Source organism: Hippopotamus amphibius, chromosome 2, assembly GCF_030028045.1.
Source record: "Hippopotamus amphibius kiboko isolate mHipAmp2 chromosome 2, mHipAmp2.hap2, whole genome shotgun sequence".
NCBI classification, from domain to species: Eukaryota; Metazoa; Chordata; class Mammalia; order Artiodactyla; family Hippopotamidae; genus Hippopotamus; species Hippopotamus amphibius.
The window spans coordinates 129,528,618-129,672,796 of record NC_080187.1 but is presented as its reverse complement, the minus strand read 5'-3'; the positions used below and the strand labels follow the sequence as shown (position 1 = coordinate 129,672,796).

The 144,179-nt window shown below is 40.5% G+C and overlaps 1 protein-coding gene across 1 annotated transcript; it reads left to right on the top strand.

Moving 5' to 3' along the window:
- Window positions 1-61,271: 61,271 nt before the first annotated feature.
- On the top strand, window positions 61,272-137,978 carry LOC130844494 (probable RNA polymerase II nuclear localization protein SLC7A6OS). The gene is made up of 2 exons (XM_057720717.1): window positions 61,272-61,567; window positions 136,394-137,978. The coding sequence occupies exons 1-2, from the start codon at window positions 61,272-61,274 to the stop codon at window positions 137,346-137,348; spliced, it is 1,251 nt and encodes a 416-aa protein (XP_057576700.1). The 3' UTR covers window positions 137,349-137,978.
- The last annotated feature ends 6,201 nt before the right edge of the window (window positions 137,979-144,179 follow it).

Genomic DNA, 144,179 nt, shown 5'->3' with positions numbered 1-144,179 from the left:
ATATTAGGAACTCAGCAATGAAAAAGAGTGAACTATTGATAAAAACCACCACCTGGATGAATTTCCAGAAAATTAGGGTGAGTGAAAAAAGCCAATCCCAAGAGGTTACATACTATATGAGTCCATTTATGTAATATTCCTGAAGTGACAAAATTATGAAGAAGATAGTAATGGTTCACATGGGTTAATGGAGAGGTTGCCTGGACAGGAGAGAGGTGGGTGTGATTAAAAGGGCAACATGAGGGATCTTCGTGGTAACGAAACTCTCTTGTGTCTTTACTGGTGAATATGTGGACATAAACATGTGATTAAATTGTTTGGGGTGAATACATACATGCACACACACATTCATATATGTGACACTTGGAAACCTGAATATGATTGATGGATTGTGTCAATGTGAATATTTTTGTTAAGTTCTTGTACTATAATTTTGAAAGATGTTGACATTGGAGAAAACCATGAAGGGTACACAGGATCTCTATTTTATTTCTTATAATTGTAAATGTACAATTATCTCAAAATTAAAGGTTTAATTTTAAAAAAGAACCAAAGTAAAATTTAAGCCAGAAAAACTCTGTAGAGACTCTTGCTCTAATCTTGCATGTCCTCCACCCCATTGGGTTAGAGCAGAATTTTTAGGACACATTTTAGGCTGCTTTTGCTTTGTGAATTTTACAGTATTTGTGTTAGTTGCAACTCACTTATTCCTGTTACACTGAACACAGCAACCAGAAACAAAGAACAGATTCTTCCTGTCTCCCAACGCCAAGGCCTTTCTCCTCACTATAATTTTGCAAGATGTTGCCACTGGAGAAAACTATGAAGGGAACACAGGATCTCTACTTTGTTTCTCTATTGAATAAATTTCTCTATTTATACAAAGAGAGCTAACTCTCTTGATGGTTAATTTTATGTGTCAACTTGGCTGGGGCACAGTGCCCAGAATATGTGATCAAACATTCTGGATGTTACTCTGAAGGTATGTTTTGTGTAAGATCAACATTTACATTGTTGGGCTTTGAGTAAAGTAGATTACCCTCTGTGACACGGCTGGGCTTCATCAAATCAGCTGAAGGCCTTAACAGAACAAAGGCTGATCTTCCCCAAGCAACAAGGAATTTTGCCAGCAGGCTGCCTTTGGGCTCAAACCGCCACTCTTCCCTGAGTTTCCAGGCCTACTGGCCTCTCCCATCACATTTTGGATTCACTGTGCCTCCAAAATAGAGTGAGCCAGTTCCTTAAAATGAATCAATGAAATGAATCTACACACGCATCCTGCTGGTTGCATTTTTCTGGAGAACACTGATGAATACACTTTCTATTTCTGTCCTCTCCCTCTTTCCCCTCCCTTCTCTCCTGGAAGCCCTCATTGCTTTACCTCCCTCTGCACATGGATGCACTGTGGCCTGCTTAGTCTCCAAGGTGATATTCTAGGGCCTTATGAGTTTGCTCTCTCTCTCTCTCCTTTTTTTCTTCCATCCCCTTCCTTACCTTCTTTCAGTCCCATGTTCTTTTATTTGTGGAAAAGAGCAGGAAGACAAAAGGGGGGTAGTGGTGAGATTTTTGTTAGGTTTATGAAAAATCCATACGGGAAATTGCAAGGATGTAGACGGATGACAGCAAATGAAATTCTCCATGAATGAGGTGTCTCCACAATCCATGGGTTGGAATCTTATAGCTGGTATGGCTGTGGAAATCTAAGGAAGGTTCGAAGCTACGATAGGCACATAGAGACTTCAGCTGGCAGGAAGGAGAGAGGTCATCACCGAGAGAGAATCCCCAGACACATGGAGGCTGTTTGTAACCAAACAGCTATGTGCCAGAATGTTCTGACCACCGCCACCTGCCCCGACAGGTGGTGGTTTATTTACTGTTACTTGACAACCTACCTCAGTTGCCTTTCTTGAACATGTGTGTGATGAGAAGACCCTCCAAGAAATTTCAGTTAATTTCACATTGTCCATCATTTTGTCACTCCTGCTCTTCATCCTGCAAAACTAAACAGATAGTGTATGTCACAGAAATTGTACTTAATAGCTTGGGAACACTGCCAGTGCAAAGCAAACTGTAAGAAAACCTAACACCACCACCACCAAAAGCCTGAGGAGTATGGTAACAGGCAGAATCAAAGCACAAAAAGACTCTTGGAAACTGAATGTACACTAGTGAGGCAAAAGTAACCTTATTTTTCCTGAGTATACAAAAGCTAACAATATTTATTTATATCTTCATATAGAGAACAGCTAGTATACATAAAATCATAGTTCTCATGTCCTCCCTTTTTTCGTATTTAACCTTTTTTCTTCTCAGCATCATCATTCCGGTGTATGTACGTATGTAGACATTCTATAATCATGCATAATGGAAGATATTTAAAGCTTTAATTTTCAATTGTGAGTAAAATTAAATGTGTCTTATTAAGATAATGTCAATTCTACATTGAGAATGGAAATTCCAGAGTTTAAGCTTTTAAAGATCAAAGATTATGCATACACAGGTTGGCATGTGTCTGCCTGTGGGTCCCATCTGGCACACTACCTGTTTTTGTAAATACAGTTTTGTGGAAACATGGTCACACCTGTTTGTGTGCATGTTGTCTATGGCTGCTTTCATGCTACACCAACAGAGTTTATTATTTGCAACAGAAATGGTACAGTCTTTAAAGCCTAAAATATTTACTGTGTGGTCTTTTACAGAACAAGCTTGCTGACCCCTGATATTTGTAGGAGAGAATAGAAGTAAAATTATTGCATGGCAAATACGTATGTTTGTTTACTCAATTGTAAACTTCTCATTTGCATAGTAAACTTTAGCTAAGACATATTTATTAGTGATTTTCAAGGTTTCTGTCAAAGACCTTAGATGTGAAATTCAAAAGAGTTTTAAAGAACAATGTGTCAATGTGATGTTAAAATCGTCGAGGAACCCATTTTTAGAATTTACAATAGACTTTCTGTACATTTTTATACAATTTTAAAGATTGATATGATGTTAAAGTTTTATATGATTTTAAAGTTTATATGATTTTATGTAAAGGGTTATATGATTTGTACCACTCTCTACAAATTATTGAACCAATGGTTTTCTGATTAGTTTGCATGCATGTTTATATATTTAGATTAAACATAGTTTTTGTTTTATTTGAGCAAAACAAGATATGTAGGAAATTTAAGATATTTTCATTAATTAGGCTTTTTCTGAGAAAGTATGCCAGGTTGCAGATATTATGCTAAGATTACATGTATATTGTGATAAAATCATGGAGATGACATATTATGAAAATTGTCTCATATTAAAAATGTCTCCCCTTTTACATTTATCGGCCAAGTGTTAAAACTGTTTCAATTGCTTAAAAGCAGCAAACGCACAGCATTTGCTCTTTTGTTGTAATCCAGGGTCTGTGGTCATTCATTTACCTCACTGCTGTAATGTATTCCTCACAACTGCAGCTGCAGAAGGAAAGAACTCCTTTAAGGAGCCATTAGACATGGATTGTTTTCCTTTGGGACATTTGAGTTCATGGACAATTACTGAAGTACTTATTGGTCTGAAAAAATCAGTTGGCACAAGAGCAGCTCTAGATTATGAAAGTTTGTAAACGGATTAATTTTTCTACATCCTGGAAATTTTTATGATAAACAAAGAAACATTACCTTGGTATCATTTTTTATTTCTCCTTTTATTGAGGAACTTCTGGATGTTTAAAACCACGTGAAGGTTTAGGGTTTCCCAAAGTAGACACTGTAATTCTTAATCACTTTGAGTTCAAATTTGCCACATTACTAGATAGGCACAAAAATGATGATGAACGAACAGTCTAATTGCAGGCTGTGTCTCCCACAAGGACAGTGTTAACTGTATTTAAATCAGTCATCATAGTTCATACAGAAGACACCGAACGGCACACCTGTAAGGATGTGCAGTTTACCACTGGCCTTAGACTTTATGCACAGCTGGGAGGATAACCAGCCCAAGGAGAAGGCAGTGGCTGCTTTTCTCCTCCCACCACAGACAAGTCACAGACAAGTAGACAGTAGTGCAATACTGAAAGCTCAGCTGTCAGAACTTTAGAATTACAGCCAAGTATTTCTTGGAAACTGCTAGGCAGAAATGTACGTACCTGCCAAGAGATCCAAAAATGTAGACAGCCTAGCTTAACACAGTAAACTCGCTGACAGTTCAATGAGCTGAAGTAGGGACCAACCATGCTGGGACCCCTCATGGCCAAAACTGTATCCTAAGACGGAAAGGATGTTCCCTTTCACAGTGGAAGTCCAACAGGGTCAGCACTTGTGAGTGACTATCAAGGCCATTTCACAGGAGCCGCTCGACCTAGCAACACACACACACACACACACACACACATAGAATGATCTAAGTTTACTGTATAGTTTGCTGAGGAGGAAGTGTACGGGCTTTTACGTGTTAGGAAGGGCTTCCATGGTAGCTATTCTTGTTAGTATTGAAAGCTACTTAGACCAGATGGAATGAGTAATTTTCTGCAAAAGGGTCAGGTAGTAAATATGTGAGGCCTTGTAGCCTTTATGTTCTTTGTTACAACTACTCACCTTTGCTGTTGTATGTGAAAGCTGCCAAAGACACTACATGGAGATTGTGGTCCAACAGACCTTTATTTACAAAACACCTGGTTCGTTGTAGTTTGCTGACCAACATTGTAGATGGTTCATAAAATACATCTCATTTGTGGTTGATGAAGAAAGAATCATGTAGGTCTGGAAAGGCCTGGCATACTGAGTTTATTTAAGGTTCATGGTCTTTTTCATCAGCTTCAGGTAGATACAAGAAGGATAATGGAACAAGGCATACAAATTTGAGATCTGCAAGAGCCATTTTAGGTGGAGATTTTTCCATTTGCAATAAGTTGTAAAATAAATTATTTGTAATTATTTGTAAAACTCACAAGAGCAGGTGTTGGATATGATTGGGTTCACCAGAAGCCAAAATCCTTTAAGGGGTAACAGGCCCAGACTGTGTCTCTGTGTTTCACTGCCACGTCTACACACCGTGGTAGAGAACCCAGCACATAACCCTCTAAGAAAGACTTGTTTTGGATGGGAGAAACACCTTCCAGTTCACTTCCCACATAGTTCTCTCGCCACTTCGTTGGACAGCTGTACCTCACTCACTCAACTGCTGAGAACCCCATGGTATTCGGCCTCTTGGGAGACATGGGAGGAATCCGTGTGTGTTTGTTCTGGACTCTGGTTCTGTGTGAAGGGAGAGTAATATTATAATGGCCTTCCTTCTCAACCCTTCCTAAGTCCTCCCACAGCTGAATGAAAGCCCCAAGCCACACACTCGGCTTCCCACACCACCAGTGAAGGGCATCCTCCCACACCCTCAGCCCTGCAACCCTTGGCCCCATTCTGTTCCCTATGCCTATGCACCAGTGATCCAGCCCCAGGACTCAGGGCCTTCAGCCACATCCTCCCTAGGCCTCTAGTCATGGGCTGAGGATCTGGAGCACCCACCCTTCTATCCAGTCCAGGGCACTGCCTCTTTAGCCATGCGCCCTCCCTTTAATCCCCAGTGCCCCAATGTCCCAAGTCCTCACAAGGCTCTGTCTGCCTAGGACTGGCCGTGCCCTTTACCTTGGGCACTGAGTCGGTCTACCCAGGCCTGAAGGCTTTGTTGGCTCAGGGGCATTTCCATGGAACAAAGGGAAAGAGTTTTCAGTTTTAGGAAATTAGAAATTCTTGGGTGGATGGATAGAAGAAGAGGTGTGTCACTGGCCCCAATACCTCAGCTGGCAGTGTCTAGACCTTGTGTGGACCCTGGGTCAGCTTTGGTGGGGATAGCTTGGCACCACCTGGAGTAGGCACCAGGGCCTCTTAAGTACCATGTTTCTAATGAAGCCTCCTGGCCTCAGCCCCCAGAGCCAGAGCTAAAAGCCACAAGGGAAGTTGTGCGTCTGTGGGATGGTGTGTTCCAGCGTCCAGAAAAGGAAAAGGGCACCTCCTTATTCTAAGCAACTGTGGTGCTGATTCTCTTCCATAGGGAAATAAACAAATGAGCAAAAACCCAGTTGGCTTCTCTTTTAAAATGGTACAAAGAAGGGTAACAATTCTTTTCTGTTAAATCTACATAATCTCTTAGAGGCACTGCAAGGCCTGGCCCATGGTTGGGCCCAGCCAAGCACAGAATAAAGGACTGATCTTTCTAGCCTACGTAGGAAGCTTCTGGGTTTCCTCACCAAGCCACCGTTTCTTTTTCCTTGGGTCTCCTGGGACAGTGGGGGTTTCGAGTCAGCACGCACCCTGCCCCGTCCCCCTGCTCCATCCCAGAAGGAACCAGCCTGAAGTATCCTGAAGCTTCTCAGAAGAAATGATCCAGGAGGTGAAGAGGTGGCACAAAGGAACATGGATCCTTTGACTGCTGATGAGGAAGTAGAGGCACTGGCCAGTGGAGCCTTTAGCATCCGAGAAGTCCTGTAAAGGACAGGAACTGAGGACGACGGCTTTTGACAGCTGCAGGTTAGTGCCAGTGCTGCTAGAGAGGAGATGATGAACTCCAATCTCCCTTAGGAGAATTCAGAGTATGTGGTTTCTGAAGGAGCTTGGAGTAAACTTTTCTTCCTCACCAGGCTCTCAGCGTCCTCACATCAGACCAGATGTGACCTGAGTTACACTCACATGCCAGATCCCAGTTTTTACTTCTGGTGCACTCCACACGTAACAATCACCAATGGTTTTTTCTAAACATTTTTAAGCCTGTTCAGCTTTTGCATTTATCAGCTGGCCTCTATGACCTATCTATGCCCTCTTCCCTTAACTGAATTGCCTTGAGGTAACTGTGAAGAGTCCCATGTATTTGCTTAAGAATGGCTGGGTATCCTCATCTTATTCCCTGCAAATACAGGTCGCAGCCACTCAGTAAACTTTTCAGTTTAGGGTATAGAAGGGGTAGGTGTGGAGAGCATGGAATCTGCAGCCCTATAACCAGGGTTCAAATCCTAGCTTTTGTGTGCGACCCTCAGGGCAAGCGAGTTAACCTCTCTTGGGCTCCACTTACAAATCTCTAAATGGGAGAAGGACACTGCAGATAATGGCACCCATCTCACAGGGCTGTTCTGAGGATTAAATCTGTTAATACATGTAAAGTGCTTAGAATAGTGTCTAGCATGTAGGAAGTGTCATATAAATGTTAACAGTTATTATTTCAACTCACAGAACTCCAAGTCATGACTCTTGAGTCAGTACAGATTACAGGCTGCAGTTACAGAATGTTTTCTTAGCAAAACTATATTCTATTCTTCCATGTCTTAGACAGACTGATTGGCTGAAGTCTGAAATCATCCCTGCCTTTGAGGACTGAAAGCAAAACATAACAAACCCAAGTTACAATTCTACATGTTTTTCTACCATTTTTCCTTATTCTATATTTTGTGTCCCATGGTAAGTAGGTATCTGTTTGATCACACATTTCCATCACCTTGTAATAAAGAGCTCTAATTGACTTACTTGGGATCACTGAATATTCTCTTCTACCCCAACTCAGCCAATTTTAAATATTAGGGTCTGCACCTTGCAATGCCATTTCCAGGTGGGTCATTCTTCATCACGAGTACAGGAAACTATGCAGCAGGGGCTTAAACATGCTGGAGTTTATTCTTCTCACCTTACAAGAAACACAGGTTTGGAGAGACAGCTCGATGATGTGATGAAGGACCCAAGTAACTTTTATCACCCTGCCCCATCATCTTTGGAAAGCATTCTTTTGCTTTCAAAAATACATGGTTGACCTGTAAAGGACAACAAACGTTGGAAGGAGCCACATCAGATCAGGAAAATAAGTACTTTCCCAGAAATTCTCAGGTGGTGTCTCATTGGCAAGCATCGTGTCAAACCGTACCTATTTCGTGGCCAGTGTTCAGAACAGAAACAAAAGGGGGGTGGTGCATCAAACTCTAAGTAATTGAAGAGAAACACCTGTCACTTTGTCTCTTTGTATTGCAGCTTAAAGAAAAAGAATACCTCCAGGAAAAACTATATTTAGTTTCACTGTGGGCCAGCATGGAGTCAATGAGAAATCCCTCTTATGAAGTTTTGAAGTTTCACAAGGACATTTTCAATAATGGATACAACATACAGAAAATCCATAAAGAAACTGCTAACTTGAACAGCATTATAAACCAAATGGATCTAATGGGCATATATAGAAGAGTCCACCCAACAGTTAGACATTAGTCTTAATTTCCTCCAAGATACATCACATATTAGGTCATAAAACAAATCCTAATAAAATTACAAAGACTGAATTATACTAATTATTTTTTCTGTCAACCATGGAATGTAACTAAAAATATAAGAAAAGCTGGAAAATTCACAACTGTGTAGAAATTAAATAATATAGTGTTGAATAAGATTATTTTGTTTTCAACAGTGAAAACAATAGAGGAATTTAAAAATATCTTGAGAAAATTCAAAATGAAGATCGCATACCAAAACATGTTTGGGGTATGTCAAAAGCAGTTCTACAAGGGAAGTTTATAGTGATAAATCCCTACATGAAGATAAAGAAAGATCTCAAACAACCTAACATCAGACTTTAAGAAACTAGAAAAAGAAGAACAAACTAAGCCCAAAGTGAGCAGAGGGAAGGAAATAAAGAGCAGAGCAGAAAGAAATGAACTAGAGACTAGAAAACCAATAGAAAAGATTAATAAAACTAAGAGTTGGGTTGTTTACAAAGATAAAAATGGACAAAATTTTAGCTAGAAGAAAACAGAAAAAATAGAGAGACAGAGAAGACTCCAATAAAATCAAATAGGAAAGAAAGAGGGAACAAAAGAGATTCCCCAGAAACAAAAAGGATTATAAGGGACTCTTATGAATAAGTATACGCCGTGAAATTGGATAACCTAGGAGAAATGGATAAATTCCTAGAAACACACAACCTGCAGAGACTAAGTGAAGAAGAAATAGAAAACCTCAATAGATCTATAACTAGTAAGGAGACTGAATCAGTCATCAAAACCCTCTCAGCAGAGAAAAGCCCAAGACCAGATGTCTTCACAGAGGAATTCTATCACCAGTTGAAGAAGATTAACACCAGTCTTTCTGAGACTCTTTCTTGGTCCATTTGGAATACTAGTGCAAAACACCTGTGACTGAGTAGCTTATAAATAATAGCTCACCATTCTGGAGGCGGGAAGTCTGCATTTATGGCATCAGGATGGGTGGAGGAGGGTATTCTTTCTGATTCATATTCGGGAACTTCTCACTGTGTCCTCACATCATGGAAGGAGCGAGAGATATCTCTAGAGACTTTTTTTTTTTAAATAAGGGCACTAATCCCATTTCTGAGGGGTCTGCCCTCATGACCTAAGCATATCCCAAAGGCTCCACTTACTATTACCATCATGAATTTTGGAAAAACATGTGATTCAAACCATAGCAAACTCTTGCTAGATATTGAAAAGCTGGGAACTCTTCCAAACCAGTTTTACAAGGTCAGCATTACCCTGATACAAAACCAGACAAAGACACTACAAGAAAATACAGAATATCCGTGATGCACACTTCTGTTAAAAATCTCATCAAAATACCAGCAATCCAAACTAAATAGCACATTAAAAGAATCATACATATGACCAAGTGGGACTTACCCCTAGGATGCAACACCCATAAATCAATCAATATGATACAGCACATTAACAGAATGAAAGCAAAAACCAACCCCCAAACCCCCACATGATCATCTCAATAGATGCGGAAAAAGGATTTGGAAAAAAATCAATATCCTTTCAAATAAAAATTCTCAACAAATTAGGAAGAGAAAGAAAGTACTTTAACAGCAAGAAGGCCATATATGAAAGGCCCACAGCTAATATCATAGTCTACAGTGAAAAAATGAAAGCTACTCCTTTATAAACAGGAAGGTAAGGATCTCCACTCTTGCCACTTTTATTCAACATAGTTGTGGAAGTCCCAGCTAGATAAATTAAGGAAGGAAAAGAAACAAAAGACATTCAAATTAGAGAGGAAGAAATACAATTATCTTTGTTTGTAGATGACACGATTTTATTTGTAGAAAGTCCGAAAAACTCCACAAAAACTGAATTCCGTAAAGTGGAAATACACCAAATCAACATACAGAAATCAATTACATTTCTATTCACTAACAATGAGCTCTCTGAGAAATAAATTAAGAAAACAATGCCATTGTCAACTGCAATATAAACAGTAACATACTGAGAAGTAAACTTAACCGGAAGTGAAAGATCTGTTCACTGAAAAGTATTAAAGAATGATGAGCAAAATTAAAAAAACACACTGAGAATATGGAAAGACATCCCATCTTCATGACTTGGAGGACTTACTGTTGTTAAAATGTACATACTACCAAAGTGCTCCACAGATTCAGTGCAGTTGCTATTATAATCCCAATGGTGTTCAATACAGGAATGGAAAAAGAAATCTGAAAATTCATGTGGAACCACAAAATACCCCAATTAGCTAAACCAATCCTTAGAACAATAAAGCCCAAGGCATCTTTCAAAACATGAATAAGCTACAGTAGTTAATAAAGGGCATATGAGACAAACCCACAGCCAACATCATTCTCAATGGTGAAAAACTGAAAGCACTTCCTCTAAGATCAGGAACAAGACAAGGGTGTCCACTCTCACCACTGTTATGCAACATAGTTCTGGAAGTTTTAGCAATGGCAGTCAGAGAAGGAAAAGAAATAAATGCAATCCAAATTGGAAAAGAAGAAGTAAAACTGTCACTGTTTGCAGATGACATGATACTATACATGGAAAATCCTAAAGATGTCACCAGAAAACTACTAGAGCTAATCAATTAATTTGGTCAAGTGGCAGTATACAACATTAATACACAGAAATCTCTTGTGTCCCTACACACTAACAACAAAAAATCAAAAAGAGAAATTATGGAAACACTCCCACTTTCCATTGCAACCAAGAGAATAAAACACCTAGGAATAAACCCACCTAAGGAGGCAAAAGACTTGTATGCAGTAAACTATAAGATGCAGATGAAAGAAATCAATGATGATACAAACAGATGGAGAAATATACCATGTTCTTCGATTGGAAGACTCAATATTGTGAAAATGACTATCCTACCCAAAGCAATTTACACATTCAATGCAATCCCTACCAAATTACCAGCGACATTTTTCATGGAAGTAGAACAAGGAATTTTACGATTTGTATGGAAACGCAAAAGACCCTGAATAGCCAAAACAATCTTGAGAAAGAAAAATGGAGCTGGAGGAATCAGGCTCCCTGACGTCAGACTATACTACAAAGCTACAGTAATCAAGACAGTATAGTACTGGCACAAAAACAGAAATATAGATCAATGGAACAGGATAGACGGCCCAGAGGTAAACCCACACACATATGGTCACCTTATCTTTGACAAAAGAGGCAAGAATATACAATGGAGAAAAGACAGTCGCTTCAATAAGTAGTGACAGGAAAACTGCACAGCTACATGTAAAGGAAGGAAATTAGAACACTTCCTGACACCAGACACAAAAATAAACTCAAAATGGATTAAAGACCTAAATGTAAGCCCAGACACTATAAAACTCTTAGAGGAAAACACAGGCAGAACTTCCGATGACATAAATCACAGTGAGATCCTTTTTGACCCACCTCCTAGAGTAACGGGAATAAAAACAAAAAGTAAACAAATGGAACTTGAATCTTTTGCACAGCAAAAGAAACCGTAAACACGATGAAAAGACAACCCTCACAATGGGAGAAAATATTTGCAAATGAATCAACAGACAAAGCATTCATCTTCAAGATATACAAGCAGCTCATGCAGCTCAATATCATAAAACCAAACAATCCAATCCACAAATGGGCAGAGAACCTAAATAGGCATTTCTCCAAAGAAGACATACAGATGACTAACAAACACATGAAAAGCTGCTCATCATCACTAATTATTAGAGAAATGCAAATCAAAACCACAGTGAGGTATCACCTCACACCAGTCAGAATGGCCATCATCAAAAACATCTACAAAAAATAAATGCTGGAGACAGTGTGGAGAAAAGGGAACCCTCCTGCACTGTTGGGGGGAATATAAATTGATACAGCCACTATGAAAAGCAGTATGGAGGTTCCTTAAAAAACTAAAAACAGAACTACCATCTGACCCAGCAATCCCACTCCTGGGCATATAGCCAGAGAAAACCATAGTTCAAAAACACACATGCACCCCAGTGTTCACAGCAGCACTATTTACAATAGCTAGGAAATGGAGTCAACCTAAATGTCCATCAACAGAGAAATGGATAAAGAAGATGTGTTAAATAGATAAAATGGAATGTTACTCAGCCATGAAAAGGAACAAAATTGGGTCATTTGTAGAGACATGGATGGACCTCGAGAGTGTCATACAGCATGGAGGCAGAGAGAAAAAAACAAATATCACATATTAATGCCTACATCTGGAATCTAGAAAAATGGTATAGATGATCTTACATGCAAAGGAGAAATAGAGACGTAGATGTGGAAAACAAATATATGGGTTCCAAGGGGGAAAGGGGGCAGCAGGAGGAATTGGGAGATTGGGATTGACATATATATACTATTCTTACTATGTATAAAATAGATAGCTAATGAGAACATACTATATAGCACAGGAACTCCACTTAATTCACTGTGGTGACCTCAATGGGAAGGAAATCCAAAAAAGAGCGGTACAGCTGATACATTTTGATGCACAGTAGAATTGAACACAATATTGTAAACCAAGTATACACCAATAATAATTAATTTTAAAAAGTAAAAAAAGAGAAGAAAAACCTCAAACAATCTAACTTTATGCCTCAAGGAACTATAAAAAAGAAGAAAAAACTAATCTCAACTTTAGCAGAAGAAAGAAAATAGTGAAGAGTAGAGCAGAAATAAATCAGATAGGAAATAGGTAAACAATAAAAAATATAAACAAATCTAAGTGGTACTTTCTGAAAAGATAAACAAATTTGACAGACTCTTAGCTAGACTAATTAAGAAAAAGGAGAGAAGACAAATCAATAAAATCAGAAATGAAAGAGGAGGCAATACAAGTGATGCCTCAGAAATAAAGGAGTCATAAGGGTCTATTATAAACAATTATGCCAACCAATCAGATAACCTAGAAGGAATGAATAAATTCCTAGCAACATACAACCTACTACCACTGAATCAAGATGGAATAGAAAGTCTGAACAGACCACTAACAAATAAGGATACTGAATCAATAATTAAAAAGAAATAGAAAATCCAGGACTAGATGGCTTCACTGGTGTATTTTAACAAACATGTGAAGAAAAATTAATGCCAATCATTGTCAAACATCCAAAAAACTGGAGAGGAAGGAATACTTCCAAACTAATTTTACAAGGCCAGCATTACCCTGATACCAAAGCCAGACAAGGACATTACAAGGAAAGAAAATTACAGGCCAATATCTGTGATGCACATAGATGCAAAAATCCTCAACACAATGTTAGCAAACAGAATTCAACAATAAATTAATGGGGCCATACCTCATGATCAAGTAAGATTTATTCCTGAGATGCAAAGATGGTTCAACAAACACAAATCGATCAATGTTATACACCACATTAAAAAAATGAAGGGGAAAAATCATATGGTTATCTCAATAGATGCAGAAAAGGATGGCACAAAATGAAACATCTTTTCTTGATAAAAACTAAACAAATTGGGTATAGAAGGAATGTACCCCAACACAATAGCAGCATATATGAAAAGACCACAACACACATACTACTTAACAGTGAAAAACTGAAAGCCTTCCCTCTAATACAAGGAAGAAGGCAAAAATGCCCACACTCACCACTTCCATTCAACACAGCACTGGAAGTCCTAGCCAGAGGAATTAGGGAAGAAAAAGAAATAAAATGCATCAAAATCAAGAAGAAGTAAAATTACCTCCGTTTGCAGATGACATGATCATATATGTAGAAAATCCTAAAGCTTCAACAACAACAACAACAACAAAAATAGTTAGAATTCATAAAAGAATTTAGTAAAGTTGCAGGATATAAACTCAGCATATAGAAGTCATTATACAAAAGCAATGAACTACCCAAAAAAGAAATTAAGAAATGGAAGAAAATATCTGCAAACCATATATCTAATAAGGGGTTAATATCCAAACTATATAAGGAACTCTTTCAACTCAATAGCAAAATAATATTAATTAAACAATGGGTAAAGGACTTGAATAGCAATTTCTCCAAAGAAGATAGGCAAATGGCCAACAGGTGTATGAAAATGTGCTCAACATCACTAACGGTCAGAAAAATGCAAATTAAACCACAGTGAGATATCATCTCACACCTGTTAGAATGGCTATTAACAAAAAGACAAAAGATAACAAGTATTGAAGAGGATGTGGAGAACCCCATTCTGAGCCCCATTCTCTTCATGAGTTAGAGGACTTACCATTGTTAAAATATCCATACTACCCAAAGTGACCCACAGATTCAATGCAATCCCTATTAAAATCCCAATGGTGGGGACTTCTCTGGTGGTCCAGTGGTAGAGAGTTCATCCCGCAATGCAGGGGACGTGGGTTCAATCCCTGGTCAGGAACTAAGATCCCATATGCTGCGGGGCAACTAAGCCTGCACACCACAACTACTGAGTCAAAGTGCCTCAACTAGAGAGCCTATGTGCCACAAACTACAGAGCCCACATGCCCTGGAGCACAAGCACCACGCCACAACTATGAAGCCCATGTGACTTGGAGCCCACACGCCACAACTAGAGAAGAGAAAACCCCCATGCCACAACTAGAGACAAGCTGACGTGTGCTACAACGGAAGATCCTGCATACCACAACGAAGATCCTGTGTGCTGCAACTGAGACCCAAGGGAAAAAAATCCCAATGCTGCTGTACTTTACACAAATAGAAAAAGCAATCCAAAATTCATATGGAACTACAAAGGACCGCAAAGAGCCAAAGAAATTCTGAGTAAGAAGAGTCTGGAGTCATAATTGCTGATTTCAAGGCTACAGAAATCAACACCGTATGGTACTCATATAAAAACAGACATAGAGACCAATGGAACCAAGTAGAGAGCCCAGAAATAAATCCATTCATCTATAGTCAATAACCTTTGAGAAGCATGCCAAGAACTCACCATGGGGAAAGCATAGTCTCTTCAATAAATGATGATGGGAAACCTGAATAGCCACATGCAGAGGAGTCAAATTGGACCCTTATCTAACTTGATGGACAAAATAAACTTAAAATGGATAAAGGACTTAATGTGAGACCGGAAGCCATGAAATTATTAGATGAGAACATAGGGGAAAAACTTGTTAACTTTGTTTTTGGACAATGGTTTCGGGATATGATATCAAAAGCAAAGGCCACAAAAACAAAAATAGACAAGTGGATTTGCATCAAGCTAAAAAGCTTGTGCACAGCAAAGAAACAATCAGCAAGTGAAAGGCAACCTATGTAATGGAAGAAAATATTTGCAAACCATATATTTAATAAGGGGTTAATATCCAAAATACATAAGGAACTCCTTCAACTCAATAGCAAAATGATATTAATTAAACAATCTGAAAGGACTTGAATAGAAATTTCTCCAAAGAAGACATGCAAATGGCCAACAGGTGTATGAAAAGGTGCTCAACATCACTAATTGTCAGAGAAATCCAAATCAAACCACAGTGAGATAGCATCTCTCACCTGTTGAAGAATGGCTATTAACAAAAAATCAAAAGATAGCAAGTACTGACGTGGATGTGGAGAAAAGGGAACCCTCATGCACTGTTGTTGGGAATATAAGTTGGTACGACTAAGGAAAACAGTATTGAAGTTCCTCAAAAAATTTAAAACAGAACTACCTTATGATTCAGCAATCCCACTCCTGGGTCCACAGCCCAAGGAAATGAAATCAGTATCTCAAATAGATACATGCACTTCCATGTTCACTGCAGCATTTTTCATAGTAGCCAAGACATAGAACCAACCTAAGTATCCACAGATTCATGAATGGATAAATAGAATATGGTATATATACAGGCATACTTCATTTTATTGTGCTTTTAGAGGTTGCATTTTTTAGATGTTACATTTATTTATTCCTTACTATTTCTTTGGCTGCTGTGGGTCTTTGTTGCTGCGTGTGGGCTTTCTCTAGTTGAGGCAAGCAGGAGCTACTCTTGGTTGCAGTGTGACGGCTTCTCATTGTGGTGGCTTCTCTACTGCAGAGCACGGACTCTAAGCGCATGGGTGCAGGCTCAGTAGTTGTGGCACACGGGCCTAGTTGCTCTGTAGCATGTGGGATCTTCACGGACCAAGGATTGAACCCATGTCCCCTGCATTGGCAAGTGGATTCTTAACCACTGCATGACCAGGGAAGTCCCTGCATTCTACAAATTGAAGGTTTGTGGCACTCCTGCATTGAGTTAGTCTCTTGGTGCCATTTTCCCAATTAGCATTCTTTTAAAATTAAGGTATGTGCATTGGCTTCGTAGACATAATTGTACTGCACATTAGCAGACTACACTATAGTATAAACATAACTGTTATATGCACTGGGAAATCAAAACATTCATGTGGCCTGTTTTGTTGCAATATTTGCTGTATTTTGGTGGTCTGGAAGCAACCTGCAATATCGCCGAGGTACGCTTGTATACAATAGAGTATTATTCAGCCTTTAAAAAGAAGAAAATCCTGCTGTTTATGACAACATGGATCAACCTAAAAGAGATTATGCTAGTGAAATAAGCCAGATACAGAAATACAAATACAAATATTGCATTATATCACTTTCATGTGGAATTGAAAATAGTCATAGAAGTGGGGTGCAGAATGGTAGTTGACAGGAGATAAGGGGATGGGAAAATGGGCAGGTACTGATCAAGGGGTACAAAGTTTCAATTATGCAAGATGAATAAGTTCTGGAAATCCAGTGCACAACAATGTGAATATAGTTAACAATACTGCACTGGATACTTGTAATTTTCTAAGAGGGTAGATCTTAAGTGTTCTCACCATTAAAAAAAAAAAAAAGAAAAGAAAAGAAACTGGCAGTTATATGAGGTGATGGATATGTTAACTGGTTTGATTGTGGCAATTATTTAAAAAATGTGTCTGTACATCAAAACATCAAGTTGTATATCTTAAATATATATTTTTATTTGTCGATTATAACTCACTAAAGATGGAAGAAAAAAGAAATGAGGTACTGCTACATACTACAATAGGGGTGAACCTTGAAAATTATGCTATGTGAAAGAAGCCAGGCATCAATGGTCACATACTGTATAATTACATTTATATGAAATATCCAAAGTTATATCTATAGAGACAGAAAGCAGATGGGTGATTGCCCAGGGGTTAGGTGGAAGAAGGAATGGAGTGTAACTGCTTCATGGGTAGGGTTTCCCTCTAAGGTAATAAAAACATCTTTGAACTAGAGAGAAGTAAGGGTTGCACAGCAAGGTGAATGTACTAAATGTCATTGAATTACACAAGTTAAAATGGTTAATTTTATCTCAGTAAAAAAATAAAACTTCCCCCAAGTTACTTTTAGTTAATTTACTGTCATTACAAGTTTTACTATGAATCATATCTTTAAAGAATAAACAGCCTCAATTCACACCAAATAAATACTACATTTAGCAAGCTATCTGTTTTCTAATCGGTTATTTACTTTAATATCCTAACTCTAGCATACTCCCCCGTCCTTTTGGTGTGGCAGGGTAAATGGCATGAACCACAGATGGAAAGGCTGCACGTAGGAGAACCTCAATCGGACCTTAGAACGGCAACTGAATTTTTGAGACAAAGCAACTGGGGGATATACATATTTTTGTTTCAACACGTTTGTACCTACAATTTCTTATTTTGTTCGACCTGACTTTTTAAAATCTGCAATTCATTTATCTTAAAATACGTAAATTGTTTATTGAAAACAAGTAAATGTTTATGTACTGCTAGAAAAGATAACTGGATGATGCGCTTTCTCTTAGTCCTATTTTATACTGTTAGAAGAATGATGCCATCAACTGAATTCTGTCCCTCCCAAGTTCAGATGTTCAAGCTCGAACAAAGTGATGCTATTTGGAGATGAGGTGTTTGGGAGGTAAAGATTAAATGCTATCATGAGGATTGGGCTCTCATGATAGGACTAGTGCCCCTATCAGAAGAAACCAGAGAGGTTTTTTCTCTCTCTCCCTACCATGTGAAGACCCAGTGAGAAGACAGCTGACTGCAAGCCAGGAAGAGAGCCCTCACCAGGCACTGAATTGGCCGGCACCTTGATCCTAGACTTTCAAGCCTCTAGGACTGTGAGTTGTTAAAGTCACCCAGCCTATAGTATTGAACATTATGTTAGGGAAGCTTGAGCTAAGATAAAAGATTACTAAATGGAAGAGACATGGAGGAACCTTAAATGCATATTGCAAAATGAAGGAAGCCAAACTACATACTGTATGATTTCAACTATATGACATTCTGGAAAAGGTAGGGCACTGAAACTATTCTGTATAATGGTCAATGTTTGTCAAAAATTTGTCAAAACCCATAGGCTATACAACAGAGTAAACACTAATGTAAACTACGCTCAATAGTTAAGAATAATGTATGGACATCGGCTCATCAATTGTAACAAATGCCCCACACTAATGCTAGATGTTAATAACAGAGGAAACTATGGTTTGGGGGTGAATGTGAGGGGGTGTATAGGAACTTTATACTCTCTGCTTAAATTTTCTTTAAACTTAAAACTGCTCTACAAATAGTCTACTAATTTATTTTAAAAAATAAATCTAAATTGCCTCATCATTTTGTGAGCTTACTACCACCTTACAGGTTTTCTATTTGACCTACTTCTTTTATATTCATTTCTATCTTCTTTCATCCTTTTAGAAAACACATCAAATGTTTCATAGTATTTCACTTCTCTGCCTATTATTGTTTTAGTTATATGTCTTTCACAAAGTGTTTCATTAGAAACTACATTATGTATCCTTGACTTACTACATCTATGCCCATCAGCATTTTCATCACCTCCCTAGTGATGCTTGAACCTTGACCATGACCCACTCTCCTCGCTGGACAAACAGTTTCTGCTCTGTTTTCTGTCTTCTTTCCTTCTGGGCCACTTCGGTCTACCATCATTTCCCAAAGAACTGACCCACCAGCTTCTACATGCCAGCATGTAAGACTTGCAGTGTTTTAACAAGTATCCCAACTTTATGATGATGATTTGGGATCATTACCAAGGCACTTTGGAGCATACGTGTTATTTTAAAGTAGTTTTATAGGACAATGCACATTGGTTTTCTTCTCCTATTAGTAGAGTAGGAAATTGTGGGTTGATTTACAGTTAGTTTGATTAGGAAAGCAGGATATGTACACTGCATCTTTGCTGGGGAGTTTGGCACTGCTCCTTCTGCTGCTGGGATGTATTTTGTGCCTTTACAGCCTGGCCTCTGGCCGTGCTGATCAGGGTAATGTTTGCTTTACCATATATGTTGACCAGTTTGATTGATATTCTGGTCCATACAGGATACTTGGTCATGACTTCTCTCTCACCTGTGAGCCTCAACTTTACCACCTGCAAAGTGCACCTGATAACATATCCACCTGGTGGGGTTTTATGGGTTTGGCAAGAGTCACAGTGCCTGGCACATGCCGGAGACTCAAGTGATACAGTAATGACTCAAATTTGCATTTTCAGGGGATCCTGCCCACTTGGAGAAGGTGACTCTTGAGCTCACAGCCTTGGGGAGGAAGAGCAGGACAAACAGCAAGGGCAGCGTGGGCCAAGTGCAGGAGGTGAGAACTGATGTGCAGGGAGCCTCATGCTGGTGTCACCAGAGGGCCCATGGTGCGCTACAACGTGGGGACAGAATGGCCGGCCAGCAGGACCAGGCCAAGAAGGGCCCTATGAGGGCTACGCCAGGGGCCTTAGCTTTTACCTTGTGGTAGAAGCCATCCAAAGGAGAAAGTAGAAGCTGGGTAGGTGCAGACTTCTCCCTTAGGAATTGTTTCCAAGGTCTGTTTACCTACTGGCAGGGTCCGTTCAATGAGTTGGCCCCTCCAGCACATTCTAGAGAGGACTGGCCATGTCTTCTGGAGAAGAAGCCCTGACTTCCTGGCCACCTCACTAAGGAGAGGGCTCACGGGGGAGTCAGCCTCACTCTGCATCTGTCCACCAGTCCTGGACCCTGCACTCCAGGACCGCTCACTTGCAAGAGGCACGTCCAGCTGCCAGAAGTGACATTTCCAGACTCATCTGGGTAAGAATGAGCAGAATATCCCTTATCATTCCAGGGAAGTGGGTGCCACAAAAGATCAGGATGGGTACAAATCACAGAAGGTCAGGGACTTCCCTCATGGTCCAGTGGCTAAGACTTCACTTTCCAATGAAGGAGTTGCAGGTTCAGTCCCTGGTCAGGAAGCTAAGATCCCACATGCCTTGCAGCCAAAAAACCAAAACATAAAAAAAAAAAAAAAGCAATATTGTAACAAATTCAATAAAGACTCTGAAAGTGTCCACATCAAAGAAAAAAAGAAATCTTCGAACCAACTGATGATCAGAAGGAACAAAGGTCAGTCCATATGGGAGTCCGCATGAGAGCCGCACAGTCACCAACACGCCCTCGAGTCTCCCTTCCAGCCCAACACACACTGCACTGGCCACACTGACCCGTGACACCATCACACAGCCTCACAGAGCTCCAAACATCCTCAAACACACACAGTCCCTACCTATAGTCAGATGCATGATTGTGTGCCCAGAACTCTCCTGCCCCAAAATGCAGGGACTACAAACCTCAATAAAATCCACAGCTACAGTCTTGAGTACAAAACACCCCCCACAAAGGCCTCCAATAATCAAACACTTAAATCCTCATATCCTACAAAAATCCACCCAACCCACGCAATCCTACAAAATAACCCCCCACGCAATCACACAAACCCTGCAACAATACACAAAGTCATTCACAAAAAACTCACAGACTTCTTATTAGACACAATTCCAGACCCAAATATAACACATGCAGTCCCCAGAGCTGTGAGTATCCACGTACGTGCAACACCTCAGAAGCTGACAAACACAGAAATACCATCAGATTGACACAGACAGTCCTTCCCACCTTCTTCTAAATACTCGCCTCAAACACATGATGACCTCACACCCCCAATACATACACCCATCCCCCTCTTGAGAATCTCTAAACAGCATCTGTCACATCCCCTGATCATACACACACAGCGAGCAACACCAAATACACAGACAACCCCAATCTCTGCAGAGTCCTCCTCACCAAAAATGCACTCCCTACCTTCCTACCCCGACAGGATACGCGAATGTATAATCACTCTACTCTGAACACACACAAATCCAACACACAGTGCATTAAACGACCTCTTCTCAAATGCTCGCACACAGAGCCTCAAAAAACCTAGAACCAGCCCCACCACCCAGCCGCACACACCATGCTACACCAATTGTCTACTCACACAGGCACTCATGCCCCTCGGCTCTCCCCAGGTCACACATACAGTCTCCACACATCTTTAATATTACCCCAAACCTTCCTGTACCCCAAACATACATCCATGAGATCCCCACACAGCCCTTGCCCACGACAGAGGCAGCTCTACCAGGGGCATCACGGCACCCCGGGGGGGGCAAACACGGCTGAGGCAAGTGCCTCCTATGTTGCTGCACTTCTTGCTGCTGTTTCAGATCGTCCCCTGACCCCACCAAGGTTGACTGGGACACTCTACACAGGAAATGGCAGCATATGAGTCAGGGAAAGGAAACCTCCACTCCAGGTGTTCCCTGTCACCATCCATCGCACCAAAATATCAGAAGACCAGTGTGAACAAGAAACAGAGACAAGTAACTATACCATGGTAGAAATGCAAATTTTTCTACAAAAAATTGCCCAAGGGAAGGGGGGGAGGAGGGTGTTCCCCCTAATTATAAAGCCATGCTGTTACAATTCAAAGACTTGTCAGACACAGACTGCATCCGTGTTGTAGCTAGACATGAAAAAGATGGTTTTTCTGAGGCCCCAAATCTTGCTTGCCAGTAAAAGCAAATGGGCCCCACTGCCCCATCAGCCAGGAACCCCACAGAGGGTCCTTAAGGGATAGAGGGACTTCCAGGCCCCTTATTGGTCTCCACCAACGGGTGGTACCTTGATATAGCTCCTTCCTTCATGAGATGACTAACAGACCTCCCCGTACTGGCAGCTCTGGAGATCGGGAGGCCCTAATGACATAATTTTGTGACAGCCCAAACACAAATCAGAAACTTGTGCTCAGGTGCTGCAGGCTCTGCAAGAGAGTGGAGAGACGGGCAGCTGTCACCTCTCGGAATCCTGTACCCTGACCTCTGCCAAGGCCTCTGCCTTAGGGACCTCGCAGATCCCTGGAGCACGTCCCCCCTCTGGGACATGTGCCATATACGTCTCTAATTATCCACTGGGACACACATAAACAACTTTTTATGGCTGCCATTGACAATGGAGCCCAAATTACAATGCTCCGTGGGAACCCCTCCAAACATAGACAGGGGCCACTCTTTACATTACAAAGCATAACAGCCAGGAGAGTAGAAGGCACTCAGCTTCCACTGAATGTCACCACTGAAACAATCTTTATTAACAATCCTTTAGTGGCAGTGCCCCTCTGGCCCTACCCTTTCCTGTGATAGGTATGGATGCCCTGATGTGCTGCAGTGCCATTTGGAACAAACTCTAACTCCTGGCCTTCCTGGTAGAAGCTGAATATTGGGAGCCCGAAGACAGTAAATATCCCCCAGTATCATCTATGACAGGGGCCTGTGGGATAGTCACAAAGGCACACATTCCAAAAGGAAGGCACACATTATTGAAGGAAGAAGTCATTAAACACATCGTTTCTCCTTTCAGGTCCCCATGTGGCTGGTAGTAAAGCCTGCTACTAATGAGTGGTGACTTAGAATCAACTACTGAGCTATACATGCTGATCCCCACTATGAAGGCTCCCATTCCCAACACTGTCCAGCTGATTAAGGACACCCAAAGGGCTCCAGGGGAGTACTTGGCTGTGACAATCTAGCTCTTATGTTCTATTCAATAGCAATGACTAAGAGTTGCAGCCGCAGTCTACTTTCACTTCAGAAGGCCGCCTGTTGGCTATCTTTACAGCTCAGTTATTGCCCACAATCTTTGCAGCAAGACCTGGAGTCCCCTTGCACCATCTGGCACTATACTGGTGACATTCTAACCCAAAGCCCCTCAGAAGATGTGGTGCATGAGGCCCTTACGTGGTTGGTGACCCACTTACAACATAGAGGTGGGCTATTGCCCCACAGCAAATTCAAGGGCTGTCCACAGCGATAACATTTCTGGGCATTCACTCATCCTCTAAAAGCTAGGAAATTCTGCTTGCTGTTAAACCTCAATGGTTAACTATTCAGTCCCCCACCACACTATGGCAAGCCTAACACGTCTTACTTAGATGTCTTCACATTTTGGAGGCAAACACCCCACTTGTCCATCATTCTTAGTCCAATTTGTGCAGCCATAAGCAAACCCTCCACATTTTCCTGGGGAACAGCTCAGCAATAAGCTTTCTAGTTGGCACAAAGGTTAATTAATCAAGCCCTTCCCCCTGGCTGCTCCATCTGGGTGGAGGCACGGATCAGCATGGACTCTGTGTCCTGGAGCCTTTGGACTAAACAGAGCCCCTCCTAGCTGCCTGTGGGCTTCTGGGCCAGACAGCTGCTCTCTACACCTACGACACCCCTTCGAACATCAAAATCTGCCACTTTGGGGGCTTTTGTTACAAACAGAGGCCCTCATGGGATGAAGCTTGTTCTCCTGGGCACTCACATTCCTACTACCTCACGGGTAAGGGGCGCCTCCTAGGAGTGACCCAGCAGGGCCACAAATGCCTCTTGGCTAAAACGGAAATAGTAGCACCAGAAACAGGCTCAACCAGACATAGCAGGTTTTTCAAACTGCAGGAGGATATGACTTCCCTGCTTCCCAGCCCCCTGCCAGGGGACCTTGAGGAACGGGTGCTGGCACCCCCACTGCCTAAGTGTCTGGTGATCTGGAGTGGCCCCTGGGATGGCAGCTCCACCCCTGCACACGGGAGAACCTGGTGCAGAGCAGCAACGTGCCAGCCTGCCAGCAGCAGCGTACTTATCAAAGATGGCACGTCGGGCTTGGCTCGGCTTGCTGAGCTGGTTGCAGTAACAATGGCTATGCAGACCACTGCTACCCATGACAAGCCTCTTCTCCACATTTTCACTCCCTCACAGGTGGTTGCTAATGGACTAGCAGTCTGGTCAGGCTGATGGCAGCAGGGCAATTTTTACACTCAAGGCCATCCTGTTTGGGGTGCCCCAATTTGCAGGGACACTGCCCAGGCACTGGCCACAATTAAGATTACCCACGTTTCAGTACATACAAATGCTTCCATGTCAGAGGTTATCTTGAACCCCAAGGTAGATGCTCCTGCCTCAGTCCAGGTTACCACCTGTTAGGGACTCTCAACTCAATCCTGACTCCCCCATTTTGGCCTTGCTCAGTCACCACTTCGATACTCCTTATTCCCTGGCTAATTGGTCCTACAGCTCTTCCGGTCATGGGGGAGCTGTTGCCACACTGGCCAAGGCCTGCCCTCAAGGAAATTCCACTTACTGCAGTCCTTGAAAGCACGTGGTTTTGAATTGCAAATTATGCCTCCAAACCAAACACTGGAAACTGCTCTGTCACCATTTGCTTTGTGAGCACACTGTCCATTGTAGCTGCTGGCAGGGAGATTTCATAGGCATTTCCTTCCATAAGCACGACCTGTTTCACCATTACACACTTTTACCAGCTGGCTGTTTGCTACACCCACCAGGAACATCTCTGCGAAGCAGGTGACCTCTTTCTTTTCTAAGTATATCCTGCCCCCACTCGGCCCTCCTGACATCACTGACTCAGATCAAGGATCGCCCATTACTTCTCATGAAACATAGCACTGAGCTGTCCAACAGGGGATCCAATGGAATTTTCATCTCTCATACTGGACATAGGCCTCTAGCATTATTGAACATAACAAGGTATTTTAAAACCTCTGATCCTTAAACATGACAGGGCAATAAATGGACTTTTGAATGGACCTACTTGGTACCACTTTGAGCTCTAGGCCATACCTCCGGCCACCATTCTCCTCACACCAACTGGGCTCGAGCAGACATGCTGCCTATGATTGTTACCATGAAGACTCTGATGCCTTCATCGTATGGGATAATATCACCAACATTTGCCCCAACAATTTTTAGTTCCCTTACAGACTGAGAATGTCGATCCTCTCCAGAGAGGAAATAAATAAAACAGAGATTTACAAAAACAGAAAAAAGTAAATAAAACCAAGACCTGGGTTTTTGAAAGGATAAACAAAACTGACAAACCTCTGGCCAGGTTCACCCAGAAGAAAAGAGACAGGACCCAAATGAACAAAATAAGAAATGAAAGAGGAGAAATAACAACCGGTACTGCAGAAATACACAAAATCATAAGAGAATACTATGAACAGCTATATGCCAACCAAATTCACAACTTAGAAGAAAAGGACACATTTCTAGAAACATACTACCCACCAAAACTGAATTAAGAAGAAACAGATGTGGGACTTCCTAGGTGGTGCAATGGGTAAGAATCCACCTGCCAATGCAGGGACACGGGTTCGATCCCTGCCCCAGGAAGATACCACATGCCACGGAGCAACTAAGCCCATGCGCCACAACTATTGAGCCCATGTGCCGCAACTACTGAAGCCCACACACCTAGAGCCCGTGCTCTGCAACAAGAGAGGCCACTGCAAGGAGAAGCCTGCACACCACAATGAAGAGTGGCCCCCACTCACCGCAACTAGAGAGAGCCCGTATGCAGCAACGAAGACCCAACACAGCCAATAAAATAAATAAATAAATAAATAAATAAATAAATAAATAAATAAATAAATTTATTAAAAAAAGAAGAAACAGATGATTTGAACAGACGGGTCACTAGAAGTGAAACAGAACCTATAAACAAACAAACAAACAAACAAAAAACTCCCCACAAACAAAAGTCCAGGACTGGATGGCTTCACTGGGCAATTCTACCAAACATACAAAGAAGAACTTATACCAATCCTTCTCAAACTTCCAAAAGCTTGACAAGGAGGGAACACTCCAAAAGTCATTCTATGAAACTACCATCACCCTGATACCAAAACCAGACAAAGATACCACTAAAAGAGAAAATTACAGGCCAATATCTTTGATGAACATAGATACACAAATCCTCAACAAAATATTCACAAACCAAATCCAACAATACATAAAAAGGATCACATACCATGACCAAGTTTGATAAATCCCAGGGTCACGAGGATGGTTGAACATATGCAAATCAATCAATGTGTTATACCCTAACAAAAGACAGAAACCACATGATCATCTCAATAGATGCATAAAAAGCATTTGATAAAATTCCACATTCATTCATGATAAAAATTCTCATCAAAGTGGGTATAGAGGGAACATATCTCAGCATAATAAAGGCTATTTATGACAAACCCACAGCCAACATAATACTTACCGCTGAAAAGCTGAGAGCCTTCCTGCTAAATTCAGGTACAAGACAAGGATGCCCACTCTCACTACTTCTATTCGACATAGTATTGGAAGTCCTAGCCACAGGAGTCAAACAAGAAAAAGAACTGAAAGGTACCCATATTGGAAGGCACGAGGTAAAACCGTCATATGCAGATGACATAATACGCTATATAGAAAACCATGAAGATGCCACACAAAAACAATTAGAGCTCATAAACAAATGCAGCAAGGTAGCAGGATTAATTCAGGTAGCAGCAAGATACAAGATTAATATACAGAAATCTGTTGCATTTCTTTATAACAATGAAATATTTTTATAAACATTTTTTTAACTTTCTGTTAGAAACAGAAAGTAAAAAAAAAATCCTGCTTAAATTTCTGTCAAAAAATACCTAGGAATAAACCTGACCAAGGACATGAAAGATTTACATGCTGAGAAATATAAAATGTCGACAAAGGTAAATGAAGATGATTCAAACAAATAGAAAGATATCCCATGCTCCTAGGTTGGAAGAATTAATATTGTTAAAATGGCCATATTACCCAAAGCAATCTATAGATTTAATGCAGTCCCTATCAAATTATCCATGACTTTTTTTTACAGAACTGGAACAAACAATCCTAAAATGTATATGGAACCACAAAAGACCCAGAATTACCAAAGCAATCCTGAGGAAAAACAACAAAGCTGGAGGCACAACCCTCCCAGACTTCAGACAATACTACAAAGCTGTGTTCATCAGAACAATGTGATAGCAGCACAAAAATAGGCAAACAGATCAATGGGACGGAATAGAGGGCCCAGAAATAAACTCACACACCTACGGTCAATTAATCTGTGACAAGGGAGGCAAGAATATACAGCGGAGAAAAGACAGTCTCTTCAGCAAATGGTATTGGCAAAGCTGGACAACCACGTGTAAATCAACGAACACTCCCTCACACCACACACAAAAATAAACTCAAAATGGCTTAAAGCCTTAAATATAAGACATAACACTATAAGACTCCTAGAAGAGAACATAGGTAAAACATTCTCTGACATAAATTGTAGCAATATTTTCTTAGATCACTCTCCAAGGCAAAAGAAATGAAAGCAAAAATAAACAAATGGGACCTAATCAAATGCACAAGCTTTTGCACAACAAAGAAAACCATAAACAAAACAAAAAGACAATCTATAGTTGGGAGAAAATATTTGCAAATGATACAGCCAAGGGCTTAATTCCCCAAATATATGAACAGCTCACATAGCTCAATATCAAAAAACAACCCAATCAAAAACTGGGCAGAGGACCTAAATGGACATTTCTCCAAAGAAGACAGACAAATGACCAACGGGCACAAGAAAAGATGCTCAAAGTAGCTAATTATTAGAGAAATGCAAATCAAAATGACAATGAGCTATCAGCTCAGACTGGGCAGAATAGCCACCATCAAAAAAGTCTACAGATAATAAACGTTGCACAGGGTGTGTAGAAAAGAGAACCCTCCTGCACTGTTGGTTATGTAAATTGGGGGAGCCATTATGGAGAAGAGTATGGAAGTTCCTTAAAAAACTAAAAATAGAGTTACCATATGATCCTGCAATCCCACTCATGGGCATAAATCTGGAAAAGATGAAAACTCTAATTCAAAAAGATACATGCACCCCAGTGTTCATAACAGCACTATTTACAACAGCCAAGACATGGAAGCAATGTAAGGGTTCATCAACAGAAGAATGAATAAAGAAGATGCACGTGTGTGTGTGCACGCACGTGTGCGTGCATGCGTGCAATGGAATATTACTCAGCCATAAAAAAGAATAAACTATTGCCATTTGCAGCAACATAGATGCACCTAGAGATTATCATACTAAGTGAAGTAAATCTGACAGAGACAAATATTATATCATATCCCTTATACGTGGAATCTAAAAAAAAAATAATACAAATGAACTTATTTATAAAACAGAAATAGACTCACAGACACAGGAAACAAACTTATGGTTACCAGAGGGGAAACGGTGGAGCAGGGATAAATTAGGAGTTTGGGATTAACAGATACACACTACGATATATAAAATAGATAGACAACAAGGACCTACTGTATAGCACAGGGAACTATATTCAATAGCTTGTAATAACTTTTAGTGAAAAGAATCTGGAAAAGAATATGTATCTATAACTGAATCACTCTGCTGTATACCTCAAACTAACACAATATTATAAATCAACTATACTTCAATTAAAAAAATAGTCAATTGTCTCTGCTTCCAACAATCATTGGCGAACAGATTTTGTGGTTAGCGGTGATCCCCTGCTGATAGATAGTCCTGGCCCATTCGAAGAACACAGATGCACTTTGCGGCTGCCAGACCACACTGACGCACAACTTGGAACTTCTAGCTGAAATTCCTATGTATAGTGGCTTTAGCAGATAGCTCATTTCTCCTAACCATGCCTCCCCATAGGAAGTGGAAGAATTGTACCTGGGCCCACCAAGGGAGTGGTGTGGATCTCTGAAAGGGGAAAAGAGGTATTCTGGTTGGTTGACACTAGCAACATTCGAAGATGACAGCATGACAAGGCAACTACAACCCTTGGCCCTGCCCCACTTTGAAGGAGGCTACCAACAAGCCGCTGACCCACAATGACCCCATAGTTTCCCTCCACATGGGACAGCCAGTGGACAGATGTAAAACTATAAAATGATGGTCGCTGCTTCTGGCCTTACTCTGTTCTTTTTGTGCCATCTGGGTCCTAGGGCTTCTCCTCGACATGAGAGAAGCAACACTAGAAAGTTGCTTGATTGGCACAGCAGTCACCCAAAATCGCACCCCAGGATTTGGAGACGCTGAGTATTGGAAGCCAGCCCTACAGGGGCTGTACCTGAAATGCCTCCAGCTGTGGATACTAGCCAGGCAATTCAAGCCCTGGATCTTAAATGGGACCAGTGACACAAATGCATCAAGGCCACCAGCCCTGTCCAAATAATCACCAACCTCCTGGCATCCGGGAGCTGGCCATTACATTGCCCTAATTTCAATCCTAATAGTTTGATAGGCCTGTGCAGTTCAGACCTATCTTTAGTAATTCAAGGCCAAACATTAGATCCTTGAGAACATGTAACTAAATTGTCCTTAGCCAAGGCTACACATGTGCCTCCAACCTTTACTGCTTATGGAAGGAGACCTGCTATGCCTCAGAGGAGTACACCACCCAATCATTTGCAAGGTAAACTCCCAAGGACCCTCAAAATTTACGGAGAAGCTGTGATACCAGGAGATGCTCCCGACAGGGCAAGCAAACCTTAATCAGGGCTCTGTGACACCCCCTGGCCCCTCAGTTCCCCTCCTTGCTTGCTCCCTAGCAGAGCCATTACGTTCGGAGCCTCTGGGACGGATCCCTCCACCTGTGACAACACTGGAGCTGCCACGCCCCAGCCCACAAAAGTGTGGGGCGTGACAGTCTGAGAGATGACAACATGGATGGATTGGAACATGAGAACTCAAGATATGATAACACCCCAGCTCATGACACCAACGTCATCCCTAATGCTGCCTCTACAACCTTCCACTGTAGCAGAGAGAACACCAAGGAAGACACGGCACTGGGACTTGGCTGCTGGATTGAATGTTTATTTATCTACATTCCCTGCTGATGACCACCCTGAGTGGCCTTTCCAGAGCTAACTATGTGTTTCCCCAAAGGAACCCTTGCTCACTTACTATAATGCTTGCTGCTTGAGTATGAGATGGTACTGTGATTGCCAGGCTGCTCTCTGCTGTGCCTTTGAGCTTTGGAAGGCCAAGGTACGTGTCAAGTCTCATAGCCACATGGAGGCCCTTTTAAACACTTCATGTAGGTGCTGGTCCTCACCACATCCATCAGATGGGTTCACGTTATGCATCCTACTGGGGATTAGTACATTTAATTTCTGTTGGGAGGACCCTGACCTGGCTGCAGTGCTGCTGCCACCACAGCACCCCTCCCTATAACCTTCAGGATCACAGCCACAGAGTCCCCTCAGCACACCACCCTGAGGGCACCCTTTCCCATGGTAACCACTCAGGGCTCCAGAGGCCTCCCTTCAAGCTCTGCAATAGTCTTAATATTTTTATACAATGGGCAGAAACCAGAGCTCATTTTTTGGGCCACCACCATTGCTGGACATGTGACTGGGCTCCAAAAAGGCTTTTCCCCTAAATTCATGTCCTATCAGGCTGATTTATGGACCCTGCCCCCGTCTGCCCAACAGAAGGCACCCCATGTGTCCCTGCAGCTTCCGCAGCCACTCTCAATGGTACTCGAGTGCTCCACGCAGGACCCTTGGTAATAACAGTACGGAGCACCCAGCCGGAGCCCCCACGCCCCCTTTATACTCCTCTATACCTGCCCAGACACCACCAACCACCACGTGGATGAACATGACCTGCACCTCACCCTATAGAGCACAGTCTCCACAGTCCTGGGCCTCAAGGCCCGGCCACCAGCGGGAACCCCACTTACTCTGGCCTCCTCGATCTAACAGTGGGTGCCTACGGTGGGTCCAGTGCTCTGGAGCTGTCATACATGTGTACTTCTTCACACGTGTACTTCTTCCCTCAACCTCCAGTGCACCTGACCTTGCCGGCGCCTGAGAATTTTTAGTCTGCCTGAGACCGCCCTTACACATCTCTGAGCAGGACCCCCAACCTGTCTCTCTTTCTGCCCTTCAGGTCAAAAGCATCCAGTACCCACCCCCATTATGCTGGGAGCAGGGCTGCTGTTCTCCCGCCTGGGTCTGGCTTCGGAGCCGCTACAATGGGCACGCAACACTGATTATGAAGGCAAACCCCAGCCCGTCAGCCACGCTGGCTGCACACACTGGGCTGTTACACCACAGCCTAGCCTTCGTGCAACAACCACATGATTCTTTGGCGCAGATGGCTCTGATTAACTTTTGAGCTTTAGATTACTTATCGGCCCAGTAGGAGGTGAACTGTGCTGTAAAGGAGGCCACCTGCTGAATTCTGGACAAATTCAGCCAAACGTACAAAAGATGGCCCAATAGGTACAAGTATTCCATACTCTCACCCAACTTTTAATCAAATACCCACCTTAACCTTATCCAAGGGCTGTGATTTAGTTTCTTTTCTGGACCCCAAAACTAGGGGGGATTGTTATGAACAGGATTTGAAACTGCCATCTGTCTACTGATCATGTTGATTGGCACGTCTGCTGTGCTCAATGGTTCACCTGCTGTGTGACCAAAACCCTGTCAGCGGGCTTTAATACGGTCACTGTCCTGACCGTGCCTATGATTCCCCTGAAGATTAGTGCCTAGGCATCAATTGTGATGATAAAACAGCTATTCTGAGCTGTCTAGGCATTTTACCGTGTGATAACCCTGCTCACACCTGAGCTCAGAATTCTTGCCCCAAGTTCAGTTGTGCTCTTCCTGGGACACCTTGTAACGTAACCCCTCACAGTTGAGCCCACCACAATTTACGGACCTCCACCCCGACCACGTGATCATTAAGAGATGACGGCTACCCTGCTTTCTAGTTCCTGCCTGCTTGTAACGTGGGCAGAGGACGGCCTCTTCCCAGCTCCTTGCCCAACCAGCCCCGCCACCCCCCCGTTCCAGTGGCTGTAAATAGTACATCTTGTGACGTCACTTCCTTTTTGTGTGTGCACTGAAACTGTGCCTTCAGTCAAAGCAACACGAAGGTTCTCATCTCCTGAACACGGGAGTTTGGATGCTGAGGGAGCTACCTGCCAGTTCCTTGTGGGTCTTGTGCCCCCTCACTCTACACATGCCTAATTTAATACACCAGCTGTGTGCCCCCCGCCAAGCACACTGCACCCAAACATACAAGGGCCGTCCCAACCTCCCTCACACACAAGCACAGCCCTCCACACTCCCTGACTTCACACATACAAACCACATGTATACACACAAACACACCTGTGACACACACACAATTTCCACCACCCTGAAGACACAACTACACATGCAGAATTTCTGTGAAAAAACAGCTTTCCGCTGTAAAGGGGATGAATTTGGTGACAATGACATGTGCCACCTGGATCTCTCTTCAGGGAAGGCTTTGTGTCCTGAGTTGACGAGAGTGTGGCTGGGAGGCAGCGTCAGCTCCCAGATCCTTCAGGGACTGCCGAGACTGCAGAGAGCTGCCTTGCCCAGAGTTATCCCCTTTCCGGGACAGCTCGTATCCCATAGACTGACAGAGGCAGAGTTAGAAAGGCCTGGCTGACTCCTTCTAACTGAGGACAACTCTGAAGAGACAGTCTGGCTCCTCAGCTCCGGTGGGGTAGGCTGAGGCTGTTTTGGCACCTGGATCAGAGGTCAACTTTCCCCCTGCCCAATCCTTTCTTTTTCTACCCCCTCACAGGTGCTGTTTAGTAAACATCTTGTTCCCTAAACATGTTCTCTGCATCTGTTTGCCAAAGAGTCCAAACTGTGAACACAATCACCATTTCTTCATTCCATTATTTATCAGGCATCAATGAACATGGTCAAGACCCCTCTCATGGATATTACAATTGAGCGGAGGAAGCAGACAATCAACACATAGCTATATCAGGAACATGGACACAGGCACGCATGCACTGCATTAGGAGAGGTTACGTTAGCCACTTAAGGGTGCCTGATCTACTGGACTCTGCAGATAGGAGTGGGGGAGGGTGCGAACAGCTGCGTGTCATTGAGAAACAGTACTGGGCTGGCCAAAAAGGTCGTTCGTTTTTTCCGTACGATGGTTCTAGTAGTGCTTAGTTGTCTTTAACTTCATTCAAAAACATTTTGTTAGAGTGTATTGTGATAACTGTCATATCAGTGTGCATTTAAAGAAAAACATCAAAATGGGTGAATTTTTGTGCAGCCATTTTAACACTGAAGGTGGAAGAAGAAAAGCCACATTTTCAGCATATTATGCCTTATTATTTCAAGAAAGGTAGAAACGCAAATGAAACAAAAAAAAAGATTTGTGCAGTGTATGGAGAGGTGCTGTGACTGATCGAACGTGTCAAACGTGGTTTGCGAAGTTTCGTGCTGGACGATGCGCCACAGTCCAGTAGACCAGCTGAAATTGATAGCGAACTAATTGAGACATTAATTGAGAACAATCAATGTTATACCTACCACTCAGGCGATAGCTGATATACTCAAAATATCCAAATCAAGCGTTCAAAACCATTTGCACCAGCTTGGTTATGTGAATCACTTTGATCATGGGTTCACCATTCTTGACCGCATTCCTGCATGGGATTCCCTACTGAAACATAATGAAAACATTCCATTTTTAAAACAAATTGGGATGGGCAATGAAAAGTGGAAACTGTACAATAATGTGTAACAGAAGAGATCGTGGGGCAAGCGAAATGAACCACCACCAACCACACCAAAGGCTGGTCTTCATCCAGAGAAGGTGATGTTGTGTATATGGTGGGATTGGAAGGGAGTCCACTACTATGAGCTCCTTCCAGGAAACCAAACGATTCATTCCAACTACTGCTCCCAGTTAGACCAACTGAAAGCGGCACTTGGCAAAAAGCATTCGTAATTAGTCAACAGAAAATGCATACTCTTCCATCCGGATGACGCAAGATCACAAGCTTCTTTGATGACCAGGCAAAAACTGTTACAGCTAGGATGAGTTCTGATTCATCTGCTGTATTCACCAGACACTGCACCTTCACATTTCCATTGATTTAGGTCTTTACAAACTTCTCTTAATGGAAAAAAATTCAATTCCCTGGAAGACTATAAAACGTACCTGGAGAAGTTCTTTGCTCCAAAAGATAAAAAGTTTTGGGAAAATGGTATTATGAAGTTGCCTGAAAAATGGCAGAAGGTAGTGGAACAAAAGGGTGAATATGTTGTTCGATAAAGTTCTTGGTGAAAATGAAAACTGTATCTTTTATTTTTACGTAAAAACCAAAGGAACATATGACCAACCCAATATTTCTGATTAGGTCTCTGAGCTGTTCCCAGAGAAGAGGCTCTGGACTTTCTTCCTTACATACTGCAATTCTAATCTGGGTACACCAGGGACAGGATTGTTGTTTAAAGCATGAGAGAGCCGTGGGAAGAACCTAGACCACTGACCTCCAAGCTGACGTTCCCTCATTGTCCCCTGTTACTTGCAGCCACAGGAGGTGAGTCTGGCCACTGAGTGAGGGGGAGGGGACTCTCAAGTTGTGGGCGGGGGACTATATATCCCAACGTGCTACCTCCACCTCTTCCTTTTGTGAAGAGTTTGCATAGGACTTTTGAGGACACCTTTTTTCGCTGTGTCCTAATTGATTACAAATGAAACATCACCTTTGGGTCATCGAACTGGTCGCAGATCCCTAGGAGGTTGTAATGGGGGAGGCCCAATTGTTATTTTGTGTCTCTTGCCTTGGAGCTGTTGTAACTGTAAGGCTATTAGCTTGGGGGATTTCTGTTTGTCATCTTGCTCCAAGGTCCTTTCCAAATGCTCCGCTACCGTCACGAGTTCAGTCAGGCCTATGGCCTCTCACCCTCTTTTCTGCCTTTTTATCAACCCACTCATCTCAGAAGATGATCCATTTATACAAAGAGGGCAGCTAAAGCAGGCTGAGGGGCCTTTTTATTGCTTGGAACCCCAAATGCTGTAAAAAGAGAGCTTGCAAACTGGCTCTAACGTCTTCCACAGACTCACCCCTCTTTCGTCTGTATGACTGAAAAATAGACCAATCAGTGTGAGCAGGGAAGATTTGAGGAATGGCTTATAAAAGGTTTGTTGTTATTTTGCAAGCTCTTTTAGGCTGAGCATCTGGAATATTATCCTAGGGCTTTTGCCATTTTGCTTCCCACATCCATCTTGAGGCTTCCCCCAGTCCTACTAACATATGCACAAGCTGATCTAGCAGTTTGGGGTCGTAGGCCCTGACAATGCCTCTAAATTCTTCAAAAATTTTGGGGGACTCCACCATAGGTTTAGCGAATTCTTTGACTATAGCTCTCAGTTCAGTCTTTGACCAAGGGGTAAGGACACCTGAGAGGGCTCACCTTCAACCTCGGGTAGTTTTATTGCGAATGGCAATTGTTAAATCTTCTCTTTGGAATAGAAAAGTATTTCAGACAGAGACTTAGTAAAACATGAGTACTCAGGTGAAAAAGCACAGGGAGGGGCAGTAAGGAATTAAGTCTGTAATCACATCCATCCTATGGTCTTTTGTTTTAGGTGTTTAGAGACAAAAGTCTCTTTGATTTTTCACTATCTTTTTGTATTAAGTCTCTACATGAAGCTATTTTGGAATCTTGAAGCCTTCTCTAAGCTTCTACATACCAATTAAAGTAGACTCCTCATTCTCCCTGATCAATTTGGGATCCCTCGCTCTCTAGTGTTTTCCTTAAATGAACAATCTTGTCTAGTTGGAACCTTCCCCCACAATGACCATTGTCATTCTAGATCAATATTAGTAACATTTTGCCATCTTTCTAGATAACTACAGCCTCCAGGGCTATAGTTCTTAAATATAAAATAACCAGCTGTGCCAGAAGGCGGCAGGCTCAACTTGCTGGCGATAAAGGATCTCATTTCCTCAGCTAGCTTTTGTCAACCCCAAACAAGAAAAGCAAACCTGTGCCTTAATATATCAGCAGTAACCAAGAGATATTATTATGTCCTGGCCAAAAGAAGGCCTGGTGTGCACCACCACCAATTCCCAGCAATCCTTGGACTGGGGGAAAGGATCGAACCAGCAGATCCCAAGGAATGGGGACTGCAAACCGATTCCAAACAAAATGGAGAACTATAGCTGCCACCAGCAGTTCCCAGAATGGAAACTGGGGGCTGATTCCAAGTGCATGGGGAAGTGCAGACTCAATTGTCAGCAGTTCCCAGTGTGGAATCCAGGCAACAAACTCAGGGGCTAGGATTTACCATGCAAAAATACATTGGCAATAACCAAAAGATGTTACTGTGTCCTAGGAATTTTGATCTGAAAAGCTAGGGGTTTGGCCTCTGGCAGAATCCTCTACCAGCCACACTGACCTGCCCTGTAAAGGAAAGCCAATCACACTGGAAGCACAAATGCAAAGAGAATGGCGCTCAAACCAAGAGGAGCTTACCAACAACCTTCAGGAATGGTGAGAAGGACAGTGAACTCAAAGGATTTGTGGGCACCACACCTGTTTCTCCTTGTCCCCAAATGTTTTCAGAAAATTGCTTCCCATCCTATTACTGCCACCAATATATGAAAAACAAAATGTAACTGAGTAAATGTGAAACTTTACTTTGATTTGGAATACATGGGCTTTATTAAATGATTCATGGTTCAGGCAGCATCTCATCTGATAGAAAGCGAAATACTCCAAGGGGTTACACAACATGGAAGCCTTTTCTTTCTTTCTTTCTTTCTTTCTTTTTTTTTTTTTTTTTTGGCCACACTACACAGCATGTGGGATCTTAATTCTCTAAGCAGGGATTGAACCTGTGCCCCCTGTAGTGGAAGTGGAGTCTTAACCACTGGACTCACAGGGAAGTGCCAGGAGCCTTTTATAGTAAGGCGGGTGAGACAAGGAAAGAAAGTCATCAGCAAGGGAAAAAAAATGAAAGTTCATTGGAGGAAGGTAAAAGTTCAGGTGACCATGGCTTCTCATTCGCTAAACTGTGGAATTTTCTATTAGCTGCGCTTGTTGCTGGCCAAGAAGGAAGTCTTCCCTCCTCCAGCTGGGGTAGTAAAGTGGCTGCACTTCCTGTTTGGGGGGGACAAGGTCTAGCTCTTCCTGTTGGGGTCAGTTAATGACCTCCTTCTTTTGGGGTAATCGATGATGAGTGATAGGGCATAAGAGCTCCCTCTACAGCCTTCCAGACTCCAATTCTAGTTGAGATTTCCTTTTATGAACTTTTACAGCATGTTTTGTTGGCAGCAGGATTCCCAACGAGGGAGAAAAGGCCACAAGACTCACCGCAAAGAAGGCTCAGGAATTCTTGGGTGGCTCCAAGGGAGGCAGAAGGTGGCTGTGGGGTCAGCTGGTGGCCACACTGATCACATGGCTCCCTCTGATGGGTTTGCAGCTGGATGTGGAATAGTGGGAAAAAGGGTCAGTGCATCCTATCAGAGTAACATGAAACTGAGATGAGCGTCCCACTGCTAGAAGCATCTGGAGCCTTCAGAAAAGAGCAGAGAACACATCTAAAGGGTTTGGGAACATCAGAGCCATATCTCCTCAGAGCGGGACTCCCCAGTCTCTCCAGCTCTCAGTCCCCAACTTGCCCTCAGGGATAAAGCCTCCCCATCCCTGTCCTTGTCAGCTCACTGATCCCTAGAGGTCCTACCTATCCCTGAGGACTTCCTTCCAGCACATTCCATACCTTTTCATTTGAATATGTGCACACAGTCCACTTACACCCCAAGTAGGACCCTGAGCTCCCACCACAGACATAGAAGCAAAAGGACACCACATATATATATATATATATATATATATATATATATATGTGTGTGTGTGTGTGTGTGTTTGCACATATACCTATATATTCTGAGCGCACATGTACATTTCTACCCTCCCCATGAATAAATATACACACCAGTCACTTCTTACTACCTACATTTTTACAGACAAAACCCTATTCACCCTGAATATTCACATTCCACTCTTACAACTATAAATACCCACATAACATGGGCCTGAAAACAAACGTGTGCAACCAATATGCCACCCAGATGTACACACTGAATACCTACACACACAGGCTCACCTAGTACACAACTGTCTCATGTACAACTCCAGAAAAGCACTCTATGCTATCCCAGAGCCCTAAAATACATACACTCCAGGATTCCTGCACACACACATAACCTACATAGTCTATTGGTTTCCAAATACACAAACTGAACTCTCACATCCCCCAGGATACATGCCCCAGATGCCCCAGGAACCCAAACACACACAGCCATAAACAACCTATACTTATCAAATACAGCTCACCCTTGAAGAACTGGGGGGTTAGGGCACCAACCCTCCACGCAGTGGTTCTGCATCCATGGATCATGTGGTAGTAATGCAGTATTTACGGGAAAAAACCCACTATAAGTGGACCCATGTGGCTCAAACCCATGTTGTTCAAGGGTCAACTGTGCATATAAGTCCACCACACTAATACTGAGAACACACACACAAGCAACACCACTAAATTCTTCAGGCATTACATTTCAAAATAGACACAAAGAGGACTCCAAGCCTCCCGATATACACACGTCACAAATACGCACACCCACAAACTACTCATGCGTACACACCCCAGATGCTCACACACACACGCAAAACACAAAAAACACTGACAATCTCTGCACTAATACACATACACAATTCCCACACACCTATGGACACACACGTGCAGATATTCCCAACCTCTTAACATACAGATCCCCCTCAAACACTATACATTATGCTACTTCTCCAGAATACAACCTCCCCACTGCTCCCCCAACAAATAAACAGAAGGACACTACATATGTGTGTGTGTGTGTGTGTATTTCTACCCTCACCCTGAATATACAGGCAAACCACCTCTTACTACCTACTACCAAACACATGTATAAACACCCTCGCATTCTCCAAAGAAACACACTTCAAACACTCCTAACAATTCCACACCTTATGAACACACTCTGATAAGGCATGCACCTGAGGATGGACATACACACAAATTAGAATACACAAGTAAGACACACGGAAACATCTCCAGCCAACCATGGATGAAATAACTTCCATATATCAAAGTATCCCTAGCTAACAGGAGCCAGCTCATACATCTGCAAATACTAACAAATATCTATCACATATTTCTAATACATATAAATGCACTTCTCTGACTCCCCTGTAGAAACACAGAACCCCACCTCTCCAACAAATACACACATTCTCCCTTCCCAAAATATAAAAGCCTAAGAGGCCCCCACTGAGAAATACAAATGCATAGCTCTGGTAAATATTCCTCCAAAAGCCCACACATCTTGAATACACACACAAACTCATTATACACACAACTCTCCACAAGTCCCAAATATAAACACAATTACCCAGTAACTACAAATATGCAAAAACATCACCCCATATACCCTTTGTTCCAAATACACATACCATAACACACTACCTGCAGATACATAACCCCGCATTCCCAAAGGCTCACACAGAATTCACTCTTCCATCTTGCAGAATTCAGAATCATACAAACACAACACACCTACATATACAACATCCACCAATCCCCAAAGTCACAAACTTGCCCTCTACACTGCAAAATATACATAGACAGCTCCTGAAAACCCCCATACACAGAAAACCACATAACCATAGAACATGCCCTGAATTCACAAACGATCATCCTACATTCCCCAAATATATGAAACAGACTGTACACCCAAACTAATATACATCAGCATTTTTCCTAGCGTTGCCCTTATGCATATGCAGATAATCCTTCCAAATCCACCATAAGGCACACACAAATCCCCAAATTCATGGGTGAAAAAAACACACATAAAATATTCCCCAAACACCAAATCGCGCACCCCCAACTCCTTGAGGATGCCTGCGTTACATCTCAACACCCTCCAAACACAACACTCACCCTGAAACAAGCTCACAAAAACACAGGCACGACCTCCCCTTAAACACAAATACCCAAAGACAAAACCAACCCACGCATGTGACTACGCATCCGAGTCCCACAACCAATTACATAGGTACAAACCCCACCTATGTTTGTAAATCAATCACGATTTGAGAACAGATGACAAATAGATATTTATTACCACGTTCAGCAAAGTTGCTCCCGTCATTGACAGAAGAGTACAGTTTGAACACAAGTGCGCATGGCTGTCTTTATGTGAAAAAGTTACTGGTGAAGCGACGACGCTGTTGGTTAGCTCGTCCCTCATTCTCCAGTGACCTGAACCAGATGAGGTTTCCAGTGGGAAGCGCTTGCCTCCGGCGCCGGTTCTCCTCACAAGGCACAGACCAGAGGCGCCGTGTAACCTCACACACACCGTCCACCCCCCACTGCAGGCCCCGCCGTCCCCGCACCGGCCACGCAGCCTGCTCCCCAGAGGAGCCAATACTCCTGGTGTAAACCCCTCGGGGACTCGGGCTCTACGGGGGCGTGAATCCCCAACGTGGGGAGTCTCCCTGCAAGGACAAGGGCACACATGACCCACAGGGTGAACGACAGCGTGGAGCAGTCACACCTGGGTGTGAAGAGTCCCCACATCCCCTACCTCAGCTTTCACATAACTGACTCCACTGGTTGCCACGAGAGGCCCCGCCCCCAGGCGGGAAGACCGTTGGGGCCCCACCCTTTGCGCTCCAGCCTGCGCTGCTGTCTTCCCTAGCCGAGCATATCCGCTCAACCGATGCCCGCCTGTTGGAGGACAGCCTTGCACATGCCCGAGAGCCCGCCTCCAGTGGCCATGCGCATGCGTGCATGCACAGGGCAGTCAGGGAACCGTCCCAGGAGGTCCCTGCAGAAGAGGAGAGAAATCAAGGGTGGGGTTGCCCTGGGGAGCTTACTTGGCAATGTCTGCTGGCCTGCAAGCTTCATGGTGGTCTCTTGACACGTGAAATCCATGCACTTACATGCAAAGAGTTTTCCAGAGCTGCACAATATCCTCACATTGGGGCAAGTGAGTTCTTGCCCTTTGCACTGCAGTTGCCTGGTACTTGTCTGTGCCTTCCAAAAACCAGTAGGTCCTTTTTCCTAGCAAGACTGAAGTTTCCGTTAAAGAACTATCTAGCAAAGAATTTCAGACCTGGGACACACTCTGAGATACTGTCTCTTGACCTCCATTCTGAGAGGTTTTCCAAATGCGTTTACTCTACTAGAATATGTTTTCTTGGTGTGTGTAATACTTGGAGGTTTTTGAATAAATGTTGATTTCACAGGTGCTTCCTTTGTAAGCTTTTTGTTACAACTTTGAGCAAGATGTGACAATCTGGGCGGATATCAACACAGCAGGTAGTATGGGAAGAATTTTACTCTTCCTGTCTCCTTTGTTGTAATATATTGCCGAATTTCAGCTGGCAATAAAAATAATACATAGTAGCAGGATCAACTTATTGACCTGACTTTGTCATCCTTCCCAAAGAAACTTCAGTCATCAGATCCTCTTTCTGGTCAATTGCAAGATTAGAGCCTTTCTCACTCAACAGGGTGCCTCAGCACACCCCTCACATCTAACAGCACTAAGAATGCACAGATCTGAAAACTCCAAGAGACACCAACATGGTATCTCTTCGTTTCTTTAATGTTTCGTGATTGAGTGAAAGATGAACTATCTTCTGAGCCTTGTGATCCATGTCCAGAGATGTTTTTTTCTCCGTAGTCGATGCCTGCTCCCAACATCTCTGCAGGAATAATCAGAGATCACGATCCAAAGGACTTTCAGTTGCTCCCTTCCGTGACTGGTCTTCCCAAATTCCATTCGGGCTAATTTGATTAACTCTGTCTCTGGGGTATAGGATTTTGAAGTAGTACAAAAATGATCGCAGTATTGGGACTGGATAATTGCCCCACAACGCAGTTTTTGTATCAGTGGCCCTGAGAAGACTCACTCAGATACTGTGTCAGAGTTATGAGTGCGAATCTTGTAAATTATTGGTTGAATGACTGAACGAGGGAAGGAAGCAACAAGGAAGCCTGCCTTTCTTGAGTGCCTGGCTACAATATTTTGCCTCACCATCCCTCTAGTATGAAGTTATTGGTTGAAAATCATTTGTTTTCCTTCATGATCAACGCTCAAGTACTGAGCAATATTTCCAAGTTGTTTATTTTTTTCAGTCCCCAACAGGAGTTTCTTTATCTAAAGTTCACCAAGATATTGCTTGAAACACTCTCACCTCACCTTCCCATCTTTTTTTGAGTCCATTTTTCCAGACAAGGGGCAAGGAACTTCTTAAGCACCAACAGGAGTCTTTTTCACAATGTGGAAAAGTCCTTCTAAACCTTTCTTTCCTTCTCCAACACCCCACAATCTGTAGGAATTCTACTGCTGCTACAGCAGCGAGGGACTCTTGTCTCCCAAGAGATCTGGTTGCAATCCTCTGAGGTTTTCACCCTTCATCTCCCTTGACAAATTTCTTAACAATCCTCTCTTCTCACAACACAGAACATGAATACTCTTTCTTATCATTTTGACAGTGATAAACTGACTCTGACTCTCCGTATGAAAATAAGAACCAACCAAGCTTTTTAAAAAGGGATGCTACCATGATTCCCATGCGTATGGGACCATCCCTGATGAGCCTTGATTCGAAAGTGCAAGGGTATGTAATGCAGACAGGAAATGCACAAGCTTATCAGCAGGGCTTGCAGGCTAGGATTTAGATGGAAGTGGGTTTGTGTGACTGGGAGTTGAACATTGGTGGATAAATTCTTGGCATTATCTCAAGGTGCACATCCATTTGATGGGTAGTGGGTTTTCAACACCTAGAAAAACCAGGGCTCTAGGATGTCCCTTTAACATAAAGAACGAGAAGATATTTTCTGCCTTTTTGTTCCTTACTTCTGTCCGTACCCCTACTAAGCCTAGACATTCAATGCTGTATGATGGCTCCTCCAAATCCATTTCATCCAAAGAGCCTGCAGATTGTGTGTGTGTTTGCAATGGGATTTCATGTTGGACCCAAGGTGCACACTTGAGTCTCTTCACTCCAAGTTCTTTCTCTCATAAGGATAAGTAACTTATAAGAGCTTAGTATATTATAGTTTTTGGTAGTGTTGCCAGATAAAATACAGATTTTGAGTTTAATGTAAATTTCAGAGAAACAGGGGACGAATTTGCAGTAAAACTATGTCCAAAATATTGCGTAGGACACAGTTACACTAAAAAACTAATTCATTGTGTTTGTCATATTCAAAAATCAAATTCAATTAGGCATTTGCTATTTTTCTTTGCTAAATCTGGCCACCCTATTCTTTCAAGTACTTGGAAATTTGAGAGACTGTAGAAATTCTCATTCTAGGAAACTAGTGCAGAAACAGAGGAGCCACGATACCAGTACAAAGAGAATCATTGGATTTATCCTCAGATATTTTGGACCATATATGAATTTCAACCAGAAAAAAAAAACCAAAAACAAAACCGAAGGCATTTTTAAAAATGAAAATAGATTGCATTCGTATTCAGTTGCACAACTTATCTCTGGAAAGACTTTAATGAAACACAACACTGCTTTCCTCTGGGAAAGAGAATTGGGTTAACAGGGGAAAGATGTGAGAGGATGCATCACTGCAAGTTCCATTTTGCACACTTTGAATTTGAACCAGGCAAAGGTACTACTTGTTAAAATATTAAATTTTTAAAAGGTAAAAGGTATTTAACAACAATGTAATACCATGAGAAACACAGTTAGTGAATTCTGGTCTTAGACATGTGGGCTGCATGATGGTTTTTTTGAGGGGGTTTTCCAACACAAAGGAGCATTAGTAAGGCTGGTCTTGCTGGATATTGGTTGGAGCACAAGGACCGCTTCCTTGGGAATGATGTGCATAGAGCAATCAACCATGCTGCATCTGCTGAGACAATCCTAATCTCAAACACTCAGTTCCATGTGGCCATAAATACCGAAGGGTTTATCAGACTAAAAGTTCTGAATTTTGTTCAGAGAGTCAAGTCTCTGTTGAAGTACAACAAGAGCCAGGTAGGAAGCAGAGTGGGTTGAGGGACACAAAACTAGGCTGATGGAGAAAGAAGTGAAATGAAGAGAACATCAAGTCCAACCTTGGTGCTGTGACTCTAAAAAGCAATTTATAAGTTGCCCAAAGAGGCACATACCAATTGTGTTGCCACTGTGTCATGTGGAAGGAACTTCTGGTTCTTACCTACCTGCCAGAGCCCTCATGGAATATCTCCCCACTCCACCCAGGCCCACCTGCCCTCTGCCCCTCCCCCGCTGCAGAATGTTTCAATCCCACATTCTACTGTTCAGATTCAAACTTTTCCCTTAGCTGCCAGAGCCAGGAGTGGTGCAAGAGAACTTACATTGTAACTCATGACCTGCTGGAGGCTCAACTTAAATGAGCTTGAGAGTTAAAACTCCAGGGGGTTCAGTTGCATAAGGCCCCACACTTTCAGGAGTTTTTCCTACAGCAGCCTTATTAGTTTCTCAAAGTATAGATCAGAGAAAATCTCCTCCTGCTTCTGGGGGCGGGGTGGGGGGGGGAGAGGAGGATGTAAGCATTTTGAAGTGTGCCCTGAGCATTCTGTTCTACTTAACAAAAGCCTGCCCTCAAGAGAAACTGTTCTTTTAACCTTTCTTAGAGTATAACTGCTTTACAGGATTGTGTCAGTTTCTGCTGTACAACAAAGTGAAAGAGCTACATGTATACATGTATCCCCATATCACCTCCCTCTTGAGCCTCCCTCCCACCCTCCATATCCCACCCCTTTAAAGTCTTCACAAAGCATCAAGCTGTTCTCCTTGTGCTCTCTAGTAGCTTCCCACTAGCCATCTATTTTACATCTGGTAGTGTGTGTTTGTCAATCCTACTCTCTCACTACATCCCAGCTTCGCCTCCTCCCACTGTCCTCAAGTTCTTTCTCCACGTCTGCATCTCTATTCCTATCCTGCCAGTAGGTTTATCAGCACCATTTTTCTAGATTCTGTATATAAGAGTTAGCATATGGTATTTGTTTTTCTTTTTCTGGCTTACTTCACTCTTTAGGACAGACTCAAGATCCATCCACCTCACTACAAATAGCTCAATTTCATCCCTTTTTTTGGCTGAGTAATAGTCCATTGTATATAATGTGCCACATCTTCTTTATGCATTCATCTGTCAATGGACATTTAGGTTGCTTCCATGTCCTGGCTATTGTAAATAATGCTGCAGTGAACATTGTGGTAGACGTATGCTTCTGAAGTATGATGATCTCCGGGTATATGCCCAGTAGTGGGATTGTGGGGTCATATGGTAGTTCTAGTTTTAGCTTTTTTGAAGAGGAAAATTAGAAACTTGCACTCAGCTAAAAACAACTGTGTGCTCATTCTGCTTTCATACAATATGCTTGCTCCGTGTTCTGCTTTTGTAAAATATGCTTGCTGCGCTGAAAAGGAAAAACAAAAACAGGATGCCCTAGCAATTGGATGTAACCATAGGATGTTTTGCTAAATATGGAATGTTCTGCACCTGCTCTTGTAAGTTTCTGTTTGGAAACTTCTGTGCTCTGTAAACCAACTCACCAATCTACAATGCTAACTGTAACCATCTGCACTGACCCCTATAAAAGTAAAGCTCACCCTGAGCTCGGAGCCCAGAACTTTGAAGCGTTAGCTCATCTGGGGCTGCTGGCTTAATATAGCTGGGTTCTCCAGCCCTCCAAGTGTGGTGCTTGGTGTCTCAATGGACCAATTTCTGCAACATTTCTGGAGGCCCCAGTGAGATTCCAACCACGCTAGCCCCTTGAGCCACCGGACCGGTAGCTGAGGCGAGTCGGAGGGAAGGAGCTACGAGATGAACGAGGAGGCACGCCACCTGACAGGATTCCAGGTTCTCTTTTGGACCAGTGCTCTGACTCTCTGTATGGCTGGGCCCCGACCAGACTCATTGGAGGGACAAACCAACTCACCAGGAATGGCCACAGGACCAGGTAAGGCCCTGGGGCACTGAACCCAGTCAGGTCCCGTCTCCGGATGGAAGAGGAGCTTGATCACCTCCTATGATCTTCAGTAAGAAGACCACCAGTTAGGGACCTTCCCAGAGGGGGGAAGCACTGTGATGAACTCTGGTCCGAATGTGCATGTGAGTGAGAACCCTGGTTCCTCCTCGTTCCAGGGCGACTGTGTGGCTCCATGGCCTTTGTGACTGAGTCTGAGTGGGCCTTAACCTGTGGTTTCATGGTGACCTCATATGGCTCAGGGTGGTGTCTGTCTCTGGGGGACCCAGTCCCTCCCTGTGAGTCAGATCCAGGCCAGGAGTTTACACTGGCCTGCCAAAGCTAAGAGGCACCTAATTTCCCCATGGGGACACAGCCAGGCAGGCACCTGAATGGTGTCCTCTTTTTAGGGGGCACCCACCTTTGTTTTTGTGACACCAACACAGGGCAGGATAGATGGGGGCAGGGGAAGGAGTCAATTGATTCCTGATTTGATTTAAAATTGTGCATGTCCAAATGGCACTCTGCCCTAAGGACCTCCGCCAAGATTATTTTCTTAAAAATTTGAAGGCTCACTCTCCCTTTCCGTCAGCTGACTCATGGAGCCAATTTATTGAGGAATTAGGTTATCCCTGAAAGACTTGTCCCATTTGCCAGACAGATCTGTACCTCCCTCCCTCTTGGTCCCCTGGACCGGTCCGTGTAGAGCAGCACACTCTGACGTGTTCTTGGACACTTTCGGATTCTCATTTCAAGGCTGCCTTCCTCTGTCACCTTTCCTTCATAATCCTCTAATTCCCCAAGGATTTCAGGCTCTTCACTTAGGTGAGGAGTACGCACACTTGCTCCCTCTGCCTGCTCAGTGCCCTCAAGAGGGTCAATCACCCCAGACCCCCTCCAGAGCCCCACCTAAAGTTATTCCTCCAGAAACCCCCATTACAAGAGACAGCCTCCTTTCAGCCCTGTCTCCCTGAGACATGTAATGATCAGGGCCATCTTCAAGGAGGCACGTACTTGTGCTGTCTGGGAACACTGGGCTTTCCAGGAGTAGTGACATTAGCACTATCTGGGTGAAAAGGCCCTAACAAGGTCCTTCCCTTGAGTGCCCCTCTCCTCCCTGGTCAAAGAGGTAGACTGCACTTGTCAACATGGGGGGAAGTTCCTCCGAGCTGACTGTTCTGGATTGTATGATGAAAAACTTTAAGAAAGGTTTTCCTGGAGGCTATGGGGTTAAGATAACTTCGAGAAAGCTCCGCACGCTGCGAGAGTTAGTATGGCCGACCTTTCGGTGAGATGGCCCATGGAGGGTACTCTGGACCTTCCTACGGTTAAAGCTGTGTACCAAGTGGAGACAGACCTCCGGGTACCCAGACCAGTTTCCATACATAGATTCCTGCTTACAAATTGCCATTCAGCTCCCTCCTTGGGTTTGGTTCTGTGCAATAGGCAGGGACAGTGTAGGATCTCTATGGCCCAACCGGCTCCAAGGGAAAGCAAAGATAAACTGACAAAGGTTATCCACCAAGACCACCCCAAAGAAAAGCCCCCTGTGCCTCTGCCCTATATGCCAGCTGCTCCACCGGTTCCCAGTCAGCCTCCTCACCCTTTACCAGATGGCCCTCCGCCATCTGTGTCTCCATTGCCTCCAAATCCAGAGCGCCCTCCAAGCCTGCGGAGACTTCACTCAGCCAACCAACCAGCTCAACAGCCCGCAGCCCTGCAGATGCCCTTGTGAGAGGCCCGAGGCCCTCCCCAGGTCAATGAGGATAGTTCCTTCCAGCCAGGACTCCCAGTCATTTATTATCAGCCCTTCAGCACCACCGACCTTCTCAACTGAAAACACCACACCCTGTCCTATCCGGAGAAGCCACAAGCAATGACTGACCTCCTTGAGTCCATTTTTCACATCCACCAACCTACTGGGATGACTGTCACCATCTCCTCCTGACTCTCATCAACACCGAGGAACGCTGCCAGATCCTGTCAGAGGCACGGAAATGGCTCTAAGGGCAGCCACCAGCTGGTACAGTAGATCCTGCAGCCTGGTCCCTGGGGGCTGCACTGGATGGTTGAACCAACTGGGACTTCAACACCCCAGACAAGAAGGGCTCCCTTGATAAATATTGATAAGCCCTGCCGCAGGGATGGAGAGCAGGAGCTAGAAAACCAACCCACATGTCCAAGACAACAGAAGTGCACCAGAAGCCAGATGAATCACCCATGGAATTCTATGAGAGACTGTGTGAAGCGTTCTGGGTGTATACCCCTTAGGACCCTGAAGTACGGGAAAACCAATGCATGGTTAATGCAGCATTCATGGCCTAGTCTTATGCTGACATCCGCCATAAGCTTCATAAGCTTCAGGGCTTCACTGGAATGAATGCCACCCATTTGCTGGAAGCTGCAAACAAGACGTTTGTGAACCACGACCAAGCCCAAAAGGTGGCTGACAAGCACATGAAGCAGAAGGTGTCCCTGATGGCCGCTGCACTTGGGAACTCAGATAGAGTAAAGCAGACTGCTCCCCCGCAGAAAGGGGAAGCCAAGAGGAGACCACCACTATGACATGACCAACGCACCTATTGCAAAGAGACCGGACACTGGAAGAAGGAATGTCCCCATCGCAGAGGGATATCTGAAGGGTCAAAGAAGGTCAATCAACCCAGCAGAGGAAGGTACCAGCCTGAGCTAGCCGTCCAAAACCTTATCAGCCTGGCCGGAGTAGAACTGGAGTAAGGAGGACTGGGAGCCCTGATCCTGGGCCCCCCGGAGCCTACGGTCGCAATTAAAGTAGGGGGCCAATCAATGACATTTATGATGGACACTGGAGCTGAACGTTCTGTGGTAACCACACCTGTGGCTCCGCTCACAGGTCAAACAGCAACTATCATTGGGGCCACAGCGGACAGGACTGCCCGCTCATCCTGCAAGGCCCGCTCATGTCAGCTAGGGGGCCACCTAGTGACTCATGAATTCCTGTACTTACCAGAGTGCCCCATTCCCTTGCTGGGCAGAGACTTGCTGACAAAGCTTGGGGCACAGATCACCTTTGTCCCCAGGAAGCCCGCAAGCCTCACCCTGGGGAGCCAACCAGCTCTGATAATGGCTGTGACTGTGCCCAGGGAAGATGAATGGCATCTCTATTCTTCAGAAAGAGAACAAACGAATCCAACTAGCCTGCTAGAAGAGTTCCCTGCTGTCTAGGTAGAAAAGGGGCCCCCAGGTTTAGCCAAAACCCATGCACCCATAGTGGTGGACCTGAGGCCAGGGGCCACTTCTGTCAGGCAGAGGCACTATCCAGTACTGCAAGAGGCGCGTCTGGGAATCCAGGACCACATCCAATGCCTGCGTAATGCTGGAATTCTGATCGAGTGTCAGTCTCCCTGGAACACTCTGCTTCTACCAGTCAAGAAGCCTGGAGGGAATAACTATCGCCCGTCCAGGACCCCCGCACCATCCACAATGCAGTGATCACCATCCATCCAGTGGTCCCGAACCCTTACACCCTTCTGAGCCTCTTACCCACCCAAGTGAGCTGGTTCACCTGCCTCGATCTCAAGGATGCCTTCTTTTGCCTCTGGCTATCACCAGCCAGCCAGCCCTTGTTTGCCTTTGAATGGGAAGACCCACACACTGGGAGAAAGACACAGCTGACTTGGACCCGACAGCCACAAGGCTTCAAAAACTCGCCTACCTTGTTGGCTGAAGCACTGGCTGAGGATCTTGCTGCCTTCCCCTGAAAAGCTTTGAACTGCACCCTACTCCAGTACGTAGATGACATGTTGCTAGCCAGTCCCACCCAAGAGGACTGCTGGAAAGGCACCAAAGCCCTATTGGCCCTACTCTCCACAAGGGGGTACAAAGTGTCAGAGAAAAAGGCTCAGATCTGCAGACAGGAGGTCAAGTACCTTGGGTTTGTCATCTTGAGAGGGCATTGGGCGCTCAGACATGTGAGGAAGCAAACCATCTTTTCAATACCTCAGCCAAGCACCAAGAAAGAGGTCCATGAGTTCCTCAGGGCTACTGGATTCTGCCGGATCTGGATACTGGGTTTCTGTGAAACTGCCAAGCTGTTGAATGAGGCCATGGCAAGGTCTGGTAAGGACCCCCTAGACTGGGAGCCTAAACAAGAAAAAGCCTTCAAGGAGAGAAAGAGACTCTTAACCAGCGTTCCAGCATTAGGGCTGCCAGATGTGACACGGGACTTTAACCTCTTCGTGCATGAGAAAAATCATACTGCACTGGGGGTCCTCACACAAATAGTTGGGTCATGGCAGTGCCTGGTCACATAGCTGTCCAAAAGACTGGATCCTGTGACTGCGGGATGACCGCTGTGCCTCTGGGCAGTAGCTGCTACAGTGGTCCTGGTCAGAGAAGCAGACAAGCTTACACTGGGGCAGAATGTAAATGTAAAAAAGTCCCCCATGCTGTTACCACGCTGATGAACAGCCAGGGACATAAATGGCTGACCGATGCCAGAATGACTCACTATCAAGGACTGCTCTGCAAAAACCCATGGGTCCGCCTCGAGACTGTGCGGACGCTGAATCCTGCCACCTTCTTACCTACAGAGGTAGGATCACAACTGTGCAGAAGTCCTAGGTGAAATCTACTCGAGCAGGCCAGACCTGATGGAAACTCCCCTCCAGAACCCAGAACTGGAATTGTTCAGTGACGGAAGCAGTTTTGTCCGGGAAGGACAACGCAAAGCAGGCTATGCAATAGCAAAAACAGATGAGATGATAAAGGCTGAAGCCTTGCCACAGGGGTGGTCGGCACAACAGGCTGAGCTGTGGGCACTCATCCAGATGCTGAGGCACGCTGAAGGGAAGCGAGTCAGCATCTACACAGACTCAACTTATGCCTTTGCTACTTTGCATGTTCATGGAGCCATCTATAAAGAAAAGGGACTGATTCAGCATCGGGCGCTGAGCTTCTGCACACTGCCCGCCTGGCCGAGGTACCAGCTCAGCTGTGTCACACAAGGAACTCTGGCCTGAAGCACCCGCTGAGAGGCGTCTGCCCGGGGCACCCTATGAGCGAGTGAAACCAGACAAAGCACAAAGGAAAAAAAAAGGAGAAAAGATGGCAGCGAAGTAGAGAGACGTGGAGTGCATCCCTCTCCACAGATGCATTGGGAATGCACGGAAGGACACAGTAATTCCCACAGAGAACCAGCTGAACACCAGCAGACGGCCTCGGACACCAGAAAGGACTGCAGGGAGCCCGACATAGCCGGTAGGGAGGCAACTACAACGGCTCAAAGAGGGTGAAGCGGCGGAGCTGTGGCAGACGGGAGGGAGTGAAAAAATACAGAGGGTTCGCAGCGCAGCTCAGCATTCCCGGACCGAGAGGTCGATCCGCAGCTGAATGGAGGGTCCAGGAGCAGGAGCGTGGGAACCAGAGAGCTGGTTCAGGGTGAGAAACATTGTTGCCGGTAGGGTGACGGACCGAGAGGACAGGAGGGAAGAGGTCCATGGAGAGGAGTGCCCGTCCCTGAGAGCTGCCTGGCCATGATGGCGGCTGGAGGCTGCAGGCTCACGGGCTGGGGGGAGGAGCCGCACATGCGTAGCCTCTCTCTCTCTTTCGGCGCCTCTGCAACAGGCAGTGGAGAGATGCCTGTAGGCCACCTAAGGCGCTCAGGGATAACAAGCACCCTCAGGCACTCGGGCGGGGCTAGATTAAAACCCCTTGCAACGCCAGCAGCAGGGAGCCTGCAGAGGGAAAAAAACAACAACAACAGCAACAACAACAAAAAAAACCCTAGAGAGGCCCAACTCTAAGACTTTCTGTTTACGCCTGAGCCACCGGCTTCCCTCTGCATCAGGCACCTCCAAGCCCGACTGAAACAACAGTGAGCCACTGCTCACTCACTCCCAGGAGAAGGAGCCACTATTGTACCCTCTCCCTCCCCACACACCTACGCTTACAGATGAACAATAAAGGAACCTCTGCTGGTCACAGAATAATGCAAAAAAACCCAAGGCAAGGAGAAGGACACTTACAGCTGAGACGCTAAGGAAACAGAAATAGCAGTATCAATACCTATTGAACTGGTCCATTCGGGGATCAGTTCTGGATTTTTTTTTTCTTTTTCTTTCTCTCTCTTTTTTTTTTCTTTATTAAATACGATCTTAGCTCTAAGGGATCTACAAGTTTTATAACAAAATTTTTTAATGATTTTTTTTTGCCTTTTTTATATACTTCTATATCTAGCTAAGTTTTTGGTAGTACAGACAATATATCTCTCATACTTTCCTTTCATCCCTATTTTTTATACATTTCTATTCCTTTCTCTTTATTTGCATATTTCCAACCACATTACACTCTTCTGTTCCCCTTTCTTCCAGCCTTTTTAACTTTATTTTATCTTAACATACTTATAAGCAACACTATCGGTCTGCTCAGACTATTTGCACTATTCTCCAGATGACGCACTGCCTTGGTATTTAATATTAGGTTTTGTCTTTATCTTAGTTCTTAGTACAGTTGTCTAATTACATTCTGAGAATCTCCATTCTCTCTGGTGGTACTCTGGCTCTTTTCTATATTGGATCCTAGCTTACAAAATCTCCCTGGATTAATGTTTGTATGTGTAAGGTGTTATTTGTTTGTTTGTTTGCTTTTGCTTTTGTCTCTGATTTGTTCTGATTCAGTTGTCAATTTCTGTTGGGTTTCTCTTTGAATATCTGATAGCACACTGGGGTTCTGTCAGGTCTTTCTAGAGCCTTATGTCCTAACGGATTCAGTAATTGTGTGTCTTATACATGTATGTATTTCCTAGACTCAGTATTTGTTTAACCCAATGTGCGGACATTAGTCTGAGGCTTGGACAGTCTTCTATAAACACCTCTATCGCAAGGACAAGCAACCCCAAAAGTTTGGACAACCATGAGGAAACAAAGAAACACCATGCAGGCAAAGGAGCAGGAAAAGAACCCAAAAGACCAAATAAATGAGGAGGAAATAGGAAAAATGCCTGTAAAAGAATTTAGAGTAATGATAGTAAAAATGATACAAAATATCAATAACAAAATAAAGTACAAGAAACAGTTCATAAGAACTCAAAAAAACAAACAGCAATGGATCACAAAATAACTGAAATTAAAAATACTCTAGATGCTATAACCAGCAGAATGACTGAGGCAGAAGAACAAATAAGTGAGTTGAAAGATAGAATGGGGGAAATAACTGCCACAGAGCAGGAAAAAGAAAAAAGAATAAAAAGAATGGAAGACAGTCTCAGACACCTCAGTGATAACATTAAGCGTACCAACATTCGAATTATAGGCATCCCAGAAGAAGAAGAAAACAAGAAAGGGTCTGAGAAAATATTTGAAGAGGTCATAGTGGAAAACTTCCCCAACATGGGAAAGGAAATAATTAACCAAGTCCAAGAAGCACAGAGAGTCCCATTCAGAATAAACCCAAGGAGAAATACACCAAGGCACATATTAATCAAACTAACGACAATTAAACACAAAGAAAAAATATGAAAAGCAGCAAGAGAAAAGCAACAAACAACATATAAGGGAAAACCCATCAGGATAACAGCTGACATTTCTGCAGAAACTCTGCAGGACAGAAGGGAATGGCAGGATATACTGAAAGTCCTGAAAGAGAAAAACCTACAGCCAAGAATACTCTACCCAGCAAGAATCTCATTCAGATTTGAGGGAGAAATCAAAAGCTTTCCAGACAAGCAAAAGTTAAGAGAATTCAGCACCACCAAACCAGCCTTACAACAAGTGCTAAAGGAACTTCTCTAAGTAGGAAACACAAGAAAAGGAAAACACCTGCAAATACAAACCAAAACAATTAAGAAAATGGTAATTGGAACACACATGTCAATAATCACTTTAAATGTCAATGGATTAAATGCTCCAACCAAAAGACACAGATTGGCTGAATGGATACAAAAACAACACCATTCTATATGCTGCCTACAAGAAACCCACTTCAGACCAAGCAACACATATAGACTGAAAGGAAAGGGATGGAAAAAGATATTCCATGCAAATGGAAGTCAAAAGAAAGCTGGAGTAGCAATACTCATATCAGACAAATTAGACTTTAAAGTAAAGACTATTACAAGAGACAAGGAAGGACACTACATAATGATCAAGGGATCCATTCAAAAAGAACACATCACAATGGTAAATATCTATGCTCCCAATAAAGGAGCACCTCAATACATAAAGCAAATGCTAACATCTATAAAAGGGGACATCGACAGTAACACAATAATAGTGGGAGACTTGAACACCCCACTTACATCAATGGACAGATCATCCAAACAGAAAATCAATAAAGACACACAAGCTTTAAATGACACATTAGACCATCTCGACTTCATTGATATTTATAGGACATTCCATCCAAAAACGACAGACTACACTTTCTTCTCAAGTGCACACGGAACATTTTCCAGGATAGATCACATCTTGGGTCACAAATCAAACCTCAGCAAATTCAAGAAAATTGAAATCATATCATGCATCTTCTCAGACCACAACGCCATGAGACTAGATATCAATTACAGGAAAAAAACTGCAAAAAATACAAACACATGGAGGCTAAACAATTCACTATTAAACAACCAAGGAATCACTAAAGAAATCAAAGAGGAAATCAAAAAATATCTAGAAACAAATGACAATGAAAACACAACAACCCAAAACCTATGGGACGCAGCAAAAGCAGTTCTAAGAGGGAAGTTTATAGCAATACAGTCCTACCTTAAGAAACAAGAAAATTATCGAATGAACAACCTAACCTTACACCTAAAACAACTAGAGAAAGAAGAACAAAGAAACCCCAAAGTGAGCAGAAGGAAAGAAATCATAAAGATCAGAGCAGAAATAAATGAAAAAGAAAGAAACCATAAGAAAAATAAATAAAACTAAAATCTGGTTCTTTGAGAAGATTAACAAAATTGATAAACCATTAGCCAGACTCATCAAGAAAAAAAGGGGAGAAGATGCAAATCAACAGAATTAGAAATGAAAAAGGAGAAGTCACAACGGACACCTCAGAAATACAAAAGACCATGAGAGACTACTACAAGCAACTATATGCCAATCAATTGAATAACCTGGAAGAAATGGATAAATTCTTAGAAAAATACAATCTTCCAAGACTGAACCAGGAAGAACTAGAAACCATGAACAGACCAATCACAAGTACGGAAATTGAGGCAGTGATTAAAAATCTCCAAACACACAAAAGCCCAGGACCAGATGGGTTCACAGGCGAATTCTATCAAACATTTTGTGAAGAGTTAACACCTATCCTTCTCAAACTCTTCCAAAATATTGCAGAAGGCGGAACACTCCCAAACTCATTCTACGAGGCTACCATCACCCTGATACCAAAACCAGGCAAAGATGTCACAAAAAAAAGAAAACTACAGACCAATATCCCTGATGAATATAGATGCAAAAATCCTCAACAAAATACTCACTAACAGACTCCAAGAGCACATTAAAAAAATCATACACTATGATCAAGTGGGGTTTATCCCTGGGATGCAAGGATTCTTCAATATATGCAAATCAATCAACGTGATACATCATATCAACAAATTGAAGGATAAAAACCATATGATCATTTCAATAGATGCAGAAAAAACTTTTGACAAAGTTCAACATCCATTTATGATAAGAGCTCTCCAGAAAATGGGCATAGAAGGAAATTATCTCAACATAATAAAAGCCATATATGAAAAACCAAAAGCCAACATCGTTCTCAAAGGGGAAAAACTGAAAAAATTCCCTCCAAGAACAGGAACAAGACAAGGGTGTCCACTCTAACCATTATTATTCAACATAGTTTTGGAAGTTTTAGCCACAGCAATCAGAAAAGAAAAAGAAATCAAAGGAATCCAAATTGGAAAAGAAGAAGTAAAATTGTCACTCTTTGCAGATGACATGATATTATATATAGAAAACCCTAAACTCTACCAGAAAACTGCTAGCACTAATTGATGAGTTGAGTAAATTAGCATGATACAAAATTAATGCACAGAAATCTCTTGCATTCCTATACACTAACAACGAAAGAGCAGAAAGAGAAATTAAGGAAACTCTCCCATTCACCATTGCAACAAAAAGAATCAAATACCTAGGAATAAACCTGCCTAAGGAGGCAAAAGATCTGTATGCAGAAAACTTTAAGACATTGATGAAAGAAATCAAAGATGACACAAACAGATGGAGGGACATACCATGTTCCTGGATTGGAAGAATCAACATCGTGAAAATGTCTGTACTACCCAAAGCAATTTACAGATTCAATGCAATCCCGATCAAATTACCAATGGCATTTTTCACAGAACTAGAGCAAGAAATCTTACAATTTGTGTGGAAACGCAAAAGACCCCGAATAGCCAAAGCAATCTTGAGAAGGAAAAATGGAGTTGGTGGAATCAGGCTTCCTGACTTCAAACTATACTACAAGGCCATAGTGATCAAGACAGTATGGTACTGGCACAAAAATAGAAAGGAAGATCAATGGAATAGAATAGAGAACTCAGAAGTAAGCCCAAACACATATGGGCATCTTATCTTTGACAAAGGAGGCACGAGTATACAATGGCAAAAAGACAGCCTCTTCAATAAGTGGTGCTGGGAAAACTGGACAGCAACATGTCAAAGAATGAAATTAGAACACTTCCTAACACCATACACAAAAATAAACTCCAAATGGATTAAAGACCTACATGGAAGGCCAGACACTATCAAACTCCTAGAGGAAAACATAGGCAGAACACTCTATGACATCCATCAAAGCAAGATCCTTTGTGACCCACCTCCTAGAATCACGGAAATAAAATCAAGAATAAACAAATGGGATCTCATGAAACTTAAAAGCTTTTGCACAGCAAGAGAAACCATAAACAAGACTAAAAGGCAACCCTCAGAATGGGAAAAAATAATTGCCTATGAAACAACGGACAAAGGATTAACCTCCAAAATATACAAGCAGCTCATGAAGCTTAATACCAGAAAAGCAAATAACCCAATCCACAAATGGGCAGAAGACCTAAACAGACATTTCTCCAAAGAAGACATACAGATGGCCAACAAACACATGAAAAGATGCTCAACATCACTCATCATCAGAGAAATGCAAGTCAAAGCCACCATGAGGTATCACCTCACACCAATCAGAATGGCCATCATCACAAAATCTGGAAACCACAAATGTTGGAGAGGGTGTGGAGAAAAGGGAACTCTCCTGCACTGTTGGTGGGACTGTAAGTTGGTACAGCCACTATGGAAAACAATTTGGAGGTTCCTTAAAAAACTACAAATAGAACTACCATATGATCCAGTAATCCCACTCCTGGGCATATACCCAAAGAAAACCATAATCCCAAAAGAAACGTGTACCATAATGTTTATTGCAGCACTATTTACAATAGCCAGGACATGGAAGCAACCTAAATGCCCATCAACAAATGAATGGATAAAGAAGATGTGGCATATATATACAATGGAATATTACTCAGCTCTAAAAAGGGATGAGATGGAGCTCTATGTAATGAGGTGGATAGACCTAGAGTCTGTCATACAGAGTGAAGTAAGTCAGAAAGAGAAAGACAAATATTGTATGCTAACTCACATATACGGAATCTAAAAATGGTACTGATGAACTCAGTGACAAGAACAAGGATGCAGATGCAGAGAATGGACTGGAGAACTCGAGGTTTGGGAGGGGGCAGGCAGTGAAGGGGAAGCTGAGACGAAATGAGAGAGTAGCATAGACATATATATACTACCAAGTGTAAAGTAGATAGCCAGTGGGAAGTTGCTGTATAACAAAGGGAGTTCAACTTGAGGATGGAAGATGCCTTAGAGGACTGGGACGGGGAGGGTGGGGGGGACTCGAGGAAGGGTGGGAGGGGAGTCGAGGGAGGGAGGGAATACGGGGATATGTGTATAAAAACAGATGATTGAACTTGGTGTACCCCCCAAAAATAATAAATAAATAAAAACTTAACTAACGTCTATGTGTACCAGGAGGAGGACGTAGTTGGGGAAGGCTCAGAGAAGGTAGATGAATGGGGTTGTGGGATTGGATGGTTGGGGTGGGGCCATGGTCCAGGCTCCTCCTCTATAACTCCCTCCCCACCCTCAGGAGCCCTTTGTGACCAGACCACAGCTCTGTGATGTGGGCCTAGGATTTCAGTCCCCAAGAACACACCCTGTGCTCAGTTGCCAGAGGGCAGCAGTGTGATTCACAGGATGGAGAATCCTCTCTTTACCCTCAAAAGTACTTTTGATGATTGGTTTAACTCAGTTCCACTTCCTGGGTGATTGATACCATCTTTGCCTTTCTGTGTGCACTGGGGATCTTATTCCTATTACTTCCTTACCTCCAGAAGAATCCATCCTTACCACCTCCTAGGAAACATCAGGAAGGTAAGGAAACTTTGGCCTCAACCCACAAGCACATGATTCGCTCATCTTTTCTATCATTATTTCCACTTCTCTGAATCAACTAGAGAGACTCCTGTGATGGGAAAGAATAGGACATCTATCCTCAACAAAGAACAGAGCATCTTCCCTCTGTGGACAAGCCAGCCTGGGCAGGGGACAGAGGGAACACTAGGATTTCCATCCAAAGATGTCAGACCAGGTGTCCAGGTGTGGCCGAGGGCTCCAGGGCAAGTCCCAAACTCAGTGACCAGAGGCCCAGGACTGGACACTGAGTTCAATCTCAGCCAGAGGACAGGCCCCTGAGCACTGGGTCACCAGCCATGAACAAGGGTCTCAGATGAGGGCTGATCTGCTGGCAGTGCTGAGGCCCTGAGAGCCTCGTGTGGGGGCTGGAGGGGGACCCTGGCCTCAGGAAGCAGAGACCTACCTGATGGAGCTCACATTGTAACAGAGCACTGCATGGGCAGCCCTTAGCCCTGGCCATTGCTGCTCCCTGTTCCCCTGCACCCAGGTACCAGGCAATGGTTGCTGGGAGACTATTAATGCAGGAGGGTTAGAGCTTGTTAGAGGTCCTGCTCAGCCACTGGTTGCACCACAGTGGGCCCCTCCCCCAGCAAGCAACTGTCAATGAGCAACTGTCAATGTCAGATTCAGCCAATGGTCCCCAGAGAGGTGGTCTTCAGGGGGAGAGTGAGGTAAGAGAAGACCACGGCCTGCTCCACCTGGCGCCCTATAGCTCGCCCGGCCTCCTGCGAGGTGAGCTGGGCAGCCCAGCAAACAGGCTGGGTGTTGTGTCCAGCAGGGCTCCAGAGCCCTTGCCAAGGCCACCCCCTGGCCAGGCCCAGGCCTGGAGGCGACAAGGAACCTCTCCCCTCTCCCCGCCTCTGTGACATGATGACAGTGGCTGTCTGCCTGGCACCCAACCCTGCCATTTGGGTGGCCTGAGGATCCTGAGGGCCATTTGGGTCCTGGGTGCCCAGCTCCCTCAGCAGTGACGGGGGGTAGGGTGTGGGGACCTGGCCCTGAGGGAGCCACCAACTGAGATCTGCCTCTCCAGCCAGGACCTGGACTTTGGAGGCTGAAGCTTGTGCCTTGGGACCTTGCCCTTTCTTGTCAGAACAGAGAATACCATTTGTCTGTTGGAGATTTACAGGGACATCTTACCTGACCACGACCTGATCTTAACAACAAAGGATCTGACACCAAGAAGTCTGCAACCACTAACCACACCCCTCCCTCACTTTTCCTGTAAGCAGGCTTTGCCAAAAGCTTTCAGGGAGTTTGAGGTTTTCAGGTATGAGCCACCCACCTCCTTGCATGGTCCTGTAGTAAGCCTTTCTCCGTTCCAAGCTGCAATGTTCTGGTATTGTTCAGCCTCACTGGGCGACAGGAACATGAACTGTTACTTTGGTAACAAGATGGGCCCATAGGTCTGAGAATGTGTGTTTTTCCTGAGCAGCACAGTGATGAAAGAAATCCACAGTGAATCTCATATTGAAAATCCTTCTTTATGTTCCTCAAAGAAGGAAAACAGACTATTTTTATCCGCTTTAAAAATGAGTGAAAGGAAACAAAAACTACAGAACTCTGTTAGTGAAACGTAGAAACTCATATTATATATGGACAGAGTGTCTGATGCTTGTCTACAGAGGGAGAGTGAGACTAGGGTCCCAGGTCCTCAATTTTTGTGTCTCTCAGCATCAAATGGAGCCAAGGGGGAGAAGCAGGAGGAGGAAGCAGAGGGGAGCTTTGAAAGCTACGTTCTGCCATTAGGCCCTGTGTGACCCGCGTGTGCGCCCACCTCTCCTGGCCCCAAGGGCCCAGCCCTATGGGCTCCGAGGAGGCCAGTGTCAGGGCCTGTTGCTCAGGAAACAGAACCCCCACAGAGGCTCCTGGGAAGGAGAGCAGAACCAAAATATTTCCCAGGTTCCACATGCAGAATAAAGCCATGTAGGGGCTGGAAAATGGTGTGGCCCAGCAGGGGCATGTGGGCTGCACTGGACCCAAAACGCCTGGATTGGGAGGGGGGACCTCCACGTCCGACTGTGGACAAGTTGTGTAACTTTGCTGAGATTCTTCTGTGAGGTGAGCCCTGCCCATTCTCCCCCACAGTGAGGTTGTGAGGGCAGCAAGGGGTAATGGATATGGAAGCACATTGTAAATGAGAAAACCTTTCATGAGCTCAGCCATCACTGTCAGGGACCAAGTGGCCTTGGACGGTGGTGCTTGTGGTCCAATCTCCCTATGGCGTCCCCTAAAGGGACCCTGCACTCAGCCTCCTGTTAAGACCCCTAGGCCCCTGTTTTCCCCACCATGACCCAGTCTGCTGATTTCCAGCTTGCAGAGATTGCCTGGAGGAGCTGGAAGAGGTTCAGGACCTGATGGCACTTCTGCACAGGTAAAGACTCTTCCCCTTCTCTCCTGGGTTCTTCTTCCCCTCCAGAGCCTATGGTGTGAGCCAGGGCTGCAGGCAGCCTGGGGCTGAGCGGGGAGGGGAGCCCTGGGGGCAGGGTATGGCTAAAGCCCTGGGGATAGGGACCGCAGGAGCACTGTGAAGTCAGCATGGGGGCCCTGGAGGGTGGTCGGCTGCAGGCGCCCACCCCTGCCTGGCCGGCCCAGCCCTCCTGGCTGCAGCTTGTGCCTCGTGTCTCCTGCAGCCACCTGGGGAGGCTCCCGGACAAGGGCCGCTTTCATCAGCTCTCCTGTCAAGAACCCCGGCGAGGTGTGCAAAGCAGCGGCCACTGCAGCCCACCAGCCATGCAGGGGAGAGGCTGCTCCTGCCATGTCCCCGGCTCCTCTGACCGAGCGGCCACTACCTCAGCCCTCCAGCCTTTCTCCAGGCTCAGTGACCTCCTCAGGTTCTGTTCATACACACGTATCCCTGAGGTCCTCTCACCCACCTGAGCCTTTCCTTCCCCTGGACGGCCTTTCACCCCGGCCACTGGCTCTTTCCCCTTCCCCGCCATGCCCCCCGGATGCAGGGCCCTGCCCTCCACTTCCCACACTGCCAAAGAAGAATACTTTACCCAGTAAAGCTGTCTTTCAGAAATGAAGCAGCAATGTTTGTTCTCAAACAAACAAAAGCTGAGGGAGTTATTCTACACTAGACCTGCCTCACAAGAAATGCTGATAGGATTTCTTCAAGCTGAAAAGAAATGATGGTAATTACTAACATGAATTGTTCATCCCACTCTCTCCTGGCCTGCAAGATTTCTGCACAAATGCAGAGCTTTCAATTCCAGTATATAATTTATTAAATTCTCTTTTCATACTTGAAATAATCACAAGAGTTGGTGGATGCCACATTTCTGAAGCCCCAACATTAATTTAAGGAATTAAGCTGGAAGGATATTTCCTAGGCTTATGGTTTCAGGGAATTGAAGGTGAAGTAATGTCAACAATTCACAGGACTCTCATATAGATCACTAGTTTGCATTCCCCCAGAATAGAAAAACTTGCTATGTGGCCCTTCGTTGGTTGCTCTAGTAAAGCAATTTAAGTTTTGCTGACCTAAAGTAGGTGAATGGTTTATACAAGCTTTAAGTATTGGTCATTTGAAAGACTTCTCTTGTTTCTGAGTATTGTGCCTTTTATGTTTCTGATGATACTTGCTTGGAATTCCTAAAAAATACAATTATTTTTACTTTTGAATGTGTTAAAATATAGGCTACAGTATAGGATAGATATGTGGTATGAAGTTTGTTATTTAATTTCCTTCATTTAGGGTTGTTAATAATTTTCCTGAATCAAACCATTTCATTTGTACACTGCCTTTGTCATGATTTTGGAAATACACTAGGTCTTATTGTCATTATTATTCATGAAATTCTTTAGGAATTTACATTCTTTCTTAGATTGGGCTGTGCAAATGGAAGCCACTTTTCTTCCTGCCATATACAAATTTATCCAGCCCACCATAGATATATAAAATTGCATGAGATTTTTTCAAAGCAAAATAGTTAATACACATCTTTCTTTTTTCTTTTTTGAAGGATGATTAGCGGACTGAAGGAGAATGATGTGATAACTGCTTTTCTTGCTGAACTTCAGAAAATAAAAAAAACAAAGAGGTGAAGAACAGGTTAGTGAGGTAAGATTATATTTTTGTTATTTCCATGCTATCGAACCTCGGTATTAAAAATACTTCAAGTTAGGGGCTTCCTAGGTGGCGCAGTGGTTAAGAATCCGCTTTCCAATGCAGAGGTCTCGGGTTTGATCCCTGCTCCAGGAAGATCCCACATGCCGCGGAGCAACTAAGCCCGTGTGCCACAATAAAAAAAAAAAAAAAAAAATACTTCAAGTTAAACATTATCTTCCTTAGGATAGCAATTATACTGCCCTTGTGAATGTTTTATTATACCATTAGGGCTATGAATCTGAGATTATAAGTCTCCATGTCATGATACCTGTTACTCATCAGTACTTTTATCCAACTCTTTCCCATTTTTCTGCCATGTTGCCTGTTTTTCATTAATTTGCCAGAGTTATTTACATATTCTTGCAATGAGCCATTTGATACTGACAGTGTAAACTGATCACTTTTTTAATGGTGGTTTTTGATAAACAAGGTATTCCATTTTAACTTCTTTAAATATTCTCTTTTAAAGCTTAGAGCTATCCATTTTTTTGTGACACATTACGATTTTATTTCATTTTCTTACTTTTTAAAGTTGAGGTAAAATTCATATAAGTTACATAAAATTCACAAAAAACAAACCATTTTAAAGCAAACAATTCAGGGACATTTAGTATTTTCACAATGTTGTGCAAACACTATTTCTATCTAGTTTCAAAACATTTTCATCACCCCAAAAGAAAACCCCATATTCATTGAGCAGTTGCTCCCCACCCCCCTTATTATTATGCCTGAATAACATCCCATTGTATGTATACACCACAAATTGTGTATCCATTCATGTGTTGATGGACATTTGGGTTATTTCACTTTTTGATTACTGTGAATAGTGCTGCTATGAACATTCAAGTACAAGTTTTTGCGTAGACAAATGTTTTAAATTCTCTTGGGTATACACATAAGAGTGGTCATGTGGTAACTTCATACTTTCCAAGTTGGCTGCACTATTCTACATTTCCACTAGCAATGAATGAGGATTCCAATTTCCCCACATTTTTGCCAACACTCGATACTGTCTGCCTTTTTAATATATCCATCCATATAGATGTAAGGTGTTATCACATTAGTTTTTTAAATTTGTATTTCCTTAATGTTTGCTGTTGTTGAGAATCTTTTCACGTGCTTTTTGGCCATTATTTAGGAGGAATGTTTACTCAGATCTTTAGCCCATTTTAGATTGGATTATTTATTTATTATTGATTTGTAAGAGTTCTCTATATATTCCAGATACACATTCCAAAAGATAAAAGATTTGAAAAAAATTCCTATTGTGTGCATTTTCTTTCATCCTTCTTGATAGTGTCTTTTGAAACCCAAAGCTTTTACTTTTGTTTGATGAAGTACAATTTATCAATTCTTTTCTTTGGTTGCTTGTGCTTTAGTTGTCATATTTAAAAGAACATTGCCCAATCCAAAGATTTACACTTGTTTTCTCAAAGCTTTATAGTTTTACTTCTTACATTTATGCCTATGATCTATTTTGACTTAATTTGTGTGTATGCTGTGAATTAAGGGTCCAACTTCATTCTTTTGCATGTGTCTATCCAACTGCTCTTAGCACTATTTATAGAAAAAGACTATTCCTCCATTGAATTTTCTTGGCACCCTTCTTGAAAATCAATTGACCATAAATGTATGACCTTTTTTCTGGATATTTAATTCTATTTCACTTACCTCTATGTCTGTTCTTATGCCAGTACCACAGAAACTTCATTACTGTAGCTTTATGATATGTTTTGAAATGTGGCAGTGTGAGTCCCCCAACTTCTTGGGTCCTTAAGACTTTCCTCAATAGCACGAAGAGCCTTGGCACTCTTGCCAAAAATCATTTGACCCTGTACCCTATGTGTGAGTTGTCTATTCTGTTCTATATATGTATATGTGTATACACACACACACACACACACACACACACACTCTAGTACCACACTGTTTTGATTATTGTAACTTTCTAGTATATTTTGAAACAGGGATGGTGATTTATCTAGTTCTGTTCTTCTTTTTTAAGATTGTTTTGGCTATTTGGGATCCCTTGAGATTCCATATGAGTTTTATTTCTGCAAAATCTCTGTTGGGTTTTTGACAGGGATTGCATTAAATCTATACATCTCTTTAGCAAGTATTGATACATTAACAACATTAAATTTTTCAAGTCATGAACATAGCATGTCTTTCTATTTATTTTGTCTTCTTTAATTTCCTTCATCAATGTCTTATAGTTTTCAGTGTACTAGTCTTTCACTTCATTAATTAGGTTTATCTCTAAATATTTTACTATTTTTGTTGCTATTGTAAGTGGATTTGTTTCTCAGTTATCTTTTCAAATTGTTCATTGTTTGTCTTCTTTGACCTCTCTTGGATACTACCTGGAAGATTGATAGAAGGTGCTTGTCTCTTTCACCTAATTTGGAATTCTCTCAGGCCAAAAAATTCGCTACACAGATGGCATTCCTCAAAAACATTGCAAGGGAAATGAACAAATTTCTTCAGCTTAAGGCAAAGGATTACAGTTGAGGAAAATAATAAACATGCCAAAAGCCTGGGAAGAAAAGTTAAGGAAAGAGTTTCTTTAGGAAATTCAGGCATTCAAAATTACCTGTGTATAGTGGGTAATTTGGAAAGACATACATATAACCTAGGCATGACACATGCTCAGAGAAGACCTGAGAAGATTCTGACCTTTCATCTCTGGCTGATCTCTAGACTCAGCACAAACAAGAAGTGAAGGTGAAGGCAAAGTTGTAAATGGCCTGGCTATGCAATAAGGAGTGCATAAACACAAAATAAATCTGAGAAAACTGGGAGGGGGTCTAATTTTCCTTTTTTTATTCTTAGGCATTAGTGGACTTTCAGCTTCCAAGCAACTTTTCAAAGGCCCTATGAACATCTCATTACCCAGTTATTCCTTTTACACTATTTGGCTGCTCTGTTGTTTGCCCCCACTATTATTCACTGCCTCAGATCACTGCAAATTTAAACAATTGCCTGTAATTGTTCTTGACAAACACCCCCAAAGAAGGCTTTTCACACTGAACTCTCTCTAAAGGTCAAATAATATTAGCCCTCAAAGCAGGGTTGCCAGGGAACCACTGGTCAGATCAAATAATGATAATTCTCTGGTAATGGAGCTTTGAAAAAATCTCCAACCTTGTTCTGACCCTTCTAGTGGCTGGCAGGCTGCTTGTTTTTACTGTGATTGGGGGCTATTAGTTTTCAAAGCTACCATGGATCTGGAGAGTGGAGGATGGAACAAGTGCAAGTTAAAGCATAAGGAAACAAACTTAAGAGTTTTTGCACAGGAGGAAAAAGATGGCGGCGAAGTAGAGGGACGTGGAATGCATCCCTCTCCACAGATGCATTGGGAATGCACCGAAGGACACAATAATTCCCACAGAGAACCAGCTGAACACCAGCAGACAGCCTCGGACACCAGAAAGGACTGCAAGGAGCCCGACATAACTGGTAGGGAGGCATCGGCGAGGGCTCAAGGAGGGTGAAGCGGCGGAGCCGTGGCAGATGGGAGGGAGTGAGAAACATACGGAGGGTCCGCAGCGCAGCTTAGCATTCCCGGACCGAGATGTCGATCCACAGCTAAACAGAGGGTCCGGGAGCAGGAGCGTGGGAACCGGAGAGCTGGCTCAGGGTGAGAAACATTGTTGCCAGTAAGGTGATGGACTGAGAGGACAGGAGGGAGGGGGTCCGCGGAGAGGATTGCCCGCCCCTGAAAGCTGCCCGGCCATGGGCCATGATGGCTGGAGGCTGCAGGCTTACAGGCGGGAGGGGGCGGGAGGAGCCACACGCATAGCCTCTCTCTCTCTTGCCATGCCTCTGCAACAGGCAGTGGAGAGATGCCTGTGGGCCACCTAAGACACTCAGGGATAACAAGAACCCTCAGGCACTCGGGTGGGGCTAGATTAAAGCCCCTTGGAATGCCAGCAGCAGGGAGGCTGCTGAGGAAAAAAAAACAACAACAACAAAAAAAAAACCCTAGAGAGGCCCAACTCTAAGACTTTCTGCTTACGCCTGAGCCACCAGCATCCCTCTGCAACAGGCACCTCCAAGCCCGACTGAAACAACAGTGTGCCACTGCTCACTCACTCCCAGGAGAAGGAGCCACTATTGTACCCTCTCCCTCCCCACACACCAACACTTACAGATGAACAATAAAGGAACCTCTGCTGGTCACAGAATAATGCAAAAAAACCCAAGGCAAGGAGAAGGACACTTACAGCTGAGACGCTAAGGAAACAGAAATAGTAGTATCAATTCCTATTGAACTGGTCCGTTCTGGGATCAGTTCTGGATTTTTTTTTTCTTCTCTTTTTCTCTTTCTTTTTTTTTCTTTATTAAGTATGATCTTAGCCCTAAGGGATCTACAAGTTTTATAACATAATTTTTTAAAGATATTTTTTATTTTTTTTATTTATTTATTTTTGCCTTTTTATATACTTCTATCTCTAGCTAAGTTTTTGGTAGTACGGTCAATATATCTCTCATACTTTCCTTTCATCCCTATCTTTTATACATTTCTATTCCTTTCTTTTTATTTGCATATTTCCAACCACACTATGCTCTTCTGTTCCCCTTTCTTCCAGCCATTTTAACTTTATTTTATCTTAACATACTTATAAGCAACACTATCGATCTGCTCAGACTCCTTGCTCTAGTCTCCAGAACACACACCGCCTTGGTATTTAATATTAGGTTTTTGTCTTTATCTTAGTTCTTAGTACAGTTGTCTAATTACATTCTGAGAATCTCCATTCTCTCTGGTGGTACTCTGGCTCTTTTCTATATTTGATCCTAGCTTACAAAATCTCCCTGGATTAATGTTTGTATGTGTAAGGTGTTATTTGTTTGCTTGTTTGCTTTTGCTACTGTCTCTGATTTGTTCTGTTTCAGTTGTCAATTTCTGTTGGGTTTCTCTTTGAATATCTGATAGCACACTGGGGTTCTGTCAGGTCTTTCTAGAGCCTTATGTCCTAATGGATTCAGTAATCGTGTGTCTTATACATGTATGTGTTTCCTAGACTTAATATTCGTTTAATCCAATACTTGGACATTAGTCTGAGGCTTGGACAGTTTTCTATAAACACCTCTATCGCCAGGACAAGCAACCCCAAAAGTTTGGACAACCATGAGGAAACAAAGAAACACCATGCAGGCAAAGGAGCAGGAAAAACAACCAACAAGACCAAATAAATGAGGAGGAAATAGGAAAAATGCCTGAAAAAGAATTTAGAGTAATGATAGTAAAAATGAGACAAAATCTCAATAACAAAATAGAGAAAGTACAAGAAACAGTTCATAAGAACTCAGAAAAACAAACAGCAATGGATAACAAAATAGCTGAAATTAAAAATACTCTAGATGCTATAACCAGCAGAATGACTGAGGCAGAAGAAGGAATAAGTGAGTTGGAAGACAGAATGGGGGAAATAAATGCCACAGAGCAGGAAAAAGTAAAAAGAATAAAAAGAATAGAAGACAGTCTCAGAGACCTCAGTGACAACATTAAGCATACCAACATTCGAATTATAGGTATCCCAGAAGAAGAAGAAAACAAGAAAGGGTCTGAGAAAATATTTGAAGAGGTTATAGTGGAAAACTTCCCCAACATGGGAAAGGAAATAATTAACCAAGTCCAAGAAGCACGGAGAGTCCCATACAGAATAAACCCAAGGAGAAATACACCAAGACACATATTAATCAAACTAACGTCAATTAAACACAAAGAAAAAATATGAAAAGCAGCAAGAGAAAAGCAACAAACAACATATAAGGGAAAACCCATAAGGATAACAGCTGACCTCTCTACAGAAACTCTGCAGGCCAGAAGGGAATGGCAGGATATACTGAAAGTCCTGAGAGAGAGAAACCTACAGCCAAGAAGACTCTACCCAGCAAGAATCTCATTCAGATTTGAGGGAGAAATCAAAAGCTTTCCAGACAAGCAAAAGTTAAGAGAATTCAGCACCACCAAACCAGCCTTACAACAAGTGCTAAAGGAACTTCTCTAAGTAGGAAACACAAGAAAAGGAAAACACCTACAAATACAAACCCAAAACAATTAAGAAAATGGTAATTGGAACACACATGTCAATAACCACTTTAAATGTAAATGGCTTAAATGCTCCAACCAAAAGACACAGACTGGCTGAATGGATACAAAAACAACACCATTCTATATGCTGCCTACAAGAAACCCACTTCAGACCAAGCAACACATATAGACTGAAAGGAAAGGGATGGAAAAAGATATTCCATGCAAATGGAAGTCAAAAGAAAGCTGGAGTAGCAATACTCATATCAGACAAATTAGACTTGAAAGTAAAGACTATTACAAGAGACAAGGAAAGACACTACATAATGATCAAGGGGTCCATTCAAGAAGAACATATCACAATGGTAAATATCTATGCCCCCAATATAGGAGCACCTCAATACATAAGGCAAATGCTAACAGGTATAAAAGGGGACATCGACAGTAAGACAATAATAGTGGGAGACTTGAACACCCCACTTACATCAATGGACAGATCATCCAAACAGAAAATCAATAAAGACACACAAGCTTTAAATGACACATTAGACCATCTCGACTTAATTGATATTTATAGGACATTCCATCCAAAAATGACAGACTACACTTTCTTCTCAACAGAACATTTTCCAGGATAGATCACATCTTGGGTCACAAATCAAACCTCAGCAAATTCAAGAAAATTGAAATCATATCAAGCATCTTCTCAGACCACAACGCCATGAGACTAGATATCAATTACAGGAAAAAAAACTGCAAAAAAGACAAACACATGGAGGCTAAACAATTCACTCTTAAACAACCAAGAAATCACTAAAGAAATCAAAGAGGAAATCAAAAAATACCCAGAAGCAAACGACAATGAAAACACAACAACCCAAAACCTATGGGACGCAGCAAAAGCAGTTCTAAGAGGGAAGTTTATAGCAATACAGTCCTACCTTAAGAAACAAGAAAATTATCAAATAAACAACCTAACCTTACACCTAAAACAACTAGAGAAAGAAGAACAAAGAAACCCCAAAGTGAGCAGAAGGAAAGAAATCATAAAGATCAGAGCAGAAATAAATGAAAAAGAAAGGAAAGAAACCATAAGAAAAATAAATAAAACTAAAAGCTGGTTCTTTGAGAAGATTAACAAAATTGATAAACCATTAGCCAGACTCATCAAGAAAAGAAGGGAGAAGATGCAAATAAACAGAATTAGAAATGAAAAAGGAGAAGTAACAACGGACACCTCACAAATACAAAAGATCATGAGAGACTACTACAAGCAACTATATGCCAATCAATTGGATAACCTGGAAGAAATGGATACATTCTTAGAAAAATACAAGCTTGCAAGACTGAACCAGGAAGAAATAGAAACCATGAACAGACCAATCACAAGTACAGAAATCGAGGCAGTGATTTAAAATCTCCCAACACACAAAAGCCCAGGACCAGATGGGTTCACGGGCAAATTCTATCAAACATTTATAGAAGAGCTAACACCTATCCTTCTCAAACTCTTCCAAAATATTGCAGAAGGCGGAACACTCCCAAACTCATTCTATGAGACTACCATCACCCTGATACCAAAACCATGCAAAGATGTCACAAAAAAAGAAAACTACAGACCAATATCACTGATGAATATAGATGCAAAAATCCTCAACAAAATACTAGCTAACAGACTCCAACAGCACATTAAAAAAATCATTCACCATGATCAAGTGGGGTTTATTCCTGGAATGCAAGGATTCTTCAATATACACAAATCAATCAACGTGATACATCATATCAACAAAATGAAGGATAAAAACCATATGATCTTCTCAGTAGATGCAGAAAAAAGCTTTTGACAAATTTCAACATCCATTTATGATAAGAGCTCTCCAGAAAATGGGCATAGAAGGAAATTACCTCAAGATAATAAAAGCCATGTATGAAAAAACCAAAAGCCAACATTGTTCTCAGTGGGGAAAACTGGAAGAATTCCCTCTAAGAACAGGAGCAAGACAAGGGTGTCCACTCTCACCATTATTATTCAACATAGTTTTGGACGTTTTAGCCACAGCAATCACAGAAGAAAAAGAAATAAAAGGAATCCAAATTGGAAAAGAAGAAGTAAAATTGTCACTCTTTGCAGATGACATGATATTATACATAGAAAACCTGAAAGAATCTACCAGAAAACTGCTAGCACTAATTGATGAGTTTAGTCAAGTAGCAGGATACAAAATTAATGCACAGAAATCTCTTGCATTCCTATACACTAACAACGGAAGACCAGAAGAGAAATTAAGGAAACTCTCCCATTCACCATTGCAACAAAAAGAATAAAATACCTAGGAATAAACCTGCCTAAGGAGGCAAAAGATCTGTATGCAGAAAACTTTAAGACACTGATGAAAGAAATCAAAGGCGACAAACAGATGGAGGGACATACCATGTTTCTGGATTGGAAGAATCAACACAGTGAAAATGACTGTACTACCCAAAGCAATTTACAGATTCAATGCAATCCCAATCAAATTACCAATGGCATTTTTCACAGAACTAGAGCAAGAAATCTTATGATTTTTATGGAAATGCAAAAGACCCCGAACAGTCAAAGCAATCTTGAGAAGGAAAAATGGAGTTGGTGGAATCAGGCTTCTTGACTTCAAACTATACTACAAGGCCATAGTGATCAAGACAGTACGGTACTGGCACAAAAATAGAAAGGAAGATCAATGGAATAGAATAGAGAACTCAAAAGTAAGCCCAAACACATATGGGCACCTTATCTTTGACAAAGGAGGCACGAATATACAATGGAAAAAAGACAGCCTCTTCAATAAGTGGTGCTGGGAAAATTGGACAGCAACATGTAAAAGAATGAAATTAGAACACTTCCTAACACCATACACAAAAATAAACTCCAAATGGATTCAAGACCTAAATGCAAGGCCAGACACTATCAAACTCCTAGAGGAAAACATAGGCAGAACACTCTGTGACATCCATCAAAGCAAGATCCTTTGTGACCCACCTCCTAGAATCATGGAAATCAAATCAAGAATAAACGAATGGGACCTCATGAAACTTAAAAGCTTCTGCACAGCGAAAGAAACCATAAACAAGACTAAAAGGCAACCCTCAGAATGGGAAAAAATAATTGCCTATGAAACAATGGACAAAGGATTAACCTCCAAAATATACAAGCAGCTCATGAAGCTTAATACCAGAAAAGCAAATAACCCAATCCACAAATGGGCAGAAGACCTAAATAGACATTTCTCCAAAGAAGACATACAGATGGCCAACAAACACATGAAAAGATGCTCAACATCACTCATCATCAGAGAAATGCAAGTCAAAGCCACAATGAGGTATCACCTTACACCAATCAGAATGGCCATCATCACAAAATCTGGAAACAACAAATGTTGGAGAGGGTGTGGAGAAAAGGGAAGTCTCCTGCACTGTTGGTGGGAATGTAAGTTGGTACAGCCACTGTGGAAAACAATTTGGAGGTTCCTTAAAAAACTACAAATAGAACTACCCTATGATCCAGTAATCCCACTACTGGGCATATACCCAAAGAAAACCATAATCCCAAAAGAAACTTGCACCATAATGTTTATTGCAGCACTATTTACAATAGCCAGGACATGGAAGCAACCTAAATGCCCATCAACAAATGAATGGATACAGAAGATGTGGCATATATATATACAATGGAATATTACTCAGCTATAAAAAGGGATGAGATGGAGCTCTATGTAATGAGGTGGATAGAACTACAATCTGTCATACAGAGTGAAGTAAGTCAGAAAGAGAAAGACAAATATTGTATGCTAACTCACATATACGGAATCTAAAAATGGTACTGATGAACTCAGTGACAAGAACAAGGAAGCAGATAGAGAATGGACTGGAGAACTCGAGGTTTGGGAGGGGGGAGGGGGTGACGGGGAAGCTGAGACGAAGTGAGAGAGTAGCACAGACATATATATACTACCAACTGTAAAACAGATAGTCAGTGGGAAGTTGTATAACAAAGGGAATCCAACTCGAGGATGGAAGATGCCTTAGAGGACTGGGGTGGGGGGTGGGACTCAGGGTGGGGGAGTCAAGGAAGGGAGGGAATACGGGGATATGTGTATAAAAACAGATGATTGAACTTGGTGTACCCCCAAATAAATAATAAATTAAAAAAAAGAGTTTTTGCATAGCAAAGGAAACCATAAACAAAACAAAAAGACAACATATGGACTAGGAGAAAATATTTGCAAATGATGAGACTGACAAGGGCTTAATTTCCAAAATACACAAACAGCTCATACAACTCATTAACAAAAAAAACAAACAACCCAATTAAAAACTGGACAGAAGATCTAAATAGACATTTCTCCAGTGAAGACATACAGATGGCCCGTAGGCACAAGAAAAGATCCTCAACATTATTTATTATTAGAGAAATGCAAATCAAAACTACAATGAGGAATCACCTCACACCAGTCATAATGGCCATCATTAAAAACTCTACAAATCGGGACTTCCTCGGTGGCACAGTGGGTAAGACACCTCCTGCCAATGCAGGGGACATGGGTTCCATCCCTGCCCCAGGAAGATACCACATGCCACAGAGCAACTAAGCCCATGCGCCGCAACTATTGAGCCTGCGCTCTAGAGCCCATGAACCACAACTATTGAGCCCATGTGCCGCAACTACTGAAGCCCACACACCTAGAGCCCGTGCTCTGCAACGAGAGGCCACCGCAATGAGAAGCCTGCGCACCACAATGAAGAGTAGCCCCCGCTCTCAGCAACTAGAGAAAGCCCATGTGCAGCAATGAAGACTCAATGCAGCCAATAAATAAATAAAATAAATTTATAAAAAACAAAACAAACAAACAAAAAAACTCTACAAATAATAAATGCTGGAAAGGTTGTGGAGAAAAGGGAATCCTCCTATGCTGTTGGTGGGAATGTAAATTGGTGCAGCCACTGTAAAACAGTATGGAGGTTCCCTAAAATAGTAAAAATAGAATTACCATATGATCTGGCAATCCCATTCTTGGGCAAATATCCAGAGAAAACTCTAATTTAAAAAGATGCATGTAACACAGGGAGATCAACTCGATGATGGGTGATGACAGAGGGCTGGTATAGGGAGGGTGGGATGGAGTCAAGGGAGGGATGGGATATGGGGATATATGTATAAATACAGCTGATTCACTTTGGTGTACAGCAAAAACTGGCACAATAGTGTAAAGCAATTATATTCCAATAAAGAGCTTAAAAAAAGTAAAAAATTAAAAATTTTTAAAAAGCACGCACCTCAACATTCACAGCAGTGCTATTTACAATAGCTGCAACATGGGAGCAACCTAAAGGCCCATTGATGGGTGAATGGATAAAGATGTGGTATGTACATATACAATGGAATATCACTCAGCCATAGAAAAAGAATGAAATAATGCCATTTCCAGCAACACGGATGGGTAGGGCAAAAGGGGAAAAAAAAGAATAATACCCACACTTCTCAAACTCTTCCAAAATATTGCAGAAGGAGGAACACACCCAAATTCATTCTACAAGGCCACCATCACCGTGATACCAAAACCAAACAAAGATGTCACAAAAAAATAAAATTACAGGCCAATATCACTGATGAATATAGATGCAAAAATCCTCAATAAAATACTAGCTAACAGAATCCAACAGCACATTAAAAAGACCATACACCATGATCAAGTGGGGTTTACCCCTGTAATGCAAGGATTCTACAATATATGCAAGTTAATCAATGTGATACATCATATTAAAAAACTGAAGGATAAAACCATATGATATCTGAATACATGCAGAAAAAACTTTTGACAAATTTCAACATCCATTTATCATAAAAACTCTCCAGAAAGTGGACATAGAAGGAAATTACCTCAACATAATAAAGGTCATATATGACAAATCAACAGCCAATATCATTCTAAATGGTGAAAAACTGAAAGCATTCCCCCTAAGAACAGAAACAAGACAAGGGTGCCCACTCTTACCACTATTATTCAACATAATTTTTGGAAGTTTTAGCCACAGCAACCAGAGAAGAAAAAGCAATGAAAGGAATCTAAATTGGAAAAGAAGAAGTAAAATTGTCACTCTTTGCAGATGACATGATATTATACATAGAAAACCCGAAAGACTCTACCAGAAAACTGCTAGCACTAATCCATGAATTTAGTAAAGTAGCAGGATACAAAATTAATACACAGAAATCTCTTGCATTCCTATACACTAACAAAGAAAAATCAGAAAGAGAAATTAAGGAAACACTCCCATTCACCACTGCAACAAAAAGAATAAAATACCTAGGAATAAACCTGCCTAAGGAGGCAAAAGAGCTATATGCAGAAAACTATAAGACACTGATGAAAGAAATCAAAGACGATACAAACAGATGGAGGGACATACCATGTTCTTGGACTGGCAAAATAAACATTGTGAAAATTTACAGATTCAATGCAATCCCTATCCAATTACCAATGGCATTTTTTGCAGAACCAGAACAAGAAATCTTACGATTTGTATGGAAATGCAACAGACCCTGAATAGCCAAAGCAATATTGAGAAAGAAAAACAGAGCTGGAGGAATCAGGCTGCCTGACTTCAGACTAACTTCCCTGGGAGAATGCATGGCATGCCTCAGGCTGTTGCATCTTCATGCCATCCTCTGCCTCTGTAGGCACTCCCAGCTCATCCCAGTTGTGACTGCCATATCCCTCCGTCTTCCCGGCCTGAGCAAGCAAGTGAGCACTAATCAGCTGCTGCTTTCACCCCCTCTTGTCTGGGTGGGGAGCAGACGCAGAGGGTGGCCTACACACAGAGACAGGGCCAAAATGAAAGCTGAGCTCCAGGGGGCAGTGTGAACAAAGAAGAGAAAGAGAAATCTCTGCGCAGCTGCAGGAGCAGTGGATGAAATCCCTGCAATTGGCTTGGTAAACACTGCATCTGTCAAATACCTGAATACACGGTGAGCATTCTCACAATCGAGGCTGTGGACTTTGCAGGCAACTGTGGACTTTGGAGGAAAGTACTTGTAGTAGTAAGGTCAGATCAGAGTCTGAGCTGGCCCCACAGTGCCCACAGCAGGTCCAGAGACTGACCTAGAAGTATTGGAGGATTTTCTTGGTAGGCAGGGACTGGCTGTGACTCACTGTGGGGGCAAGGACACTGACAGCTGAGGCCACAGGAAAGAATTATTACTAATATATATATATATATATATATTCTGTTTTGTTCTATTTTTTTATTATTCTTGGAATTTTTATTTTTTATTTACTTTTTCTCTTCTATGCTTTCATTTTTTAAATATTTTAAATTTTTCCTGTTTATACTGTATTTTTTAATAAATTTATTTATTTGTTCATTTATTTATTTATTTATTGGCTGTGTTGAGTTCGTTGCTGTGCACGGGCTTTCTCTAGTTGCGATGAGCAAGGGCTACTCTTCATTGTGGTGCATGGGCTTCTCATTGCGATGGCTTCTCTTGCTGCGGAGCACAGGCTCTAGGTTCATGGGCTTCAGTAGTTGTGGCACATGGGCTCAGTAGTTGTGGCTCACGGGCTCTACAGCACAGGCTCAGTAGTTGTGGTGCACGAGCTTAGTTGCTCCCTGGCATGTGGGATCTTCCCAGCCCAGGGATCGAACCTGTGTCCCCTGCATTGGCAGGTGGATACTTAACCACTGCACCACGCAGGGAAGACCCTTTAATGTACTTTTCCATTATATTGTGTTTTTTCCTTGTTTTTGCTTTTTTCCTTCTTTGCTTTGTTTTTATTTTTAGCTGTATTTAATATTTTTCTATTTTAACTTTACTTCTTTGTTGTTTTGTAGTTTTTCCTTTTTTCTTCTTTGTTTTTACATTTTTTATCATTTTGTTTGTTTGTTTCATGCTTTCTCTGCCTTTTTTTCGTTTGCTTTCTGCATTTAATTTGTTTTTAGTTTTTTGTTTTTGTTAGATTAGTTGGTAGTATTTGTTTTCATTTTGGGGTTTGTTTATTGGTTTGGTTGCTCTCTTTTTTTTCTATCTTTTTTCTCTTTTCTTTTTGTGATTGTGTGTGTGAGCTTCTTTGTGTGTTTTTATCTGTTTTGTTTTGTTTTTACCAATTTGTCTTGGGCTTTTGTTTGTTTTCCTTCTTTTTTTCCCCTCCTTTTCTTCTATTCCCTGTGGCTTGTGGGATCTTGGTGCTCTGGCCAGGGGTCAGGCCTGAGCCTACAAGATGGGAGAGACAAGTCCAGGATGTTGGACCACCAGATAACTCCTGACCCCATGGAATATTGATCAGCAAGCGATCTCCCAGAGGTCTCCATCTCAACACTAAGACCTGGCCTCTACCCAAAAGCCAGCAAGCTCCAGTGCTGGATGCCTCATGCCAAAGAACTAGCAAGACAGAAACACAATCCCACCCATTAGCAGATAAGCTGCTTAAAGTCATACTAAATTCACAGACACTCCAAAGCATACCACCAGACGTGGCCCTGCCCATTAGTGGAACAAGATCCAGCTCCACCCACCAGAACACAAGCACCAGTCCCCCCACCAGGAAGTCTACAAACACCATTGGACCAATCCCACCCACTGGAGGCAGACACCAGAAGTAACAGGGACTATGACACTACAGCCTGTGGCACGGAGCTCCCACAGGAAGTTAAACAAAATGAGAAGACCGAGAGATATACAGCAGGTGAAAGAGCAAGGTAAAAACCCACAAGACCAAAAAAATGAAGAGGAAATAGCAGTGTACCTGAAAAAGAACTCAGAGTGATAATAGTAAAAATGATCCAAAACCTCAGAAATAGAATGGAGAAAATACAAGAAATGTTTAACAAGGACCTAGAAGAACCAAAGAACAAACAGTGATGAACAATACAATAACTGAAATTAAAAGTACTCTAGAGGGAATCAATAGTAGAATAACTGAGGCAGAAGAATAGATAAGTGAGCTGGAAGACACAATGGTGGAAATAACTGCTGCAGAGCAGAGTAAAGAGAAAAAAATGAAAAGAATTGAGGACAGTCTAAGAGACCTCTGGGATAATATTAAACACATGAACATTCAAATTATAGGGTACCCAGAAGAAGAAGAGAAAGAGAAAGAGTCTGAGAAAGTATTTGAAGAGGTGATAGTCAGAAACTTCCCTAACATGGGAAAAGAAATAGTCATTCAAGTCCAGGATGTTCAGAGAGTCCCATACAGGATAAACCCAAGGAGAAACACACTGAGACACATATTAATCAAACTAACAAAAATTAAACACAAAGAAAAAATATTAAAAGCAGCAAGGGAAAAGCAACAAATAACATATAAGGGAATCCTCATAAGCTTATCAGCTGATTTTTCAGCAGAAACTCTGCAGGCCAGAAAGGAGTGGCAGGATATATTTAAAGTGATGAAAGAGAAAAACCTACAACCAAGAATACTCCACCAAGCAAGGATCTCATTCAGATTCGATGGAGAAATCAAAAGCTTTACAGAGAAGCAAAAGCTAAGAGAATTCAGCACCACCAAACCAGCTCTACAACAAATGCTAAAGGAAATTCTCTAAGCAGAAAACACAAGAAAAGAAAAGTACCTACTAGAACAAACCCCAAACAATTAAGAAAATGGTAATAGGAATATACATATCAATAATTACCTTAAATGTGAATGGATTAAATGATCCAACCAAAAGACACAGACTGGCTAAATGGATTTAAAATGACCCATATATATGCTGTCTACTAGAGACCAACTTCAGACCTAAGGACACATACAGACTGAAAGTGAGGAGGTGGAAAAAGATATTCCATGCAAATGGAAATCAAAACAAAGCTGGAGTAGCAATATTCATATCAGATCAAATAGACTTTAAAATAAAGAATGTTACAAGAGGCGAGGAAGGACACTACATAATGATCAAGGGCTCAATCCAAGAAGAAGATATAACAATTATAAATATATATGCACTCAACATAGGAGCACCTGAATACATAAAACAAATGCTAACTGCTATAAAATGGGAAATCAATAGCAACACAATAATCGTGGGGGATTTTAACACCTCACTCACACCAATGGACTGATCATCCAGACAGAAAGTTAATATGGAAAAATGAGCTTTAAATGGCACAATAGATCAAATAGATTTAATTGATATTTATAGGACATTCTACCCCAAAACAGCAGATTACATTTTCTTCTCAAGTGCACATGGAACATTCTCCAGGATAGATCACATCTTGGGTCACAAATCAAGCCTCAGTAAATTTAAGAAAATTTAAATTGTATCAAACATCTTTTCCAACCACAACACTATGAGATTAGAAACCAATTACAGAAAAAAAAACTGTGAAAAAACACAAACACACAGAGGCTAAACAATATAATACTAAATAATTAAGAGATCACTGAAGAAATCAAAAAGGCCATCAAAAAATACCTACAGGCAAATAACAATGAAAACACAATGACCCAAAACCTATGGGATGCAGCAAAAGCAGTTCTAAGAGGGAAGTGTATAGCAATACAATCCTACCTCAAGAAACAAGAAAAATCCCAAATAAACAACCTAACCTTACAGCTAAAGGAACTAGAGAAAAGAACAACAACAAAAAAACCAAAGTTAATAGAAGGAAAGAAATAATAAAAATCAGAGCAGAAAGAAATGAAATAGAAACAAAGAAAACAAAAGCAAAGATCAATAAAACTAAAAGCTGGTTCTTTGAGAAGATAAAATTGATAAACCTTTAGCCAGACTTATGAAGAAAAAGAGGGAGAGGACTCAAATCAATAAAATCAGAAATGAAACAGAAGAAGTAACAATGAACACCACAGAAATAAAAAGCATCGTAAGAGACTACGACAAGCAACTATATGCCAATAAAATGGACAACCTGGAAGAAATTCACACATTCTTAGAAAGGCATAACCTTCCAAGACTGAAGCAGGAAGAAATAGAAAATATAAACAGACCAATCACATGTAATGAAATTGAAACCATGATTAAAAATCTTCCAACAAAAAAAGTCCAGGACCAGATGGATTCACAGGTGCATTCTATCACACTTTCAGAGAAGAGCTAACACCCATCATTCTCAAACTCTTCCAAAAATTTGCAGAGGAAAGAACACTCCCAAACTATACCAAAACCAGACAAAGACATTACAAAAAAAGAAAATTATAGATCAATATCACTGATGAATATAGATGCAAAAATTCTCAATAAAATACTAGCAAACAGAATCCAACAACACATTAAAAGGATCAAACACCATGATCAGGTAGGATTTATCCCAGGGATGCAAGGATTCTTCAATATATGCAAATCGATCAATGTGGTACACCATATTAACAAATTGAAGAATAAAAACCATATGATCATCTCAATAGGTCCAGAAGAAGCTTTTGATAAAATTCAACACTGATTTACAATAAAAAAAATACTCTCCAGAAAGTGGGAATAGAGAGAACTTACCTGAACACAATAAAGGCCATGTACGACAAACCCACAGCAAACATCATTCTCAATGGTGAAAAACTGATAGCATTTCCTCTAAGATCAGGGACAAGACAAGGATGTCCACTTTCACCACTATTATTCAACATAGTTTTGGAAGTCCTAGCCACAGCAATCAGAGAAGAAAAAGAAAGAAAAGGAATCCAAACTGGAAAAGATAAAGCAAAACTCACTGTTTGCAGATGACATGATACTATACATAGAAAATCCTAAAGATGCCACCAGAAAACTAATTGAGCTAATCAATGAATTTGGTAATGTTGCAGGATACAAAATTTACACACAGAAATCTCTTGCATTTTTATACACTAACAATGAAAGATCAGAAAGAGAAATTAAGGAAACAATTCCATTCACCATTGCAACAAAGAGAGTAAAATACCTTGGAATAAACCTACCTAAGGAGGTAAAGGACCTGTACTCAGAAAACTATAAGACACTGATGAAAGAAATCAATGATGCCACCAACAGATGGAGAGATATACCAGGCCCTACATTAGGGCTCAAAACAGCCTGGCAGATCATCAGTGGAAGATGTTAGCTGAGGTCAAAGATCTTCTCTGCCAGTTGGAGACATTGGAGTGGGTCTGTCAGGCAACAGATGATGGTGTATCATGTTGATTTGGCAAGTCAAAGAGGCTGAATTGAGTCCTGAGTCCATCCAGTTGTTTCTTAAGTGGCCCCCTCACAAATAAAAGTCCTCTTTATACTCTTTGCTGACATGGCAGTAAATGCTGAAACAATTCAAGAGGCCATACCAGTCCTGGACTTAATAGAAACTTTTGAAAGGCAAACTCAGAGTCAAGTGCCTGTTAATTCTACAATATCCTGCCTGGCCTAAATCAAAATTGCACGAACCGTGAAGCTGCCCTGCTTCCAGGCCAAACAAGCCACCTACAGCCATACCTAAATGTGAACCACAAGATGACAAGAAATGTTGTGTTGGAACTTAAGGGACAGGGTTGTCAGTTCAGATGATCTCTAGAAAATCAGTAAGCAGGTACAATACTAAGTTTAGGTTACAGTCCATGACAGGCATCACCTTTGGGGTCATCCCAACCTTCTGTGCCTGTCCCTAATCTCTACCAATGGCAGGGACCTACCCCACATAGGGATCCCACCATCATGGAAGCAGGCCCCTCTGCCAAACAAACACCTTTTTACATTAACCATGGTTTGGGCTCAAAAATGAACAATGCTTATGGCTCTGTTGGACAGAGATGTCCAAATCTCCCTAATCCCAGGAGGCACTCTTGCCTAAAGGGACACCTTGAGGAGGTGACAGCCTTGGGAGGGGGAATGATAATGGTTAATTACCAACTTTATTAAAATTGGCTCAGTTTTGCTAAAAAGATATTTCTGTTCTTGTTTCCTCTGAGACTCTCCATTTTCCCATTATTAGCATACACCTCCTCAGCAGCAGGTAACCTCAGGAAACAAGCCTAAGGCTTTTATGCTATTGGTTGGTATCATTCAGTGGGAAAAATTAATCTTCCCTACCAGTATAGGTGGTAAATATGCCACAGTACTAGCTAGCTAAGGTAAGGAACTGAAGGACTAGGGCCTATCAGAGCTGACCTAGGTACGAAGGGATATTGATTCTTACCACCTCATTTTTCAATTACGGCTTGTATGGCCTGTGCTTAAAGCCAGTACTGATGACTGGAGGTGAAGTATAGGTTATAGAAAGTTAAACAAGGCTATTCTCTTTATTAGACTACCTCTACCATCCTGGCCTTGATGACATTCATAACAATATGGGTAAATTGTTTGGAGTTATAGACTTGGGGAACAGTCTATCAGTAAAAATTTTGCAGGAGAGTCAACCACAATTCACCTTCACCTTTGAGGGTCAAGAATATACCTTTACCTGATTACCGGTCAAGTTCTTAAGTAGCCCTGTAATTATACAAGGGGTTTGCAGCCAGGGCTTGGATGCCTGCCCCATACTTCCAACAGAAACTCAGCTTTGGCAGTTTATGGATGGCATCCTCCTCACTGGACCTGACCAAGGCTATGTCTCATAGGCCAGTACAGCCATGACTGAACAACTCACTGAGAGGGGATGGACCATTATCCCCCTAAGGTACAAGGCCACTCCCAGTCTGTTAAAATATTTGGTTACAATTCAGAAGAATAAACTATCCCCAATCCAGTAAGAAATAAGCTCCTAGCACTTTAATTTCTCACACTGGTAAAGGGATCCAACCAACATTTGATAGGAATGTTCATTCTGGCACCAATGCATTATTTCCTCCAGTATTTACTGTCCCCTGACTGTAAGCTTTTCACTTTTCAATGATCAAAGCTGAAGTGCTTACTGGGGCAAAGCAAATTGCCCTATGAACCAAGACTTCTGTTATGACCTGTGTAGTGGAAAAAGCTCCCTGTAGAAGTGGATCTTTATCAGAAGCCTCCTTGTTAAAATGGAAATGGTATCTAGGGTATTTGGCTAAACTCAGACCTACTGTAGTGTCATAATCCATGAGGAAACAGCCATATATTCTGCCACTCAGTTTAACTTGCCAAAATTGCAGAAATGCCTCCACTCTACCCAAGGAGAGCTAGAGGGAAGATGGTCAGCACTCTCAAAACAAGAAAACCAATGGTCTTTCTTTACCAGTGGAGTGAACAGGGGATTTAAGGGAGCCAGACAATGGACAGCTCCAGCCTATTTCCCCTATTCAAATACTCCAATTTCCATATATGCAATACTCCTAGCAATGGAGTATTCCCTTGACAAACATTTTCCTAAGGTTTGTATTTTCACAGATATATTTCTGGTTGGTGGCTAATGGGCTAAGTACTTGATTGGGACTTTGGAAAAATCAGGGCTGGAAAATACTAGGCCAAGACATTTGGGGTAAAGAGATATGAGGGGGAAATAGCTGCACTGGTTCCCATTCTACCCAGCTGGGTGCCCCGTACCTTGGCTCATACCAAACAAGACATGAAAGAGGCACAATACAACAGCAAACCTCACAAACTAACCAATTCACCAAAACAGAAGGGAGAGTTCCGGAATGTTGTCCCTTCTACCAGTGGGGACATGAGAGATCAGGGCATTTGGGCATTATGGAGTGAGAAAAATGGATTGTTAACAGAAAAGCTGACTCAAAAGAGAGGCATTTATAAAAAAAAAATTGGATGTTGTACCATATTCCAGTAATCTAAATCCTGGGCCTATCACGTCAGAGGAAAAGTTTGCAGAGAAGGGCCACACCAGAACCTGCAAATCAATTTCATTGTGCCTCTCCCAGCAGCATCAGGGGCCATTTAATTTGCCTTAACAATGGTAGTTACCTACACAGGCCTTCTGTTGCCTTACCCATGCAAGGCATCAACCTCTGTTAATGTCATGGAGGTGTGAACAAAGCAGCTTTTACAACCTTCGGGAGTGCCACAAGCTAAAAAGTCAGATCAAGGCTCCCACTTCACCACAAAGCAAATGCAATAATGAGCATTATGAAATGACATTACAAAATAACAGTGGTAGGTATCACATACATACATAATGGGCTTTTAAAACAAGGGCTATTGAGAGAACAGTTGTCCCCCAGGTGGTCAAAAAAGCTACCCATCGTCCTCATTACATTACATTAAATCCACACTCTCTGATTACATTAAATTCATGGAAGCTATGGCATAACTATACCATATTTAAATTCACAACAACTGAGGGAGCCACCAACAGACACACTGCAACCTCTGCTGGTGTATATACATCCATACCAGACACAACACAATGACCATTTTTCATGGATATGGTAGCTCTAACATTTCTGCCCACTGCAAAGAAACATCCCACTCAGTACCTTTACTGTTTCCTTCTCCCTCATAGAAAATACAGCGCCTGACCACTACCCCCTTGATCTTGATAAGGGACTGAGGTGGACCACTGGCTCTGGGGCCATCCTCAGCCTGCATTTGCTTATCATCAGTGAAAGCCAAGCAAACCACCCACACCACTTGGATAGGCTGCCTACATACTTTGTGGAACCAACATGGACCTGATCCTGACACCCAGGAGATGGAACTCATCATCCTCAGACTGGATACTAGCATTTGGGCAATACTCAGGGGACCGTCACTATCCTATAGCTAGCTGGCTGCAGACGACCTCTGACTTTAATCCCTACTCTAGTGCTGTGTCCCTTCCTTACCTGAGAAGTTCCTACCCAAACCCACTCCATGTCCTTGGCATGCACATTACAGAAAGACACACAACATGGGCTAGACTAGGGGAACTATGCCATTGGCTCTTTGGGTTGGTCAGTCAGCACTGAGGCTGGCACTCCTCCTCCTGTCTCTACTACTGCTGGCAGTACTTCTCTAGGTAAGCTAGACTCTGTGTGATACCACTTGTGAATTATAGGTGCCACTAAGCCCTATAGGCCAACTTTAACTTCAAATCAGATGAAACCCATTATTAATTTTTAAGAACTTTTATTGAGATACAGTTAACAGACAGTAAACAGCATATATTTAGAGTGTACAATTTGGTATCCCAATCTCCCAATTCATCCCCCCCCCAACCCTCCCCTCTTTCCCCACTTGGTGTCCATGTGTTTGTTCTCTACATCTGTGTCTCTGTTTCTGCCTTGCATTTCCTCTTTCATAGTTGTTAGCATTTGCCTTATGTATGGAGGTGCTCCTATATTGGGTGCATATATATTTAAATTGTTATCTCCTCTTCTTGGATGAATCCCTTGATCTTTATGTAATGTCCTTTCTTGCCTCTTGTAACATTTTTTATTTTAAAGTCTATTTTATCTGATATGACTATTGCTACTCCAGCTTTCTTTTGTTTCCATTTGCATGGAATATCTTTTTCCATCCCCTCACTTTCAGTCTGTATGTGTCCCTAGGTCTGAAGTGGGTCTCTTGGAGACAGCATATATATGGGTCTTGTTTTTGTATCCATTCAGCCAGTCTGTGTCTTTTGGTTGGTGCATTTAGTCCATTTACATTCAAGGTAGTTATTGATATGTATTTTCCTATTACCATTTTCTTAATTGTTTTGTTGTTGTTTTTGTAGGTCCTTCTCTTGTCTTATGTTTCCCGCTTAGAGAAGTTCCTTTAGCATTTGTTGTAGGGCTGGTTTGGTGGTGCTGAATTCTCTTAGCTGTTGCTTGTCTGTAAAGCTTTTGATTTCTCCACTGAATCTGAATGAGATCCTTGCTGGGTAGAGTATTCTTGGTTATAGGTTCTTCCCTGTCATCACTTTAAATATATCGTGCCACTCCCTTCTGGCTTGCAGAGTTTCTGCTGAGAAATCAGCTGTTAACCTTATGGGAGTTCCCTTGTATGTTATTTGTTGTTTTTCCCTTGTTGCTTTTAATAACTTTTCTCTGTCTTTAATTTTTGTCAGTTTGACTACTATATGTCTTGGAGTGTTTCTTCTTGGGTTTAGGCTGCCTGGGACTCTCTGCACTTTCTGGACTTGGGTGGCTATTTCCTTTCCCATGGTAGGGAAGTTTTCAACTATAATCTCTTCCAGTATTTCCTCAGGTCCTTTCTCTCTCTCTTCTCCTTTGGGGACCCCTATAATGCGAATGTTGGTGCATTTAACATTGTCCCAGAGGTATCTTAGGCTGTCTTCAGTTCTTTTCATTCTTTTTTCCTTATTCTTTTCCACATCATTAATTTTTAGCATTCTGTCTTCCAGGTCACTTATTTGCCCCTCTGCCTCAGTTAATCTGCTATTGGTTCCTTCTAGTGTATTTTTCATTTCCGTTCTTGTGTTACATATCTCTGTTTGTTTGCTCTTGAATTCTCCTAGGTCTTTGGTAAACTTTTCGATCTTTGCATCCAGTCTTTTTTCAAAGTCCTGGATCACCTTCACCATCATTATTCTGAATTCTTATTCTGGAAGGGTGCCTATCTCCTCTTCATTTAGTTGTTTTTCTGGGGTTTTATCCTGTCCCTTCATCTGGTACAAAGTCCTCTGCTTTTTCATTTTCTCTTTCTTTCTGTGGCTGTGGTTTTCAGTTCCACAAGACGAAATACTGCTGATACTGCTTGATACTGCTGTCTGCCCTCTTGTGGAGGAAGCTATCTAGGAGGCTCATGCATGCTTCCTGATGAGAGGGACTGATGGTGGGTAGGGCTGGGTGGGCAGAGCTCAGTAAAACTTGAATCTGCTTGTCTGCTTATGGGTGGGGCTGTGTTCACACCTTGTTGGCTGTTTGGCCTGAGGCTACTTAGCACTGGAGCTTACAGGCCCTTCGGTGGGGCTAATGGTGGACTCTGGGAGGGTTCACACCAATGAACACTTCCCAGAACCCTTGCTGCCAGTGCCCCTGTCTCCTCGGTGAGCCACAGCTACCCCCCACCTCTGCAGGCCACCCTCCAACACCAGCACCTAGGTCTGGTTCAGTCTCCTGTGGGGTCACTGCTCCTTCCCCCTGGGTCCTGGTGAGTACACTTTTTTCTGTGCCTTCCAAGAGTGGAGTCTCTGTTTCCCCCAGTCCTGTGGGGGTCCTACAGTCAAATCCTGCTGGCTTTCAAAGTCTGATTCTCTGGGGATTCCTCCTCCTGGTGCTGGACTCCCAGGTTGGGAAGCACAACGTGAGGTTCAGAACCCTCACTTTAGTGGGTGGACTTCTGCAGTATAACTGTTCTCCAGCTTGTGAGTCACCCACCCAGCATTTATGGGATTTGATTTTAACACGATTGCACCCCTCCTACCATCTCATTGTGGCTTCTCCTTTGTCTCTGGATGTGGGGTGTCTTTTTTGGTGAGGTCCAGTGTCTTTCTGTCAATGATTGTTCAGCATTTAGCTGTAATTCCGGTGCTCTTGCAAGAGGGAGTCTGAAACCCATTATTATTAACTAGCGCCATTGAAAAATAGAGCAATGGCCATTACCTATCAAGTCTCATCTAAGGAATGACAAGATATAGCACGCACTCAAATTACAAACAAGGATGCTCATGACTGGTACAATCAAATGAAAAGCTCTGTAATTCAGAGACTATACTAACAAACCTTATGGGATTGTGGAGATAAAAGTGTACCTCCTGCTAATCCCTGAGATGATGATGATAAATATAAACCCTGCCAACAATGTACACGCGAACAATTGCTGGCCTCTCTTCCTATTCTTTACAATGCTCTCTCTTCCTTTCCAGTGTGAGCCTCACTTGTTGAGCTGGAAAGAAATTGCACTAACCAAGTGACCATGGGCACATTACCACAGACCTCTTGCCTGGATACTAATCACTATATTCAAGGAAGGCAATGTGTACAACATAATGTTACCTGAGCTAAGGCATGTCTAAGCGATTAGGAGCTGGCTTGAGGATTCTCCCTAACTTAACCTCCTCACATACCAACTGCAAATTTTATATAACACTCAGTAGGGATGGGCTCTACAATAATTGCAACACTGGCTTACCACAGTGAATAATCATAACTCTTGGGCATTATAGCAGAAAATTCTTATGGAAAACATATTTTATCATATTGATGGAGAAATCTAACTGCTCTCTGCACGGGAGTTTCTCCACCCAACATATTTCTATCCAACTACCTGCTTACAGCTATTACAAAATTTTCTAGACTGATCAAAACCATCATTAATAAGGACTTGGGAAACATTTGAGGGTGATTGCCACCCAATGTTATTGTTCTGGGAGCTTATTTAAAAAACCTACATAAAGGCTTCCAGTCAGACAAGAAGTAAAACTGTTTCTATTTGCAGATGACATGACATTATGTTTAGAAAACCTAAAGACCCCACCAAAACACTGTTAGAATGAACAAATTCAATAAAGTTGCAGGATACAAAATCAACATACAAAAATCAGTTGCATTTCCATACACTAATAATTAGCTATCAGAAAGAGAAATTAAGAAAACAATCCCATTTATAATTGCATCAAAAAGAATAAAATACTTAGGAATAAATATATTCAAGGAGATAAGAGATCTGTACATGGAAAACTATAAGAAACTGATGAAAGAAACTGAAGAAGACACAAATAAATGGGAGCATATATACTCATGGATTGTAAGAATTAATATTGTTAAAATGTCCATACCACCCAAAGAAATCTATAGACTCAATGCAACCCAATCAAAATCCAATGGTCCTTTTTTCACAGAAATAGAACTAACAATGCTAAAATTTGTATGAAATCAAAAAGACTGACTATCCAAAGCAATCCTGAGAAGAAATAACAGAGGTAGAGACATCACACTTTCTGATTTCAAACTAAATTACAAAGCTATGGTAATCAAGACAGTGTGATATTTGCAAAAAAAAAAAAAAAAAAGATAGATGCATGCACCAATAGAACAGAATAGAGAGCCTAGAAATAAACCCACATGTATATGATCAGTTAACTTATGAGAGATGAGCCAAGAATATACAGTGGGGAAAGTATAGTCTCTGCAGTAAATGGTGTTGGGAAAACTGGACAACCACAGGCAAAAGGATGAAACTGGACCACACTATCTTATGCCATACACAAAAAATAACTCAAAATGAATTAAAGACTTGAATATCAGACCTGAAACCATAAAAATCCTAGAAAAAAGCATAGGTGGGAGGTAACTTCCTTCATATAGGTCAGCATTTTTTGTGGATCTGAATGGAACTAAAAATAAAAATAAACAAATGGGACTACATCAAACTAAGACCCTTCTGCACAGCAAAGGAAACCAACAACAAAATGACAAGGCAACCTAACGAATGGAAGAAAATATTTGCAAATCATATCTACAAAGGGATTAATATTCAAAATATATAAAGAACTCATATAACACTATGAAATAATATGAAACAAGAACAAAACAAAAAAATCCAATTTAAAAAAATGGGCAGAGGACCTGAATAGACAGTTTTCCAAAGAACACATACAACTGGCCAACAGATACATGAAAAAGTGCCCAACATCATTAATCATCAGGGAAATGCAAATAAAAACCACAAAGAGAAGAGTTAAGATGGTGGTGGAGAAGAAGGATGTGGATTTCATCTCTCTCCATGGATGCATCAGAAATACATCTATAGATGCACGATTCTCACAGAAAACTGGCTGAACACTAACAGGTGACCTTGGACACTGGAAAGGACTATAAAGATCCATGTGTAACTGGGTAGCACAAAAAAAAGAAGGGAGAAAGAGGAGGAGAGGAAAAGGAATGGGACCTGCACCCCGGGATGGGGGAGCTGAAGCAAAAGAGAGATACCTGAATTCATGGAAACCCCAATCTGATGGGAAAATCCTCTCTCTGATGGGGAATTCAATTGGAACAGAAGGGAGGCATTTGGGGCTGTCAGAAGAGGGCAAAGTGGCCAATCTGTAGCAGACAGGACGGAGTGAGAAATACGCAGAAGGTCCATACAGTGGCCCTGCATGCCCCACATTGAGACAGGTGTTCACAGATGTACAAGTGGGCTGGGAGCTGGAGCATGGGGACTGAAGAACAGGCCAAGGATGAGAACTGCTGTTGGCTGCAGGGAGACGGACTAAGGGGCCAGGAGGGAAGAAATCCTCAGCAGGGAATGTTTACCAGGAAAGACTGGGCTGCCATGGAAGCAGGGCAATACTGCTGAGTCACATGCAGGGGGAGGAGACACTACTGTAGCCTCTCTCTTGGCACCTGTGACAAACGATAAAGGAAGACCTCCCTAGGGCTGGCTGTCATGCACTGGTTGACAAGTAATAGAAAAAGCCTCAAGGACTGGCCCTATCATGCCTGCTGCCGAGTGCCAAAAGAAGACTGGCCAGGGCTGGGCATCACTAGGACCATATCTCTTACATCCATGGCTGCTGGCTTCCCTGTGCATTTGGTGCTGCTGCCTGTGCTCCCGCAATCCAAGCAGGGTCCTACTGCTGATTCACATGCAGGGGGAGGAGTCACTATTGTACCCTCTCTCTCCCCACATGCCAGCACCTGCAGACCAACAATAAAGGAAGCCATCTCCAGCACTGGCTGTCGTGCGCCAGTCACAGAGTACTACAAAAAGCCCCCTGAGGGCTGGCCCTCATGCGCCTTAAGCCAGGCACCAGAAAAGGCCCTCACTAGGGCCATAGTTCTTATTCCCATGGCCACCGGCTTCCCTGTGCATTTGGTGCTGCCAGGGTTCCCACGATCCAAGCAGTCATACTACCTATGCACCCTGTCCTCACTGAGGCAGACCCAGGAGCTCCAAGGCAGCCTCAGAACCAGACTCCTGTGGGTGGACCACACGCAGAGGTGGTGATAAAACCAAAGCTAAATGCCATGGACAGAGAGACTAAGGAAGAGGATCAAAAATCTTTCCATCAGCTGTACAAGCTGCAGATTAAATCCCTATGATCAGCAAGGTAGACCCTGTGTCTGTGGAATCTCTCAGTAGATGATGAGTGTTCCCAGAAATGGAAATGTCTAGCTCTGGCAGCTGTGGACTTTGGGGTCAAGCACACACAGGAATTAGGCCAGATCAGAACCTAAGTGGATGCCACAGGGCCCACAGCAAGTCCAGAGTACAACCCAGAGGCAGAAGAAGGCCTCTTGTGGAGGTGGTAGTACAGATCAACCGGTTTGCAAGGCAGAAATAGAGACAGAGATATAGAGAACAAACATACGGACACTAAGGGGGGAAATTAAGGGTGGGGGTTTGGGTGGGATGAATTGGGAGATTGGGATTGCCATATATACATTACTAATAAGAAAAAATATCAAATTGTACACTTTAAATATGTGCAGTTTATTGCATGTCAATTATATCTCAATAAAAGTTCTTTGAAAATTTTTTTTAAAAAGGCAGCCACAGTGAAATGAACAGCAACAACAAAAAAGATTATACACCATAATCAAGTGGGATTTATCCAGGAATGCAAGGATTCTTCAATATATGCAACTCAACCAATGTGATACAACATATTAACAAATTGAAGGATAAAAACCATATGATCATCTCAATAGATGCAGAAAAAGCTTTTGACAAAATTCAACACCCATTTATGATAAAAACTCTCCACAAAGTGGATATAGAAGGAAACTACCTCATCATAATAAAAGCCATATATGACAAACCAACAGCCAACATCATTCTCGATGGTGAAAAACTGAAAGCATTCCCTCTAACAACAGGAACGAGACAAGGCTGCCCGCTCTTACCACCATTATTCAACACAGTTTTGGAAGTTTTAGCCACAGCAATCAGAGAAGAAAAAGAAATAAAAGGAATCCAAACTGGAAAAGAAGAAGTAAAATTTAAAGATGCCACCAGAAAACTAGAGCTAATCAATGAATTTAGTACCAGGATGCCAAGTTAATGCACAGAAATCTCTTGCATTCCTATACACTAACAAAGAAAAATCAGTAAGAGAAATTAAGGAACACTCCCATTTACCATTGTAACAAAAAGAATAAAATAGCTAGGAATAAACCTACCAAAGGAGGCAAAAGACCTGTTTGCAGAAAACCATAAAACAATGATGAAAGAAATCAAAGACGATACAAACAGATGGAGAGATATACCATGTTCTTGGACTGGAAGAATCAACATTGTGAAAATGACTCTACTACCCAAAGCAATCTACAGATTCAATGCAATCCCTATCGAATTACTAATGGCATTTCTCACAGAACCAGAACAAGAAATTTTACGATTTGTATGGAAACACAACAGACCCCAAATAGGCAAAGCAATCTTGAGAAGGAAAAATGGAGCTGGAGGAATCAGGCTCCCTAACTTCAGCCTATACTACAAGTCTACAGTGATCAAGACAGTATGTTATACTGGCACAAAAACAGAAATGTAGATCAATGGAGCAGGATAGAGAGCCTAGAGATAAACCAACACACATATGGTCACCTTATCTTTGACAAATGAGGCAAGAATATACAATGGAGAAAAGACAGGCTCTTCATTAAATGGTGCTGGGAAAATTGGGCAGCTACATGTAAGAGAATGAAATTAGCACACTTCCTAACACCATACACAAAAATAAACTCAAAATGGATTAAAGATCTAAATGTAAGGCCAGACACTATAAAACTCTTAGAGGAAAACATAGGCAGAATACTCTATGACATAAATCAAAGCAAGATCCTTTTTGTCCCACCTCCTAGAATCATGGAAATAAAAACAAAAATAAACAAATGGGACCTCATGAACCTTAAAAGCTTTTGCACAGCAAAAGAAACCACAAACAAGACAAAAACAACCCTCAGAATGGGAGAAAATATTTGCCAGCGAAGCAACTGACAAAGGATTAATCTCCAAAATATATAAGCACCTCATGCAGCTCAATATCAAAGGAGCAAATAACCCAATCCAAAAATGGGTGGAAGACCTAAAAATACATTTCTCCAAAGAAGACATACCAATACCTAACAAACACATGAAAAGATGCTCAACATAACTAATCATTAGAGAAATGCAAATCAAAGCCACAATGAGGTATCACCTGATACCAGTCAGAACAGCCATCATCAAAAAACCTAGAAACAATAAATGCTGGAGTGCATGTGGAGAAAAGGGAATCCTCTTGCACTGTTGGTGGGAATGTAAAGTGATACAGCCACTATGGAGAACAGTTTGTAGGTTCCTTAAAAAACTAAAAATAGAACTACCATATGAGCTAGCAATCCCACTACTGGGCATATACCCTGAGAAACCATAATTCAAAAAGATACATGTACTACAATGTTCATTGTAGCTCTATTTGCAATAGCCAGGACATGGAAGCAACCTAAATGTTCATCACAGATGAAAGGATAAAGAAGATGGGGCACATATATAAATGGAATATTACTCAGCCATAAAAAGGAATGAAATTGAGTTATTTGTAGTGAGGTAGATGGACCTGGAGTCTGTCATACAGAATGAAGTAAGCCAGAAAGAGAAAAACAAATACTGTATGCTAACACATATATATGGAATCTAAGAAAATGGTGCTGATGAACCCAATGGCAGGGCAAGAATAAAGATGATGCAGATGTAGAGAACGGACTTGAGGACATGGAGGTGGGGGAGGGGAAGCTGGGATGAGGTGAGAGAATAGCTTTGACATATATACACTACCAAATGTAAAATAGATAGCATAAATAAAATAGCATAAAACAGATAACATATATACGGTGGAATATTACTCAGCCATAAAAGGGAATGAAATTGAGTTGTTTGTAGTAAGGTGGACGGACCAAGAGTCTGTCATACAGAGTGAAGTAAGCCAGAAAGAGAAAAGCAAATACTGTATGCTCGTGCATACATACGGAATCTAAAAAACACCAAAAAACAAAAACAAAAAACAGTACTGACGAAACTAGTGGCAGGACAGAAATAAAGACACAGACATAGAGAATGGTCTTGAGGACACAGGGAGGAAGCTGGCATGAAGTGAGAGAGTAGCATTGACATATATACACTACCAAATGTAAAACAGATAGATAGTGGGAAGTTGCTGCATAACATAGGGAGATCAACTCGACCCTTGTGATGACCTAGAGGGGTGGGATAGAGAGGGGAGGGAGGCTCAAGAGGGAGAGGATATGGGGATATATGAATAAATACAGCTGATTCACTTTTGTTGTACAGCAGAAACTGCACAACATTGTAAAGCAATTATACTCCAATAAAGTTTTGAGAAAAAAAAACACAAAGAGATAGCACATCACACCTGTTAGCATGTCTATTATCAAAAAGACAAGAAATAACAAATGTTGGTGAGGATGTGGAGGAAAAGGAAAACTTGTGCACTGTTAATGGGAATGTAAATTGGTACAGCCACTGTGGGAAAAAAGTATGGAGGTTCCTCAAAAAGTTAAAAATAGAACTGCCATATGATCCAGCAATCACACACTTCAGGGTATTTATCTGAAGGAAATGAAATCACTAATGAAATCACTATCTCAACGAGATAGCTCCACCCCCATGTTCACTGCAGCATTATTCACAATAGCCAGGATGTGGAAACAACCTTAGTGTCTATTCAAGGATGACTGGATAAAGAAAATGTGATATATATATATACACACACATATATATGAAATGTAATATAAATATATATGTATATATATCTATAATGGAATATTATTCAGTCATATAAAAGGAAGGAAATTCTGCTATTTGCAACAATGTGATTGGACCTCGAGAGCATTATGCTAAGTGAAATAAGTCAGAGAAAGATAAATACTATATAATCTCAATTACATGTGGAATCTAAAACAAAAACAAAAACCAAAAACCCCCCAGAACTCATAGATAACAGAAAACAGATTGGCGGTTGCCTGAGGTGGGGTGTGGGGGTGGGAGTAGGGAACCTGGGTGAATGTGGTCGAAAAGTACAAACTGGAAAGTTATAAATAAAGTCCTTGGAATGTAATTTACAGCATGATGAGTTAGATTACAATAGTCTCTTGTATATTTGAAAGTTGCAAAGACAGTAAATCTTAAAATTTCTTATCACAAGGAACAAAAAACTGTTGTTTGATGTTAAGTAAATTTATTGTGACTATCATTTTGTAATATATACATATATCAAATCATTATGTTGTACATCAGAAATGAATACAATATTATTGTCAATTATATGTAAATTAAAAAAAAAAAACTACAAATCCCACCTTACAGAATATAGAAACAATAATGAAAAGACAAGTAGCAAAACTAACCTGGGAGGAAATTTATTGCTGTAGTCACAACACCACCTGCCAAGGGGCCACCCCTAAGGCTTTGAAAGCTGGTTTAATGCCCTAGAAAAGTTTGCATATCATGGAGCAGAGGATCCCACAGTGAAACACAGCAACCTTGTAGTAAATAGGGATAGAAACGGGACAAATGTATAATACAATTGATGTCTGTTTTAGAAATAATTTGGCCCACCTGGGAGGATCCCACCTGGGAGTGCCCCATGGTTCAGGAACTCATTTGGTGCATGTCTAAGTTAACTTTTTATCAAACTGCTGAGAGTATCTGTGAAACCCATCCCACATCCATGGGCGCACACTGATACTATTGACAGTCAGCAGGAAACTCAGTCACTAATGCTTACCAATCTGAATGAGAAGAAATATACAATTGCCCACCAAACCAAACCTGCATATAGCCTTAGCCACAGCAATACATATCTATGCAGATGTAACTGCATGCTGGGCTAGATTCCTACAACTTGATTTTAGTACACAGCTTAATGGCCAAACTCTCCTATAAACCTCACTCATCAAGATGAGTCTCTTCCCTCCACCATTGACACCCAACAACAGCATCAACATCCAACATATTTACATGAGGCTTGCCATACAAATGTGTGGACAATGGTGGGCTGAGCATATAATTCATTAGTTGACCCAGGTGCTGAATGCAAGGTGGAGACCATCCAAGCCTGTTGACTATAACATTATGTGCTCCTATTTACACCACTTGGAATTTCACTACGCCACACAAATGTACCTTTCCTACAAACACAGAGCATATAGGCAGCAGAGGGAGACTGGAGGACCTCAAAGAGCATCAGATGGCCTCCCCTATCACAAGCATCCTCCAACCCAACAATGCAGTTTTCCCTGCACTTGGATTTGGCTCAAAATTCCAATAGATTTTTACTCAGCAGCAGGACAACCCAAGTCCTTGTTTTCACAAACCACACTAGCCACAGCTCTCCAATGACACAAATGAGCTCTCCTAATAGTCCCCCTGGCACTAATCACTCTAGGGTCACTAACTCTTGGAAATAGAACAGCATATATGTGGGACGCTTCACAAAGAAACACAGATAGCCATGCCCAAGGAATTATCCACAGAAATGAAACAAACAGCCTTGGGGACTAGAACTCTTGGCTGAATCTCAGTACTTTAGGGACCATGGTGTTAGATTAACTGCCTAGGTTACTTATTAGCTGTTAAAGTGGGGGGGGGAGGGGTGCACTTGTTCACATATCTTGCTGCATGTGAGTCAATAACACTCACCAAGTTTTAAAGATAGTCAGGGGGACTTCCCTGGTGGTGCAGTGGTAAAGAATCCGCTGGCCAGTGCAGGGAACATGGGTTAGATACTTGGTCCGGGAAGACCCCACATGCCATGGAGCAACTAAGCCGGTGCACCACAACTACTGAGCCTGTGCTCTAGAGCCTGTGAGCCACAACTACTGAGCCCACACGCCACAGTTATTAAAGCTTGTGTGCCTAAAGCCCATGCTCAGCAACAAGAGAAGCCACCACACTGAGAAGCCCATGCACCACAATGAAGAGTATCCCCCGCTCACTACAACTAGAGAAAGCACGTGCACAGCAATGAAGATCCAACACAGCCAAAAGTAAATAAATAAAAATTTAAAAATAAAAAAGATAAACTCACATAAAAAAAGAGCAATTGCGAAATAAAACATTAAGAAAAAATAAAATAAAGGTAGCCAGGGACATGTATCAAAGGAATCATGGCACTCTATTAACTAAATTGACTGAACAAGTCAAAATCTTCTTTTCTGATCTATTCTCCTGATTGCCCCCCACTAAGTAGGCCAAGTGGCAGCAAATGGGCTTTGAAATGGGCTTTATGCCTTTGTAGGATTTGGGGCATTTAGAATGATTTATCACTATCTCCAAACTCAGGCATTACAGAGGAACATACAATTTAGATTATAAAACAGCGTGAAGCCAGGGGATATTGTATAAGTGAGCCAAAGATGTCCCTGTATATTGATCCCTATGCTGTTTACTTCTTAACAGCAGGCTGAGACCTCTAGCTCAAAGAGTGATGGTATCAAACTCAAAGTTTTACAAATTGAATTGCTTAATTTGTTTTTTGTTTTTGTTTTTGGCCACGCCGCATGTCTTGCAGGATGCTAGTTTACTAACCAGGGATCTAACGCAGGCCCTCAGCAGTGAAAGCACCAAGTCCTAACCACTGGACCGCAAGGGAATTCCCCCAATGGCTTTAAATATAGTCCAAATAAGCCCATTATTAGCTACTTACAGTCTGCCTTCTTCATAAAACCCGTGAAAATACACCCAACATGTGCTAGCCATAGATAAGATAAGTCTTGGGACTGTAAAAGACGCCAAGCTGCTGCTGCTCTTCAGAGCTCTCTGTTCCAGAAACTCCCTGTTATGAGCTGAGTCCTGACCCCTCAGATTTCTGTGTTGAAGTCCTAACCCTCAGCATCTCAGAATGTGACTGTGTTTGGAGATAGGGCCTTTTAAGAGGCGATTAAGTTAAAAGGAGGTCCATATGTGTGGGTCCTAATCCAATCTGACTGTTGTCTTTACAAGAAGAGGAAATAAGGACACAGACATGCACAGAGGGAAGCCCATGTGAAGACACACAGAGATGTCCACCTACAAGCCAGAGAGGCCTGAGGAGAAACCAGCCTGCTGACACACCTGGATCTCACACTTCAAGCCTCCAAAACTGAGAGAATGAATGTCTGTTGTTTAGCCACCCAGCCTGTGGAATGTTGTCACAGTAGCCCAAGCAAACCAATACACTCCTCATCTTGCTGCTGAGCAACATCACCTAGACACATAAGCCCCTCTCCAATTCCCCTCTCCCCCAGGAGTTCATTGGCCCTGTTTCTCTCCTGGGTGGTGGTCCCATGCCACTGCCTCCAGCAGGCCTCCTGCTGTGAGGAACTTTCCCTTCTCATGCAACCCATCAAGCACTGCCCAAATAAAGCTCATTGTGTGCTACTGCTATCCTGTGGTCATGTCTTTCATCATCCTCTAAATCTCTGAGTTGACCTCTATCTCTACCTGTCTCTATCTCTCTATCAGCTTTCTTGAATACACAAATATACATTTCTACTGCAGGTGGTTGAAATCTAGCTAAGCAGATCATCACACCTGGGAACCAAGAGTAATGACTCATCCTACGAGTGTTGAGATACTCCAAACAGTCATTTCTTAGCCCAGAAGCTCCACCTGTTGCCTATTCCCAGTAATAGTAACCACAGCAATTGCATGTAATGAATGCCTACAGTGTATTAGATATTGTGCTAACAGATTTACATGTGATATCACTGGAAGACATCACAACAGTCTTCTGAGTTAAGTACTATTATTTCCATTGTATAATTTAAAAATCTGAGCAACTTAACATATACATGAAGGTATACAAATGTTAGCTACCTTGCCTAGTATTAAACAGAAATATCTGGCAGAATCCATGTCTGTTTGACTGTAGAGCCTAAACAAGTAATAAAGACACACAACTTAATCCCAAGGGCTTTCAAGAAGTGAGTTGTAAAACAAAACAAAACAAAACAAAACAAAACAAAACAAAACAAAAAAACAGTGAGTTGCATTTGCTCTGCAGTCACCCAGCAAATATATCATGAGAGGCTGCTAAGAATATATCATATTTAAAATAGCATGTCTTTAAACATGAGATTTGTAGGTTAGTCATGGCCACAGAGGAATATATAGCCAACCCATAAAGTCACCTTGATATGTATTCTGATTCCGGGATCCTTTCTCTGTCCTTGCAAGCACATTTCAAAGTAGAATTATGGAGTTTTAGTTTCAAAGAATTTAAAGCTGTAAGGGGCCTTAGAGATGATCTAGTCCAGTTCTCACATTATAGCCTTGCAAAAATCAAGGCCTAGGAATGGAAACAGACTTGCCTAGAGACCTAGAACATTAGTAGAAGAGCTAGAAACAGAATCTGAGCTCCATTATATAGTAATAAAAATAATAATTAAAACAAAATTGATTACAATACTAGCTATTACCATTTGGGGGTGCCTGCAATATGCCCTGTACATATATTGTTTTATTTGATCCTTAAAGTAATCTTTTGATATAGGTGTTTTTATCTCTATCTTGATTCAGAGAAAAGAGTTTCTAAATCCAGGATCACACAGGTAATACATGGTAAAACCTAGATCTGAATTAAGTTCCCTTATAAAATCAAGATTCTAAGTTTTTCCTACTATAACATTATTTTCAAACTAACTTTTGCCTCAACTTTTATTCATGTTATTAAAACTATAGAAAAATTAACTGAAAATGACATCAATGAGAAAAAAACAGGATTAATATATATATATATATATATATATATATATACACACACACACATCATCAATATCAGATATCAGAAAGATCTCTACAAATGGGTAAGCTTTATTCTGGTCTCAAGGAAAATTCGAATGGAAATAATGTATGCACTGCATATTACCATTTCAAGGTGTAAAGATATGGAATCATCCAGAAAAAACTACGCCTTAGTCTCTCTTTTGTAGGAGATATCTGTTGATTATCTTCTCGACATTTCATTTTTATCTTCAATTGTACAGTATTTTTTCTTTTTTGACTTGTCCCAGTGATTTTTGTAATAATGCTTTCTTGGATCATATAGAGATAAAGAAGGAAACACAGATGTGTTTTGTATTGAAACTTTTCCAGGAACTCCTCACCTACGATGGTGTTGGTCACCAGAAGGACATTTGAGGAAAATAGCCAGTTGTCTTCTGAAGCTTTACCAAAAAGTTCCTCAAGGCTGCTTTCTCTTTATCAATCTCCCTGAACCAGATGTTTAAACCCTTCTGGAGTTTTTGAATGTGGAGCCTGGTCCTCTTCTCCTCTCCAAGGTTTTACACAAGAGCCTTCCGCAGGTATACAGGATCTCCTGCTTTTATGGTGCTCTTCTTCATTGTGTAGCTCATTCCTCCCATGTTCAGTCGCTGGCAGAGAAGGTTCAGGACAGGAGAGTGGAACTGCCTGTAAATGGCTCAGTAAAATGATTCGCCTGTGGTTTGGAATATTAGAACCATGGCACCACAGGAACAGAGACTCACAGAATCTTGGAGCTGAATGGCATCAGAGATCCACTTTAGCTCAAACCATTATATTTATTGACCAGAAGAAGTTTTTAAGCTTGCATATATTCTTAGTTTAGAAATAGAAATGAATATTTCAATAGACCAGAATGGCATCAGGATGACTGACTGCTGCCATTTTGTGTTTATACTTCAGTTGAACGGTAAGTGGCTTTAGGTGCTCACAATCAAGACCACAATGTTTATGGACAAAGAAAGAGAAAGTAGATTCAATAGTTCACTTTAGTTTTTGAAGCTTTTCTTCATTTCTTTATATATCCACTTGAAGTTGCTAAATAACTGAGATTTTGTCATTTGTCTAGGTGTTAAGTTAGACTTAAAGATCAGAACTTCCTCATGAAGTATCTACTTTTCATTAAAGAAAGGACAGGAAACAGGAAAATATACATGTGTGCCAAAAAAAAAACACAGAAAATATAAACTAATAACTAATGAGATGACAGAGATAGGAAGGGGCAAGGAGAAAGAATGGGGAAATGAGAACAGAGGAAAAGGAATAGGAATAGGAATAGGAAAAGGAACAGGAATACTTCTTTGAGTATAACATTTCATTGTTCTTACATTTAGAAATATGTTAATTTTTATGTGTTCAAGAATAATTAAAATCAAAAAGGATTGGGGGTGGTACCCCTCACTTTTCTATGCGTATTCTAGGGTTGAGTAAGGAGTGAGTACATTATAGATAGTGAGACCCACATTCTCTCTGTTGGAGAAAGAAACTACAAATAAAGGAAGAAGGCCCTCATGTACTCTGTGGTGCTGGATTACAGTTAGAGATGACAGTATAAATTATGGTTCTATCAATCAGTGTGGATTAATGGTTCTATGAATCAGATGAATCCATGGTTCTGTGAATCAATATGAACTCTTATGAAGAATGACCCATTAGAAATTCTGGTCTCCAAACATGTCTTAGAGACTTGGGACTTTGCGACTCTCCCCAACATGACTTGAGCCACATTTATTCCTGGCCTCAAAATTCTGGAATTTGCAGATCATAGGTTTAATGCCCCCCTCTTTCAGTTTTACCTATGTTTTTCACCTACGCCTTGATTATTTTATTCCTTTTAACCTCATTATGAGTAAACACATATATAATTCTTCCAGACCTCTTTAGTCAGGAGCAGAAAACCTGAACAATGTGGAATGTTCCTAAGTAGCACATTTTTTTCCTAATAGGAGAATTTTACTAATTTTCTTTTTTAGATTGAGGTATAATTGACATATAACATTATATTAGTTTTAGATGTACAACATAATGGTTCTATATTTGTATATATTGTGAAATAACCACAAGTCTGGTTAATATCCATGTCCATACATAGTTACAATATTTTTTTCTTGTGATGAGGACTTTTAAGATCTACTCTCTTATCAACTTTCAAATATGCAAAACAGTATTATTAACTATGTCACCATGCTGTACATTACATCTCCATGATTTATTTATTTAATAACTGGAAGTTTGTACCTTCTGACTCCCTTCACCAGTTTCACCCCCCCCCGAACCCCCTGCCTTTGCCAACCACCAACCTGTTCTCTGTATTTATGAGCTCAGTTTTTTGTTATTGTTTTTTGTGTTGTTTTGTCTTGTTTTTAGATCCCATATATAAGCAACATTATATAGTATTTGTCTTTCTCTCCCTGGCTTATTTCACTTAGCATAATGCCTTCAAGGTCCATCCAGTTGTCTCAAAGGGCAGGATTTCCTTCTTTTTATGGCTGAATAATATTTCATTGTATATACATACCACATTTTCTTTACCCATCCGTTGATGGACACTTGTTTCCATGTCCTGGCAATTATGAATAATGCTGCAATGAACATGGGTGTGCAGATATCTCTTTGAGATAGTGATTTCATTTTCTTTAGATAAATACCCTGAAGTAGGATTGTTGAATCATATGGTAGTTCTAGTTTTAATTTTTTGAGGAACCTCCAGATTGTTTTCTATAGTGGTTATACCAATTTACATTCCCACCAACAGTGCACAAGGGTTCCTTTTTCTCCACATCCTCACTAACACTTGTTACTTCTTATTTTTTAATTAAAAATTTAAATTGAAGTATAATTGACTTACAACACTATGTTAGTTCCAAGTGCACAAAACAGTGAGTCAATATTTCTATATATTACAGAATGATTACCATAATAAATCTAGCTATCATCTGTCACCAAAGATATTACAACATACTAACTATATTCCCCATGCTGTATATTTCATCATCATGACATTTATTTCATAACTGAAAGTTTGAATCTCTTAATCTCCCTCAGCTATTTCACTCATCCCCCACCCCCTGCCACGTCCCCCTCTGGGGGACAAACCACCTGTTTGTTCTCTGTATCTATAACTCTGTTTCTGTTTTATGTTTGTTCATTTGTTTTATTTTATAGATTCCACATATGAGTGTAACCATTACAGTATGTCTTCCTCTGTCTGACTTATTTCACTTAACATAATACCCTCTAGGTCCATCTATGTTGTCACAAATGACAAGATTTCATTCTTTTTATGGTTGAGGAATATTCCACTGTGTATATATACCACATCTTCTTTATCTATTCATCCATTGATGGACATTTTGGTTGTTTCCATACCTTGGCTATTGTAAATAATGCAGCAATGAACACAGGGTGCATATGTCTTTTTGAATTAATGTTTTTGTTTTCTTCAGAAAAATACCCAGAAGTGGTATTGCTGGATCATATGATAGTTCTGTATTTAAATTTTTTGAGGAAACTCCATACTGTTTTCCATAGTTGTTTTACCAGTTTACATTCCCATGAAGGTTCCTTTTTCTCCACATTCTTGCCAACACTTCATATTAGCCATTCTAATAGATATGAGGTGATATCTTGTGGGGTTTTGTTTTTTTTTTTTTTTTTTTGCATTTCCCTACTAATTAGTGATGTTGAGCACCTTTTCATGTATCTGTTGGCCATTTATATGTCTTCTTTGGAAAATTGTCTATTTGGGTCTCTGTACATTTTTAAATCAGATTATTTCTTTTTTGCTATGCATAGTTGTAGGAGTCCCTTATATATTTTGGATATTAACTCCTTATTGGAAAGATGGTTTGCAAATATTTTCTCCCATTGTATAAGCTGCGCTTTCATTTTGTTGATTGTTTATTTGGCTGTGCAGAAGCTTTTTAGTTTGATGCAGTCCCATTTATTTATTTTTGTTTTTGTTGCCTCTGCTTTTGGTGTCAAATCAAAAAAATCATCACCAAGACCAATGTCAAGGAGCTTACTTACCACCTATGTTTTTTTCTTAGGAGTTGTTATGGTTTCAGATCTTACTTCAAGTTTTTAATCCATTTTGAGTTAAATTTATGTTATGGTGTAAGAAAGAGGTCCAGTTTCACTTTTTTGCATGAGGCTATTTGTGCTATCCAACACCATTTATTGAAGAGACTGTTGTTTCCACATAGTATGTTCTTATATCCCTTGTCATAAATTAATTGACTACATAAGGGTGGGTTTATTTCCGGGTTCTATTTTGTTCCACTGATATATGCATCTGTTTTGATGCCAGTATCATACTGTTTTGGTTACTATAGGTTTGTGATAAAGTTTGAAATCGGAACATGTGAGTCCTCCAACTTTGTTCTTCTTCCTCAGGGTTGCTTTGGCTATTCAGGGCCTTTTGTGGTTCCAAACAAATTTTAGAATTGTTTTTTCTAATTATGTGGAAAGTACCATTGGAATTTTGAGAGGGCTGACACACAATCTATAAATGGCTTTGGGTAGTATAAAAATTTTAACAATTTTCTTTCTTTCCATTAGAGGAAGAGATTTTAAACTTTCACCATTGAGGATGATGTGGGCTTTTCATATATGATCCTTATTATGTCTATACTCAATTTGTAGAGAGTATTTTTTTAATCATGAAAGGGTGTCAAATTTTCTCAAATGTTTTGTCTGTATCTATTGATATAGTCACTGACTTTATCTTTCATTCTAGTAAGGTGACGTATTACATTAACTGATTTGCATATGTTGAACCATCCTCGCATCCCAGGCAAAAATCACACTTGATCATATGGTATGATCCTCTTAATGTGTTGCTGAATTTGATTTGCTAATTTATTTTGAGAATTTTTGTATCTATATTCATCAGGGAAATTGGCCTGTAATTTTCTTTTCTTGTAGTATCTATGACTAGTTTTGGTATCAGGGTAATGGTGGGCTTGTAAAATGAGTTTGGGTTGTATCCTCCTCTTTAAATTTTTTGGAAGAGTTTGAGAAGTACTGGCATTAATTCTTTAAATTATTGGTAAAATTCACCAGGGGAATCTGAGCTTTTCTTTTGGAGGAGGTTTTGGATTACTGATTTAGTCTCCTTACTTGTTATTGGTCTGTTCAGATTTTCTATGTCTTCATCATTCATTCAAAATGGCTTCATCTTAGTTGGCTGTATGTTTCTAGGAATTTATTTCTTCTGGGATATACAAAACATTGGCATATATTTATCCATGGTAATCTCTTTTGATCCTTTGATTTTCTGTGTTATCTGATTTTCTGTTTTATTATCTGTATTATAATATGTTATAATGTCTCCTGTTTCATTTCTAACTCTTTGTGTCTTTTTTTTTCTTAGTCTAGCTAAAGGTTTGTCAATTTTATTTTTAAAAAACATTTCTTAGTTTTATTGAGCTTCCTATTGTTTTACTGGTCTATATGCCATTTATTTCTGCTCTAAACCTTGTTATTTCCGTCCTTTTGCTAACTTTAGACTTGGCTTGTTCTTTTTGTAATTCCTTGAGATGTAAAGTTAAGTTGAGATATTTTTATTTGAGAAACAAGTATATTCTGTTGCTGTTGGATGGAATGTTCTGTATATGTCTATCACATCTAAAGTATAGTTCAAGTCTAATATTTCTTTATTGACTCTCTGTCTGGACGATCTATCCATTGTTGAAAGTGGTGTATTGACATACTCTACTATTATTGTATTGTCTGTTTCTCCCTTCTGATCTGTATTATTTACTGTATATATTTATGTTGGGTGCATATATATTTGTGATTGTTATACCCTCTTGATGAGTTGGCCTCTATGTTTATACAATGACCTTCTTTGTCTCTTGTTACAGCTTTTTTTTTCTTATTGAAGTATAGTTGATTTACAATATTGTGTTTCAGGTGTACAGCAAAGTAATTCAGATAATAAGTTTTTTCAATTATTTTCCATTATACATTACTATGAGATATTGAATATAGTTCCCTGTGCTATATAGTAAGTCCTTGTTGTTTCTTGTTATAGCTTTTAAACTTTGTTTCATGTTACAGTCTATTTAGTCTAATGCAATTATAGCTATCCTGCTTTCTTTTGCTTTCCATTTGCATGGAGTATCTTTTTCCATCACTTCAATTTCAGTATATATGTATCCCCCCCTTTTTTTTTTAACCAATCACAAGGGCGTTTTATTTTTTAATAATTTTATTGAGATAAAATTGACTTAATTGCATATATTTAAAGTGTACAATTTGATTTTTCTTATTACTAATGTATATACACCAATTCCAATCTCCCAATTCACCCCACCCCAACCTCCCCACTTTCCCCTCTTGGTGTCCATATGTTTGTTCTCTACATCTGTGTTTCTATTTCTGCCTTGCAAACCAGTTGATCGGTACCATTTTTATAGATTCCACATATATGTGTTAATATACTATATTTGTTTTCTCTTTCTGACTTACTTCACTCTGTATGACAGACTCTAGATCCATCCATGTCTATGAATGACACAATTTCTTTCCTTTTTATGGCTGAGTAATATTCCATTGTATATATGTACACATCTTCTTTATCCATTCGTCTGTTGATGGACATTTAGGTTGTTTCCAGGACCTGGCTATTGTAAATAGTGCTGCAATGAACATTGGGGTGCATGTGTCTTTTTGAATTATGGTTTTCTCTGGGTATATGCCCAGTAGTGGGATTGCTGGTAATTCTAATTTTAGTTTTTTAAGAAACCTCCATACTGTTCTCCGTAGTAGCTCTGTCAATTTACGTTCCCACCAATAGTGCAAGAGGGTTCTCTTTTCTCCACACCCTCTCCAGCATTTCCTGTGTGTAGATTTTATGATGATACCCATTCTAAGTGGTGTGAGGTGATACCTCACTGTCGTTTTGATTTGCATTTCTCTAATAATTGGTGATGTTGAGCAGTTTTCAAGTGCCTCTTGGCCATCTGTGTGTCTTCTTTGGAGAAATGCCTATTTAGGTCTTCTGCCCATTTTTGGATTGGGTTGTTTGTTTTTTGATATTGAGCTGCATGAGCTGTTTATATATTTTTGGAGATTAATCCTTTGTGTGTTGATTCATTGGCAAATATTTTCTCCCATTCTGAGGGTTGTCTTTTCATCTTACTTATAGTTTCCTTTGCTGTGCAAAAGCTTTTAAGTTTCATTAGGTCCCATTTGTTTATTTTTGTTTTTATTTCCATTACTCTACAAGGTGGGTCAAAAAAGATCTTGCTGTAATTTTTATCAAAGAGTGTTCTCCCTATGTTTTCCTCTAAGAGTCTTATACTGTCTGGCCTTACATTTAGGTCTTTAATCCATTCTGAGTTTATTTTTATGTATGGTGTTAGGGAGTGTTCTAATTTCATTCTTTTACATGTAGCTGTCCAGTTTTCCAAGCACCATTTATTGAGGAGGCTGTCTTCTCTCCGTTGTATATCCTTGCTTCCTTTGTCATAGATTAGTTGACCATAGGTGCATGGGTTTATCTCTGGGCTTTCTATCCTGTTCCACTGATCTATATTTCTGTTTTTGCACCAGTACCATATTGTCTTGATTACTGTAGCTTTGTAGTATAGTCCGAAGTCAGGGAGTCTGATTCTTCCAGCTGTTTTTTTTTCCCTCAAGATTGCTTTGGCTATTTGGAGTCTTTTGTGTCTCCATGAAAATTTTAGGATTTTTAGTTCTAGTTCTGTGAAAAATTGCATTGGTAATTTGATAGGGATTGCACTGAATCTGTAGATTGCTTCAGGTACTATCATCATTTTCGCAATATTTATTCTTCCAATCCAAGAACATGGTACATCTATCCATCTGTTTGTGTCATCTTTGATTTCTTTCATCAGTGTCTTATAGTATTCTGAGTAAAGATTTTAAACTTCTTTAGGTAGGTTTATTCCCAGTTATTTTATTCTTTTTGTTGCAGTGGTGAATGGAACTGTTTCCTTACTTTTGCTTTCTGATCTTTCATTGTTAGTGTATGGGAATGCAAGAGATTTCTCTGTGTTAATTTTGTATCCTGAAACATTACCAGATTCATTGATTAGCTCTAGTAGTTTTCTGGTGGCATCTTTAGGATTTTCTATATATAGTATCATGTCATCTGCAAACAGTGACAGTTTTACTTCTTTGTGAATTTGGATTCCTTTTATTTCTTTTTCTTCTCTGATTGCTGCAGCAAGGATTTCCAAAATTAAGTTGAATAGTAGTGGCAAGAGTGGTCATCCTTGTCTTGTTTCTGATCTTAGAGGGAATGCTTTGTTTTTCACCATTGAAAATGATGTTTTCTGTAGGTTTCATATATGGCCTTTATTATGTTGAGGTAGTTTCCCTCTGTGCTCACTTTCTGGAGAGTTTTTAATCATAAATCAGTGTTGAATTTTGTCAAAAGCTTTTTCTGCATCTATTGAGATGATCATATGGTTTTCATTCTTCAATTTGTTAATATGTTGTATCACATTGATTGATTTGCATATAATGAAAAATCCTTGCATCCCTGTGATAAATCCCTTAACCATAGTGTATGATCCTTTCAATGTATTGTTGGATTCTGTTTGCTAGTATTTTGTTGAGGATTTTTGCTTGTATATTCATCAGTGATATTGCTCCGTAATTTTCTTTTTTTGTAATATCTTTGTCTGGTTTTGGTATCAGGGTGATGGTGGCCTCGTAGAATGAATTTGGGAGTGTTCCTTCTTCTGCAATTTTTTGGAAGAGCTTGAGAAAGATAGGTGTTAGCTCTTCTCTACATGTTGATAGAAGTCACCTGTGAAGCCATCTGGTCCCGAACCTTTTGTTGGAACAATTTTAATCACAGTTTCAATTTCATTACTTGTGATTGGTCTGTTCATATTTTCCATTTCTTCCTGATTTAGTCTTAGAAGGTTATACTTTTCTAAGAATTTGTCCATGTCTTCCAGGTTGTTCATTTTTTTGGCATATATTTGCTGGTAGTAATCTCTTATGATGCTTTTTATTTCTGTGGTGTCCACTATAACTTCTCTTGATTCATTTCTAATTTTATTGATTTGAGTCCTCTCCTTTTTCTTGACAAGTCTGGCTAAAGATTTATAAACTTTATCTTCTTAAAGATCCAGCTTTTAGTTTTATTGATCCTTGCTATTGTTTTCTTTGTTTCTATTTCATATATTTCTGCTCTGATCCTTACCATTTCTTTGCTTCTAGTAACTTTGGGTTTTGATTGTTCTTATTTCTCTTGTTTCTTTAGGTGTAAGGTTAGATTGTTTATTTGTGATTTTTCTTGTTCCTTGAGGTAGGATTTTATTGCTATAAACTTCCCTCCTAAAAATGCTTTTGCTGCATATCATAGGTTTTGGATCATAGTATTTTTTTTTGTTGTGTGTCTCTAGGTATTTTTTTATTTCCTCTTTGATTTCTTCAGTGATCTCTTGGGTGTTTAGTAGTTTATTGTTCAGCCTCCATGTGTTTGCATTTTTTATGGGTTTTTTTCCTGTAATTTATTTCTAATCTCATAGTATTGTGGTCAGAAATGATGCTTGATACAATTTCAATTTTCTTAAATTTACTGAGGCTTGATTTGTGACCCAAGATGTGATCTATCCTGGACAATGTTCCATATGCACTTGAGAAGAAAGTGTAATCTGCTGCTTTTGGATGGAATGTCCTATAAATATCAATTAAAATAGCTGGTCTATTCTGTCATTAAAAGCTTGTGTTTCCTTATTAATTTTCTGTCTGGATGATCTTTCCATTGGTGTAAGAGGGGTATTAAAGTCTCCCACTATTGTTGTGTTACTGTCAGTTTCCTCTTTTATAGTTGTTAGCATTTGCCTCATGTATTGAGGTGCTCCTATATTGGATGTATATATATTTATAATTGTTATATTTTCTTGGATTGATCCCTTGATTATTATGTAGTGTCCTTCCTTGTCTCCTGCAACATTCTTTATTTTAAAGTCTATTTTATCTGAGATGAGTATTGCTACTCCAGCTTCCTTTTGATTTCCATTTGCATGGAGTCTTTTTCCATTCCCTTACTTTCAGTCTGTATGTGTCCCTAGGTTTGAAGTGGGTCTCTTGTAGACAGCGTATATATGGGTCTTGTTTTTGCATCCATTCAGCTAGTCTGTGTCTTTTGGTTAGAGCATTTAGTCCATTTACATTCAAGGTAATTACTGATATGTCTGTTCCTATTACCATTTTCTTAATTGTTTTGGGTATTTTAGGTCCTTTTTTTCTCTTGTGTTTCCCATTTAGAGGAGTTCCTTTAGCATCTGTTGTAGGGCTGGTTTGGTGGCGCTGAATTCTCTTAGCTTTTGCTCATTTGTAAAGCTTTTGATTTTTCTGTCAAATCTGAATGAGCTCCTTTCTGGATAGAGTATTCTTGGTTGTAGGTTCTTCCCTTTCATCTCTTTAAATATATCATGCCACCCCCTTCTGGCTTGCAGAGTTTCTGTTGAGAAATCTGCTGCTATCCTTACAGGAGTTCCATTGTATGTTGTCATTTTTCCCTTGTTGCTTTTAATAATTTTTCTTTGTCTTTAATTTTTGTCAATTTGATTACTATGTGTCTTGGTGTGTTTATCCTTGGGTTTGTCCTGCCTGGGACTCTCTGCACTTCCTGGACTTGGGTGGCTATTTCCTTTCCCATGTTAGGGAAGTTTTTGACTATAATCTCTTCAAATATTTTCTTGGGTCCTTTCTCTCTCTTCTCCTTCTGGGACCTCTATAATGCAAATGTTGGTGCATTTAATGTTGTCCCAGAGGTCTCTTAGGCTGTCTTCATGTCTTTTCATTCTTTTTTCTTTATTCTGTTCCACAGCAGTGATTCCACCATTCTGTCTTCCAGGATACTTATCCATTCTTATGCCTCAGTTATTCTGCTATTGATTCCTTCTAGTATATTTTTTATTTCAGTTATTGTATTGTTCATCTCCGTTTGTTTGTTCCTTAATTTTTCTAGGTCTTTGTTAACCATTTCTTGCATCTTCTCCATTCTTTTTCCAAGGTCCTGGATCATCTTCAGTATCATTATTCTGAATTATTTTTCTGGAAGGTTGCCTATCTCCACTTCATTTAGTTGTTTTTCTGGGGTTTTATCTTGTTCCTTCATCTGGTACAAAATCCTCTGCCTTTTCATTTTGTCTATCTTTCTGTGGCTGTGGTTTTCATTTTGCAGGCTGCAGGATTATAGTTCTTCTTCCTATAATCCTGAGTTCTTCAAACTCTGCTGTCTGCTCTCTGGTGGATGAGGCTATCTAAGAGGCTTGTGCATGCTTCCTGATGGGAGGGACTGGTGGTGGGTAAGTCTGGGTGTTGCTCTGGTGAGCAGAGCTCAGTAAAACTTTAATCCACTTCTCTGCTTGTGGGTAGGTCTGAGTTCCCTCCCTGTTGGTTGTTTGGCCTGAGGTGGCCCAGCACTGGAGCTTACAGGCTCCTTGGCGGGGCTAATGGTGGACTCTGGGAGGGCTCATGCCAATGAGTACTCCCCAGAACTTCTGCTGCCAGTGTCCTTGTCCCCACCATGAACCACATCTGCCCCCTGCCTCTGCAGGAGATCCTCCAACGCTAGCAGGTAATTCTGGTTCAGTCTCTTATGGGGTCACTGCTCCTTCCCTCTGCGTCCTGGTGTGCATACAACTTTGTGTGTGCCCTCCAAGAGTGGAATCTCTGTTTCCCCCAGTACTGTGGAAGTCCTGCAATCAAATCCCACTGGCCTTCAAAGTCTGATTCTCTGGGGATTCTTCCTCCCATTGCCAGACCCCCAGGTTCAGAAGCCTGATGTGGGGCTCAGAACCCTCACTCCAGTGGGTGGACTTCTGTGGTATAATTGTTCTCCAGTTTGTGAGTTGCCCACCCAATGGTTATGGGATTTGATTGTATCACAGTTGCACTCTTCCTACCATCTCACTGTGGCTTTTCCTTGTCTTTGGATGTGGGGTATCTTTTTTGGTGAGTTCCAGTGTCTTCCTGTCTATGATTGTTCAGCAGTTAGTTGTGATTCTGGTGCTCTTGCAAGAGGGAGTGAGTGCATGTCCTTCTACTCCACCGTCTTGAACCAATCTCTATATGTATTCTTGAAGCTGAAGTGATTCTTGTAGCAGCATATAGTTGGGTCTTTTTTTTAAAAATCTATTCAGCCATTCTTATGTCTTTGATTGGATAACTTAATCCATTTAAATTTAGAGTAATTATTGATGGCTATCCCATCTTATTAATGTTTTCTTGATGCTTTGTAGTTCCCTTGTTCCTTTCTCCTTCTCTTGCTGTCTTTCTTTGTGAAATGATTTTCCGTAGTGTATGCTGTGATTCTCTTTGTGTTTTGTGTATCTACTGTAGGTATTTGCTTTGTGGTTACAATGAGGCTTTCATAAAACATCTTATAGATAAAAAAGGTCTGTTTTGAGCTGATAAAAGCTTAAGTTTGATCACATATAAAATTCTACCCTTTTACTCTTTCCTCTTTTATATTTTCAATGTCACAATTTACCTTTTTATATTTTTTGTTCACTAATAAATTATTGTAGTTATATTTTCAATTCCTTTGTCCTCTAATCTTTTTACAAAAGTCATTAATACACTACCTTATTATAGTGTTAGAATAGCCTGAATTTCATCATATATTTATCTTTACCAGTGTTTTGTATATTTTCATGTGACTCACTAGCATCCTTTCATTTCACTTTGAAGAATTCCTTTCAGCATTTCTTGTAAGGCAGATCTGGGGCTAAAAAGAATTCTTGATAGAACTGTCTTCAGGCTGATCTGTCCCCTGCTTCTTTTGGCCACTGGATATGAAGCATATCCAGGGAGAGGTGAGAATTTGGCAGGACACTGTATAGCTAAAGCAACATCCTAAGGGACCAGCAGCCAAAGCTGTCTTCCAACAGCACATCAGCAACTGGTAAGACAGGTACTTTGTCAAGGCAGGATCTAGGTTGCAGACACTAGTATTCCAGAGTGCACCGATACAGTTTGAATCCTTTTTTAAAAAAATACTTATGAATTATTTATTTATTCATGGAAAGGTATTTTATTTTTTTTTATAAATTTATTTATTTATTGGCTGCATTGGGTCTTTGTTGCTGAGCACAGGCTTTCTCTATTTGCAGCAAGCAGGGGATACTCTTGGTTGTGGTGTGCAGGCTTCTCATTTTGGTGGCTTCTCTTGTTGAGGAACAAGGGCTTTAGGCTCACAGGCTTCAGTAGTTGTGGCACATGGGCTCAATAGTTGTGGTTCATGGGCTCTAGAGTGCAGGCTCAGTAGTTGTGGCACATGGGCTCAATAGTTGTGGTTCATGGGCTCTAGAGTGCAGGCTCAGTAGTTGTGGCACATGGGCTTCATTGCTCTGCAGCATGTGGGATCTTCCCAGAGCAGGGATCAAACCCATGTCCCCTGCACTGGCAGGCAGATTCTTAACCACTGCACCACCAGGGAAGTCCAGGTATTTTATTTTAAATATAGCAGAGTATACATGTCAATCTCAAACTCCCAATCTGTCCCTCTCCCCCCACCACTTCCCCTCTGGTAACCATAAATGTATTCTTTAAGTCTGGGAGTGTTTCTGTTTTGTAAAGAAGTGCATTTGTATCGTTTTTTAAAGATTCCACATATAAGTGATATTATATGATATTTGTCTTTCTCTGTCTGACTTACTCTACTTAGTATGATAACCTCCAGTTCCATCCATTTTAATTTTCATCCTGAGGGTGGGAGGAAGTTGTGTATGTTCAGGTTGTGGGAGTTGTGTGTCAAAGATAGTGTGTCTGTTTATGTGCACACTTCAGGTTGATATGTGTGAAATCAAGGGATGTGAGGGGCTATGCATACATTAAGGAAGCTTGAAATCTACTGTGTTTGTGGTGGGGTTGAGGGTATGTGTATATATGTGAAGGTTCTTGTGGGTTATGTTGCATGCTAGAGTTTGGGTGGTTTACGTGAATGTTTAGACTGTAGGGAGAGTGCATGTGTATCTGAGGAGGGTAAGGCTACATGAACTACATGTTGAATTCTGCTGGGATAGGGTATGTGTGAATTCAAAACCTGTGAAGGTTTTATGCATGTATTTGAGAAGGCTGGGACGTCATATACATGTATTTGGGATGGAGATTGGTGTGTCTGCATGTATTGGGGTCATGGAAGGTTCTAGGTGTGTGTGTTTGTAACTATAAGGAGTTGAGGATGCATATTTTGTGAGTTTTGTGTGTGTGCATATATTTTGGGGGCTGAGTGGTTGTATATATTCTGAGTCCAGCAGGGTGTGATAGACATTTTTTCCTGAGTATTAAAATATTGTATGTTTATATTGGTGGGGTTTGGAGGTGTGTGTGTGTGTGAGCATGTGCATGTGTGGAATGTAGTGTTTTCTATGCTTTGGTATGTGGCATATGCTGCATTATCTGATGTAACAAATAATTCAGTGACTTCCAACAACAAAGGTTTGTTTCTCATTTATGTTTCATATCCTCCATTGGTTAGTTTTAGATTGGTTCCCTGCCCTGTTCACCTTGGATCCAGATGGATGAAGCAACCCCATCTGGGACAGAAACAGAGGGGAATGTGTCTTCTCAGAAGTTATACATGGCATTTTCACTCACATTTCATTGGCCAGAGTAAGTTATATGGCTACATCTGAGTTCAACAGGGTTGTATTATATACTCTCTTAGACGGAAACACTAGAGAAAGGGACAGTACATATTCTTCTTAATGATACAATCTACCACATTGTGTGTGTTTGGAGCCTGCTCTCTTTTGATTTTTGCATGGACCATCTTTTTAACCTATTTGTGTCTTTAGATAGGTGAGTCTCTTGCAGAAAGCATGCAGTTAGATCCTGTTTTGTTTTTTTTAAATCCACTCTGCCAATCTATGTCTTTTGATTGGAGAGTTTAATACATTTACATTTATAGTAATTAGTGTTAGCAAAGGACTTAACTGTTGCCGTTTTATTTGTTGTCCTTAAGTCTTATAGATTTTTTTGTCCCTCATTTCCTCCACTGATGCCTTCCCTTGTGTTCAGTTAATTTTTGTAGTAACACATTTTGATTCTCTTCTCATTCCCTTTTGTGTATATTTGATAGATATTATCCTTGTGGTTAACATTCTAAAATTATGCCAATCTATTTAAAATTCATACCAACCCAATTTTGATCACATAAAAAAACTTTACTCCTTTACATCTCTGCCCCTCCCCCTTTATGTTATTGATGTTATAAGTTGTATCTTTATATATTATGTACCCACTAAACATGTATTTATAAACATATTTTATGCTTTTTTCCTTTAAATCCAGTAGAATAAAAAGTGGAGTTAATAGGCTCAAATGACAATATAATGAGTTTTATATTTTCCATATATTTACCTTTATGGGAGAAATTTATATTTTCATATGGCTTCCAGTTACTGTCTAGGATCCTTTAATTTGATCTTGAATGACTTTAGCATTTTTTATAGGGCAGGTCTAGTGGTAATGTATTCTCTCAGGTTTTGTTTATCTGGAATGTCTTAATGTCTCCCTCATTTCTGAAGGATAGTTTTGTCAGATATATAATTTTTGGTTCACAATTTTTCTTTCTGCATTTTTTCAGCATTTTATTAAATATATAATCCCACTACTATATGGACTGTGTAATAGTTCTGCTAAGAAATCTGCTAATATTCTACTGAAGATCCCTTGTATGTGCTGAGTCACTTTTCTCCTGCTGCTTTCAAGATTCTCTTGTTGCCTTTGTCTTTTGACAGTTTGATTATAAAGTGTCTCATTGTGAGTCTCTTTTTGTCCTATTTGGAGTTGGTTGAGACTCTTGTATTTCTATATCCATGCGCTTTCTCAAATAATTTCTTTGACCCTTTTTCTTGTCCTTCTCCTTTAAGATTCCCATAATGTGTATATTAGTCTGTTTGATAGTATCCCATACATACCTTACACTCTGTTCCTCTTTTTTTTTTTTATTATTCCTCAGATTCAGTAATTTCAAGTGATCTGTATTCCAGTTCACTGATTCTTTCTTCTGCCTGTTGGCATCTGCTTCTGAACTCCTTTAGTGAGTTTTTCAATTGAACTATTGAATTTTTAGAACCAGAATTTGATTTTCTTCCTAATTTCTATCTCTTTGTCAATGTTCTCATTTTGTTAATATACTGTTCCCCCACTTTCCTTTAGTCCTTTATCTGTGTTCTCCATTTTGCTCTTTGAGAATATTTAAGACAGTTATTTTCAAGATTTTCAGGGACAATTTCTGGATATTTACTTTGTTTTCTTGAATGGGCCATGTTTTCCTGCTTCTTTGAATGTCTTGTTATCTTTTGGTGAGAACTGGCATTTGAAAAAACAGCCACCTCTCAGTATTTACAGGTTGGCACTGTACAGGGAAAGACCTTCAGGGAAAGTCAGGGAAGAGTTAAGATCTTTTCAGGATTCCTCTGGGCATGCAGCATTCCTGAGCCTGTGTACTTCCCCCCTGCCCCAAGTCCCCCATATACACAGCTGCTTTTACAGACTTAATTTCTCTGAGTATCACCCCTGTTTCTTCTCAGGACCTTAGATATTCTATTGTATTTCTCAATCAGTAATCTCTTGCCTCAGGTATATGCAGATCTGCACTCCTCCTGCAGACTTAATGAACCATGCCTGCTGCTTCCCACAGCTTTTATTAGCCTGAGATCTGAGTTGTACAACATTTGGGCATGGAGCTCCAACCTGGGTGAAATGGCGATCAATCAGGCAGTCCCTGAACAGGTTAGAATGTTGCAAATTTGGTCCACCCTGCTCTTTCTGGTTCATGGAAGGGAACTGGGGATGAGACTGCCATTTCTCCCAAGCCATACTGCACAGCACCAGGAGGAGGGTGAGGCAAGGGTGAGTTAACACGCCATGAAATTTTCTCTGTTTTGAATGTGACTTTCTTGACTGGGCATTCACTTGGTTGCTGTACATCTCTGACTGATTTCTAGAGCTCCTATCCAGTTATTTTAGCTAGTCTCTAGTTATTTGTTTAATGTTGCCATTGGGGAATGAGGGTCTGGAGCTTCTTTTCTGTAAATCTTTGCTTATGTCATTCCTCTAATCTCCTTGTTTTAAAGTCAGCTCATTAGCAACCTCAATTCCATATGAAACCTTAACTTCTTTTTACCGTGTAACATAACATATAGACAGTTTCTAGGAATTAAGACATGGACATATTTTAGATATGACTAAATTTAATGTGGTATCCTGGATCAGATCCTGGAACAGAAAATGAACAGTAGGGAAAAACTAATGAAATTTTAATAAAGCATGGAGTTTAATTAGTAGTAATATACCATTGTTGGTTCATTAATTATGACAAGTGTACCTTGGTAACGTAAGATGTAAACAATTGCAGAAATTGGATGTAGAGCATATAGGAACTATCTGTACTATCCTTGCAGCTTTTCTGTAAATCAAAATTTATTCTAAAATTCAAACTTTAAAGTAAAAAAGAATAACAGTAAGATGTAATAAAGCTTATATAGTACACCAGGGCTAAGAGAGAGTGCTCAAGAAAGGGCAAATTTAGAAGAGGGACCTGTTCTCAAGGTTGGGGTTCAGACCATATTGGAGAAGTAGCTGCAGCCCATTGGAAAGCAGACATTTTTGCTGATTTTCCTATACTAAGCTTGACCACAGTTTCTGAGCAAGCAGGAAGCAACTCTCTGGGGGTGCAGGCAGGAGCAAGCAAGCTGCAGTGACCAGGCATGTAGGTTCTCAGAGGGAGTAGGGGTAGCCAATTATAACCCTCTGCAGTGCAGGGGGGTGTGGATGAGCAGAAAGTGGGAATATTTGGGGTATGAGAGGAACAGGGTATACTATGTCTGTGCCTAGAGGGCAGGAGATAGGCTGGGACTGTGAAATTGGAGATACTTTTGGTTTGGCTTTAGTAGGGTATATTTATGTACCTCCCAGTCACTTTGTGAGTAGAAAAGTTATTGCCAGTTGTCCCTGTGTAGGAACGTTTTCTCTGAACACTGCTGAAGAACCCTGCTGACTCACCTGGTATTACAATAAGACTGTGACATGACTGCCCTTATAGTTCCAGGAACTGAGAAAGTATGTTGGTACTGAAGGAAAACGAGTTTGAAATCTGAGGAGTGAAAAGCTTATCTGTGGGAAATTCTCCCAAATATTGGGTCATCAGATGTGTAAATCTGTAAGCTGCATATTTGGTTTGAATATCTCCCCAGTCAAAACTGGAAGTTTAAGCCTGTACTTATTAATGCAATAAACACACACACACACATACACACACTTACTTTTTGAAAATCAGAATGCCTATGTTTGTAGGATAAAGTGACTCTGTGTATGAAGTCACACATTTCATAAACCCCACATAATGGACTCTATCTTAGGGTATCTGATATTTGCTATCATAATGAATTCTAATGGTTTCATATAAAAGAACAGAAAATTGACCACATATGAAATTAGCTGAAATCCTGTAGCTCATAAATGAAAAAAGTTTGATAGGGATTTTCTTAAATTTGACAACAATCCTAAAATTTTCCATAACTTTACCACCAATGGTTTGTGAAGCCAATGAAATTTTCTATGCCACCTATAATAAAGACAGCCAAGCATGATATTAGAAAGAACCTATTTTCTCTAGAGAAAAAAACCCTGCAAACTTACTTTCAAATGAGAACAAATCAAATAATAAGGGGCCACTGAAGTATAGAAAAATATATTACAGAATACACTGGACAATTAATATAAACATGGTATTTTAGGTACTTTGTGATATTTCTGTAGTATTTTTTTACCTTTCTTCCATATGTAGTTCACTGTGATTTATTTTCTTGTAATAGACATTCATAAGCAGAGGTAATTTTGTACTTATTTTGTGTTCTTTTATTTAAAGGGTTTCCCTTAAAACTCTGTAAGCACCAAGGCTTGTAAAGTTTTGGACATCACGGACATGTTCCTTGGACTAAGATAGTTTGCCCATGTAATCCTAATCCAATGAGGAGGTGGCTTTCTTGAAGGAACAACCCTGCAATACCCATCCCTGCCATGGGAACATGAACTCACTGAGGTTAAGGAGAATGGCAATAGCTGCTGGCCCACAGTAGCATATATTTACTAAGACTTTCTACTGTTTAAATGAATTACCTACTGCTGTGTAATAAAGTACTACAAACACTTGATGGTCAAAGCAACAACCATTTATTTAGCTCCTGTGTGGCTCTGTTGATCTAGGCCAGGTCCAGCTAATTTTGGATAAGCTGCTGGTGCTTCTGCATCAGCCATCCAGTGGGCCAAAAGCTGGCTGGTTTAGGATGGTCTCAGCTGTGATGACTCATCCACTCATCTTTCAGGTAGTTAGTCTTTCATCCTCTAGGAGGCTAGCCTGAGTGTTCACCTGGCAGTTGGGTAGGTTCCAGGAGCTAGAACGAATCACATGGGGCTTCTTGAGACCTGGATTCAGAACTGACCATCACTTCTGCTGCATTCTGTCAGCCTAAGTAAACAGATGTCTCTCCTTCCCCTAAAGCAGTTAAGGCACACCCTGGTAAAGGAGATTTTAAGAAATTTGATGGTGGCTCTTTGCTACTGGCCAGAACTGACAGTGGGAGATACTACCATGGCGATACCAATGAGGATGTAGAGATTCCAGAATGGCAGAGAACAGGAGACAGTACTTAATTATCAGCAGGAAGGTGGACATAATTACATAATCCACAGCAATGCAAGGGTGGTTACCAAGTACCTTGATTTTTGCATTGTATAAGAGTGGCTACTTTATCATGATGTCCCTAGGGGCAAGGTAAATGCAGAGAACACTAGCATTTCTTTAATTGCATAATACTGGTTCCTCCTCTAGTGTATAGAATTCATGTCAGTTCACAGACACACAAACCAATCATTGAGGGGACTGTTGAGTCTATCTGACGAAAAACACAGTAATACTAGCACGTGTGTGTGTGTGTGTGTGTGTGTGTGTGTGTGTATTCTCCTATTTCCCAAAGGTAGTTGAAGCTATTATTCAGAGTATCTGTGGGGATGGGGAATATGGAGACTCTTCAGAGCACCATAAACCCAATCTGTGTAGAGCCCCAACTCCACAGTCTATAATTGGGATAGATGTGGGAGTAGATGTTGCAAAATCCTCACACTGATCTTCAGTAAGAGTTATTTCAATAGAAAGAGTCAAGTAGAAACCCTGGAAACTGACATTTTAGCCAAAATAACAATTCAGAAAGAATAATGCACTTCAGGAGGATTTATTGAGATTAACACATAAGAGTCATAAAAGAGTCATAAAAGATGCAGTGGTAGTAGTCTCCATCATATTCCTTTTCCATTTATGACCCTTGCAAAACCAGAAGCATCATATTGGATGACAGTAGTCGGCTATAACAAAGTATGGTAGCCTCAGTTTATAACTTCTATGCTGAGTGTTGAATCGTTGCTAAAAGATACCTACCAAATTCTGACACTTAGTATGTGGTATTGATCTGGTGATCATATTCCTTTTCATTTTCATTAACAAAAAGGCTCATGAGCAGTTGGCTTTTTCTTGGGAAAACAGAAGTATACATTCATTGTCTTGCCAGGGGCCCACGTTAACATTCCTGCTCTTTGTCACATATAGTTCACAGGGACATTGACTTTCTGCAGAAATATCACAACAGTCCACAATAATATCAAAATCTTGATTGGACCTGGTGAACAAGAGTAACAAGCAACTTACACGCCCTAGTAATTTACATTTGAGTTTAGCTGACTGGTGGTGCTGTCTCTCAGCTGACGTCACTGCTTCTCTCAAGGCAACTTTCTGCACATGAATTTCACCTTCCATGTTCCAGCAACCCTCGGTGCTCCTCCTCACTTTTGACTCAGAGTTAGCAATAGCTCCACAGGTACGAGTTTTGGGTGTATCACTACCTCTTGTTTGTGATTTCCCTACCTCCTGCTCACACATTTAAAAGTTCCTGTATTGGGACTTCCCTGGTGGCACAGTGGTTAAGAATCTGCCTGTCAGTGCAGAGGACATGGGTTTGATCCCTGATCCGGGAAGATCCCACATGCCGAGGAGCAACTAAGCCCATGTGCCACAACTACTGAGCCTGAGTGCTGCAACTACTGAAGCCCGAGCGCCTAGAGCCCATGCCCCTCAACAAGAGAAGCCACTGCAATGAGAAGCCTGAGCACCACAACCAAGAGCAGCCCCTGCTGGCAGCAACTAGAGGAAGCCCATGCACAAAAGCAAAAGACCCAACGCAGCCAAAAATAAGAAAACACACTTATAAAAGTTTCTGTATTAAATCCTCATAAGTTACCTGAAGTTTCCCATCTTCACCCTGCTAGGACCTTGGTGGGACATGTCCCAGTGGTTGGAAATTCTCAGGAGAGAATATTTTCTAATTCACCTATAAGGATGACAACTTTCCAGGCAATGTGAATCCATGTATGTCTCTCTCTTGGGCTCCAATTTCACACAGGTCTCAGTGTTAGTACTGTGTCTTTTTGTACTGCAGTCTTTTAAAGTTCAGCTGTGGGGTTCTAAAGTAAAATGCTTTCTTTGGTTTTTGCTTATTTTCATGCCGTCATAATCACAGGTGATTTTGACTATTTGCAGTACTCTGAAGGATTCAGAGGATTTTCCTCTCAAACCAGCCCCAATCTGAATTCACAATATTACTACCCCCCCCATATACTCTCAGATTGCTTAGATTGAAATTCTATGACAATATATTTACTTGATATCTTTACCTCCATCTAATTAATACTCTGCCCAGGATTAGACTGAATGTTTCTTATTACTCTTACCTCACAATGCCAGCTGAAGTGTCTTTTTCTGATCCATAGAAGGCAGTAAACTTTTAGTCTTTTCCTAACAAGGTTAACATAATTCTTGTGGGCTTGCCAATCAAAATCTACTATACCTAGACTGATGAGGCAAAGTTTACTTCATTTGTTACCATAACACATTTTCAAAGAGTACATCACCAGAAAACTGTGTCCAGTTTTTCTTGACATAGCACACTCTATGCTCACATCATCATGTCTGGCTTTGGCTATGTAGCTGCAGACAGAAGGGACATCATCACCAATGGGCAAATAGGAATGCAGCTGGCTCTATCACCAACATATAAAGCAACGGTTGGACAGAGATACATCTAATATTGGAAAAACCTGACAAGCCTATGCTTAATTCGGTCATTCTTGGATTTAGATTTGAATACATGAATTATCTGAGAGGGTATCACTATATTTTTCATCTCAGGAGTGACTGAGATAATAAAGGCACCCAAGTTATAACTCTGCCAGAAGTGTTGAGTTCTGTCTAATTTGAAAGGTTCTCTGGTTCATCAATTATGAAAGAGGGTTTTCACCAAAAATGGCTTTCTGTTTGCATCAAGGCTATTCAGAGAATGTTACAATTATCTATTTTCCAAAACTACTCAATTGATAAGTGGAACAACTAAAACCGAATATTTTTGTTGTCCAAGATTGTTTTTAAGTTTTAAATTTATATATTTTCCTAAGAACATTTATAACTATGCTATGGAGTATAACACAAGAAAATTATTTTTAATCCCTTAAAAATGTACATTATCAGGTATCTAGGACCCAAACAAAAATGTAGGCCAAATATACACAGTCGTGTAATTTTAAGTGATATTTAAAGAACTGCAGTTAGTTGCAAATTATACATAAAGTCAGGATGATCAAATATGCCTTTCTTGGGTCTCATGGATATACAGGCCTAACATTAGGTCTGTTGTATTATTTTGTAACATTTCCCCGTGGTGCTTTAATAGTCACAAGGTATGATCATAGCACTTCCCAGTATGAGACACTGGCCCTAAAGGTAAGTGACAGATATGTTCACATTATCCCCATGCTAACCTTCCGACTGCCAACTGGCAAGTGGTGGTAAGAGCTAGAATGTAAACCCTGGCTCCAGCACTCACTTGCTGAGTGACTTCAGACAAATTATTTCCATCTGAGGCTCAGTTAAAATATTAAATACATACCTTATTTTTTGCAGAGCTTTTGAATACCTAGTATGGTACTAAGCTAGGTGCTGGGGTTCCACACAAAAGTCTTAGTTTTGCCTTTATGAGGCTTGTAGTAAAGGAGAAAGAAACAAATAATCACAGACACACATAATTACAATACATGATTGGTTCTATAAAAGCAAAACATAGCATGCCATGTGAGACTATAACAAGCAGGGTGAATTATAACTGTGGGTGCCATGGAGAAAGTCTTCTAAGAAAGTCATAACTAAGCTGCAGCACAAAAAATAAGGAAAAGTGAGACCGGCACAGTGGTCAGGAGCAGTAGTCCAAGCAGAGACCAGAGATGTGAAGGGCCTGATGGGAACATCATGTTCTTGAAGGAACTGGAGGGAGGTCAGTGTGACTAAAGCACAGAGAACAAAGGAGGATGCTAAAGAATAAGGCTGTAGACATTGACTGGGCCTTATCAGCCATTATTAGGATTTTTAAAGAATCTTAAATGCAAAGGAAATCCTTCCTGGGCTTTTAAGCAGGGGTGTGAAATGATTTGAATTGCACTTTAAAAACCTCACTCTGGGCCCTGCATAAAGGATAGATAGATGGCAATGGAAAAGGAAGGACTCTGGGAAAAACTGTAAAGAGCCTGGAAAAGCAGCATAACTCCAGGTGAGAAGTGAAGACTGAGAATTTTTCACAGTATATGAAAATACACGAGTCCTTGAGAAAGAGCACAAAAATTATCAAAAATGTGAGATAAAAGTTACACATCTTATTAAGATTCAGAGCACCAAAGACCATGGAGATTTTTTTAAAAATCGACGAAAGCATACAAGTAGTAATTAATTGCATTCTTATATACAGCAAAAAGTTAAACTAAATAGGTTTTTTAAATGATAATATTTATAATGGCAAACACGTTATCAATATATTAATTATATACATGACAGAATAAGTTTAATAAAACTTGTGAAAAAATGTATAAAACTTTAGTGAGAGGTACTGAATAAAAATTAGATAATGGATGGGAAGAAAATGTCATAAAGATGTCAACTCCCAAATATAACCATATATGCAATACAATTTCAATAAAAATAATGACATTTTATGGAAATTCCAAAGCACATATTAAATTTCATATGAAAGATAAAGAAGCCAAACATAGCCAAGACAGTTTTGAAGAAGAGCAAGGCAAAATTCAGTGTAGAAGGGGCATGATTTAAATTTTAATAAGTTTTGGTAGGCAATAATGTAGAAAGATAGGGGTGAGATAAGAGAATAAAAGACAAGGAACATAATCACAATCATATGGAAATTTAATATATGACCAAGGTGACACTGAAGACAATTTGGCAAAAGAATGGATATGCTATATTTGGAATTATGTCTTCCTAATGAATTGATCCTTTTATCATTTGAATTATATCTGTTTATTTTTGGTAGTACTCCTTAACTGGAGATTACTTTTTCTAATAAAGCACTATAATTTTCTAAGGAAAAAAATAAGGGATACGCTAGGGGTTTTAAACACTTGCTATGCATTTAATTCAACTGGGGGAGTTTATAAAGTAATTTCAAGGCCTCCATTCAAAACCACAGACCATGAGATAAAGAAAAGACTGAAGGCTTGGGTTATAGAAAAATTTAATGCAGTTATTCAGCCAAAGGCACCATTTTCAAACGTGAACACAGAAGCCATGAGTTCAACTTCCAAGAATGGTGGAGGAGCAGGTAATTTTAAACAATAGACACACTGAAAATGACTAAAAACAATTGATACACAATATTTTAAAATCTGTTGTAAAGCAGAAGAATGTTTTAGAGCTATAATTCAAGGACCTAACATTTGCTGGTTTTTTTTTTTCTCTAGAACAAAAGAACTTACCAATTCTATAAATGGCAGCAGAAAACCTGAGAAGATAAGCTGAGGAACTGATATATTAATGGAACTAAGATTTAAAAACTGATGTTCAAAGCTTCACAAAGGAGAAGGCCCCTGTAAACCATGGAATGGCTACACACAGTGGGTTAGGGTAAGTGGAAAACAAACTGGTTTACATACAGATTGAAACCCAGCTTTTAATCATTTCAATCTCTTAATGGATTAAGGAGATTGGAGGTTACTAGTGCCTAATTATCTTTCCAGAATCAACTATAAATCCAAATTACCTACTCAACTTTTCAAAAACAATTTCCAGTATTCAAACAAAAATAGCCAGGTACATGAAAAGACAACATCCAAATAACTCCCGAACAAGGAAAAAGACCTTTGAAACAAAATCAGAGATACAAATAATGAAATAACTATACATATATACAAAGTAAATATCCTTAATATTACTCAAAAATTAAAATGTAAGATTGTAATATTCCATCATGTATATGTACCACATCTTCTTTATCCATTCCTCTGTCTATGGACGTCTAGATTGCTTCCATGTCTTGGCTCTTGTAAACAGTGCTGCAGTGAACATTGGGGTGCATGTATCCTTTTGGACCATGTTTTTCTCTGTGTGTGTGTGTGTGTGTGTGTATGTATATATATATATATATATACATACATACACACAATGGAATATTACTCAGCCATTAAAAAGAATGAAATAATGCCATTTGCAGCAACATGGATGCACCCAGAGATTGTCATACTGAGTAAAGTAAGTCAGACAGAGAAAGAGAAATAGTGTATGATATCCCTTATTTGCAGACTCTAAAAAGAAATGATACAAATGAACTTATTTATAAAACAGAAACAGACTCATAGACTTAGAAAACAAATTTATGGTTACCGGGGTGAGGGGAAGGGATAGTTAGGGAATTTGGGATCGACATGCATATGCTGTGATATTTAAAATGGATAACCAACAGGGACCTACTGTATGACACAGGGAACTCTGCTCAATGTTATGTGGCAGCCTGGATGGGAAGGGAGTTTGGGGGAGAATGGATACATGTATATATATGGCTGAGTCGCTTTGCTGTGCACCTGAAACTATCACATTTTAATCAGCTATACTCCAATATAAAATAAAAACTTTAAATAAATTAATTAAATTTACATGAAAAAGCAAAAAAAAAAAAAAGTAAGACTGTAATCTAGGGCAAAGAATCAAGTAGAATTTCCAGGCTTGAAAAATATAACAAATTACAAACTCATTAAATGAGTCTCACTGCAGATCAGATACTGCCAAAGGGAACAGTGATGCTCAAAGATTGGGCAAATCACAGCAACATAAGCATCACCAAAAAGCTAAAAAGAAATGCACATTGTAAGGCCCCACCTCAGAAGTACTAACTGAGAATTCTGAAGGTGGACCCAGGAATAAATTTTATCAAGTCCTGCTGATGAAGGATTCTGGGAAGGTTTTGGATAGGAAATTGTGCTTAACTTTAGCCAATTTCAGCTCTTAGCATAGTAGCAATTACCCATCCCCCACCCCGCTGTCACATGCCAGGCAACTGTGAACATCTCCTGGAGCATCTTATACACAGTTTATGGGAGCCAGGGTGGGAGAAAAAGGACACTATGCTCCAAATATTAGAGACCTGTGTTCTGATTTCTGATTGCTGCTTCTGATCACAGAGGTGTAGTCAAAGAAGTCAGTGGCCATTTTTGTTGTACCTACCCTCACTGTTGCAAACCCCACCCACTCCAGGTAAAGTAACTTCCATGGGATTTAAAAAGCCAGTACCTTTTCTTTCCCCCTCTTCATTTTTCTACTTTTCCCTTTTTAGGAGTCAGACATTAAGACATTCAAAAAAAAACCTTCAAATATGGGGAAAACTGGCAATGCCCAGGAAAAGTTGCAGGCAAGGAAAAGACCTGAGAAGAACTAAAGTTTACACCTCAGGCTCATCCTTGCCACAGAGACAGTCTACAACAATAAAATAAATAAATAAACAATAATAAAAAAGCAAACCATGGGAGAGGGAGAGAATCTGATATTCTGAGTTACCACCTTATTAGATTCAAATATCCAGTATTCAATAAAAAATCAAAAGTCATTCAAAGAGACAGGAAAGTATGGCTCATTCGAAGGAAAAAATACAATAACAGAAGCTGTCTCTGAAAATGACCTGATAGCAGATTTACTAGAGAAATACTTTTTAAAAACTGCCTTAAAGATGTTCAAAAAACTAAAAGACATGGGGAAAGTCAAGAAAATAATGTGTAAACAAAATGGAAACATAAATACAGAGAAATGAAACCTAAAAAGAGACCAAAACTAAATCTAGAACTAAAAAGTAAAATAAATGAGATGAAAAATTCACTAGAAAGACAGACTCAAAGGCAGATTTGAGTAAACAGAAGACAGAATCAGTGAACTTGAATATAAGACAATGGTAATTATTGAGGCTGAGGAACAAAAAGGAAAAATATTTTAAAAAGCAAACAGAGCCTAAAAGAACTGTGAGAAACCAACATATGCATCATGTGAGTCCCAGAAGATGAGAGAAAAGGGGGCAGAGAGAATATTTGAAGAAATAATGGCTGAAAACTTCCCAAATTTGATGACAGTCATGAATATAAGCATTCAAGAAGTTCGATGAACTCCAAGAGACTCACAATGAAATAAAAACGACCCACATTGAGACACATTATAATCAAATATTTGAAAGACAAAGAGCAAATCGTGAGGGGAGCAAGAGAGAAGTGAATCATCAAATACTAGGGACCCTCAAGAAGATTATCTGCAAGTCTCTCATCAGAAACTTTGGAGTCCAGAAGACAGTGGGCCTGTATTTAAAGTGCTAAAAGAAAAAAAAAATGACAATTCAGAATACTATTTCAGGCAAAACTGTCTTTCAAAAGTGAGGGATAAATCAAGATATTCCCAGATAAACAAAAGCTGAGTGAGTCTGTGACCATTAGACCTGCTTGAAAAAAATGCTCAAGGGAGTCTGCAAGGTGAAACATAAGGACATTGGACAATAATTGGAAGCCATATAGAGATCTCTTTAAAGGTAAATACATGGGCAATTGTAAGAGCCAGTAGCATTCTTTTTTTAAAAAAATTTCTTGGCTGCACTACACAGCATGCAGGATCTTAGTTCTCTGACCAGGGTTTGAACCCAGTGGAAGCGCAGGGTCTTAACCACTGGATTGCCAGGGAAGTCCCAAAAGGCAGTATTTTAACAATGGTTTATAACTGTGTTTTCTGTTTTCTTAAAAAAAAATTAAAAAATTAATACATACAGATTTAAAAGATGTGGTTATCACAAGTCTGTTGAGGGGGAAAACTACTGCATAAAATAACTAACTTGGAATAAATATTTTGCATCAGTAAAAAAAAATAAAAAAAATTAATACATTTAAAGAAAAAAATTATTAATAATAGCTATTATTACTGTATCTTGTTTTCTATATAATGCATCTGAATCATTTGTTTGGGAGTACACAATATATGAAGATGTAATTCTGTGATATCAACAACCAAAAGGGATGGGGTTGGAGCTATAAAGGAGCAGAGTTTTTGTACATTATTGAAGTTGAGATGCTACAAATTCAAATGTTGTAACTTTTTTTTAATAAATTTATTTATTTTATTTATTTATTGGCTGTGTTGGGTCTTTGTTGCTGCACACAGGCTTTCTCTAGTTGCTGCGAGCTGGGGCTACTCTTCATTGTGGTGCACAGGCTCCGCATTGTAGTGACCTCTCTTGTTGTGGAGCACGGGCCCCAGGCACGTGGGCTTCAATAGTTGCAGCACATGGGCTCAGTAGTTGTGGCTCACGGGCTCTAGAGCACAGGCTCAATAGCTGCGGCACACGAGCTTAGTTGCTCCGTGGCATGTGGAATCTTCCCAGGGCAGGGCTCGAACCCATGTCCCCTGCATTGGCAGGTGGATTCTTTACCACTGCGCCACCTAGGAAGTCCTCAAATGTTGTAACTTTATGATGTTAAATGTAATCCCCATGGCAAACACAAAGAAAATACCTAGATTATAAACAAAAGGAAATTGATAAGGAATTTAAACATTTCACTACAAAAAAAAATCAACTAAAGACAAAAGAAGTCAGGAATGCAGTAAATGAGGAATACAAAGCTGTAGCACATATAGAAAACAGTACAATTACAGAAGTAAGTCCCTCCTTATCAGTAATTAAAGGTAAATGGATTAAATTCTCCAATCAAAAGATAGAGAATGGCACAAGAGAAAAAAATACATTACCAAACTATATGCTGTCTAAAAAAGACTCATCTGCGATCAAAAAAACAAACAAGCTGAAAATGAAAGGATGGAAAAATGATAATCCATGCAAATAGTTACTAAAAGAGAGCAGGAGTGGCCACACTTACATCAAACTAAATATACTTTAAATCAAAAAAGTTTACAAGAAAAAATGAAGGATATTATATATTAATAAAAGGCCCAATATAACAAAATGTAATAATTATAAATAATTAGGCACCTAGTGACAGACCATTGAAATACATGAAGCAAAAAGCTGCCTGAATTGAAGGGAGAAATAGACAGCACTACAATAATAGTTGAAGATGTCAATCATGCTCTTAAATAAAGGATAGAACAACCAGACAGAAGAGAAGTAAGGAAATAGAGAATTTAACACAATAAACCATTTAGTCCTAATAGACATATGCAGAACACTCCATCCAATAACAACAGCACACACATTTTTCTCAAGTGCACATGGGACATATTCCAGTATAGACCATATGATAGGCAACAAATCAATTCTCAAGATTTTAAAAAGATAGGTAGTATACAAAATATCTTCTCTGAACACAATGGAATGAAGTTAGAAACCAATAACATAAAGAAAACTGGAAAATTCACAAGATTGTGGACCTTAAACAATACACTTTAAATAATCAGTGAATCAAAGAAGAAATCACAAGGAAATTAGAAAAAACTTAGCGATACATGAAAACAAAAACACAACATACCAAAACTTATGGGATGCAGCAAAAGTGGTGTTAAGAGGAAAATTTGTTAAATTAAAAAACAAGAAATTTCTTGAATCAATCTAACTTTACAGATTTAAGGAAATATAAAAAGAACAAACTAAATCCAAACCTAGCAGAAGGAAGGAAATACTAAATATGAGAGCACAGGTAAATAAAATAGAGAATAGAAAAACAGAGGTAATCAATGAAACCAAAACTTGTTTCTTTGAAAAGGTCAACAAAATTGACAAATCATTAGCTAGATGGACTAAAAAAAATAGACAAAAGACTCAAATTGCTAAAATCAAGAGTGAAAGTAGGGACAATACTCCCAATTCTACAGAAATAAAAAGGATTACAAGAGAGAACTATGAACATTTTTTGTCAACCAACTGGATAACACACATGAAATGGACAAATCCCTAGAAAAACAAAATCTACCAAGACTACATCACACACAAAAAGAACAGTCTGGAAAGATCAGCCATGATGGTGGAGTATAAAGACCCTGAGCTCACCCACTCTCCTAGGCACACCAAAATTTAAGCTATTTAAAGAACACCTATCAAAAAGACCAAAATCTACCTCAAAATGAGCTTCTACAATTAAAGATATGAAGAAGGAACCACAACTAGGTGAGTAAAAGGGGTTAAGTGGTGGTATAGTCAAGATCCATACTCCCTGGTGGGTGACCCACAAACTGGAGAATAATTACAATTGAAGAGATTCTCTCCAAGGAATGAGGGGTCTGAGCCCCACATCAGACTCCTCAACTCAGGGGTTCCAGAGCATTTGGCTTTGAAGGCCAGCAGGGCTTAACTTTGGGAGACCCAGCAGGCTATGGGAAAGAGACTCCATTCTTAAAGGGCACACACAAAATCACATGCTATAAGATCCAAGGCAGAAGCAGTAATCTGAAAGAAGCCTGGGTCAGCCCTACCTGCAGATCTTGGAGAGTCTCCCAGAGAGGCAAGAGAAAAGTGTAGCTCACCCTGGGGATACAGACATTGGCAGAAACTAATTTTGAGAGCTCATTCTACTATGTGGACACCAGTACTGATAATGGAATATGCCCTCTAGCTTATTAGCCTCAGGAACCGATCCCCAACTCCACCCCCCCACCCATCCAACAGCATGTAGGCACCAGCATTGGGATGCCTAAGGCAAAGTACTAACTGGGCAAGACACAGCCCCACTCACCAGCAGAGAGGCTGCCTTAAGAACCCCATGGCCCATAGCCACCACTGGACACAGCCCTGCCCTCCAGAGGGCCCATAACCTGGCTTCACACACAAGAACACAGGCACTAAACCCAGGACCCCCAGTGCCCTGCAGTCAGAGACTCTGGGACCCACCTGTACCCACCAGGAGGCAGGCACCAGCCATAGAATTCCCAGCCCTGGCCATTGGCAAGTCTGCTTTAGCTTTGGTACCTTCCTCATCCACCAGCAGATGGACACTGACTCCATGACAACTGTACTCCTGCAGCCTATGGACCCAGCTCAAATACCAGCAGGCCTGCACCAGCCCTGGGACTGGCTGGGCCCTAGCTCCATCCAGCTGCAGGCCACTACAAGCTTCAGGACACCTGAAATCAGCTGTGTCAGGAATCAGCTCCACCCACCAGCAGTCCACTACCAGCTCTGGGAACCCTGGGCCCTGCAGCCGGACCTCACATCCTGGCACTAACCCTAGGAGCTGGCTTAACCCATCAGAGGGTAAGCACCAGGCCCAGGATCACCTGGACACTGACTCAACCCACCAGGAAGCCAGCACTAGCCTGGAATCCCCTGGGGTTCAGCAATTAGCTGCCTCCTGACCTGGCAGCCTCCACACAATGGCAACCAACCATCCCAGGGGCCAGCCAAGCCTACTAGACTGCCCATTAGTAGTCAGCCCACCACAACAGAAGGACCTACACAGCCCATATAGGCAGCAGCCCTAGAGCATATAGCTCTAGTGACCAGAGGGGAGTGCACCACTGGGATGCATAGGATGTCTCTTACAAAAGACCACTTCTCCAAGGTTGGGAAATGTAACCAACTTACCAGATAAACAGAAATAAAAACAGCAAGTTAAGACAAAATGAGGTGACAGAGGAACATGTTCCAAATGAAGGAACAAGATTAAAAACACTGAAGAAAAGCTAAGTGAAGTGGAGATAAGTGATCTACCAAAGAAAGAGTTCAATGTAACAATCGTAAAGATGATCAAAGAGAAGAGAAAAATGGATGAACAGAGTGAATAGAAATTTTTAACAGAATTAGAAAACATACAGAATAACCAAAGAGAGATGAGAAATACAGTAACTAAAATGAAAAATATACTAGAAGGAATCAGCAGTAGGCTAAATGATACAGAGGAATGGATCAGTGAGCTAGAAGACAGAGTAGTAGAAATCACTGATGCCGAACCAAGAAAAGAAAAAGGAAAAAAAAAATTAGGCGGTCTAAGAGATCTCTAGGACAACATCAAGTGCAATAGTATTCACATTATAGGGGTCCCAGATGGAGAAAAGAGAGAGAGAGAGAGAGAAAGGGGCAGAGAATGTATTTAAAGACATAACAGCTGAAAACTTCCCTAACCTGGGAAAGGAAACAGACATGCAAGTCCAGGAATCACAGATCCCAAACAGGATCAATCCAAAGAGGACCCCACCAAAACAAATTGTAATTAAAATGGAAAAAAATAAAGATAAAGAGAGACTACTAAAAGCAGCAAGGGAAAAGCAACAAGTTACATACAAGGAAGCATTCATAAAGCATTCATAAACATTCATAAAGGTGAATTCAGCAGAAACTCTGCAGACATCAAGGGGAGTAACATGTTATATTCAAAGTGATGAAGGGAAAAATCCACAATCAAGAATACTCTACCCCGCAAGGCTCTCATTCAGATTTGATGGAGAGATCAAAAAAGTTTCACAGACAAGCAAAATCTAAGAGTTCAGCACCACTAAACCAGCTTCACAAGAAATGTTAAAAAGATTTCTCTAAAAAAAAGGCTACATTGGAAACAAGAAATTATGAAAGGAAAATCTCATAGGTTAAGGCAACTAACTATACAGGAAAGGTAGCAAACCAACCATGTACAAAGCTAGTAGAAAGGGTAAATGAAAAGAGTAGTAAAACCATTTAGATCCACAATAAGAAGTTACAGGATACACAAAAATTTAGATGTAAAACATGACTTCAAAAACAGTCATTGTGAGAAGAGAGTAACAATGCAGAGTTGTTTAAATTCATTTGAAATTAAGAGATCAGCAAATTTTTTAAATTGTGCATACATATAGATTTCTACACACAAACCTTGTGGTAACCACAAGCCAAAAATCTATAATAGACACATGCACAGAAAAGGGAAAGAGATCAAAATAGGACACTAAAGAACACTATTTGATGAGTTCCTTGTATGTAACTCATCAATTAACACAAGAAGAAAAGAAAATAAGAATTAAAAAAAAAAAACACAAAACAATTTTACAAAATGGCTATAAGTGCATACATAACAACAATTACTTTAAATGTAAATGGCCTAAATGCTCTAATCAAAATATATAGAGCAACTGAATGGATACAAAACCAATACCCATGTACACACTGCCTGCAAGAGACACTTAGATCTAAAGACACACAGACTGAAAGTGAAAGGATGTAAAAAAGTATTCCAGGCCAATGGAAACCAAAAGAAAAATGGGGTACCAACACATATCAGATAAAATAGGCTTTAAATCAAAAACTGTTACGAGACAAAAAGGGACATTTCATAACTATCAAGGGTACAATCCAAAAAGAAGAAATAAATTGTAAATATATACGCACCCAGTATGAGACAACCTAAATATGCAAAGCAAATATTAACAAACATAAAGGGAGAAATTGACAATAATACAATAATAGTAGGGGACATTAACACCCAGTTACTTCAGTAGATCATCCAGACAGAAAATCAATAACAAAATCCAGGCTATATGTGGCACATTACACTAGATGGACTTAATGGATATATATAGAGTATTCCACCCCAAAGCAGCAGAATACACATCCTTTTCAAGTGCACATGGAACATTCTTCAGGGTAGATAGATCACATGCTAGACCATAAAACAAGTTTCAGTAAACTTAAGAAAATTGAAATCCTATCAAGCATCTTTTCACACCATAATGCTAGGGCACTAGAAATCAACTGTAAGAAAAAAATGCAAAAAACACAAACATGAAGGCTAAATGATATGCTATTAAATAACCAAAGGATCTCTGAACAAATCAAAGAAGAAAATTTTTAAAATACCTACAGGGGACTTCCCTGGTGGTGCAGTGGTTAAGAATCTGCCTGCCAATGCAGGGGACACAGGTTTGAGCCCTGGTCCAGGAAGATCCCATTATGCTGTGAAGCAACTAAGCCTGTGCACCACAAATACTGAACCTGTGCTCTAGAGCCCACGAGCCACAACTACTGAGCCCATGTGCCCCAACTACTGAAGCCCACATGCCTAGAGGCCGTGTTCTGCAATCAGAGAAGCCACGTCAAATGAGAAGCCTGTGCACTGCAATGAAGAGAAGCCCCTGCTCACCACAACTAGAGAAAGTCTGTGTGCAGCAACGAAGACTCAATGTAGACAAAAAAATTAAAAAGTAAAATAGTAAATAAATCTTTAAAAAAAACTAGTAAAGAATATTTTTTAAAAAATTAAATAAAATAAAAATACCTGGAGACAAATGAAAACAAAAACACAATGATCCAGAATCTATGGGAGGCAGCAAAAGCACTTCTAAGAGGGAAGTTTAGAACGATACAAGCTTACCTTGGAAAACAAGAAAAATCTCAAAGAAAAACCCAACCTTACGCCTAACAGAAATAGGAAAAAGAAGAACAAACAAAACCCAAACTTAGTAGAAGGAAAGAAATCATAAAGATCAAAACAGAAATAAGTGGAATAGAGACTAAAAAAAAAAAAAGAAAAGATCAATGAAACTAAGAACTGGTTCTTTGAAAAGATAAACACAATTGATAAACCTTTACTCAAACCCATCAAGAAAAAAAGAGGGCCCAAATCAATAAAATCAGAACTGAAAAAGAAGACATTACAACCAACGCCACAGAAATAAAAAAGAATCTTAAGCAATTACTACAAAAACTTACATGCCGATAAAATGGACAACCTAGAAGAAATGGAAAAATTCCTAGAAATGTACAATCTCCTAGAAAATATAAACAGACCAATTACCAGTAATGACATTGAATCAGTAATTTTAAAACTCCCAACAAACAAAAGTCCAGGAACAGATGGCTTCCCAGGTGAATTCTACCAAACATTTAGAGAAGAGTTCACACTTATCCTTCTCAAACTGTTCCAAAATCTAAGGAGGAAGAAAGGCTTCCAAACTCATGCTATGAAGCCAGCATTACCCTGATAATAAAACCAGATTAAGATATCATACATACACACACACACACACACACACACACACACAAATTACAGACCATTATTACTAACGAACATAGATGCAAAAATCCTCAATAAGATTTTAGCAAACCAAATCCAATGACACATTAAAAGGACAATACACCATGGTCAAGTGGGATTTATCCCAGGGATGCAACAATGGTTCAATATATGAAAATAAATCAATATGAGGCACCACATTAACAAATTGAAGAATAAAAAACATACGGTCATCTCAATTAATGTAGAAAAAGCTTTTGACAAAATTCAACATCCATTTATGATAAAAATCCTCCAGAAAGTTCACATAGAGGGACCATACCTCAACATAATAAAGGCCATATATGACGAGCCCACAGCAAACATCATACTCGACAGTGAAAAGTTGAAAGCATTTCCTCTAAGATCAGGAACAAGATAAACTGCCCACTCTCACCACTTGTATTCAACATAGTATTAGAAGGCCTAGCCACAGCAATCAGAAAAGAGAAAGAAATAAAAGGAATCCAAATTGGAAAAGAAATAAACCTGTCACTGTTTGCAGATTACATGATACTAAAACTAGAAAATCCTAAAGGTGTCACCAAAAATATTACTAGAGCTTATCAATGAATTTAGTAAAAGTTGCAGAATACAAAATCAATATATAGAAATCTGTTGCTTTTATATACACTAATAATGAACTATCAGAAAGGGAAATTAAGGAAACAATCCCATTTACAATCACATCCAAAGAAAAGTACCTAGAAATAAAAGTACCTAAGGATGTAAAAGACCTGTACTTGGAAAACTGTAAGATACTAATAAAAGAAATAGAAGATGACACAAACAAATGGCAAGGTATACCATCTTCATATATTGGAAAAATTAATATTGTGACAATGACCATACTACCCAAGGCAATCTACAGATTCAATACAATCCCTATCAAAGTATCAATGGAATTTTTCACAAAACTAGAACAAATAAGTTAAGAATTTGTATGAAAACACAGAAGACTTCTAAATAGCCAAAACAACTGTGAGAAAGAACAAAGCTGGAGTTATCACACTCCCTGACTTTAGAATATGTTATAAAGCTACAGTAATCAAAAGAGTATGATACTGGCACAAAAACAGACACAGAGATCAATGGAACAGAATAGAAAGCCCAGAAATAAATCCATATACTCATGGTCAATTAATCAATGACAGAGGAGGCAAGAACAATTAATGGAGAAGAGACAGTCTCTTCAATAAGTGGTGCTTGTAAAACTGGACATCTACATATAAAAGAATGAAATTAGAACTTTTTCTCACAACATATACAATAAATTCAAAACTAATTAAAGAATGAAACATAAGACCACAAACTATAAAACTCCTAGAAGAAAACAGGCAGAATACTCTTTGACATAAATTGTAGCAATATTTTTTTGCATATGTCTCCTAAAGCAATGGAAATAGAAGCAAAAATACAAATGGGACCTAATTACACTTAAAAGCTTTTGCGCAGCAAAGGAAATCATTGACAAAACAAAAAAGGCCAAAAAAAAAAACCCCCACAAAAATACAACATATTGAATGGGAGAAAATATTTGCAAATGATATGACTGATAAGTGGTTAATATCCATAACATATAAACAGCTTGTACAACTCAATACTAAGAAACCAATCTGGGAGGACGGCTGTCCTCCGCGTGAAGCGGAAGCGCAGCGCGGAGCCCGCCGAGGCGCTTGTTATCGCTTGTAAACGTCTCTGCTCCAGCGCAGTTGAGTCAGGAGCCCAAAAGACGCCTCCGGAGGGTCTGGAGAGAGCTGCAGAAAATAATGTCTTTCAGTTGGTTGCCACCGTGTGCTCCCAGGAGGAACCAGTCCAGCCGCTCGTGCGGGCCGCCCTGCGCCCGTCCCAGGGCAGCCAGCAGCGTATCCGCCATCATCTCCGCGCGTCTGCTCGGGAGATCCGGCAGGAGGGCCGCTACAGGGTAGTCTCTAGTCGCCGATCCTCGGGGATTCTTTCGGGCGGCTCGGAGTCCGAGGACGCGCCGGGAAGCCCAGAAGCCGCTGAGGACGCAGGCTTCCAGCTCTTGGACCTGGTTCACGAGGAAGGAGACCCAGAGGCCGCCGCCGCCGCGATCTCTTGCGAAACATCTGACCCAGATGTGATCCTCTGCAATTCTGTAGAGTTGATCCGTGAGCGATTGACTGTATCTGAAGATGGACCAAGAGTTGGGCACCAGGAGGAACAGAAGGACGACTATGTGTATGACATTTACTATTTGGACATGGCCACTCCAGGATGGATTGAGAACATCCTCTCTGTGCAGCCCTATAGCCAAGACTGGGAGTTGGTGAATGATGACCAACAACCAGAGGACATTTATGAAGATGAAGATGATGAGAACAGTGAGAGTAATTGGCGCAATGAGTATCCAGAGGAGGAGGACAGTGACGAAGATGAAGATGCCAGAGGCTCTGATGATTACAACAGCCTCAGTGAAGAAGAAAGAGACAACAGCAGACCACAGATGTGGAGCAAATACCCTTTGGATGTGCAGAAGGAGTTTGGCTATGACAACCCCCATGACCTGGATTCAGACTGATAATCCTGTGATATCCATGAGGTTCTACCACAAGCCCCTGAGGGTTCTGTGACTGCAGTGTCTGCCACACTAGTTACGTCTTCTCCGGTTTCCTAGGTTAACACGTGGAAGGAAAAAGCATATCCAACAGCACCATTCCACCATGGTGAAAACTTGCACTAAAGGAGTGTGTCTTTTCTACTCTCTGTAGGGCCACTTTGTCTCGATCAAAACTGACCCTGTGTTGGGGGGGGGGGGGATGCTCCTGTGAAAGTGAAGCTTCCTGGCCCAGACATTTTCCCAGCATTCCCATTCTCCTCTTAATACGCTGAAGCCAGTAAGTGGAAGAGGGTCTCCCATTTTGTCAGCACTAAGACTGGGCTTTCCCAGGCCACCTGCCTCCAGTGAAAACCTGTTTCTTTTGAATGAGGGACCCTAGAAGAGCTACAGTGGGTCCCTTGTAGTGGCACAGACTGGATAGTAATGGCCATTAGGAAAGGAAGTAGAATCTGCCTGAGCTGTGAGAGGTTTTACTTAACAGCTATCTCTACCTCCCTGCTTCTGATAGTGGTTGTAAAGATTGCTAGTTTCCTCTGGCAGTGGTGCCAAGGAACAGGATATGTGTGACTCTAATAAAAACTTAACTTTGAAAAAAAAAAAAAAAAAAAAAAAAAAAGAAACCAATCTGGTTTAATAAATGGACAGTAATTCAATAGACATTTTTCTAAAGAAGATATACAAATGGCCAATAAGCAAGTGAAAAGATACTCAAAGTCACTAATCTTTACAGAAATACAATCAAAACCAGAATGATTTCCAAAACTATGTTAAATAAAAGTAGTGAGAGTGGGCGTTTTTGTCTTGTTCCTGATCTTAAAGGAAATGCTTTCAGCTTTTCACCACTGAGTATGACATTAGTGAGTTTGTCATATATGCCCTTTATTATGCGAGGTATGTTCCCTATATGCCCACTTTATGGAGAGTTTTTATCATAAATGGATGTTGAATTTTGTCAAAAGCTTTTTCTGCATTAATTGAGGTGACCATATGTTTTTTTTTAATTCTTCAATTTGTTAATATGGTGTATAACATTGGTTGATTGCAGATATTGAAAAATCCTTGACTCCTTGGGTAAATCTCACTTGATCATGGTGTATGAACCTTTTAATGTATTGTTGGATTCAGTTTGATAGTATTTTATTAAATGTTTTTGCATCTACATTCATCAGTGATATTGGCCTGTAATTTTCTTGTATTATCTTAGTCTGGTTTTGGTATCAGGGTGATGGTGGCCTCATAGAATAAGTTAGGAAGGCTTCCTTCTTCTGCAGGTTTTGGAATAGTTTGAGAAGGATAAGTGTTACGTCTTCTCTAAATGTCTGGTAGTATCACCTGTTAAGCCATCTGGTCCTGGACTTTTGTTTGTTGGGAGTTTTAATGTTACTGATTCAACTTAATTACTGATAATTGGTCTGCTTATATTTTCTATTTCTTCCTGGTTTAGTCTTGGGAGATTGTACATTTCTAAGAATGTGCCTATTTCTTCTAGATTGTCCATTTTAATGTCCACTTTAATAGTTGTTTGTAGTAGTTTCTTATGATCTTTTGTATTTTTCTGGTATTGGTTGTAACTTCTTTTTCATTTCTGATTTTATTGATTTTGGTCCTCTTCCTTTTTTCTTTTTTTTTTAATTTATTTAATCATTTATTTATTGGCTGCATTGGGTCTTCATTGCTGCAAAGACGTTTTCTCTAGTTGTGGTAAGCAGGGGCTACTCTTCATTGCAGTGCGCAGCCTTCTCACTGCGGTGGCTTCTTTTGTTGTGGAACACGGGCTCTAGGCGCATGGGCTTCAGTAGTTGTGGCACACGGGCTCAACAGTTGTGGCTCACAGGCTCTAGAGCACAGGCTCAGTAATTGTGTCACATGGGCTTAGTTGCTCTGCGGCATGTGGTATCCTCCAAGATCAGGGATCGAACCTGAGTCACCTGCACTGACAGGTGGATTCTTAACCACTGTGCCACCAGTGAATTCCCCCCTTCCTTTTTTCTTGTTGAGTCTGGCTAAAGGTTTATCAATGTTGTTTACCTCTTCAAAGAACCAGCTTTTAGCTTCATTGATCTTTTCTGTATCACCTTGCATCTGTCAGAATGGCTATCATCAAAAAGAACACAAATAACAAACGTTGGAAATGATGTGGATAAAAGGAAACCCTTTTATACTGTTGGTGGGAATGTAAGCTGGTGCAGCCACTGCGGAAAATAGTATGGCAGTTCCTCAAGAAATTAGAGATAGAGCTACCACATGATCCAGCAATTCCACTCCTGGGTATACATCCCAAGAAAAGGAAAATACTAATTTTAAAAGATAACATGCACCTCAATAATTGTAACTGCATTATCTACAATAGCCAAGATGTGGAAGCAACCTAAGTGTCCATCAACAGATGAATGGATAAAAAGATGTGGCATATATATACAATGTAATATTACTTACCCACAGAAAAGAATGAAATCTTGCCATTTGCAACATGTATAGACCTGGAGTGTATTATGCTTAATGAGGTAATTCAGACAGAGAAAAACAATACTGTGTTATCACTGTTATGTAGAATCTAAAAATAAAACAAATGAAAGAAAATAACAAAACAGAAAACGCGCACAGATATGGAGAAGAAACTAGTGATTACCTATGGGGAGAGAGAAGGGGGGAGGGGCAAGATTAACATAGGGGATTAAGAGATACAAACTAATATGTACAAAACAAATAAGCTACAAGTATATATTGTACAATACAAGGAATATAGCCAATATTTTATCGTATCTATAAATGGAGTATAATCTGTAAAAATGTTTAATAACTATGTTGTATACTTGAAACTAATATGATATTGTAAATCAACTATACTGCGATTAAAAAAAGAAAAAAAGGGAGGGTTCCCTGGTGATCTAGTGATTAGGATTCACTGCTCTCACTGCCATGGCCCAGGTTCAGTACCCAATCAGGGAACTGAGATCCCACAAGTGCACGGCACAGCCAAAAACAAACCAAAAAAAGGTATCTAGAGATAAATTCATGCTCCTCCCTAACCCCCCCATAAAAGATAACAATCAGAATCAAACTATAAGTAGTAAGGAGATTGAATCAATAATCAAAAATCTTCCAACAAAGAAAAGCCCTGGACATGATGGCTTCACTGGTGAATTTTACCAAACATTTAAAGAAGAACTAACACTAATCCTCCTCAAACGTTTCCAAATAACTGAAGAGGAGGAAACACATCCTAATTCATTCTGTGAGGCCAAAATATCCCTGATACCAAAGCAAGACAAACACTATAAGAAAACTAAAGACCATTATCCTTTACAAACATTGGTGCAAAAATCGTCAAGAAAATACTAGTGAACAGAACTTAGCATATTTTGAAAGAACTTTACCCCATGACCAACTGGGATTTATTCATGGAATTCTAGGATCATTCAACAAACAAAAATCAACCAATATGGCACATCAACAAAATGAAGGAAAAAAACACATGCACATTTGAATGAAGCAGAAAAATCATCTAACAAAATTCAACAACCTTTCATGATTAAAATCCTCAATAAAATAGGAATAAAAGGAAAGTACCTCCACATAATAAAAGCTATATATGAAAAAGCCACAGCCATCATAATTCTCAATGAATTATGATGAAAAACCGAAAGCTTTTCCTCTAAGATCAGGAACAAGGTCCAGAATGGCCACTTTCACCACATCTATTCAACATAGTACTGGAAGTTCTAGCCAGAGCAATTAGGCAAGAAAAAGAAACTAAAGGCTTCCAAATTGGAAAGGAAGAAGTAAAATTATCTTTGCTTGCAATTAGTATAATCTTATATCTAGAAAACCCTAAGATTCCACACCAATAAAGTTAGAACTAATAAATAAATCCAGCAAAGTGGCAGGATATAAAGTCAATACACAAAAACCAGTTGCATTTTTATGCACAGTGAACAATTTGAAAAAGAAAATTCTTTAAAAAATCCATTTACAATAGCATCAAAAAAGAATAAAATACTTAGAAATTAGTTTAAGCACAAAGGTGAAAGATTTGCAAAATGGAAACTACAAACCATTGCTAAAAGAAATAAAAGAAGACATAAATAAATGGAAATACATCCCATGTTCATGGATTGAAAGACCTAATACTGTTAAAATGTCACTATTATCCCAAGTGATCCACAGATTCAATGCAATATCTATCAATATCCCAAAGATACTTTTGAAAAAATAGAAAAAACCTAGCCTAAAAAATTTATATGAAATTTCAAGGGACCCCAAATAGTTCAAAATTCTTGAAAAAGAAGAACAAAACTGGAGGGCTCACACTTCTTGATTTCAAAACCTATTACAAAGCTACAGTAATCAAAACAATATACAATTGGCATAAAGACAGACATATAGAGCAATGGAGTGGAATACAGAGACAAGAAATAAACACTCACACACACAGTCAAATGATTTTAGACAAGAGTATCAAGACCATTTAATGGGTAAGGGGTAGTCTTTCCAACAAATGGTCCTGTCAAAAAATGGATATCCACATACAAGAGAATGACACTGGATCCTTACCTAACACCATATACAAAATTAACTCAAAATGGATCAAGGACATAAATATAAGACCTAAAATAATAAAACTCTTAGAAGAAAACACAAGACAAAAGCTTCATGATATTTGATTTGGTAATGAATTCTTGGAAATGACATTAAGCACACAGACAACAAAAGATAAAAGACAAATTGGACTTCATGAACATTTTAAAATTGTGTACATCATGAGACACTATATACCAAGTAAAAAGGCAACACACAGAATGTGAGAAAACATGTAAATCATACATATGATAGGGGATTAATATCTAGAATATAGATTTTTTATTGCAATTAAAAAACAAACTACCCAATTCAACAATGGGCAAAGGACTTGAATAGACATTTCTCAAAAGAAGATATACAAATGGACAATAAGCACATGAAAAGATTCCAAACATCACTAATCATTAGGCACATGAGATCAAAACTAAAATGAGAATCCACTTTACACACATTAAGATGGTTGCTATCAATAAAACAGAAAACAACACATACTGACAAGGATGTGGAGAATCTGGCACCCTTGTGCATTGTTGGTGGGAATTTAACATGGTACAGCTACTGTGGAAAAAAGTATGGAGGTTCCTCAATAAATTAAAAATAGAATTATGATATTACCCAGCAATTCCTCTTCTGGGTATATACCAAAAAAAGGTAGGGCCTTGAAGAGATGTTTCTACACTCATACTCAGAGCAGCATGATTCATAATGTTTAAAACATGGATGCAACTCAAGGGTCCATCAAATGATGAATGAATAAGCAAAATGCAGTATACACTTACAATGGAATATTTTGCTGCTTTTTTCTAAAAACTTCTCTTTTCGGAAGGAAATTCTACAATATGCTACAACATGGACAAATCTTGAAGACATTATGTTAAGGGAAATAAACCAGTAACAAAGACAAAAACTGTATGAGTCCATTTATATGAAGCATTTAGAGTAGTCAAAATCAAAAAGACAGAAAATACAATGGTGGTTGACAGAAGCTGGGGGAATGGGAAAGTTGAGTTGTTTAATAGGTATACAATTTCATATTTACAATGAAAAGAGTTAAGAGGATGGATGGTGGAGATGGTTGCACAACAATGTGAATGTATTTAGTACCACTGAACTGAATGCTAACAAATTATTAATATGGTAAACTTTATGTTATGTGTATTTTAATTCAATAAAAAAGAAAGAAAAATTTTTTAAAAAGAAAGGAAAAAAAGACGTAACTGAGAGATACCAGGAAACAAAGCTGTGTCTGGGTCCCACTCTGCATCCTGTCTGGGTTTAATGGCATCACAGAAACCCATCTGGGTACTTGGCAAGTTTGAGAATAGGACTTGGGCACCTGTATGAAAGTTCAGTGTGCAGGTGACAAAGCCATCCCAAATGCTACCCTATCACTTGGAAGGTCACCTCACGTTGGGTATAACGAATTAAATGGGGACGCCACTGGATATGTCCATGTTCTAATCCCTGGAACCTGTTAATGTGGTATTATTTTGGAAAAGGGTCTTTGCATGTGTAATTATGTGTAATTACATCAAAAACTAATTTGCAATCATCCTAGGTTATCCAGGCATGCCCTAAATCTAATGACAAGTGACCTTATAATAAGAGGAGAAGACACAGACAGAAAGGAGGAGAAAGACCATGTGAAAATGGAGGCAGAGACTGGAGTGAGCATCTACAAGCCAAGGAATCCCAACTGCCATCTGCTAAAGTTGGAAATTGCAAGGAAAGGAATCTTTCCTAGAGTCTCTGGAGAAATTTTGGCCCCACAAACACCCTGATTTTGGACTTCTGGCCTCCAAAACTGTGAGAAAATAAATTTCTGCTGTTTTAAGCCAAAAAAGAAAGAAAGAATGGCTGATAACTTCCCTATCTGGGGAGAGATGATTTGGACATACAAGTTCATGAAGCTAATAGGTCAACCCCAAATATCAAACCAAAATGATCTTCTCAAAGACACACTATTAAAAAACTGTCTAAAATCAAAGGCAAAGAAAGAATTTTTAAAACTGCAAGAGAAGAAAACCCTCACATATTAAAGGAACCCCCAATAAAGCTATCAGTGAATACTCAGCAGAAATCTTGCAGGCCAGGAGAGAGTGGGATGAACAATTCAAAGTGCAAAAGGAGAAACACTGCCAAAGAAGAATACTTTACCCAGTAAAGCTGTCTTTCAGAAATGAAGCAGCAATGTTTGTTCTCAAACAAACA

Bases quoted from the DNA above. Each gene is read 5' to 3' on its own strand.
- LOC130844494 (XM_057720717.1), top strand. From the start codon at position 61,272: ATGGGGGCCCTGGAGGGTGGTCGGCTGCAGGCGCCCACCCCTGCCTGG. The intron at 61,568-136,393 runs GTTCTGTTCATA...ACATATAAACAG, and splicing joins AGGCTCAGTGACCTCCTCAG to CTTGTACAACTCAATACTAA.